This window comes from Sarcophilus harrisii, chromosome 3 (assembly GCF_902635505.1).
Source record: "Sarcophilus harrisii chromosome 3, mSarHar1.11, whole genome shotgun sequence".
Classification (NCBI taxonomy): Eukaryota; Metazoa; Chordata; class Mammalia; order Dasyuromorphia; family Dasyuridae; genus Sarcophilus; species Sarcophilus harrisii.
The window spans coordinates 500,138,367-500,245,603 of NC_045428.1; the positions used below are offsets into that span (position 1 = coordinate 500,138,367).

A 107,237-nucleotide genomic window follows, 5' to 3' on the forward strand; every position below is an offset into this window, starting at 1 on the left:
TTGACACACAGTGTCTGGTGCAGATGTGCATAACCTCATACTTGGACTACTATAATAGTTTGCTGAGTGGTCCCACAATCCAGTTCATTCTCCACTCAGCTTTAAGAGATCTTCCTAATGTACAAGTCTGACCCCGGCACTCTCCTACTCAGCTCTAGTGACTCTCCATCACTTCCAAGAGCCAATAGAAAATGTTTGACCTTCGAAGCCCTTTGAATCTCCTCCCCCCACCCCACAATTTCCATCTTCTTATACCTTACTCCCACATACTGTGATTCATAAACACTGCCATCCTTGCTGTTTGTTCTTTTCCTAAGGCACTCCATCAGCTCCTCCAGGAACACTGCCATCCTTGCTGTTTGTTCTTTTCCTAAGGCACTCCATCAGCTCCTCCGGGCATTTCACTGGCTATCCCCAATCCTAGGATTCTCCTTCCTCATCTTATTTCAAGCTGCAGTTAAAATTCTTTCTGCAAATCTTTCCCAATCTCTTTAATGCTAGTGGCCTTCTAAATTCCCCTCAATTCCTCCTGTATATATCTTATTTGTAGATAGTTGTTTCAGCATGTAAAGTCTAAAATTAGACTGTTTATTCCCTAAGAGCAGGGGCTTTTCTTTCATCTTCCCTTGTATCCCCAGTATCAGAAGCCAGCATTTATGTAATTAATATTTGATTAACCAATTTGTTTCATTCTTTTCTAAATGGTACATGGTAGGTGCTTAATCAAACTTTTTTTGAATGAATGGCTATTAACACAAAGTATTAAAGGGAAGATCTGAACCTATCAATGAGGTAGAATAGAAAAAAAAAACAAAAAAAAAAAAAATACCCTACATTTGAGAATGAAGATTTGATTGGTATCCTGAATACTATGTGGCTGAGTAAATCATTTCCTCTCTCTAGAGGCTTCAGTTTCCTCATCTGTAAAAAGAAAGTGTCTCTAAGGTCTCCTTCCACCTCTTAACATTCCATGAGAAGCAGCAAGTCAAAGTGGAGAGTATTGGATTTGAAGACCTAGACTTTAGGGGTCAAATCCTGCCTCTTATGTGACCATAGCCAAGTCATTGAATGTCTCTGAGCCTCAGTTTCCTTCCCTAGAAAATAGGATTATAACACCTATACTCATATGGTAATTGGGATGCTCTAACATCCAGAAACTTCTTTAAAAAAATGTTCTCTCTATATAAATGTCTGGTGCTATTATGTTTTGAGGTCCTGTCCATGTCAAGATGAGATCTGCTTTCTGGAATAAGGTTATCCTAAAGCTACTGCTTCTTTTAAAAGTTACATGTCATAATGGAGCAGTAATGAACTGAACTAGCTATGCCCAGAAAAAGAACTCTGGGAGATGACTAAAAACCATTACATTGAACTCCCAATCCCTATATTTATGCACACCTGCATTTTTGATTTCCTTCACAAGCTAATTGTACAATATTTCAGAGTCTGATTCTTTTTGTACAGCAAAATAACGTTTTGGTCATGTATACTTATTGCGTATCTAATTTATATTTTAATATATTTAATATCTACGGTCATCCTACCATCTAGGGGAGGGGGTGGGGGGGTAAGAGGTGAAAAATTGGAACAAGAGGTTTGGCAATTGTTAATGCTGTAAAGTTACCCATGTATATATCCTGTAAATAAAAGGCTATTAAAAATATATATATATAAAAATAAATAAAAATGAAAAAAAAAAAAGTTACATGTCAGAAGATATTCTGGATCCTGGGCAACTAGTCTGCTTAGAACCTGATTTTCACGTTATCTATGATGACCTATAAAAACTAATGATGTCTTCTCCTTTGGATATTTTCACTTTCTAGGGATGACATACAATAAGTCTAATTTCTTGCAGTTGGATGTCACAGGAAGAAATGAGAGTTACATAAATTCAAATGACAATGAAAAGAATGGGACATCACTGTTGCTATGGAAGCTATTTTAAAGCCTTGCCTTTGATCCAGTATGTGGTAACAGAGTACAAACCAATGACGTTAACAACATGCTGTTCTCCCTCCCTTGCCATCTCAGTCCATATGGCAACCTGAACATGTAAAACTCTGAAAATGCTTAACTCTGGGATTGTCTTTCAATTACATCTCAGATTATAACCACAGGTAGCTAGTAGCCATGTCACTCTGTAGATTCTCAATAGCTGTATCATGATAGCTCCTCCCATATGGGTCAGTGTGCTTATGTAATTCAATGTAACTGAGTTTACTGGCAGCTGCCATCTTATTGCTCCATTTCTGGAAGCCAATCAACCTGTAAATAGAGTAATTCTCAGCAGCTGGATAATACCTTTAGTCATCTTTAGAAAAATTCCATTTTTTTTTTTTTTTTACTGAGAAAAACACTTATACCACAAGAGACGTTTCCAAATAAAATCAAAGCAAATATTTATTGTGCACCCACTATGTGCAAAGCGCTATATAATGTCCTTACTGACCCATTCAGGATCACTCCTATGAAAGAATGGGCTTTCCTGTAAGATGATCCAAAAACTCTCTGGTCACAAATACATTCAAAAGCTGAAGAGTATAACCTTCAGTCATTACTTGGTCACCCAGGCTTTCTGTCTTAGTCATTGGGATTTAATTAGACAACAATTAAGCAGCTATAATCAAAGAAGGGCATTTTTCCTTTGGGTCCAATTAACATACATCTGGAGATGGCATATATCAAGAATGTTTCCTCTCAGGGTATGAAGAAAATAAAGCTGCTTCTTAAAGGTCTGCCTGCCTGGCTTAGGGAAAGAAAAAGTGGAGAGACCAAAGAACGGACCAGTGACAGAACACATAAATGCCTGATTCAATGACAGCCCAACAGGGCCCTAAATGACTTCTTCCAACATATACAATCAACAGGTCATGGGCACTCTCCCCAAGTATCTTCCCAGTTTGGGCCAGTGAGGCACCTTCTGCAAGTCTCAGGTTTTCTGGACTTCTAATCAAAATCTTTCCCTACTCCCAATCAGGAGCAGAGTTAACGGCTGAGGAAAACTTGCATGATGAGTTGAGCCTTGCTGACTTGTGAAAAAGATTCCTGTTGAAGTGTATTTTTTTCATTTCTGGTTCACAAAGTTCCCCATCTTCTGTCTGGTTTTTCATTTTCTTAAAGGAGAGTTCGGGCCAGCAACTCAATTACGATGCAAATACACAATAAACCAGTCAAGTGAATGAGGGGCAAGTTTGAGAATATAATATAATATAATAGTTCAAGCTTCAGCTTCCAAGGAGATTTTTTTTTTTTTTAAGGTGGAGAACAATGTAAAATACAGACAATACTGAGACAGGGTCTCTGATTATTTTGTTCTTCCCATATTCCCACTCCCTCCCCTCCCCCCAAAAGCCAAGCAAATATAGGGAATATAATCGGTCCCTCAAGTGATACCACTCTACTTACATGTGGGAAACTTTCCTCAGCAGTTTTATTTTCCCAAACCGTTGATGGCTGATGCCATTCTAAGTACCAGACTGGGAGACCACACCAGGGCCTGAGGCATTCATTAATAGGAAATAGCTTTGCTAACTATAGTCAAAACTATCATCTGTTGTCATTGCTATGAGATTTCTAAAAATGAGTGTCGATTTAGGGAAATATTGAAAATATATAGCTTTATCTATTAAAAATATTTTCTGTTTATCTTTTTAGTTTTTTCTCTTTTTTTTTTTTTAAACAAAAGTGAGTCCCAACTGAAAAGTGTTTTCAGATTTTTGGACATATAGAAAGAAGTGATAAAACGGAAAAATAAGTGTGTCTTTGCTGCTACCAACAGAGTTAACCTTCCATTAATACTTACAAATGGCAGACTGGAAGTATACTAATGGCAGTAACTGATGGCTTTTTTTAAGTATATGTGTGTATTGGGAGTGGGGATTGTGAGGGAAGATAGAAGGGCCAACTTTTCTGTCCTTTTTAGACCACTTCTAACTATTTCAATATAGACACTTGCTCAGGTAGTCTTTAAAAAGGCATCATGTCACTAGTAACTAGTTGGACTTAGATCATACAAAGCGTGACTATAAAGTAATAAAACTGATTAAAAAGAAACCCAACTGCTACTCTACTAGAACTTAGCCATCCAAATGAATTATGTCCTTCAACCTGATTCCTTTGGAAAGCTATACACTAATTCCAATGAAATTGCCACAACTTGAGACTTTAAGAGCTAATTTTCAAGCCTCTCAAAAACATACCTCATTTCTTTCCAGTAATACTTTATATGTAGCCTAAACATATGTGATTATGCAACTTGGCCACCCACTTTATTTACCAGATTTGTATATGACTTTTAACTATTTCCAAAGATAAAATCCACTCTCAAAGAATTAAGATATGGCAACCATTGGAGGAGTGGGATGGGATCTTGAAGATCCTGAAGGCAATTTCCAAAAAAAAGAGAGATCCAGAAAATATTGAACAATGTCAGCATTCCAAAGGAATTATTTTTTAAGAGGATAAAGACTTGTCTGGACACGGTCATTTTAAAAACATCAATAAAATTACTTAGAAGTCACACCTTGTATGTATATAAGAAAAACAAAGTCCTCTGAGATGATCTGAAAGAACACATTAATCCCTAAGCTTGGGTGAGCCTGGAAAGGCAAAAATACCAGCTCCTATGAGGGAGGAGATGCAGTACAGTGCTCCAGAGGAAAACAGACCCCTAAGGGGTCACAAACATCAGAATTCTTGGTTATAGACTAATCAACTTCTTTGTTTCAACAGTTCACAATAAGTGCTCAATAAATATCATTGTCTGACTTTGACCCAGGATTCTTATTTAAAAGTTAAATCAACCTTGCAGAGAACCAAGTGCCATGAAGTCACTGAGAATGGCTCTCAAACTTATAAATGGGTAATACTGGAGTTTAGAAAGGCTGTGAGGCCAGTATATTTTTCATAGTAACTCTCAATGCTTAAAATTGTGAATGATTCTTAGTTAATCTTTGCTGCTCCTTAGATATTATGAAATTACCAATTTATATGTAAAGGGAATACAATTTCATTTTATCCTGCCCTTACATGATTATAAGGTCATCGAGGGATAAGGACCATCTATCTAAATTGTGTATCCTCCTTAGCCAAAAGACAATGTTCTGTATATAGTAGTGCTTAAAAAAAGTGTGCTACTGATATTTTAGAATTAGCCAGAGCCAACACAATTAGAAGGAAATATTTGCGGGGATGAGGAGAAGGAAGGAAAAGACTCAGGAGTGAAGGGAATTTTAAATTATGAATTTCAAGGTCAAATAGAAATATTATCAATTAATTATTCAGAACACCATTCATTCTATCTGCAAGGTTGGTTTAAACAAAGCCAGGATGAAAAAGGTTAGGTGGTCTAGTCTATAGTGTTTCCACAAACCTAACTCATTTTCTTCATTTTTAAGAGAGGAGGAAGATGGGGAAGGGGAAAGGAAGGAAGAGAGAGAAAGGAAGAAGGGATGGAGTGGAGGAAGGGGGGAGAGAGAGAGGGAGAAATTAGGGGGCATGTGGAAGGGGAGGAATTGCAAACTAGCCACAGGCTCCTGATAATGGCCAGCCCAAGGCTCTGACCAACCTGGCCTTGCCAGCTTTGGCCCCAAAGACCCTCTAAACTATTTACAGTATAGAAGGTTTCCTACTTGAAAGGACTTGATCATGGAATAAGGGCAGGGACAGGAAATCCCTCTGACTATGACTATAAGGCCCTAACTCAAATCCATAATCAAAGATGTTTTTAACATTCAACCTAACCAAAAACGTGGAGTCAAGAATCTCTGATTGAACCTATTGGCCTCTAAGAAAAAGGCAACATTGTTCATAAGTACTACTTGGCACCTGTAGTGCTGTTGGACCGTAAGAGATACTGATCCACACCTCCTTTCCGCCTGCTCACTGTCCTACTCTCATTGTCAAACATGTGCTGGAGCTGAAGGGCCAGTTGCCGATCTTCTTCTTCCTGCTGTAACTTCTGCTCCATCTCCTGAAACACTGGGTCCCCAGAGGTCAGGCCCAACTCCCCCACACTTTGTCTTAGTTTCTTAAAGGAGCCATTCTGCTCTAAGTGCTTGGTCTTACAGTGCCTTTTCCGGCCACGGCGCAAGGAAGGGAGTGGCGCGTCACTGATAGTTTCTACCATATCACAGGTGCCATTAGGCAGCTCAAAATGGTTCAGTTTCTTCAGCTGCTTTTTTGTGGTTTTGAGAACTACACCAAGTGTATTGTTCTCAGGCAGTGCTGTATTTATAGCCATAATTTTCCTTGTGTTGACTTTCATATCAGTGCTCATCCATGATTTGTCTAGGTCAGAGTCTGTGCTTGTTTCAGATCCTTCAAATCCCTGACTGTCCAAAATGGCTCCATTTGGTCTCCCTTTAGATTCCAAGGAATAGTCGTTTTCCAACAGGATCTTGGCACTGCTCTTCTTACCAATTCCCCTCTCTACCTTTGCTTGACTAATTGAGGGAAAATATTCAGGCTCTGGGATGACAAGTGTTGGAGGATCTGCGCTTACTTGCTCACTGAAGAGTCTCACATGTAAAGCCAGCCCTGGTTGCTCCTTGCTGGAATGGACAACTTCCGGAAGGAGAAAGTCTTCCCCTGTTTCAGAAGGCATGGAAGTGAGAGTTGCTTTCGAAAGGGTCTTCTTGATCTGCCGCTCCTGGAAGATTTGCTCCCACTTCTTGAGGATCCGTGGGCTAGCCTCATAAGAGGTCTGCTTCTGCAAGGTTCTGGTCAAATTTCTGGGTGTTGATTTGATGATCAGTGGGCTGAGGACTCTGCCATCAGGGAGTCTCTTAGGAGGGGTACATGGTGAGCAGACAATGGGCTTGAAATGATTCAGTTCTTCCGAAATGCTGTCATTGCTCTCAGGACTAATAGATCGCTCTGGCTTATGCAAGGAGGACAAGGATGAAAGGGAGCTGAATGGTAGACGTTTTTCCACAGTCAGGTCAGGGGCTGAGAGGCATCGGTTGTTTTGAGTTGATAAGAGAACACCAACAATGGGGTTGGAGGCTGGAGTCACTGCTGTGACCTAAAAATAAGATGAGAAGATTTTTTAAGTTCATGTTTGTGACTAGAAAAGGCATATGTACTTAAAAAAAAAAATTTAAAGAGGTTTTTAACCTTACTCTTTTTTGTGTCATGGACTCTTTAGGCAATCTGATAAAGCCTATGGACCCTTTCTCCACAGGAATATTTGTTTATATGTCTTCAAATGAGTTAAATAAAACTATATGGAATTACAAAAGAAATGAATCATATGGAAATACACGTCATTATATACAAATAAAATACAAACATGTCAAAATAAAAATGTTAGGTATGTTTGTTTTAAGTTTACAGTCCTCAGGTTAAGAATCCTATATCAAAATATATCTTGAGAAACTCTGAAGACATGTTTGTTTTAAGTTTACAGTCCTCAGGTTAAGAATCCTATATCAAAATATATCTTGAGAAACTCTGAAGACTACTAATTCCAGTCTCTTGATCAATGGATAGTAATAGATATTCTCCTCTCTATGGGACCTAGAGAATCCTCCTAGAGGAGAGGAGGAATAGATGACCTCTGATTAACTGTTGTGGTCCCAAGGAGCTCAATTTAACTGGGACCTGATACTAGATGTTGGACATCAGTTGTTAGGTGGTCACCTACCTTCTGGCTCCCCCTTCTTTTGTTTCTTCTATGTGATCTTTTCTTCTCACATCCTGCTTCTTCCATCTATGTTCTTTCCTATATTTCCCCCTTTCATGGTTTTTGGTCACCCTATCCTCACACTAGACTTGACCTGTTCATTTGTCTCTTCACACTGCTCTCCCTACTGCCCAGCCCTCATTAAGTTCTCTCTATACGGCTAATGATCTTCCATCATTAATGATCTCCTTTCATTCTGCTTCTACATCCCTACCATGGCCTCATCCTACTCTTTGGCCTCAGTTTAAACTCCTTTCATCCCACTCACTCTGGCCTGTCTCTAGTGAACTCATTTGTTAATGTACAAGGTCTTTTCTACCTGTGACACTTACTACCAGTATGAACTTGATAGACTGTCTTAATTTCCATGTTGAAAGGGTTTAAATGAATCATTCTGGCTCTATAACTATTAAGTCATTTGTATGTATGGACGTATGTGTATGCATACACATATATGTATACATACACATGCACAAATACACACGGCTATACCTGTATATACATGTAGGTGTGTTTGTATATATGTATGTGTGGGCTCATGGGATCATATACATAGGAACCTCATGAATCATGTAGTCCAACCCCTTATTTTACAACTGAAGAGGCTGAGGTCCATGAAGCTGAAGATATTTAATCACACCATTATCAGAGGTAGGATTTGGACCAGGTCCTCTGACTCCAGAATCAATGTTATTTCTACTGAACTACACCATTCCAGCACTGAATACCTGTGAGCCATCCCTCAACTTTTACTCACATAGTCTACTTCTGGATTTAGCAGGGTAAGCAGAAGTAGCACCAAATGGCTTTGTATGCCCTTCTCATTTGCAAGTCTAGTTCAGAAGGGAATTTCCCAATCTGAAGTTAGGATTTCTAAGGAATTCTGAATATATTTTAAGAGGACTGTGGAAGCTAAACTGTAAGTGTAAGAAACTATAAGAAAAATATTGATGACAAAAGATTCTGAAATGGAGAGATAATGATCTACTTTCCTCTGGTTCTTCTCCTGCTTTAAGATCATTAGTGTTATTAAGGAGGAGAACAGAACCACAGAATTCTGAAATCTGCATGAAAGAAAGTTAGATGGAAAGTGATAGAAACCCCAGAATGGCAGTTCTTCAAAGGGTTCGGAGATGAAGGTACCACAAGGAGGTTAAAGAAGGCATAGAAGACATACTATGTTAATAAGACTTAAGATATAACAAAAATATAACATATCTGGAAACAGTGAAGAAAACTGAAATGCTTATTTAGTGGAACTGGAAGGTAAAGGAATAAATTTATACCTACTATGGAAGTCACGTAGCACTTATAAACAATGTTGCCTTTTTTTCTAGAGGACAACAGACTTGGAGACTCTTGTGTCCTCTTTTTCAAATTGCTTAAATGATGAAAATACCTATTAAAATTTTAACAAATATTCATCAACTGGTACTAATTTCACCTATATTTCAGTCCATCAGACTCACTGTGTTTTCCTCAGTTCTCTGTTGGGATCCCCACCAAAGCTAGTAGGACCAAAATATGTTCTCTCTTTTTCCAGTCTACCTAGAAAAGGTCATACTTAAATAGATTTTAGTTGCTACATTCTTTCAAAAGAGAAAGCAAATTAACAGTTATATCCAGAAGGGACCTCTGTTTTTTAAAAAAATGTAGTGGGACAGGAAGTGTATTCCCTGACACCTCTCAAAGTAGTACCTTTGCTTTATTGGTGGGAACTGATCGAATTCTGCTTTTTGCTCTGTCCTGGGCTGTGTCATTACAACTCTGGCTCCTCTCCACTCTGGAGTTCAGGTTTCTAAAGGAAAAAAAAGTGAAAATAACAGTAACATAACTAAAAATAGTATATATAGCCGTTAATAGACTGGGTAAATTAGAAGAGTAAGAATCTGTTTTGGAAGGAGATTAAAAGAGACAGGAAGGATAATAGACTGGAAAAAACAAAGTTCTAATCCCAGTTCTGGGATCTTGGAAAAGTCACTTTTGGGGCTCAGTTTCCTTGTCTATAAAATGGACATCACTTGAAGCTTCAGATGATAATACTGGATGATTTTTCTAAGCCCCCTCTAGCTCTTTTAAACCATCTACCAATGAAGAATGAACGCTTCAGTTAGAATGAAATTATTGGCAACATACACTGGGTATCATGGAAAATTGGTGCAATTATTTCCTTTTAAATTAGCATTACAAGATCAAATAATGCCAAAGGACTCTCAAGAAACATCCTAAATCAAACTCTCATTCTTCCAACTGAACCAGCAATCATGAGATCTTTCTCAACCTTCACATTAGAACCACAAAATCTCTGAGTAGGTCACATACTCTAAAGCATAGCATACTTAAATGCCAGAGACGGTGCTTAGTCCTGGGGATTCAAAGGAAGACAAAAAACAAACAACCCCCTCTTCCCCCCCAAAAAAAACCCCAGAAACATCAAAACCAGTTCCTTACTCCTAAGAAACTAATGGGGGAGACAAAATGCAAACAAATACATAAATAAGATTCTCTGACATCTCTCCCATTCTCCTTCTCCCTCTCCCTCCCTCACCCAATTGAGAGTAGCCAGCGAAACCAGAAAGTGGTGATGAGGTGGGAGAGTATTTTGGGCAAGGGGGCCAGTCAGTGAAAATGGCTACAATCATAAGACAGAATATCTGCTGATAGGATCAGTTTGGAAGTCAGTGTCACTGGACTGACTAGTGTTGAGAAAAAGTGTTAAGAATGGAAAGGTAGGAAAGGCCAGGTTATGAAGTATTTGAATATCAAACAGAGTACATATTTGACTCTGGAGGTAAGAGGGATTCACTGGAATTTACTGAATAGTGAGGATAAGAAATGATCTGCACTTTTTAAGATCAAAATATTTCTAAGTAGCCTTTGTTTTTTGTGGTGGCAAAGAATTGGAAATCGAGTGGAGTGACTGAATAAGTTGTGACATGTGACTGTGATAGAATATGACTATGATGAGGATGATTTCAGAAAAACCTGGGAAGACTTATAATGAATTAATGCAAAGTGAAGAACCATGACAACACTGTTCACAATAAAAACAATAATGTAATGATGATCAACTGAGAAAGATTTAGCTAGTCAAATCAAGATGATGATCCAACAGAATTCCAAAGGGACCTCTCTTTATAGAGAGAACTAATTAATTTGAATGCAGACTAGAGCATACTTCCTTATCTTTCTACCTTCCTTGAAACCAAGTCCAAAATTCTGTACAGAGAAGGCACTAAACCTTATCCACAGAATAAGGTTTTCACTGTTCTAAGGAATCTCAGAAAACAAATAGCCCAATCAGTTCCTTTTTTCCTTTTTATTTTTTTTAAATTATTATATCTTTTTATATACAAGACATATGCATGGGTAATATTTTTCAGCATTGACCTTTGCAAAATCTTATGTTCCAACTTTTCCTCTCCTTCCCCCATCCCTCCCCTAGATGGCAGGTAGACCAATACATGTTAAATGCAATATATGTATACATATTTATGTAGTTATCTTGTTGCACAAGAAAAAATGAATTTAGAAATAGGGTAAAAAATAACCTTAGAAGGAAAACAAAAATGCAAGCAAACAACAACAGAAGGAGTGGAAATGCTATGTTGTGGTCCACACTCATTTCCCATAGTTCTTTTGCTGGGTGTAGATGGTTCGCTTCATTATTGAACAAGTGGAACTGATTTGGTTCATCTCATTGTTGAAGAGAGCCATGTCCATCAGAATTGATCATCATCTAGTATTATTGTTGAAGTATATAATGATCTCCTGGTCCTGCTCATTTCACTCAGCATCAGTTCATGTAGGTCCCTCCAGGCCTTTCTGAAATCATCCTGTTGGTCATTTCTCTGAACAATAATATTCCATAACATTTATATACCACAATTTATTCCACCATTCTCCAATCTATGGGCATCCAGTCAATTTCCAGTTTCTAGTCACTACAAAAAGGGCTGCCACAAACATTCTTACACATACAGGTCCCTTTCCCTTCTTTAAGATCTCTTTGGGATCCAATCAATTCCTAATGAATGGTTCTCTTGATATCATCACTAAGGTGGTCCATAGAGTCTACTTGAAAACGTCCAGTAAGAAATAAACCATTACTTTATAGTCTGTCATTCAACAAACATTTACAAATGGTCTCACTATGTGCCAGAGACTATACTAAATATTGTACTAAATTATCGAGGAAGGCAGAAAGAAAAAAAACTGCTGCTGTTGGAATACATGGGAGCCACCTGACAGTATTTCCTGGAGATACAACCCAGACCTGAAGGGATCTCCTTTTGTGAGAGGATGATACAAGGAGACTGAGAGGCCTTTGGACAGGTCAATTCTCTGAGAGCCTCCACAGATGTAGATCAGAGCCATCTGAAGGAGTTGCAGGATAGCCTTTGCTGACACAGCTGTTGTAGACTGGGAATGAGATAAACTGGAGGCAGAGGGAAGAGGAGAGAAGTCAGATAATGCAACGGCCTGTCAGTTAGAGAGGTCAGAGAACAGCAACTGCCTCTCAGTCTCCTTGTTTCCTCCTCTCACAAAAGGATTCTTCAGGTCTAGGTTGGATCTCCAGGAGCCACTGTCAGGTGGCTCCCATGTATTCCAACAGCAGTGTACTCCAATATGCTGCTCTTGTTCTCAAGGAGCATTCATGTTCTAAAGGGAAACAACTCAAAAACAACTAAATACATGCATAATACACACAAAATCTGTGTAAATGAAAGATAACCTCAGGTAGAAAGCACTAGCAATGAGAAAGGCCTACTGCAGATAACAGAATATGAACTAGGCTTTGAAGGATGTCAAAAAGTGGAGGTGAGGAGGAAAAACGTTCCACTTTGAGGGATAGCAAGGGAAAAGGCACAGAGACAGAAGATGGGAGTGTTATGTGCAAAAAATCACAAACAAACCAACCCTCCCCCCCCGCAAAAAAAAAAAAAAAACCCAGCATGAATGTAGATGCTACTGGATCTTAAAGTACATAGAAAGAAGTAAAGCATAAGAGGACTGGAAAAATTAGAAGGATTTAATTGTAAACAGGTTTGGGGCAGGTAATATGGTCAGAACTGAACTTTAGAAAAATCACTTTGACAGATGAGTAGAAATGAAGAATCACTATGAGGCAAGAGATCAAAAAAAAAAAAAAAAAAAAAAAAAAAAGGCAAGGACTGAACAAAGGAATGAGATAATGAGAGTCATCACCAAGGTGGAATCTATGTAAGTGGAGATAGGTGACATATACAAGAGATGTTAGGAAGGCAGAAACAAGATTTAGCAACAGATTTAATACAGAGAGTAGGAGAGAAAAGGTGAGGATATGAAGTGACTGAAATAATCTCAATAGTATTAGGAAAAGTTTGGAAAAGGGGTGAGTTTGAAAAGAAAGATAATTTTAGAATTTTCCCAAGAATCAAAATTTAGCTCTATTACTATATTTTGCTATTGCTTTTTTTGAAATTTGGGACATTTGCCTTTCTCTGGCCATACAACACCTTTCCTACTCTCCTCTTTCAATGATGACAGATAAAATAGTTCAGCATCTGTCAGTTCTTTCAGTGCCCTGGGACACAGTTTTGTCTTGGCCTGAGGTTGAAAGATGAGCTTTTCCTCTTACTGTCTTCTCATATGCCTTATTTTTTTTCTTTCATTCCATACATCATGCCACTCTCTGCTTCTGCTGTTTCTTTCCTCCCCCACCAATGCTCTTGTATCATCTTGAGCATTCCTTACCAAACTCATCTCAATGTGGGTTCTGAGGCTTCTGACATTGCTCTTACAGGCTCATGTGCTCCTTTTTGGAACATACTGTCTATGGTCTGTCTCTGCCCTTCCATCTTCTATAAAAGTCTCAGTATTTCCTGTGGAGCCACACTGGTTTTAAACAACTCTCTCCTTCCTTTTGCCTTAAATGCAATAATTTGTTTGCTACTGAATATTTGTTGAATTCAAAGGTAGCATGTGACAAAGAGCAATGGTTTATAGTAAAGGAACTTATTCAGGCAAGAGGTGGGTATTACCATCACCCCTTGCCATCTTTTGTTTATTCTGCCTATGGTTGATTCCAGACTTTAATTAGACTAATAATGACATTTTTTTTTCATTCCTTGAGATATTGATTTGGGTGGCCTAGAAATGCACAGAGTGACAAAAGAAAAGGCAGCCAGAGACTTAGTGCAATACATAATCCGACATTTGGCTGACTGAGGATTAACAGAGGGAAAAAAAAACTGTCACTAGTTTAACAGGATATTACTTTCAAGGATACTGCTGTTGCTGCTGCTGCTGCTGGTACTATTTAGACCAGTGGTTCTCAAAGTCTGATCCAGAGCATCCTGGGAATCTCTGAAATCCTTTCAGATAGTCTACAAATTCATAATTAGCTTTTATTTTTAATGTGATCAATATCTATAACTAAACCATATAAACAAAAACTCTTTGGACAGATCCTCAATCATTTTTAATAGGATAAAGATATTGAGAACAAAAATTTGAGGACCACTGGTTTAGACTACTACTACTACTGCTGTCAGCTCCTATTTGAATAATACTTTAGGATTACAAAATGTTATTCTTACCTGTAATTGAAATCATGTAACATGCCTCAACTTTACAGATGAGGAAATTAAGACTCAGAGAAGTTAAATAACATAGCCATGGTCACAAAACTATTTAAGGTTGAGGTTTGAGCTATATCCCCTAGCCAAAGTCCAGTTCTCTATGTTCTAAATGCCCTCAACTTTGGAAGCCATACTAACAATTAAGCTTTAGGTTCTCCCAAGTGAATGCATCTGGGAAAATCTTAGAAGCCAATTCACTCCCTACAAATTAGAACAAAGCCTAGGGAGTTTAAGTAAAGGTAGTGAGCTGTTATACTACAAGTTAGCATCTGGAAACCACTAACAAGCCTTGAGAATTTGGTCAGGTTGCTTAACCTTTTAGAGGCATTTAGGAGTGCTCATCTGTAAAATAAGAGTTTGATTAGATAATCTCCTAAATCGTTGACTCATGAGCTCAGAGACAGAGGACGGCTAACATTTTCCACAATCCCAGTTCTTTCTTCTGACACTTTTAGGTCCCTTACAACTCTAAGAGATGATGCTCTAAAATTCCCATATTTGATGATTCCCTTCAAGATAAGGGCCTGCATCAATCTATATTTGTAACCCTAGAATCCAAAACAGCTCCTGGAGCACTCACTAAATTGACATCTACTTTATAAGGTTCTTTCTAAGAAGCTCTAACATTCTATGATTGATTCCAACTCAGCTGACAGAGTGGTAAATATTTAACCTTTAAGAGGATTGAGGGAGGAGGGTAGGAAGAGAAGAACTTACTATGTATCACTTAGAGGAAAGGTATTAATTGATAGCATTTCTATGGAGACAAGAGATATGAAATCATGAATGCCTTATTTCACCAATATTTTACTTCTAAATTATAGGATTTTTAGACAATACTGGAGTTACCATGGCTCACTTTAGGAGGACTAGTATAGGGAGGCTGTAGTCTTGTCTTCTGCAAAATTCCTGAGAACCAAAAAGGAATGCTTTTCTTCCTTCAACTGCTGATCTTTAAAGCTTTGGGGCAGGCCTTGCCAGCTGCCTGGTTTCCATGCTAAACATGTAATAGAGCAGTAAATATGAAAAAAAACCCCAAAAAACAAAACAACACCCCCCACCCCCCCACCCCCCCAGCATTCTCTGAAAAGTGATTGGCTGAAATTTCCAGTCAGGAGACTAAATGGTTTCAGGGATGTCTGGTTGAACTAAAAATACCCACAACCACAATAATGTGTCTGAGTCACAAACAATGAGAAGAGGGGGTGGATGCCAAAAACATAAAGCTGGGGCTGTGGTACTTAATGTTCAAAGCACATAGCAAAGGGTTCCCACTGTGAACATTTATATATATGGATAGGAATATAACACACTGGACTTCTATCTTTAAAACAAAAATCATCAGAAAGGAGATCTTAAAGATCTATATAAGCCAATGTGCATTTGAAAGAATCTCAGAGTTGGAAGAAATTTTTAAAATAAAGACTTAAAGAAAAATCTATTCCAATCCTTTGGCTAGTGTATAAATCTCTACTATAATATTAGTGACAAGTAATTCTTTGGTCTCTACTTAAACATTTCCAATGAGGATATAATCATTATTTTTGTGAGACTGCTCTAACAGTTTTTACCTGAAATCATAAGATTTGGAATCAGAAAGGACCAAGTTCATTTGAACCTTAGTTAAGAGAAGAAAAAGTCCCAAGAATCTGAGTGACCTTCCCAAAGTTACACAGGTGAAAAAGAGCAAAGCTAGGATTCCAATCTAGGTCCTCTGCATCTAAAACCAGGGCTCTTTCCAAGCATTATTTGGCAAACTATTTCACTGAACTGAAGCCTGTCTCCTCTGATTTCTCCCCACTACTCCTAATTTCACTCTATAGAATCAAAAAGAACATACCAGGCTCATTTAACCTCTGACATCCAGCTCAAATCAAATATCTGGACATAGGACTGCTGGCTGCATCTTTTCTCTTGGACTCTCATCTTCTTTTTAATCCTCTTTTTCCTTTACCTTAGTTCAGAATTCACGAGTTTCTGCAATCTAGCTCTCTTACATTTTTTTTTTTCTTTTTACATTTTTGTTAAAATTCTGAACTTTGGGGCAGCTAGATGGAGCACTGCCCCTGAAATCAGTTAGACCTGACCTTAGTTAGATACTTAACACATCCTAGCTGTGTGACCCTGAGCAAATCACTTAATCCCAACTGCCTCACAAAGAAATTTTTTAAAAATTTTGAACTTCACAAACACCAAATAAAATCAGCATTTCCACTTATAAAGCAGAGCAGAAAGTCGATCAATAAACATTAATTAATCATCTAATGTTCCAGGACTTGTGCTAAGCAAACACTGGAGATGATGCAAAGAAGTAAAAAGTAGTCCCTGATATCAAAAAATTCACAGTTTAATGGGGGGAGAAAACAGGCAAACAACTCAAAACCAGCAAGCTATGAGGAGATGATCAGCAGAGGGGAGGCACTAAAATTAAGGGGAACTGAAAAAGGATTCTTGCAGAAGTTGGGGCTTAGCTGGGTCTTCAGAGAAGTCAGGGGGAAGAGATGAGGACATAAAGGATTCCAGACATGGGGGACACAGTCAGTAAAAATTGCCTAGAGTGGGGGAATGGAGAAAAAGGAGATTTTTTTAAACTGCAAATCTCCTATATGTAACAAATTAATGTTATTTTCAAAACTGTCCAGATCATTTCTGAGCTTTTCTCTTTATTTCTCAAGCATTTTTAGAAATACTTCAATAATCTTTTATTTTTTAACCTTAATATTGCTAACCCTATTCTCTCCCTTCTAACTCTTTCCCTTAAGTTGGGGGATGTAGAGGAATTAAAAACAAAAATGCATAGTTAAGAAAAACTCCCAACATAAATTGTACATTTTAATTTTATCACCTTTCTGTCAGGGAGTAGATAACATATTTCATTTTTGGTGGTCTTAATTATATATGAATATATTACTGACCAAGTTTTTAAAACTTTAGAAATTATCTTCACAATGTTGTTATTGTATAATTATTCTAATTCTGCTCACTTTGTTTACATTACTTCATTACCAAGTTTCTCTGAAATCACTTGATCCACATAATTTTTTACAGTATAATAATGTTCCACCACTATATTTATATACCGAAATTTGTTCAGCCATTGCACAACTGATGGGCATCCTCTTCATTTTTAGCTCTCTAAAAAGAAATAAAGCTGTTGAGAACAAATTTTTTTCAGACGGGTCTTTTTCCTCTTTCAGGTGCAAGTCTGTAATGGTATTGCTGGGTCAAAAAAATCTGTATTTTGGGGTTAGATTCAAACTGCTTTCCCAAAAGGCTGACCAATTCACAACTCCCATTAATAATGAATTAATGTGCCCCTCTTTCTACAATCCTTGTAACAGCTGCCCCTTTTTGTCATCATTGCCAATTTGATGGGTATCAGATGGATACCCATTAACTTAACGTCATTAAGTTCCTTTATTTTACATTTTTCTATTTATTACATTTAAAGCATTTTCCCCCATAGCTGTTGGTAGTTTAAATTTCTTTCTTTATTCATATCCTTTGATTGCTTACTATTTGGTTAATTATTTTTCTTTTTAAATAGTTGAATCAGTTACTTATATTTCTTGAAAACCTTGCAGCAAAGATTACCCCTCTCCAAAAAATAAATCCTGCTCATTTTATTTTATATGATTCTCTTTACCATTTGGTCACGAATTTTTTATCCACTTATAGATGCAAAAGGCATTTCCATCTCTGTTTCTTTAATTGATTTTTTGATGTGATCTTTTATCTCTAAGTCATATTCATTTAGAGCTTGTGTTGGAAAATGTTGTGAGATACCGATCTAAACCTAGTTTTTGTTGGATTGCTTTCCAGTTTTCCCAGCATTTTTGTCAATTAAATAGCTCTTATTCCAGTACTTGGATCTTTGGGTTTATGGAACACTGTGCTACTATGTTTGCTTGTTTCTAAATCCACTAATCTATTTTACTAATTTGTTCACTGATCAACTTTTAAAATTTTTAACCAGTGTTAACTTGTTCTGACAACTACTTCATAGTAGAGTTTAACCCCTGGGACTAGTAGGGCCCTTCTCACCTTTTTTTATTATTTGTTTTGAGATTCTTGACCTTTTGCTTCTCCAGATGAATCTCAGTATTTTTTGCCTGAAATGATCCTTTGTTAGTTTGACTGGTAATATACTAAAGAAATTAATTTAGATAATAATTATATTGACCTGGGCTTCCCATGAGCAATGAATGAATATTTCATCAGTTATTCAGATTTGAAATTTCAGAGTTTTATAGTTGTGATTTGTATAGTTCCCCATATATGTCTAGATTAGATTCCTAAATATATATTAAGTAGTTATTTTTAACAGAATGCCTCCATAATAATCATTAGGGATACTGACCCATTGTTGGTATTCAGTCCTATCCAGATCCTCATAATGCAATATACTATAACGTGTCAGACCCTTCTATCCTCCACTGTGCTAATTTTGACCTAACAATACCAAGAAAACACAGGTCCTCTACCAGCTAGCCTCATCATCCATATGTGGATCCATCAATTAGAGCAGATGGTGAGTTCTGAATGCTGTGGTGGTATACTTTCCAGGAATGTCCCCACTGATAATGGGATTGACACACACATTGCCAGAGGTAGCTCAGTGTTTGAGAGGCTCCGAAGGAAAGTATAGGAGAAGAGAGGAATTAAGACTATTAAACTGAGTCTACAGAGCCAATGTGTTGATCTCATTATTGTATGCCTATGAAACCTGGACAGTATACCAGTGCTATGCCAGGAAACTGAATCGCTTCTATTTGAATTGTCTTAAGAAGATTCTGAAGATCACCTGGCAGGAAAAAAATACCAGACACTGAGGTCCTTTTATGAAATAAATTGTCAAGCATTCCAACTCTACTGCAGAGAGCACAACTCTGTTGGGCTGGCCACAATGTTCAGATGCCAAATATATACTTGTCAAAAAGATTATCTTATGAAAAACTCACACAGGGTAAGATGGTCAGAAAAAGTGATACAAGGACACCCTCAAGATCTCTCTTAAGAACTTTAGAATTGATTATATGACATGGGAGACACTGGCACAGGACCACCTAGCACAGCGTGACCTCATCAGAAAAGGTACTGTGCTCTATGAGCAAAGCAGAAATGAATTAGCTCAGAAGAAATGCCACATGTTCAAAGTCAGAGAAACCAGCCCAAATGTTCATAGGGATTATTTGTGCCCCATCTGAGGCAGAGCATTCAGAGCTCATATCAGTCTGACCATCCACAGTCAGACACACTGTAACTGGACTCTAATATAATGATGTCATTTTGGTCCTCTTTGAAAGCAAAAGACGACTAACCAATCTGCCTTTATCATCATCTTTTAGGATTTTAAATAGCTCAGCTGGAATTCCATTACTTCCACTATTAGCAAAGCCTTCCTAAGGCCTGCTTGACTTCATTCTCCAGGATGTCTAGATCTACATCAATAACCACATTATCATCGTTTTCAGTAGTGTTAAAAAAAAATTTTTTTTTTATTAGTTCTTTTGTGTACCTCTTCTTAATTAACTCTTCAATTTCTGTTAAATACCTAACATTTTTGTCTTTTATCATGCCTACTCTTACATAAAAAATTCCCTTGACCCAGAGTTTTCTTTTTCTGAATTGTCTCTCCCTTCCTGGCTTAGGTAGGAAGACCATTTGGGGGAGGAAGGAAAAGGAATTTGTTAAGAGTCTTCTTTTCGTATTTTTATAATTTATGTAAAAATGGAAATAATTTTTCTTTTGATAAAGTTCATTTGTGAATTCATTTATTCCTGAGCTTTTTTTCTTCAAGAGTTAATTTACTATTTATTTCTTCAATGCCTTTTCCTAAAATTGGTTTAATTTCCAACTGTTTTATTAATTGAGATATTTAAGTATTTATACCTTTCATCTAAATTATTCATTTTGTTATCATAGAATTAAGCATAATTTGATAATTTCTTTTATTTTTCACCTTCATTTGTTATTTTTTGATACTAGCAGTTTCTTTTTTCTCTTTTCTAAAAATCAGATTATAGCTGCCTGGCAGTTTATCTCAATACATTTTGTTTTTAAAAAAGTTTTATTTACTAATTTAATGCTTTTTTTCCCTTTTAACTATATATCCATTATGATTAATTTCTTTAAAGGTTTTTTTAATAAATACAATTTTTATTCCATTGTTGGAATGGTTTTATTCCATTGGATTCCAATCCATTCCATCCACTAAAAGATGTCAGTCAATAGGCAATAATGCTTAATAAACATCAGATTTTGTGCTAAGCACTGGGGATACAAAATGAAGCAAAGGATAGTCCCAGATCTCACATTCTAGTGGAAAACAAGCAAACAACTATGTACAAATGAGTTATATGCAGGATGAGTAGGAAATAATATAGGAAAGGCACTAGAATAAAGGAGGTTGGGAAAGGCTTCTGGTAAAAGAGATTCTAGTTAGAACTAACAGGAAGTCAGGAAAGCATTAGGTGAAGATGAAAAGGGACAGGATTCCAAAGTCATGGTAGAGGGAAAACTCTAAGCCAAGGGAGTGAGTGTCTTATTTGTGAAACAGCAAAGAGGTATCACTGGATTGAAGAGTACCTAGTGGGGCATAACTTATAAGAAGACTAGAAAGGTAAGAGGTGGCTAAGTTATAAAAGTGTTTGAATGCCAAAGATAGGATTTTGTATTTGTATTTGAAGGTGACACTGTAACCTGGTCAGACCCAAGCTTTAAGAAAATAACTTTGGCAACTGAATGGAGAATGGATTGGAGCCAGATACAGATTTGAGGCTTCACATGCAGGTAATTGCAATAGTCCCAGTATGAGGTGATGACAAACTGCATCATAGTGATGACAGTGTCACAGAAGAGAAGGAAGAGTATTAAAAAAAACCACTGCAGATGTGAAATCAAAAGGCCTAAGCAACAGAATGGTTAACAAAGGGTGATAGTGAGGAGTTGAGGATATGCTTCATTGTTCCATTATTCTATATTTTATGTGAAGTTTTTATGCCCTAAACAGAGTTAACTTTTGGAAAGATGACATGAGCAGCTCCTTTTATTCCCTCAATGAAACTGCCAGAGATCTATCAATTATCTTTAAGTTTGTTAGCTTTAAGTATGAAAGATGTATGCTGAGATCTACAACTATTAAAGTATTACTTTCTTACTTCTTCCTATAAATCAACTGTCTCCTTTAAGTATTTAGATCTTAAGTTATTTTGATATGTAATCAATTAACATTAATTCACTGTCTAAAATGACATTAAGTTTACTGTAGTTTCTCTGTTTACCTAATCATGTTTTGTTTTGTTTTGTTTTGTTTTGCCTTGGCTGAAATCACCATTATTACTGCAGTATTTTAAGTGAGCTTCTTATAAACAACACATTATTGGACCCTGCTTTCTAATCCATCTTTTTGTCCTCATCCATTTTATTGGTGAGTTAATCTCATTCACAATGATAGTTATGTTTATTTTATGTTTTCCTCCAACTCATCCTCATATTTTCTTCTCTTTATCCTCCATATAGTCTTTATAAAGGAAAGGGTAGTGAGAAAATTTGCTTTAACATTAATGAGGTGATCTATTTTTGCTCTAAAGTCCTTCTATCCCCTTTTCCCAGGCACTATTAACAGTTTTAATACCTTTCTTTTTTTCCTTTTAACTCACTACTACTCTTCACTATCTATCCTCCAAAGCTGGAATATATTTTGCTCGTAACTCATCTCTCCCCTATTCTTTTCTATGTCTGTTTTCTACTATTTTTCTTTTGAGAGTTTATTGTTTTTCTACATACAAGGCTAATAGGCATGGATATATATATCTGCATGTGTGTATTCCTTAGTAAGCTAATGCCTTCTCTGAACTTTCATATCACTTCACTTATACATCTCCTTGCTATGATCACATTCCTAATTTTTATTACAGTTATTTATGTGTCTTATTCATCTTACTAAATCATGAGGATAGGCTTTGAGTCTTATCTCTGTTTCCTCCAGAGAATACAGGACGTGGTTCTGTGACATGAGCTTGGTAAGTATTTCACTGGAATAGGCTACAAAGAACTGCCTCTTCAAAGTCTCATGGTCACTGAAAATTAAAATATGTTTATAATTGAACTTGACATTTTTCCTGACTTAATACCATTGCCCCATTTTCTCATTCTTCATAGTTTATAAAAATCACAGAATCTCAGGATGGGAAAGGGCCATAGAGATCATCTAGTCTAACCCTTCATCTTGTATAGGAATACAGTCTCCTTGACAAGAGAACATCAAGAATCTACTTTGGTATTTATAGTAATAGAGTTCCTTCCTTTTACCAAGCCAAAATACTGCTACCATTGTGCCATCATGATGATACTTCAGACATTAGAAAACAACTTTCCCATTCCTCTATTCTATTCTAATAAAGCCTCAGTTCACAGAACAGAGCTATTGCTAAAATACCAACAACAAGCTAAACTACCAGGGACTATGAAGCATATGAAACACAAAACTAGCATCTGGATCACAGCAAGTATTTAATACATAGTTGTTGACTGACTAGGAAGAAACTTTGGTAGTTTATCATCATCATCACCACCACCACCACCACCACCATCACCATCACCATCACCATCATCACCACCACCACCATCATCATCATCATCAAATTCTTTTTTAGTTAATCTGTGAATTATAATGCTAATAATTATAATGCTAATAATTGGCAGCATGGCATAATAGATGGAAAGCTGACTTCAGAATCAAATCCAACCTCTGACATAGTAACACCTGATTTATATAACATTAATCACTATGTTCTGAAACCATACAAACTGAATGGCATGAGAGATGGCCTAGAAGCATCCTGGGAGGAGGCAGAAGAAGGGAAATGGGGTAGATGAGGGAAAACTTACTTGTATTAAGCATTGATGACACATTATCTATAAAGTAGAAAATCCATACAATGTATAACCAAAAGCTGACATTCTTAGAATGAGGGAATCTTAACACTGGAAAAGACCTTTGTGACCAAATAGTCCATTTTCCCAACCAATGCATTAATTCCGTGTATAACATTCCTAACCAAGCAGTTGTCCTGCTCAAAAACTTTCTTCTAGAGACAACCCATTTTATTGTTACATAGCAGGGATGTGAAAAGGGTGATGGGAAGAATTAGGAGAATCCATACAATTTGCTCTTTCCTTCTTACCAAAAGAAGAATGGAAGCATATAGTGTCAGGCTAACAAAGCTTTTCTTTGGTCCTAATATCAAGCACAATTCCACAAAGAATTTTACTTTTAATTTTTCATTTTTAAAAACCTGGTACATTCTCATTTTATTTCCTCTGAAAGTTCTCCCCTCTTCTTCCCCACATTTCTAAAGCTTGCAACAGTTTTTCCCATGTTCCTTTTGCCTGCCCACCCCCACCCCTGTTCCCCAAATAAACAGATTCAGACTGAATTTAGAATGGTCTCTTACCCTGCCAGGAAAGCTAAGGAGTAAACGCTGCTCTTGGAAACAAATGCCGAACGATGTGTCATCTTGCCCTGGGAAGGTTCTTCATTTTCTGAATCTGAGAGGCGTTCAGGACACTGGGGAGGAGACAACAAGGAAGACAACACTTGTCCATCTGCGGTACCCATGGAAATTTCCCTATGATTACAGAGAAGGTATACATAGGTTTTTAAGTGTAAAGGACACAAACCAAGCTCAGATTTTTAAAGAATTATTTCCCATTGGATAACAATACTAACACATTGGTTAGAGAGATCCTCTATGAAGGATTTATAGAAGGACACACATAAGAATTGCATAGAAAAAAAGGGGCATATAGCTATAGATGAGTTGTTATTTGAACTTCTGGATATCTATGCTCACACAAATGAGATTACATATCCAGAACTAAAAAAGAGTGTTTTATTATTCTCATTTTGTAAATGAGAATGTTAAATGACTTTCCCATAGTCACAAAGCTGATAAATTTCACAACTTAACTCTAAATGCAGCTGCTCCTCTAAAATAACAATACATTGCTTTAGTATAGGACAAACATCTCACTGCTCCCCTGTTTAAGTGGAAATCTAGACCAGAAGTCACTTCCCTAATATAACAATTATCTTAGGGTAATGAGAAATTGGTAGGTCATCATCTACCTTAAGTTATCACCTTAGTATTTTCCTCTTATACAAAGTATCCTATAGGTACCATTTCTTTCCTTTCCTTTCAGACAATAATGTCAAAAAAGCAATGACAGACTACTGGGTCTGTATCCCAAAGAAATAAAACAGGGAAAAGGACTCACGTGTGAAAAAAATGTTTGTAGCAGCTCTTTCTGTGTAGGCAAAGAATTAGGAAATGAGTAGATGTCCATCAATTGGGGAATGGATGAATTAACTTATGGTATAGAACATGAATGGAATGTAATTGTTCTTATTGTTCTATTAAAAAAAAAAATGATGAATAGGCCGATTTTAGAAACCGTTGGCAAAATTTACATGAACTGTGCTGAGTGAAACAAGCAGAACCAGGAAAATATTGTACATGGTGATGATCAACTATAACAGATTTAGTTCTCCTCAAAAGTTCAATGATCCAAGGCAATCCCAATAAACTGGATAGAAAACACCACCCGCATCCAGAGTAAAATTATGAAGACTGAATGTAAATCAATACCTGCTAAGTTTTTTTTTTGTTTTTTTTTCTCCTTTTTTTCTGATTTTTCTCTCTCATCATGATTCATATGGAAATATATAAAAAAATAATGTACATGCATAACCAAAAATAAATAAATGTTGTTTTACATGTAACTGGAGAAAATAAAAATAAAAAATAAAATAAGCAAATAAATATCTATATATTCCATTATTTTATTACTTATCTGATAAAAACATTTTAATAAAAATTTAACAATTTTAATCTGGTTTGGTTTTATCAACTGAGAAAAATTTAAATTATTGTACTAAGAAAAAAAAAAAAAACAAAGGCAGAGTTATAAAGGTATGGTTTTTCCCAAATTTGGGAAGGAAGCAGCACAGAATTTGAGGATCAGAAGGAGGCCTGAGTGGCCCAAAGGGCTACTAAATGTCCAACCCAAACCTGAAAGAAATCCACTTATATAATATAAACAACAAGTGATCGTCTAGCCTTTGCTTAAAGGCTTCTAAAAACCAAAAACCCATTTCTATTCCGCATTCAGACAATTTTTCATTGTTAGCAAATTTTCCTTGACATCAAGCCTGTATCTGCCTCTTTACAACTTCACCCTTGGCTCCTAGCTCTGCCCTGAAGAGTGCTAAATAGAGTAATTCTAATGTCTCTCAAACACAATATCCCTCTCACACACTTAAAAGATATCCATCATGTTCTCTGGAAACGTGCTAATCTTATTTTTCAATCACATTACACATCCCTCTCCATTGTGCCCCCTATGACCCTTGCAACCTATAGTCCTAGTCAAGATATTGCCTTCTTACTTCATTTCCTGGCTCTGTGCTGTTGAACTGGCTGTCCTTATGTCTAGAATGCATTTTCTTATTCATTTCCACACCTTAGAATCTCTTTTTATTGTTCAGTCATTTCAGTCATGTCTGACTCTTTGTGATCCCATTTGGGGTTTTCTGCAAAAAAAAAAAAATACTGGAGTGGTTTGCCATTTCTTTTTCTAACTCATTTTACAGATGAAAAAAAACTGAGACAAAGAGTTAAGTGACTTGGCCAGGGTCAAACAGCTAGTATCATCTAAGGCCATATTTGAACTCAGGTCTTCTTGATAGGAGCGCAGGCACTCCTATCTACTGCACCAACTAGCTACCCTAAAAGTAGGAGATATAACAAACTTCACTAGCAGAGAGTGATTAGAATCCTTCTAGATTCAGCTCAAGCACCACCTTCTATATACTTTCCTGATCCTTGAGTCAGTCAATTAGCATTTATTATATTCTATATACTGGGTACTGAGCTAAGCACTGAAAATACAAAGAGAGGAGGAAAAAAAACCAATCTTAACTCTCACGTATTAAGAATTAACAGTTGTTACTAGTCCTTCAATCACCTTGAATCTATTTTGCAGACAACTAAGTATTGTTGTGGCCCTGGTTTAATTAACATAAGCTCCTTTGGGGAGGAACAATTTAACTTCTGAATTTGTATCTAAATACAGTGCACAGCTTATAATAACTTATTAATAACTGCTTCTGGATTGAGTGACTAGCTTAAAGAAAGGGCAATAATGGTAAATTTCTTATCCTTGGAAACAGAGGCAGCATGGCATATTGTGAAAAGAACAAAGGATTTGGAATCAAACAACATTTGTTAGCATCTTAGACTCAAAATTTAAAGCTCAGAAAAAAAAAATGATTTGTATACTGTCACAAGAGAATAAGGAATTGAGCCCAGGTTGTCTTCTGAACTTAAGGACACAACTTTTTTCAGGATCCTCACTGCCTCACTACTACAGATAAAAGATGAGAGAACAGGGCATTAGGGTTAAAGATTCCTGGAATGTTATAGACTTGTCTAAGTGAAAAACTTCAGTGTGCTGATAGATTGATGCTCTTGGAATCAGAAGAGCCTGCATCTCAATTCTGCCAGCTGAAAAAATGAGGATAAAGATTATTATAAATGGTGCCATTATGAGAGTTATATGATTGTAATATATAAGGCCTCTGAAAATATAAAGCATCAATGTAAACTATTATAGTAAGAACTTTATCCTATAGAAAAGATGAAAATAAAGTACAGTGGCAAGGGGGAGAATCGTCATTGAGGATGCTCAGAAGAGAAAGGGCTATTAGCTAAATATGATTTTCAGCTATAATTACACAGTGAACACATTCTAACATATCAAAATGACAATGGCAGCAGTGGAATTCTTTTCTGAAGATGAAAGGAAAAAGAGGTCTACTGATCTGGCCTACTTCAAAAGGGTAACATTGATATATGGATATTAGAAAAGATAATATTCCAAATAGCATTTTTGTTATAATGTAGTAAGTGAAAAATATGTACATATCAAAAACATTGCATAAAACAATTTTGATATGAAAATAAGACATAATTTCTCTCTTTTGTGTCATGAGTTCTCCAAAGCTTACTCTGTTCTCTATAGTCTATATCTTCAGACCTGCTTTTATCGATTCTATTAATACATTTCAAGCTCAAAAATCTATGGCCAAATGAGTTTGGATAAATGCTATACTAGAATGTTTTTCTGTAGAGAGCCAGAACTATGGAGAAGTATATTTGAAACAAGGTATTAACCCAGTGGAATTGATGAGATAATGGTTTTCTAATTCACATATATATTTAGTACTTATTATGGTGATGTAATGGTTCTCTAGTTCAAACATATTCAGTATACTGTAATGATGTAAATATAATAAGGGTATTTAAACTGGGGAAAAAGTCAGACTGGGGTAGGGGGAAGAGACTGGTTGAGACTGCAAGACGGCTGAAGGTCAGATGAGACTGGGTCAGACTGAGACTGGATCAGACTGTGTAAGAGACAATAAAGACTTTGGACTCTATTCTTGTCCATTCTTGTGGTATCTATCCTCCGGTGACCAAGGCCCTTCTGGAGGACCTGCTGAAATCTAGCCCGAACATTACATTTTTCGATTGCTAGGTCCACATCAATCTGTTAGTGGACCACGAGGTATTTTTTATTCTCTAATGTCCTTATTTCTTTTTCTTTTTAAAGCTTTTTATTTTCAAAACATATGCCTAGATAGTTTTCAACATTCACCCTTGCAAAACTTTGTGTTCCAAGTTTTTTCTCCCCTCTCCCTACCGCCTCTCCCCCAGACGGCAAATAATCCAATATACATTAAACATATGCAATTCTTCTATAAATATTTCCACAATTATGCTGCACAAGAAAAACTAGCTCAGAAAGGGAAAAAATGAGAAAACAAAATGCAAGTAAATAACAAAAAGAGTGATAATACTATGTTATGATCCACACAGTGCCCACAGTCTTCTCCCTAACTGCAGATAGCTCTCTTCACCACAAGATCATTGGAACTGGCCTGAATCTAAAATCCTTATTTCTTAAAAATCTAAAAATTGTTTATTCCTTTTGTCCATTTCCAGACACTTCCACTCCAGCTCTCAGCAACATGGGAAAACATGACAACATTGAGCTGAAACTGCAAAGAGTATAAAGCCTTATAAAATATTAAGTTTTACCCTTGTAGACACTTCTAGACACTCCTACAGAAAGGCAGATTATCCTCCTGTTTCTTCTTCCTGCCTCACTCCTCCTGCACCTTTCCAGTTTTTAAGTCTTTTCCAAAGAATAACTTGTACAAACCATTCAACAGGGCAACTGATAAGGCAGCAGTGATTCTTTCTTCATATCTCTTAGAAAGAGGAAAGAGCCTTAATACCAAAAACTGTGAACAAAGGACAATTACAATAAAGTCTACTGGAAAGTCTGAATGGAAAATACTGCATTACAAAGTATGGGACTTAGGCTACAAAGGCAGGGAAGCTTTTATCTATTTTCAGGATCCCTATTTCTTGAAATGAAATTCCTTGAAGTGACAAAGGATAGAAACAGGAGGAAGGCCTGGGCTGGCCTTGAGCGCTCTCTTTAACTTTGAGTACTAAACATTCCCAGTGGGGAAGCCCCTACAAGCCACTGGGGAAGAAGCCAAAAGCGGTGACAATCATCACATTTAATTAAATCAAAATTCCCTTTACAAATCCTTGACAAGTGGATGTCCAGCTTCTCCTGGAAAATCTCCAATGATTCGGAACTACTGAAGATTAAGTAGTAATCAGGGATATTTATTAGGCTATATTGAAGGAGATTTTAGGTAAAAAGAGACACAATTTATAACATTTTAAACCCCAGTCTGGAGTGAAATTAACTTTTTCATCTCTCTTAGTCAAGCAGAAAGTCTCGTTTTAAATGTTTCTTTGGTATCTGACTTCTATCTTCTTCCAAATATTACCAGTCATCAGAATTCTCTCCTCTTAAAATTTTTTTTAAAATAATGCTGAAATTTGGAGAAAACAAATATGACTATGATTAGAAATAACTTCAAAATGAAGACTTAATTTCAGTGTTAATCATGTTATGTTTTAAAAGAGGTAAGGCAATATTAAACTTCCCCAGGTCAAATCAAAAATGACAATTGTATACTCTGCTAAAAAAAGGACAGACTAAGAATAAGCTTAGAACTAGCTCTACTCTATTACTGTAGGACTCCGTGCAACTCAACTTTCTCTTCTATAAAATCAAGATAATCACTCTATTTCCATCACAAGGCAAAAAATACACTGATTTCTTAAACTGATCTGATTGAATTTTCTTTTTTGAAATGTTTTTTTAAAAAACTAATAGCTTTAATAAATTCCCTAAGAAAAAATCCCCAGGACCAGATGGATTTACATGTAAATTCTACCAAACATTTAAAGAACAATTTACTCCAATGTTATATAAACTATTTGAAAAATAGGGAATGAAGGACTCCTAGCAAATTCCTTTTATGACATTGACATGATACTGATACATAAACCAGGTAAGTTGAAAACAGAGAAAGAAAATTATAGACCAATATATTGATGCAAAAATCTTAAATAAAATAGTAGCAAAAAGATAACAGAAAATCATCCCCAGGATAATACACCATGACCAAGTAGTGGAATGCAGGGCTGGTTTAATATTAGGAAAACTATTAGCATAATTGACTATATCAATAACCAAATTAACAAAAACCATATGATCATCTCAATAGATGCAGAAAAAGCATTTTATAAAATCCAACATCCATTCCTATTAAAAACACTTGAAAATATAAGAATAAATGGGCTTTTCCTTAACATAGTTAGTAGCATCTATTTAAAACCGTCAGTAAGCAAGCATCATATGTAATGGGGATAAATTGGAACCATTTCCAATAAGATCAGGAGTGAAACAAGGTTCCCCACTATCATCATTACTATTCAATATTGTATTAGAAATGCTAGCTTTGGCAATAAAAGAGCTGAGAAAGAGATTAAAGGAATTAGAGTGGGTAATGAGGAAACCAAATTATTACTCTTTGCAGATGATATGATGGTATACTTGGAGAACCCCAGAGATTCTATTAAAAAGCTATTAGAAATAATCCACACCTTTAGCAAAGTTGCAAGATCCAAAATAAACCCACATAACTCATCAGCATTCTTATATATCAGTAACAAAATCCAACAAAGATACAAAGAGTAATTCCATTTAAAGCAGCTGCCAATAGTATAAAATATTTGGGAATCTATGCCAAGGGAAAGTCAGGAACTATATGAGCAAAACTACAAAACACTTTCCACAAAAATAAAGTCAGATCTAACCAAATGGAAAATTATTAAGTGCTCTTGGATAGGTCGAGCGAATATAATAATGACAATACTACCTAAACTAATCTATTTATTTAGTGCTATACCAATCAGACTCCCAAAAAACTATTTTAATGACCTGGAAAAAAATCATAAAATTCATCTGGAAGAACAAAAGGTCAAGACGTTAAAGGGAACTAATGAAAAAAGAATCAAATGAAGGTGGCCTAGCTATATCAGATCTAAAACTATATTATAAAGCAGCAGTCACCAAAACTATTTGGTATTGGCTAAGAAACAGACTAGTTGATCAGTGGAATAGGTTAGGTTCACAGGAGAAAATAGTCAATAACTATAGCAATCTATTTTTTGACAAACCCAAAGACCCCAGCTTTTGGGATAAGAATTCACTGTTTGACAAAAACTGCTGGGAAAATTGGAACTTAGTACAGCAGAAATTAGGCACTGACCCACACTTAACACCGTACACCAAGATAAGGTCAAAATGGGTTCATGATCTAGGCATAAATAATGAGATTATAAATAAATTAGAAGAACAGGATAGTTTACTTGTCAGACTTGTGGAGGAGAAAGGAATTTGTGACCAAAGAAGAACTAGAGATCATTATTGATCACAAAATAGAAAACTTTGATTATATCAAATTAAAAAGCTTTTGTACAAACAAAAACTATTGCAGACAAGATTAGAAGGGAAGCAATAAACGGGGAATATATTTTTACAATCAAAGGTTCTGATAAAGGCCTCATTTCCAAAATATAGAGAGAACTGACTCTAATTTATAAGAAATCAAGCCATTCTCCAATTGATAAATGGTCAAAGGATATGAACAGACAATTTTCAAATGAAGAGATAGAAACTATTTCTAGCCATATGAAAAAATGCTCCAAATCATTATTAATCAGAGAAATGCAAATTAAGACAACCCTGAGATACCACTACACACCTGTCAGATTGGTTAGGATGACAAAAAAAGATAATGCTGAATGTTGAGGTAGGAAAACTGGGCCACTGATGCATTGCTGGTGGAATTGTGAACGAATCCAACCATTCTGGAGAGCAATTTGGAACTATGCCCCAAAGGTTATCAATCTGTGCATACCCTTTGATTCAGCAGTGTTACTACTGGGCTTATATCTCAAAGAAATCTTAAAGAAGGGAATGGGACTTGTATGTGCAAAAACATCTGTGGCAGCCCTTTTTGTAGTGGCTAGAAATTGGAAATCGAATGGATGTCCATCAATTGGAGAATGGCTGAATAAGTTGTGGTATATGAATGTTATGGAATATTATTGTTTTATAAGAAATGACCAGCAGGAAGATTTCAGAAAAGTCTGGAGAGACCTACATGAACTGATGCTGAGTGAAGTGAGCAGGACCAGGAGATCATTATATACCTCAACAACAATACTATATGGTGATTAATTCTGATGGACGTAGCTCTCTTCAACAATGAGATAAACCAAATCAGTTCCACTTGTTCAATAATGAAGAGAACCAGCTATACCCAGTGAAAGAACTATGGAAATTGAATGTGAACCACAACATAGCATTTCCACTTCCTGTGTTTTTGTTCACTTGTATTTTTTATTTCCTCCTCAGGTTATTTTTACCTTATGTCTTAGTCCAATTTTTTCTTGTGCAGCAAAATAACTGTATAGATATGTAAACATATATTGTATTTAACATATACTTATAATATATTTAACATGTATGGGTCTATCTGCCATTGAGGTGAGGGGATGGAGGGAAGGAGGGGAAAAGTTGGAACAAAAGGTTTTGTAAGGGTCAATGCTGAAAAATTACCCAAGCATATAGCTTGTAAATAAAAAGCTATAATAAAAAATTAATAGTTTTTTTTAATTTTCAAAATATATGCAAAGATAGTTTTCAACATTCATCCTTGCAAGATCTTGTATTCCAATTTTTCTCTTTCCCCCACTCCCTCCTCTAGACAGCAAGTAATCCAATATGTTAAACATGTACAATTCTTCTTTACATATTTTCACATTTATCTGATTGAATTTTCTACCAATTCCTTATGACAAAGACAATCCATACAACAAAATCTTCTATATGACCACTTATGTTTGTTTTTTTAATTCCTTTTTCCAACTGTCTCATGCATGTTATATTTTGTTAATTGATCAACAACCATTTTTTTTTCAGTCCTGACTATCTTCTAGGCACTGGGAAAACAAAGACAACCAAATGAAACAATCCCTGCTCTCAAAGAGCTTATATTATCTTGGGCAAAAGAGTATACTTATAACTATTTACAAAACAAACATAAAATAATCACAAAGTAGAATAGGACAGTAGTTACTGAGGGCATCAGGAAAGGTGCTGTGCAGAAACTAGAAGGTTGGGCTTCATCTTTCCAGCTAGATAAAGATCAACAGTAATCGACAAACTACAAGATTCTGAGCTTCTACTGTTTTGTAATTCTCAGAACCAAGTACAATCCTTACTGGTCACTTTCTGACTTCCTTTCCCCTCAGATGATGGTTTCCCTGGGGACTAAATCATAACCTGGGTAATTCATGGTTCACCAGCCTTGGTCTCTCTCCCAAGTGACTTGGGGAGAAAAGGGAGGGGAGAAGGGCTCTAGCTGCATGCCATGCTCTTTTCCTCAGGCTTAATGGATTTGCCCCAAGTCCTCAATAGATATATCCTTCCCACTTTCCTCCATTATTCAATTCTCTGGCTCAGTGATACAGAGGTGCCATGTAGCTATCAGACTGTGGAAATTTTGTCATGTTTGGATCTCCACAATACTGCTACAAGATGAGGGTTATGGTGAAATCTCAAGTTTTATTACAAACATAGACATATATCCTGCCTCTTCCCTCTGTTCCTCAGCTCAAGTTACGTATAGAATGTTGCCAAATGGCTACTGCAGACTAGGCAAATTTTTATTGCTTGGAGTTTGGATCTTTGTGGCACTGGAGAGAAAGAGAAACTGTCAGGGTGTGGAGTTGCATTCTGTTCTTACCAGGGAGGGGATGCTGAGTAAGCATTTATTGAAGATTAGGAAGTGTCCTCTGCATTTGTTAGTTCATCAAGTTTTTATTCTGGGTTCACTATATAATCTTACAAAATTGGTAAGAAGGAAGCATTCCATAAGCCATAAAGCATCACACACATGTGAGTTATTGTTGATAATAGTAACAACATTTAATAATATAACTAGAATAACCCCCCAAATATCTGGCAAATAGCATATAGAAGATCTTCCCAAAATTCAAATCATTTGCTTTTCAAGAGCCTGAAGAACAGAATCCTAAGTCCATAATAAAATCTCTGTGCATTTATTTACTCATTACCTCATTAGAATCTTAGGCAAACTACTTCAAATGAATTAGCATTTATTGAGTGTCTATTATATGCAAGACACCACCGTAAGTTTTCCAGATACAAAGACAAAAAACATTCAAAAGAGTCCTTGCTCTCAAAAAGTCTACTCAAAACATGTAAGATGCACAGATGAGAAAAACTACAAATGCTTTGATTGCCCAATAACAATTGAAGGATTAAGAAAGACTGTATGATTGTACTATAGTTCAGCCTTGAAATTAAAGTTCAATGAAGAGTCCAATTTCTAGGAGGCAGAAATAAGGAGGGAATACATTATAGGCAAGATCAAAAATGCAAAAGCACAGATGTAATGAAGAGTTCTGGAATCACAGATTGGGTGAAAATCAGAATGTACAAAGGGAAGAAATGTAAAATAAATTTGAAAATGATATATAGCCTGATTGTAAAGAATGGAAGTAATCATTCAAACCCTGTTCCCCATATCCCACTACTCAATTTCTTATTCCCATACTCTTTTAACACTCCCACTCCAAAGTTCCAATCAAATGCCACTCAAGTTTCCCCTGTGTCTTGTTCAATGGTTGTTCCATAGGAAACAAACTCTCCTTCATTTGAATCTTTTCCTTTCCCACTCCTTTCATGTTCTAACTTGAATCTTGGCTTTCTCTATAATACAACTTTCCTAACCACTCTTTTTACTAATGTCTGCACTTTCACCCATTCTTAATTCACTGGCCTAGACATGGAAGTTGAAATATTCCTTGTTCCCCACCTTCAGGTTCTCCTCTTCTATCACAGTAACCTCTTCCTTTAAGGTTCATGCTATTCATGTCTACCACCCAAGCAAAATCCTGGTAGCTGTTGTCTAGACTTCCCTTTCTTCCTCAAGGAATGTGGTGCCCAGCTCACAATTTTTCTTTCCTCCCCAACTTCTGCGCTCATATTAGGGGACTTCAATACATGCACTGACTCTCCCTTATATAAACCTAAACATAAGTTTTACAATCTACTCTTCTCCTATGAGTTACTCTTAACACCCCAGCTCAATCACACAGAGATTATCATGTTTTGATCTTGCCATCACTTACAAATGTACCACTTCTATTCAAGAATTCTAAAATTCCCTTATCTGACCATAATCTATTGCTTTTCACCCCCTCTTCTTTTTTCCCTTAAAAAATCCTATTCCATTCTCATTGTGATTTTCAATCCCTTGACCCCTTCAATTCTCTCTCAGATCATCTCCCTGTACTAGTCATCTCTTGAAAGAAATCCCAAAATGAAAATTCTCAGAATTTCACACACACACACACACACACACACACGAGCACATACACTATACTGGTATACACATATGTGCACAGATGCGTGTGTATTTACACATGCATACACATACAAACACACACATACAAATAAAAAAAATAACCTGTGCTCTCAGGTCAAGAAGAAAATACTGCAAGCAACAAGAAAGAATAAATCCACATATAAAACAGTCAGGATCACGTAAAATTTAGCAACTACCCTTACAGACAAGTTGGAGGGCTTGAAACATGAGATTCCAAAAGGCAAAGAAGCTAGGATTACAATAAAAAATAACCTACAGAAGAAAGCACGGATATTTAATGAAAAAATTATTCTCAAGGATTCCTGATGAAAAAACCTGAGCTGAATAGAAAACTTAACATTTAAACACAAGAACCAAAAGAAGTATAAAAATGCAAATATGAATGAGAAATCATAAAAGACTTAATAAACAAGGTTAAACTGTTTAGATTCCTATAAGTAGAGATAATACATGTATCCCGAAGAATTGCATCATCATTAAGGCAGTTAGAAGAAATCTACCTAGACAGAGGATATAATGATCTCAAAAGAAGAATGAGTGAGAAAGAGGAATGCATTGAAAGGGCAAGGGAGAAGAATAATGGATAAAATATCTCACATTAGAAATCAACTTTATTCTTTTCAAATACAAATAAGAAATAAAAGTACCCACAGGCATGTTTTAATAAATAAATGACCATTTGTAAGTAGTTGTATACATGTAAAAAGTTCACAGTTTTTTGGTCTTTTTCTCACAACTCTGAAATAAGGAAGGAACACACCAGTGTCCTTATTCCCATTTTATAAATGATGAAATAAGGACCAAGGGAGATTAAGTGGCTTGCCAAAAGTCACAAAGACTTTAAATGTTAAAGCCAAACTTTGAACCTAAATCTTCTGACATCAAGTCCAATGCTTTTCTTGTCTAAGGCTTAAGAATGATTGAGTCTCAGCTTCTTCAAGTAAAAGGATTATTACATTTTTGTCTTTGTGTTCCCAGAAATGTAATTTTGCACAGGGACTGCTTAAAGTAAGGTATAGCAAAGTAATATAAGAACACAAGAGATTTTGAGGGAGTATTTGATACTGTCTTTCCTTCCTTCTACTTCCCTACCCCATCCTATTTAGGAATCTTTAACCTGTGTCCACACAAATCTGATTTTTTCCACTCATATCTTAATGCTATTATGGACTGTCCTTACTAAGTTCTCTATTTTTCATGAAGTAGGAAGCCCCATAGTTTCACTGGACCCCAACTCAAGTGCATTCTGAAGTGCTTCATCACTAAGCCTCGCTGTGACAGAAGGTCAGTTGATGAAAATTCTATCAGGGGTTGTAAGGTGAGGAAATTGAGGGAACTGAGAGGGTTAAGATATCAAGTGGTTAAATATGCCAACTGAGTGGACCACATCAAATCCATCTTGTGACTCAATTTTGGCTGGAGCTTAGTTCCAAGTTTCCTTTCTATTCAAGAAATTGGTCTAGTGCAACTTCTATCCTGCGAGAAAACTTGATTCAACTGCAGGACCTGACAGAAAACCTTACTGCATTGTTCCTGTGTTGCTTGGAAAATGGACCACCTCTACCTGCTATTCAGAGACTCCTAACCAAAAAGATAGGCTATGCTGACCAGAAACTCAATCAAATCCAAAGCCAGATGCAAGGAATTTTCTCACATAAAGACTGATAACAAGCATTTTTCTCACAGTTGCTCATCTCGAGCAACTTTTATGTCTTACCTGAAAATTGGTCCCATACTGATCTATCAGTTATTGTTTCCATGTTCCTTTGATTATACACAAGACATTGCAGGAGGTATAAATGGGGGAATGGAACACCTACTTTTCTGATTTCAGGAAATTGCACCTTTTTGTTCTCCCACTTCCAGTTTGGAAAGTTCCTACTATTTCATACAATTAGAAATCAGATTTGCTGTTTTCTCTTGATCAGTTAGTCTTATTTGACTAATTGTTTTTAATGGACAAAAATCTGAATCTCCTGGATTCAGAATCTAGGCCTAAGCTGAGCAAGTTTGACCCCACTTTGTTAAGCAACTGCCATATGTTGCTTAATAAATGCATGTGCTCAGAAGACTGAACCTTTGTTTTCTCAGTTATTTCAATTTTTATCCATCACAAAAGAAAACAGTTTATAAATATGAATTATTATTGTCATTATTATTATTAAAAAGAGATTACTTACGAGAACTAATGGCTCATCTTTTTTCTGTAGTTCTTCCATTCTCTTTTTCCCTGCTTCAATGTCCTCCAGTAAGAGTTTGTGGATCAGATCCTCAGAGCTTTTCTCCTCTTCTAATTTTTCTTCCCTCAACTAAAAATACAAATTACACAAGAGATAGAAGAGTTTAAAGTCAACCCTAGAATCATCTTTCCCCTAAGGACTTGGTTACAGCAGACTGATCTTAAATGAGTGCTTTGAGACTAAATCAAATCTCTAATTTTTAAGTAAGCTTATCATACTAAGCTCTTGCCAAATCAGCACTTCACCGTGGCTTAAAATTCAATTGTTCTGCATTTTTGTGCAATCCAAAAACCATACAGTTAAAAGAATATAAGTAAAACTAGAAAAATAAGTCTTATTCACGAAGTCAATAAAGCTAGTCCCTCCTAAAGGCCAGACATATTTCTCTGGTTCCTATGGAAGCTTGAAAAGGCAAGATACTACAGTGAGGACATATAAAATAGCAGCAATACAAGCACTTCAATAGATATGAGAAACCTGAGTTTGAGTCCTCACTCTGCCACTAACTTACCAAATATTTCAAGAAAATTAGTTTCTCTCCTCTGGGCTTCAGTTTCCTACTCTGCAAAATAAAGGCACTGCACTAAATAATTTTTAAGGTTCCTTTCAGCTCTAAGATTCTAAAACTCTAGAGCTACATCTAATCAAGATTAGGAAGAGATTCCAAATCACTGTTTTGGAGCTGGAGGAGATCTCTGAGGTCATCTAATCTGACCACATGACAGATGCCCATGAACATGAATAACTAGCCTGAAGTCACAACTAATAAATAACAAAGTCAGAATTTGAACCTAGCTCTTCTGACTTGAAATCTAATACTCTTTAGGTAACTAACTAAAGTGAGATGAATGCTACATGTGGAATCAGAAGAGCTAGGTTGTGACCCTGGTTTTGCTACTTGCATGCCTCTGTGATTTAGGGCAAGTCATTTAATTTGACCTAGATCACAGTTTATCAGGTAAATGTAGACACTAGACTAAAAATGATGTCTGAAGTTCATTTAAGGTCCAAAACATAGTCTCCATACTTTCCTGGCAAAAGGATAATCATCTCTAAGCCTATCATACCATATACTCCACTATAGCAAAGTACTGTCCACAGAAAAACTAGAATTTAGGACCAAAAATCCTATTTTTGACTGATCTAAAGCTTTAAGTTTTTGTTATATTTTAGGGTGAATGAAAAGAACATGGAGCCCATCCATATTTTTTTTGGAATCTTTCCCTCTAACATGCCTGAACATGTTTTTTTTAACTCATATCATAACTTAGCTAAAAATACACAAAGCAAAATAATTCACTGTACAGTATAAGAAAAGATAAAACAAAGTACTCTAATGTCATTCCAGCCTAGTAAGAAGGTACTGCAAACCCCCATGTCCCCAAAAATTACTCATTCCTCTCCATTTCGGAGATCTAGCTATAGAAATATCCTTTTTACAAGCTAACGAATTCTAATCCTAGAAGCCAGGGAATCAGAAGATGGAGATTAGAAAGTAGAGAGTCTGACCATGAGAGACAAGTGATGAAAAAGCTTGCTAATATGTTAGCTTGCTGTTGTTCAGTAATGTCCAGCTTTTCATAACCACATTTTTGAGGTTTTCTTGGTCGAGTTGCTGATATGGTATATTTCCTTCTCCAATAAATTAGGCTAACAGAAGTTAAGTGACTGCCTAGGATTACATAGCCAGTAAGTGTCTGGGGCCAGATTTAGACTCAAGTCTTTCTGACTCCAAGCCCAGAGCTCTGTGCACTGAGCCATTGAACTGCTTCCATAGGTTAGGTGGCTCTTCCCAAATGTGGCACCTGATAATTTGATGAACACACTATTTCCTTCTTCACAAAAATCATATGGTCAAAGGATTTGGAGCAAAGAGATCTTTGTAGTCAACTAGTCCGATCCCCTCATTTTACAAAGAAGGAAACAGACTGAGAGAGATTATCACACAGGTAGTTAAAGACAGAATGGATATCTGAAATTAGATCCTGTACTTCCAAGCCCATCAGTCTGTCTTTTCTTTTTCTTTTTAATAATATTTTATTTTTCCCCAGTTACATGTATTTTTTTCAAAAACAATTCCAGTTCCAAATTTTCTCTGTCCCTTCCTCACTTCTCCCCTTCCTAAAACAGTAAGCAGTTTGATATAGATTATACATGTTCTATCATACAAAACACATCACCATCAGTCATATTGTGAAAAAAAGACACAATCCCAAAGGGAGGAGAAAAACATTGAAAATATATTATCATCTGCTTCAATCTGCATTCTGATCCCATCAGTTCTTTCCATGGAGATGGGTAATATTTTTCATCACAGTTCTTTGGAATTGTTTTGGATTATTGGATTGCTAAGAATAGTTAAGTCATTTAGAATTGGTCATTGTACAGTATTGCTGCTCCTATGTACAATGTTCCCCTGGTCCTGCATCAGTTCAAGTCTTTCCAAGCTTTTTTGAAATCTTCCTGCTTATAATATTTTAAAGCACAATTAATATTTCATCACAATCATAATCACATACCACAACCTATTCTGCCATTCCCCAACTGATGGATATTTTCCTCAATTTCCAGTTCTTTGCTACCACAAAAAGAGCGCTATCAATATTTTCATACAATTAGGTATTCCCCCGCCCACCTCTTTTTAAATTTCTATGGGATATAGACTTATTAGTCTGTATGTTGGATCAAAGTGAATGAATAGTTTGATCACCCTTTGGGCATTCCAGAATAGTTGGATCAATTCACAATTCTACTAAGAGTGCATTAGTGTTCCAATTTTCTCATATCCCCTTTATAATTAATTACCTTTTCTGTCACATTAGTCAATCTAATAGGTATGAAGTGGTGCTTCAGAATTGTTTCAATTTGCATTTTTCTAGTCAATATTTAATTAGAACATTTTTTTCATATAACTGTAGATAGCTTTAATTTCTTCATCTGAAAACTACCTGTTCATATCCTTTGACCATTTGTTGAGGGATGAGTTGCAGTCTTACAATTTTTAATCAGTCTTCTACATATTTGAGAAATGAAGCTTTTATCAGAGACACTTTCTAAAAATTTGTTTCCAAGCTTTCTGCTTTCCTTCTAATCTTGGATGCATTAATTTTACTTGTGCAAAACCTTTTTAATTTAAAGAATATAATTTAATTTAACCAAAATTGTCCATTTTACATTTAATTATGCTCTCTCTCTCTCTTGTTTGGATATAAATTCTTCTCTTCTCCACAGATCTAAACTATTCACTGCTCTTCTAATTTGCTTATTTTATCACGCTTTATGTTTATGAATCCATTTTGATCTTATATCTTGGTATATGTTGACAAGATGTTGATAAGTTTCCAATGAACCATAATCCCTCCTGTTCAAATACTTGTAGAAAGCCATAATAAAACCCATCCTGAATCTTTCCTTCTCCAGGATGAATGTTCCCAATTCCTTCAACCAATGCTCAAGGACATGGATTCAAGACTCTTTATTATGACCCTCCTATTATCCTCCTCTGATCACTCTCTAGTATCAATTTCTTTCTTAAAGTGTGGTGCCCAGAATTGAACTCAATACTTCACAATATGGTGGGAAATAGAAGAAACATACCTTATTCCTGAAAGCTGTGCCTCTCTTAATATAACCCAAGGCCACATTACCATTTTTAGAAATTGCACTACCCACTAACCCACAGTGAATTTAAGACTTATTCACCAAAACCCAGATCATGAAAATGATGTTTCCATCTTTATTCAACACTTAGAAGTTTTTTTTACCCAAATGTAATTACATTTATGTTTATTAAATTTCATCTCGCTAGATTCAATTCAAAGTTTGCTCCTGTTGAGATCACATAAGATTTTGCCTAAGCCAAGTCAAATTAAAAAGCATTTTTAAGCACTTACTATGTGCCAGGTATGCTAGGCACAGAGATACAAGGAAAGGCAAAAAATCAGTTTGTTCTCAAGAAGCTCACAGTCCAATGAAGGCAGACAACATGTAGAAACTATGAACAAACAAGCTATCTACAGAATAAAGTGGAAATAATTTGAGAAAAAAAAACACTAAGATTAAACAGACCTAGGAAAATCTCATGCAGAAAGCAGAACGTTAGCTGACGCTTGAAGGAAATCAGAGAGACAAAAGTTGGAGATTAGGAAGCAGAGAATTCCAACTATGTAGTAGCCAATATGTTAGCTATCTCTTCCCAAATGTGGCACCTGCAAATTTGATGACCATACTATGCCTACCTTCAAAATCATCACTGAATAGAATGTTAAAACAATGTAGGATCAAACACCTATTTCCTGATTCCTGAGGTACTTCACTGGAAAACTATCAAGCTGTCACTGAACTATTAATGACTATCTAGTCTAAACGTATTATTATCTAATTAAATTAAATAATATTTGTTAAGTGCTTACTACATACTAGGCACTACGTTATGCACTGCAAATATTCACTAACTATTTTTTTAATGATTCATTCTACAAAACTTCCAAGGAATCAAGGCTAAACTCAGTGGCCTATACTATGGAAATTTTGTTCCCTTTCCAATTTTGAAAACTGGGACATTCATACTTCTCTGGCCCATTTTTCCCACAACCTCAAATATCACCGAAAATAGCTCATCAGTCAGATCTACTAGATCTTTTTGCATCCAGGGAGATTGTTTATATGTGCCATGTGATTTGAATTCATCAAGGACAAAGAGTTATCCAAAATAAGTAAGATTTTGATTTCCTATTAGTAACTTTTATCGTCATGTCCATTGCAAAGTCATTCTCTTTGGCAATAAAAACTAAGCTTCCAATGCAAATGGAAATAACAAACTAAATTAAGTGTTGTATAACTATGAACAAGCTTGACTCCAAAGAAGAGATGAGAATATGTACTTCTCCATTCTTTGCAGGGATGAGGGGGTGAGGGGGACCTATGGATATGGAAAACTTCATTTACTATCAGACTCAATGATAAATTAGTTTTGCTGAACTGTCACAGTGAATGAATACTCTTGGAAATGAAGGTGACACAAAAATGAAAGATGTTAACAAAAATTATTTTTAAAATAAAGCAAAATCAGAATTAAGCATTTTTGCCTTTGTTCTATTATTTTATCTAATTATTTTTTGATCTTCCTCTTGTCTCCAAAATAGCTTTTAGAAAATCTTTTTTATCTTTTCAAGCATTTTGAAAAATAAAAAGCTACTGTTTAAAAAAAAAAACAAAAAAACTTTTTATTGACCTCAGCTTCTCTAGCCAGAATTTCCTCATTCTCAACTTTACGACTTGATAATTTTGGGGCAGTTAGATGACACAGTAGATACAACACTAGTCCTGGAGTCAGGAAGAAGACTTGATTTGCAGGAGTGTGTAAACTCTTCTGTTTCTCTCCTATATATAAAACTTTAATAGTTTAATGCAATCCAATAAACATTTAATAAGGGCCTACCAAGCACCAGGTACAGTATTAAAAGTTGGAGATGAAATTAATAAAAAGTTTCTGTCCCCAAGGATCTTACAATCTAGAGGAGGAAAAAATACCAAGGGAGGCAGGAAAGCAGGATGAGGGAGAACTGTTCAAAAACTTTTAGGATACCCGATGTTTTAAACATTTAAGCTGACTGATGAGGTCTCTGTGCATCATTCTCTTCAGAAAACTGATCCTTCCTATTGTTATTTCCCCTATCCCAGATTTCTCTCCTTTGCTATAATATGCTCTAATTTGAGATGAGAAAGCTTTGCTGATAATTAAATAAAATTTTCTAATAATCAAAGCCTCCCATCAGTATAAATCATGCCTTGGTGATAGGCCAATAGTTTTATTTTCTGAACTCATCTCTTTCCCTTTCTGTCCAGGTGATCTCCAGAATACTTGTATCAACAAATAACTTCTGTGTTTCTTTCTCTCTTAGGAGGGAGAACAGCCTTTTCTTGGAACACATTCTTATGCTGTCAGATTTCCTAATTCCAAGTTAAGCTTTTTTTTTTTTTTTAACCATATGACTATGCCTTTACTAGATTTATGCAAAGTGTACTTTGTTGAAAGAATATTAGCCTGCTACACAAGATCTGGAGTCTAATCATAGCTCTTCTACTAACTTGCTATATGAAAAGTCTTTTAATTTTTCTGGGACTTATATTCCTCATATGTAAAATGGAGAGTCAAGAAGATTTAAAAAAAAAAAAAAAAAAGAAGTTGGGCTAAAGCAGAGCTTCTAAACTTTTTCACTTGCAACCCTTTTTTGTCCAAGAAATTTTTATGTGACCCCAGGTATATTAGTATGAAATAAGTATACAAATAAATCAAACTTTACTGATAATTAACCATAAAGAAATTTATTTTAAAATAATTCTTTAGTATACATACAATTTTACTATTTATTAAAGATGAAAGCATATTTATATACTAAAGGGATGGATGCACTTATTTATTTTGACATAAAGAATTAAATTACGGTGAAATATTTGATAGTTTAAACTACTGCCAAATTTTTTTTGTAACCCCCACATTTAGTTATGTGATCCCATGTGGAACCATGACCTGTAGTTTAAGCTTTGGGCTAGAGGACCTCCACAAGTCCTTCCAGCTCTAAAATTAGACTATATCCAAGATACATATATAAAAAAGATACAACTATGGGCTTTAAAAGGTTCTGACAGCGCCTAACAAATTAGAAAAGCTTTAAGTATAGACCTGATAATGAACTGTACCTCTTTTTTTGGTGTTCATATTAAGTAGAGAGAAGTTCACCACCACATTGACCACCAGATCTCCATTACATATTTATACAAAAGATATACTAAATGTAGAAGAGATGTGATATGTTCCAAGAAAGGTGAAATCAAAAATCTTTTGAAGTAATAACAGCAAATAATATTTGAGAAAGATCTTCTGGTTTCTTTTCTTAAGTATTCTAATTTTGTTCCTCAAAATTAGATATCTAAAGAAAGTATTACAACAAAGCCAACAAAACTTTAGCTGCTGCAATCCTTTCCATAATATCTGGTTCTCCATAGCTATTCTTATTATGTTTATAAAAAGATGGTTTTGCTTCTTAGGATTTTTAAACTTGTGTTAAGTTTCCATCCTTTCTCACTTGAGAAATATAAATGAATTAATTTGTTTGCTGTTAAAACTATACATGCAAATGCATATTTATGCATAACTATATTAATAAGTAAAGAAGGCCTTTCTCCCTTGTTAGGACCTTTGTACATTGAAGTTTAGCATTTTACAAGAATTCAAAAGAAGAAAAGACCATAAGTACCTCTATAATTTTCACTTAACACCACAAAACCATTTCCCTGTCACCCGTCAAACAACAAACATGAATCTTGTAAGAATTAACTGTCCCTTACTTTTGCTTTTGACTCAAAAGTCAAGAAGTTCTCCCTCTTTTCCTAATAAGCTATCTAGCTTCTAGCTAGCTTCTGATGAACCTCAATAACAGCTGGCATCACAAATAAGACTTTCTATGTCTTAAGTAAATCTGGAATCATTTTTGTATCACACACTTATTCCTCTTAACCAAGTACTGTACTCAATTATCCCAAAGCATATAACAGGTAACATTCACCAAAAAGGAACAACAAAAAGAAGGCAACATGTCTAACATATCCCAGAGATGGCATTTTTTCTATACAAAAAGGAAACTTATAAAGCTAACTTCTGGCCTGTCATACTCATTCTTAATAAGCCCATCACTGTCCTCATAGGAACATAGATTTGAAGGCCCATGGCATCCCACTTCTATTTCCGCCTGGCAATAAAGAATATTATTTAATAAATAACACAAGTCTTGTACTTGGGTTTCTTTTTCCCCTCCTTAATGCTTGAGTTTCCACAATCACTCAGTTGAAGTGAAGAGGCATTTATCACCAAATACATAAAAACTGAACAAATATCCTTATTTTTAAATTCTTCAAAGTTCTCATTCCAACTGTTGCAGCAATTGGTCCTAATCTGAGTACTATGGAAACCTCTTTATGGAAATTTCTCTCCACTTCCATTAGGTTTGTTTTTCTAATAAAGACAGCTATACCACTAAGTAACCATAAAATAAATGAAAAAAAAAAAAAAACTGCCTAATGGATATTGAAGTAAAAATGAACCAAATTACCTCATCAGTCAAGTTAACTGGATATACAAGCTTTTAAATTTTCTGTCTTCTCTTTCAACTTCATAATCTAGGGTCTGAGGAAGTGGTTTGGTTTTTAAAAGCTGGTATTCCACCAGAACTGACTGTTAAGTAATTGTTATCATCATCCACAAAAACAGTAAAACAAAAACAAACAAAAAAAAACCTGTTTCTCCCATCTAATATATAATACCTCCAATAAAGATGATGCCATGCACCCTTATTATCAGAAACTGTTAGCAGAGGAAATGTTTAATATGTCTTCTTTTGCTGTCTTTGTATAACTCCTGTTCATTTTTAAATGCCTCACTCTGATGCTATCTTCTTCCTTAAAGCTTTCTTTGATTCTTTCTTGTAACAACCTACTTTCTTGGATCTCATATAGCATATTGTTCTATAACTCTCTAGTGCATTTATGTTATAACATGTATTACTCTTTCTTATCTTGGCATATGTAACATTTTACAAACTTCAAGATATCTAAGCCTCAAGTCTCATCTAAAATTTTTCTGTCTCCTTTCTATCAAAGAATTCTGCAAAGAGAAGGTGCTTAATGTTTGTGGAAAAAATAACAAGAGAGAAAGGCCTTCTTTACTTATAAATATAGTTATGTATAAATGTGCATTTATTTGCATGTATAATTGAACAGCAAGCAAAAAATTTACAGGACAAAAATTCCATTAAATAATGATTAAAAACACCAAAAGTATCCCCTTTATATAATTCTCCTCCTTTGACCCTCAAAATGATCTTTTGAGAGACAGATTATCAAGATTAATGATCCCAACTTGTATTTTATAGAATTAAAAAAAAAACTTGATATACATTAAGGTAAAGAGACATATATGTCCAAAGTCTCAAGTTTTCCCATGGCAGACAAACACCTAATTCCTCCTCTCCACACTATATGGCCCTTTGGCACACTCTTTTTCCATGCTAAAACCACAAATTTAAAATACAAAGCTAGGTTCTGCAAAGGGATATACTCTTTCTACCATCACCCTCATTTCCAATAGCCAAATAGCCTTTATCAGTTATACTTCCTGTGAAGAGCAAACAGTAATTACAATCATGAAACTTTGAATTGAGGATAGCAGTAATATCCATCTCCAAAATCTAAGTTCATTTAAAGCCTTTTCAAAATTTTAAGGGCTACTGCTATTTTCAGAACCAAAAATTTGACAACAATTAGTTTATTCCTTAAATGCAATCATTAAAAACTTCTACTACACGGATTTTCCAGGGGACAGTTTATGGAAGCACTGGACTTTGTGTTAGAAGAGCTGGGTTCAAATACAGATTCTGATAGTTAATACCCACATTACCCCAGGAATATTATTTGATATCTCTGAGCCTCAGACTTCACCTTCTTCAGGCTAATGACCAAAAGACCATTAAGGTACCTTCAATGCTAAACCTATGATTCTTTGACCTATATGATGGGTCTATTACTTTTTCCTGGTCTGCTCATGGCAAATAAGCATCTAGCATCTTTAGAGTGCTCAAATTCCAATCAGGAAAAGAAGTCTAATTCTGCCATTTTAATAAAGGTTTATATTTCCATAACACTTTGAGATTTATGAATCATTTTATATAAATTATATCATCTATCTCATTTTATTAGAGAGGCAGCTTGATAAAGGAGAAAGATCATCAAAATACTTAGGTTCAAATTCTGTCTCCAAGTTACGGGTTCTTAAGTCAAGACACTTTTATCTTTCTGTGCCTCAGCCTCATGAGGAAAATGGAAAAACTAATACTTGAATAAACTGCATTATATGATTGCTGTAGGATAAATGTTTTTCAAATCAGAAAAACATATATTACTTGTGGTTATTATTCACATAAGAGTCTTGGGAAGTCAATATTACAAGTATTAATCTTATGAATAAATATTATATATTATAGAATTATATTATAAATATAACATTCCAAGTATAAAATATTCATTTTATAAAGGAGAAATGTGAGGCTCAGAAATTTGCCCAAGGTCCAATGGCTATTAAATAGGAGCTGAATTTGAATCTAAGATTTTTATTTTTATGCTTTAAATCCCAATGGTCTTTCCAAAATAGTATAGCACTTCTCTGGAACTCTTCACAAGTCACTGTGAACATGGGCACTTGTTGAATAATTTGATTTCTAAATACAGTTTTCTGGTCTGGTTTAGCAAACTGGATATCACTGTCCGATTATAAGAGGGGAAGAAAGGAAAAATGTAAAAATACAGCAAAGAGGAAATAAATACAGTTTTCTGGTCTGGCTTAGAAAATTGGACTATCATTGTCCAATTATAAGAGGGGAAGAAAGGAAAAATGTAGAAATACAGCAAAGAAGAAATAAATACAGTTTTCTGGTCTGGCTTGGCAAATTGGACTATCACTGTCCAATTATAAGAGGGGAAGAAAGGAAAAATGTATAAATATAGCAAAGAGGAAAATGTAGCCCTTAAAGGATAAGAAATGTGATTGAGAAGCTGCCTCTTATAGAGATTTGCATATAGTAGATGCTTAATAAATATTTGTAGAACTGAATCAAAATTTCTCAAGTCACAATTAGTATTGCTTTTCAAACCACAATGGATAGTCCCATTGCTTCACTGGATTTAGGGCTAAAAGAGAATATATAGAGATCATCTAGTTTAACTCTTTATAAAAACAGATGAAGTATCAAGTAATTAAGATCGCATAGGCAGGTAAGTAGTTGAATGTTCCTATTAGATTATACACTGACTTGCTTAATAAATGTTTTGTTGAATTATACTTTTAATTAGTTTTATAACTATTGTATAAAAGACTAATTTCTACATTTAGGAAAGACACAAAAGAATGTATTTGTCATTTCTATTTTAGTCAGATACAAATGAAGTTGGCTTAGGTGAAAACATCATTTCTCCAACTTGGATCATGAGTAGCTTTCAGTATCTGAATATGAATCACTTTCTCCACTTTATTTCAAATATGCTATAATCTCATTTTCTGGTGGCTTCTCAGGAACTTAACCAAAGAATCTTGCTTCTCTCACAAATATTCTCAAACTAAAGAGGGGTAGGAGTGGGAGAAAGGAAAAGTCAGATAAAACTATGAAGAAAACATAAAAATAACCCATGCCCTTTAATTAAATTAGTCCTTAAAGCCTCAGAATCTCTGTTTTTCCAGAAGCATCTTAATTTTTTTTTTTAATCCATGTATAAGTAGTTTAGGGGTAGGAGAAAAAAAGCATAGAGAGCATATTTTTAGATTCTTATGAAAAAAAAAACTAGTAACTTCACAAGTATAAATCAAAGTATAAATGATTATAACAAAAAGCTGGAAACTTACTTATATGAAGTTTTCTTTCTCAAAACTGTGCAGTTAACTTGTTCTTACTATTCCTATAAAATAAAGCTCTGGACTACTCCTAGTCTTATAAGAAACATGTCAGTACATGTCCTAATGTATTACATATACCAGAGGAAAGAAGAACAAGAGCATGAAAACACACCCAATGACATATAGTATGGAGAGGGCCTTCTTTAAGTCAAAAAATTCATCTTGTTCCAGTTTTGCCACTGACTTATCTGTGTCATCAACGCTACTTCTATACTCTCACTCATATCTATTTCCTCAGTTCAACTATTAATGAAAGCAGCTGGGGTAGCCAAATGATAAAAGTGGATAGAAAGCCAAGCCTGGAAAACTTCAGGAAGATCTAAGCTCAAATCTAGTCCTAGATACTAGCTAAGTAATCCTCAGCAAATCACTTATCCTGCTTGCCTCAATTTTCTCATCTACAATACGGGGATAATAATAGCATCTACTTCTCAGGGTTTGTTATTAAAATCAAATGAGATAATAATTATAAAGTATTTAGCGCACAGCCCTAGGCACACAGAGAAATGTATTATTACACATTGTAATAACAAATGTTAATTTTTATTACAAACATTTGAAATTCAGACTGGCATGACCTCTCTCCTGAACTATTTTAATAGCATAATTTACATTTCCCTTTCATACAATCTCTATTCCAGCCAATACAGTCCTATCCTTTCTTATCTCCAGGCATCTGAACTGGCCATTCTCTATCTTCTACCTATTTAACTTATAACCTTTCTTTCAGATTTAGCTCAAGTCTCTCACTCCTCAATAAGTGGACCCTGAGCCCATCAGTTAGATTGGTCATTTCTTCCTAGAACTTCTTAGGCTATTCTACTTAACAAGGGACAAGGTAATATAGCAGAAATGATGAAAATTATAATTAATAATAATAATAGTAATAACATCCACTTAAACCTATACTAAGACTCATGGGACAATTTGCATAGGACTTTAAAGCTTTCCAAGGCAAAGCCAACCATCACTGCAGATATAGTAAGCTCTCCACCAAAATTTGTCCAAACAGATTCAGAAAACACAAATTCCAAAACTTGATAGGGAAATTCAAGAAAAAAATCAGGAGTCACTTTTCAATCCAGGTTTTCACAGAGAACCAAATTAAAGAGTCTATGAACACTGAGTGGGAAAGGACAATAGCCAGATGAAGTTAACAGAGTATTCCAGCACCCAGAAAAAGAAGAGTTTCCAGACCCATATCAGGATCTACAATAGAATGGATACCATCTGGCAGCTTTGTTACCCACTACCCAGTTCAAAGAATCATGAAGGACTACAGGGGATACTTATACACACAGGTAACATTCCTTGGCAAGAAGCAGCCAAAGAAAGGAGCAAGTTCAGAAGTGAGCAGCAATTATATGATTCTGATCCCTTCAGAAGCAAGACAGAATCTCAGGTTACCACCTCTGCCCCAAAGAAGTATCCACAATTTTGTTACTCTGAACCAGAAGACATTCCCAAAGGGCTTAGAGTAAGTTGAATCGAGCAATATAATGCTACTCAGATCTAAACTCAGATCAGGAAATTTGTAGAGCTCAGAAGGGGGCGCTGGGGGGAGGGGGGACGGGGCGGCGGCAATCAGACTATCCTGGACCACACCAATTTAGGAGAGCCTATCTCTGAAATTTTGGGAAAACACTCCACTGAATCATCCAAGAAAACAGCAATAAAACCAGCCCAGACATTTTATATAGTCAAAACTCAGGTCAAATATATTGTAAGCAACCAGAAAGAAAAAAAAATTCAAAAACTAAGGAGTCACAGTGAAAATTACACATAACCTGACAGTCATCACTATAAAGGAACAAAAGAACAAAAGATATGTAATCAATAAATAATAAGTTAACCAACAAAACTTAGTAGAAAGACATTCAGAACCTAGTCCTCTCTTCCTCTTCCAGTCTTCTGACACCTAATCCCTATCATATACTTCTTCAATCCAGTGACACTAACTGGCCTCCTTGCTGTCCCACAAAAAAGTCATTTCAATCTCTGGCCAGGACACTTTCTCTGACTGTCTCCCATAGCTAGAATGCTCTCCTCACTCATCTACATCTACTAACTTCCTTTAAGTCCCAAGTAAAAGCTTATCTTCTCCAGCAAACCTTTTTTCCCAACCCTCTTATTTTTAAGCCTCTTGCTCTAACCCCTTTTATTTCTAGTGCTTTCCCTCCATTAATTATTTATTTATCTTGTATATAGCTTCTTTATACATATCTGTTTCTTTCTCCCATTAAAATATAAGTTTCTTGAGGGCAGGGACTGACTTTTGACTCTCTTTATATCCCAAATGATTAACACAGTGCACGCTGTAGGCACTTAATAAATGCTTATTAAATGAAAAATTATCTCACATAAGTAGGGTGGACAAGTAAACACTTATACAAACAAGGAAAAGAGAGTAAGGGGAAAAGCTGAAATCTGGACCTCATTTTTATCTATATTAGTGAAGGAAATAAAAATACTTGACATACACACAGAGAGAGAAACACAAAGAGAAACAGTTAAGAAATATATTTCACATAACAGGAAAATAAGCGAGAATGAGGAATTAGGAAAAAAGATCAGTTTTAAACAAATCAAACTCTAAGGAGTTTATATATATATATATATATATATATATATATATATATATATATATCTTTCTAAGGTTGCAAAGAATGGAAATATGAAGGACTATTCATTTTCTGAGGAATGGTAAACAAGTTATGGTATGTAAATGTAATGGAATACACTGTACTATAAGAAATGATGAAGGAAATGGCTTCAGAGAAACTGGATTAAACTTATATGAACTGATACAAAGTGAAGTAAACAGAACTGGGAGAACAATTTATATAACAAAAATATGGTAATTCAGTTATAAAAAAAATTAGGGCCTTGAAACATGTTATCCATAAGCTGATAGAGAAATGGGAGTCAGAGTGAAGAATAAAGCATACTGTTTTTAAACAGTTGACGTGGAAATTATTTTGCGTGATTACATGTATCTGTAATGGGAAGTTGGAGGGTTTTTTTTTTCTTTCTCATTGTCAGGAAAGGTAGAAAAGAGGACAGATTTTTGCTGATCAAAAACAAAACAACAACAACAACAACAACAAAAACCCAACAACCCCAAACCAAAAATAACCATATAATTTAAAATAAAGCAATGTTTTAAAAACAATGCAAAAAAAAAAAATGAAGCATTTTACAAATATCTCATTTAAACCTCAACAATCCTGGATACTATTCGTATTCCCATTTTATAGACAAAGAAACTGAAGTAGGTTGAAGTTAAGTACCTTGCCCGGGGTTAGACAGCTAATAAATGAATCAGGCTAAATTTGAACTCTAGTTTTCCTAACTCCAGGTAAAAAACTATGCAGCACATCACCTATCTGCCTGGAACAGAGATGGATTCAGGGAACTTGAGTTCACATTTGGCTCTGATATTTAATAGTTTTCTGATCTTGGGCTAGTCACTTAATGTTTTATTTTGATACTTACTTGTAAAGTCAGAGAAAAGTACTAGAATTATTGTGAGAAAAAATGCTTTTTTAAAAAAATCACGTTCTAAATAAATAAAGAGCTGGTCTTAGAGTCAAGAAGATCTGATTTCAGTTCCATCATATCTGATGCACAGTGGCTGAGTGACCTTGGGCAAATCACTTTATCTCTTAAGTGTCCAGGGAACTCTCTTAGATTCTAAGGTGCAGAAAAAGTGTCTATCTGGATTGGCAGGGGAAGTTTCTTACAAGGCACTCCCTATAGGGAGAAAAATCATAAAGGGTCAAAATGAGGTTAACTCATTGTTACACAGCTCAAATTTTTTTTTAAATAATTCTTACATATAAGGGAAGCACCTTGCTGGAGAGATATGTTTAAGACAACAAATCAAATACTATTTACTGTTAACAAATTAAAAAGCACTGTGGGATCTTGCAATCTACAACTTGCCGTGAACGCTGTGCCTATTAGAGAAAGAATGCTGTTGTAAAAGCCAACTCTGTCCCTTCAACACATTCATGGAGGATGTCCTCCTCAACATCTGTGCCAGAGACTCTAAAAAATGGTAGATATGCAAATAAGCATTACAGAAATTAGTGATATTTTGTCAGCTGTCCTCCCCCCCCCCCAACAAGAAGATTTAAGAAACAAGTATTATTATTCTTATATTATAGATGATGAAAATGAAGCTGATACTAACGGACTTGCCCCCAGTCACCAGACTACTTAAATGTCAAAGGCAGAATTTAAATCCAAGTCTTCTGGGCTCTTAGTTTAATGTTCTTTCTACTATACCATATCAGTACTCATATGTTCTCTATGCCTCAGTCTCCTCATCAATAAAATGAAGGAGTTGGACTAGATAATTTTGGTGTTCCCTTTCAGTTTTAAGTCTACCATCCTATAAACTATCCCCATTGCAACAATTTGAACATAGAAACTACATTATTTTCATCTTTGTATCTAAGTGGGCATGCAATGGATAAAACACCAGACCTGGAATCAGGAAGATTCATTTTCTTGAGTTCAAATCCAGCCTCAGACACTTAATGTATGTGTATGACCTAGGCAAGTCACTTACTCCTATTTGCCTCAGTGTCCTCATCCATAAAATGAGGGAGAGGAAATGGCTAATCACTCTAGTATCTTTGTCAAGAAAAGCCCAAATGGGGTCACAAAGAGTTGGACATGCCTGAAACAACTGAACAACAACAAATGCTGAAGAACCAAAATAATCTCATAGAAGTTCCTTGATGTTAATTGAATTTTTAAACAGAAAAAAGTTATAGAAACAAAAACACTTCAGCAAAAAGAGCTTTCAAAGAAGATTTTGTCTTCAATTTGGGCTTATCAGAGGGATCTTAAAAGGACCCTAAGGTTCACAAAATTCATTTATCACATCTAATTACTGTGTTTATTTGCCGAGGGGTTAGAATACCTTCCCACTCCTTCAGTAATTCAACCAACAAGGAAGAACAAAAGAGTACACCAAACATAACCAAAGAGAGAAGAGAAGAAAGAAAATAGCTGGACTTGTAAATTTATTAGCAAAAATTCAATGACTAGCTTTTTAAATCACCAAGACATTCTGAGTTACCAAAAGTAGTTTTCTAATAGTCTTGTTTAGTGCAAAGAAAAAGAAATAGTCTAGAAATTAGGTCTTTTCCCCTTTCCCCTCATCCTTTAACATAGTCACAGAGTCTCAGAATTTTAAGGTATCTTAGGAGTGATCTAATCCAACTCACAAATGATGCTGTAATAAAAGGAACTGAGGGGAGGACCTGGATCTGTGAATTCAATGACACGCAGAACTTCTGGTGAGAAAGTCCCTTTAACAATGCAAACTGGTATGTTCTCTACTACAGACAGTCTGAGAGAGTTGCCTAGAGCACTGAAAGTGCTTTGTTCAGGAACAAATAACCAGGATGTCAATGGTGGATTTTGATCCTAAGTCTTCCTACTCTCTATCTATTGTGTCAGATTATGTTTCACCAGAATAATCATTCAGATTTAAATACCAACTTACCGTTATATACAGTATAAAACTTTGCACAAAGACTTAATGTTTACTGAATCAAAAATATTTTAAGTGTTTACTGAATCAAATTAATTACAATCACTTCTAGTATTTATATAGCACTTTAAGGTTTGTTCACAATTTAAATATATCATCTTATTTGATCTTCACAACCTGGGAGGTATTATTATTATCTCCACTTTTACATTTAAGGAAACTGAGGCTAAAGACTTGCTCAGGATCACATAATAAGCATCTGAGGCAGGATTTGAACCGAAATCTTTCTGCCTCCAAGTGCCTTCTTTAATCTACTGTGCCACCTAGCTATTATACAAACATGATCTGATTTCATCTTCACCATTTTCTTGGTGATAAAGATATGCTATTATGGGCTCCATTTTTTAAATGAGTAAATTGAGACCCAGCAAGATGAAGGGATTTGCTCAAGAATCCAATAAGATTCACATTCTAAAAACTCAAATTCAGGTCTTTGGTGTTTGATATTCTTTTTACTATGCCATATACTTTCTTTCAAGTCAAATAATAAAATAAGGGACTGGATAAAAATCATTAAAAGTATGCTAATTTACCTACTTGTTCACAAAAACAATGACAGTAACCTCAGTCTAACTGTTAAATAGAACTTTTAGAACTAAGTTAATTCTTCAAAAGCCAAAAATGTCAAATGAGAATTCTGTTATCTAGGAGAAAAGAGTTCAAGAGTTCAATTATTTCCAGAGTAATAATATTATCATAGAATAGGCAATTCCCTCCCTTTAGGTAGTGTCTTAGAAGGTAGAAGCACTCTCTAGAAGTCATTCATTTAACCAAAAAAATTTCTTCAACACTTTCTCTGTACTAATCCCTGAGGAAGCAAAGTACTTGATATATATTAACTCATTCAATCCTCACAAGAGCCTTGTGAAGGTGTTTATTAAAAATCTCCATTTTATTAGGGGAGGGGGTGGGGGGGTAAGAGGTGAAAAATTGGAACAAGAGGTTTGGCAATTGTTAATGCTGTAAAGTTACCCATGTATATATCCTGTAAATAAAAGGCTATTAAATTAAAAAAAAAAAAAAAATCTCCATTTTAGAGATAAGCAAACTGAGCAAAAAAAAAAAAAAAAAAAAAAAAAGAGAGAGAGAGAGAGAGAGAGAGAGATATTGCATGATTTGTTCAGAGTCAAAGAACTAATAAGTATCTGAGTTAAAATTCAGTCTCAGGTCTTTCTAATCCAAGTCAGAGATATAAGGGAGTTCATGAGAGAAGGCCTCAAAATTTCTATAAAGAGTGAGACAAGATTCTCTGCTCAAAAATTAAAAAATTAAAGTGGCAGTAGGGATTTGAAGAAAGGTCAAAGTCTGGTACAACTATTGATGTGAGTACAGGGATATGTGAACTATCTGGATAAAATAAACTTATCAACAAATTTTTTATATCTAATAGTATTTAACATACCTGTTTTTTCCACAAGATTTGGCATTAAGTTCATTAAATTTTGACACATATTCTTTCATTCTTCATTCTGAAACCATACTTTTATTACACTGGATATTAGGTGTACAATTGAGTAAAAGTTCACTTTTCTAATCCCATGAGTTTTCAGTAGAGTTAAATTAGGCAAATTCTCAGACCACTAAAGCATTTTTTCCCATGTTGAATGCATTTACTTTTTGTGATGTGTGGTATGGTACAAGATCAAAAGCATTTTTTGGATGTAGATGATGTTTTATAGTCTGACAAAGATGCCCAAATCTTACACCTAACTAGTGCATCTAACTAGACCTCTAAGAACTCTTCTGTCGTATTAATAAGTGTCTATTAAGCACCTACTATGTACAAATCTGGAAATTTTCTGTAAGCTTTTGTATGATAAATGGACCCCCCCCCCCCAGCTTGTAAATCTCAGCTAGAATAAAATGAACAACAAGTGTTTTGCCATGTGAAAGTAGCCTAATGGACTTCAATATCTCTTCTTTAGTTGGAGCTAAAGCTCCAACTACCTAACCCTGAGGTAAACTGTCAGTGGCTTTAGCACTGATGATGGTCACTTGAGAACACTATGGAAGTATTCAGGCCATCTCTCTAGGATAATGTTCTTATCACTAATCAATGAGAAAAAGACTGAAGCTACTGTACTGAGCTCATTGTTGTATGTCTGCAAAACTTAGACAAAGTACCAGGACCATGCCAGGAAACTGAATCACTTCCATTTGAATTATCTTAGGAAGATTCTGAAGATCATCTGGCAGGATGAGAAACCAGACACTGAGGTCCTTTCTCAAACTAAATTGCGAAGCACTCAAATTCTACTGCAAAGAGCGCAACTCAGTTGGACTGGCCACATTGTGTCAATGCTAAAGGTACCCTTGCCAAAAAGACTATTTTATGGAGAACTCACACACAGCAAATGCTCACAAAGTAGTCAGAAAAAAATGATGCAAGGACATTCTCAAGGTCTCTCTTGAGAACTTTAGAATTGATTGAATGACATGGGAGACACTGGCACAGGACCACTCAGCATGACATGCCCTCATCAGAGAAAGTGTTGTGCTCTATGAGCAAAGCAGAAATGAATCAGCTCAGAAGAAATGTGAGATGCACAAAGTTTGAGAGCCCACCCCAAATGTTCATAGGGACTATTTGTGTCCGACCTGTGGCAAAGCTTTCTGAGTTTATACTGACCTAATCAGCCATAGCCAGACATGCTAACTTGATTCTAATATAATGATGTCAATTTTGTTTCTCTTTGAGAACAAAGGACAATAACCAGCCATGTGCTAAGCACACAGTAGAGCAAACCAGCATGGGATACAAAGAAAGGTAAAAGACAGTCCTTGCCCTCAAGGAACTCACAATTTCTCTCTAGGAGAAAGACAGCAGATAAAACACATATAAGAAGATGGAAGTAATAATGATGATTCCAAAACTTGATATTTACACAGCCCTTTACAAAACCACTATTTTTCACCTTTTAAATAAGTATCACAAGAATCGTTAGACTCATTTTACAAAAACAAATAAATACAAAGGAACCTAACCTGAGTTTCAGAAAGGTTAAAGGATTTGTTCATGAATGGTAGCTAATAAATGACAGTAGAAGTCTCAGGAGTCCCCGTATTCTTAGAGTCAAACTTTTCTTGTGATAAGCAGTTTCCTCTAGACAATCTTCCTCTTGTGTACAACAACCCTAGCTGACCAAACAAGAACTGAGAAGGGGCAAGAACCTGGTATCATCTGCATGCTGGGTCTGAAATGAGCCCTTTACATATCCACCCACACCCTTTCTACTTATCATGGCCTCAAGATAATTTATTACACTTAAGGTCCCAGATTCCACTGTAGACTAAGTGATAGACAGCTCCTTTGAAGATCTGTTTGTATACTTGGGTCCCAACCTACATATGTGATACAATTTTGTCCTTTCTTATTCTTTTCCTTTCCTATTGCTGCCTACCCACCTTCCTTGGACTTCCCTCCCCATTTAGTAGCTTCCTTTATTCAAGGTGAAATGTGCCCATAATCAAGGGCTATTGTACTTTCTATATAATCACTATTACTTTTAATATCATTGACCCAGACGGTTTCTTCAGAGGAAATCCCAAAGTGCCAAAAGCAACAGCACTTTAAATCCCACATAGCTGGACACTGGAAAAGATAGCCAAAGTCAACATCTGAAATGCACACAATGTTTTCTGTATGGTATTCATTTGTTAGCTGAATAAAAAAAAAAGTTAATGTTTTAAATGTATACCTATATGCCAGGAGTCACATAAAAAATTTCTTGGGGAAAAAAGGAGTCACAAGTGGAAAAACTTTAAGAAGCCTTAGTTTAAACCACAGTAAATGATTCTTTAACAAATCATAAGCTATTTCTAACATTATTCCCTAAATCTGGGAGAAAATTAGGAAGTAATTTTAACAGCCCAGACAGTCCCGACAAGAGGCAATGGATGAGTAAATTCAAGGACTTTGAAGAAGAGATCAAGGAGATCAAATATGTAAGCTCTATGAGAAGAAAATGACAGGATGAAAGTCGCTGAATTAGAGGAACTGAATTTAGGAGAGTACCCATTTCCTCATCAGATACTGGAACAAAAGAGGGGAAAATAGGGGATGACAAAGTTTGAACAAAACAACCATCTGCTAATAGGAGAGAGGGTGAGGATGTTGCAAGAAGATTGTGGGAAAGTAAGAGTTCATTGAGGAAGAAAAGGATGGCCTTGTTGTTGTGTGAGCCCGTCTGAAATTAGACCACAAATCTGCAGTGGTCTCAGACACTGGCTGTTTGGCTTTTTCCATCAACAGCACTCCAACAGGAATGAATAACATGGAAGGTGTTGAGAAGCCAGTGTGGTTTGGCAAGGCATCAATGAGAGAAGGACCAGGGGTCAAGGGATTCAAGAGCAGAGGACAGATCAAAACTTTTAAACCATAAAGTAAGACTGCAACTGAAGTAAGACCAAAATAGAGGCAATAGACTGAGAGAGAAAAGACAGATGAAGTCTCTGAAAGTCATAGTGAGGGTGAATATTTGGTTTAAGAGGAGTGAAGCAGAAAGCAAAATGCATGCATAGGAAGTTTTGATCCAATGCAGGAATTCCTGAGGGCGAAATAATAAAAAGAGCATTGTCTCAGGAGCCAACAGGACTGGATTCAAATATCACTTCTGATACTACCTGGGTAACTTTAGGCAAGTCACTTAAGATCCCTGCACCCCAATTTTCCCATTTTTAAAATCAGGGAATTGGAGCAATGATGGCAAAATCAAAGACATGGCCATTGTTTTATGTTTCCAAGGTGAAATAAAGGTCATGGTAGTGGAGGTTAATGAACTATAAGAAAAGCATAATAAAGGAGACATTAAAATGTATCCATATATCCCTTGAGAATGAAGGGAGGGGTTGAGGAGAAAAAGGATTCTATTGAGTCAAGTAGTGAATTCCTCAAAAAAGAAGGGGAAATGACCAGGTCTGGATGGGGGCAAGAGAGATGGAAGAAGGAGTGAACCTCAGAGGAAAGTTTTTGAATGATGACATCAAAGGGAGGTTTTGAAAGTGTCAGTGAGAAAAAAAAAAATGGCTACTTTTCTTCCTTCTTTTCCAATGTATCTTTAAACATGAGAAAAGATGTATCCAATACAACAGAAAGAATAACTTGTGGTGACAGCTAAGTTTCTGCAAATGCAAGAAAATGAGAAAAGCAGAAGAGAAAAAGGCTATGATAAAGAAAAGTTGTTATCAATAGAATAGCAATTTCACAAAGCATAGCAGAATGGAAAAAAACAAATCAGAATAAGGACCAGGAAATTTAGAACAGAGATGATCTGAGAGAGAGGCAATAATAGGAAATGATATTTGTGAATGTAAATTTTCACCCAGAGCCAAAGTCTATTGCCTGCCAATAATAAATTCGGATTCTTACTAAGTATTCATTACCATTACTATTTCAAATCACTTCCAAGAAAAATGTATATCAAGGTAAACTGAATACTATACCTTTCTTAGGCTTTCATATTCCTCTCGAAGTTCCCCTGGTTTACTTAATTTGATTGGTGCTCTGAATATAAAGTCTGCAGGGAAGGATAAAAGGAAAATACTTTAATGTACTTTTCAAAGAGGGAATTGGTATTCAAATCAACTCAAACATTTATTATGGATTTGTGTAAAATATGAGGTGTATGTGTATAGTACTTCGATGAGCTCTGGGGGAGTTATGAAGATGAAAAAATAGTTTACTACCCTTACGGAATTTACAGTCTAGCAGGTAATATTAAAGATACAAAACAATTATGATACAAAATAGGACAAGCAGTTTGAGTATTAATGAATGACATTCAGACAAGATATACAATTGGCAATGAAGTAATTCCTATCTTCTGTATCTAAATAATACTATCAGAACACAAGATTTTCTACACAGAATTCCAATAATTGTGTAATGATGCTGTGTATCATGAATTAAGTTATACAAAAAAAATGAGTCTTAGACCAGGCCTAGTTTCATTAGACTGTTAAGTGTATTTGAAGTATCACAAAGAAAACTGAAAAGCTGGAAAGGACCTCAAAAGAGTGACCAGGACCTAGTCACTAAAATTATTCCTTACAGTTGATTAGGGGCTCAGAGTCCATAAGCATAGATGAAGTCCACTGGATTTGGCATTAAAGGTCCAGAGTTCATATCCTAGCTCTGCCATTTACTACTTGTATGTCTGTGAGCAAGTCACTTCACTTTTGTAGACGTCAGTTTCTTAATCTGTAAATTGAAAGTTAGGCAACTAGGTAGCACAGTGGAAAGAACACAGACCTGGTGTCAGGAAGATTCGAATTCAAATTCAGCCTCAGATACTTATTAGTTGTTTGACCACAGGCATTCACTGTTTCCTCATGTGTGAAATGAGCTGGAGAAAGAAATGGCAAACTATACCAGTATCTTTGCCAAGTGAAGTCTAAATGGGGTCACAAAGAGATCAGACATGACTGAAATGACTGAACTAAAAAAATCCTAAGATTTCCTCTCCTGCCTGAGAAGGAATCCCCTCTATAATATTCCTGACAATAGTCATCAACCTCTACCTCAAAGATGTACAACTTAGGTTTTGTTCATGTTCCACAAAGATATTGTGAAAGCTAGACTCACAGGAAAACTATCTTAAAATCCTTCAAAAAGAAAAGTCAAATTTCATATGTAGATATGTGTGTGTATCTGTCCTTGCTAAAATGAAGTCATTTTAAAGGTCTAAATAAAATATTTATTACTAAACTTTCTAACAATTTTACACCTTTTCGGGTAGATAAATATTTATTTTGAAATTACCTTCAGCTTCTAAACAAACCATGTTTTTCCTTTTTTTTTTTTTTTTAAGCTGTGTTAGTTACATGTAGAAAGCAACACTTCTATTTCATGTGTAGTAACACTTAAGGAATGTGGAAGGCACTGCCATTACATACATTCACTCAATCTAGGTAGTAAACAGAAACTCAGGGTTCAATGTGCTAGAGACTAATTAATCACCAGAGCTGAGCAGCAAGTTACATCACCTACAGTCATTTGAATGGAAAACAAATAATTATTCTGAGAATTTCATCTCTTGTGCTTATTTCAAGCACATGTCATATTTCAAAGGATTTAGAGGTGGACAGGACTTTCGAAGTCAGCTAATCCAAATATTTTAAAGATGTGGAAGCTCAGATCAAGAAAAGTTAAGTAACAAGGCCAAGGTCATAAAGATAGTCAATAGCAGTACCAGAATTTGAAGCCAGGGTTCAAATACAAGGGTTTTTGTTTGTTTGTTTTACTACACCACACTATTCCCAAGAACTTTACCAAATAGTTTTCAAAAAGGTTATAGATTGTTTCTCTTTTTAAAGCAACATCTTAATTTTAGTCCATAAAACTAAAACTCATTTACATAGGAGCTACCTTGTTTCCTTGCTTTGTTGAATATCACAAACAACCTGATAATATCATACTCAGACAAAAAGAAAAAAAATATTTTAAAGACCGAAGGACCTTAACCCCCAGGTTATATACATTTCTGGGTATCCACGAATTTAGATGGGAAAAAAATTATACCTTTATTTTCATTAACTTCTGAGATTTAACATTCTCTTAAAACACACACACACACACACACACACACACACACACACACACACACACGCACCCCATTCTAAGAAAACATCCACAGGCTTTACCAGATTGCTAATGGATCCAACAACACAAAAAAAGGATGTGGCTCTAGACAGAGTTTCTACAATTGTAGATTTCTAATTTGTTGCCAATTTAAAAAGAGTGAGAATGTGTGTGTGTGTGTGTGTTTAAAGTCCTAATATTTCTTAAAATCCTCCAAAAAGAAAAGTCAATTTTCCTATATAACTATCATTGCTTAATTGAAGTCATGTCAAAGGTCTAAATAAAATATTTGTTACTAAACTTTCTAACAACTTCCCAAGTTACCTTCAGCTTCTAAACAAACTTTTTCTTTCTCCTGAAGGAAGAAAGAAAAGCACTATCTCTGAAACCTGACAATCCACCTATCCTCCACCATCTTCCACCAAGTAAATCCAAAGTCATGGGATTTTATTAGTGTATATTGTTCAACTTCCTCCTTTATCCTCATTTAGGGTCTTCAATATCAGGATGAGATTTCAAACTTGGACTGAAAAGAAGGTAGTACCCACAAAAGAAAGGAAAATTTGAAGATTGGATTTAAGAGTGATGAGTTCCATTTTGGACAAGATGAGTTAGAGATCCCCAGCTGGATATGTCCAATAGGCAGCTGCTGTTGATATAAGACTGGACCTCAGAAGTAGGACTTCATGTATACACACACATACATGTACACACATAGAAACACACATATGCATATTTATATGTATATATTTATGTACAAATAGTTATGTGTGTGTATATATATTTATGTCTATACATATTTAGAAATCATTGGCATAGAAATAATTGAATTCATGCAAGTTAATAAGATCATGAAGACTATGAAGGTATAAGGCAGTTAAAATATATATCTAGGACAGAGTCTTAGGAAATACTCATAAGAGTTAAGTGATAAGACAAAAGAATGTAGAGTATCCAGGAAGAAATGGTCGTCATCAGTTCTAAACAATCCAGAAAAGTAAAAAAGAAATCAGAACTGAGAAAAGACCATCAGATTTTGATCTAAAAGATAGCTGGTTACCATGAAAGGGGAAGTTTTAACTGAAAGAGGCAAAAATGGAACAGTAAAGAATAAGATAGGGTCTTCTATTGACAAGAAATAGGAAGAATGGTATAAAAAGTTGGAAAAGAAAAAATAAAGTATGGAATAACTAATGTGGGAGTGCAATTGAGAATCAACTAAAAAGGAAAAAAAAAAAGATGCCAAACAACAGTGAGAAGCCATTTGAAATTAAATCTAGTGACTAAAATATACACATTCACAAAATCTTAATTTGAGGGCTAAATAAAAGCTTGCCCATCCACTATTTTTAGCAAGAAAATCCTAAATAGCGTCAGGAAGAGTCAGTCATGACTGAAACAATTGACCAACAACGTAGTTCATTCATCACTGCACAATGTTGAGCTCCTTTAGAGACTGGTTCTGTTATCCAATTTGTTCCAATTTAACATCCTATGTAAAACACATTATTTCTACATATAAGTTACTAACTCAAAGCAGGAGGACAGAGTAGAAATAGCTAGGTCCAGGAAAATGGAATAGGAATACTTTTTATAGTGCATTTAGCACCCATAGCATATTTCTTTTTGTTTGAGCTATATAGAGACCTGAGAGAGGCTGGAGAAATTGGAAAGAACTTCAGAAATCATCTAGGCCAACCTTCATTTGAAACATGAAATCTCTTCTAAAATATCTAAAATATCACCAAGTAGTCATTCAACCTCCACTTAAAACCTTGGTTTAAGACAGAGAATTCACAATATAAAGGCATCCAATTCCATTTTAGGAAATCTTTTAAATTTCTTTTAATTGATACTATTTCTATTTATCATTCCTGGAACCAAATAGTTCAAGATAGCCATCAGATCTCGCACTTGTAATACCAATCCCATAATTATTCTCTTCTCCAAGCTCCTCCTTTTTGTCCTGGCTTACCATTATATATATGATTATCTCCTTTCTTTTTCTCATTCTGATTGCCCTTCTCTGGACATACCTTGGTTTATAAACACTTCTCCTAAAATGTGACATTCATAAAAGGGAAGGTGATGACTTATATATTCCTAGAAACCCACATGGATGCCCAAGAAATGCTATTTCAATAAGCAAATGAAAATTTTGTGATTAAATGTATGTGCCTTAAGGCTAAAAATATACAATCACAAATTTTTAATCTGCAGATTAAATAAAAGCTTGTCCATCACCAGGCTTTCTGGAGTTTTCAAGAAGTCTAGGTCTTTCACTCATAAAGACAATAAAAGCAGGCAACGTCTCTTGTAGGAGATGGGGAAAGCAGCAATATATTGCCATAAAGGTATAAGCAGGCTTCTGAGTCAGTTCACTCTTTGTGAATATTACTTGGTCAAGCTAATGATCTCACAGAACTTCTAAAATTCTTTGATATCCAAATCAAATCATGTTCCTGGGATCAGTGTTCCATCACCCGAGGCTGAAAATTTAAGTTTATTTTCTTCCAATCCTAACTAGTCTGATCCCGTTTAAAGTAAAGAATCCTAGTGTCCTGCATGAAGTTTCATTCTGCACTCTCGTAGTCAGCACACATTTGGAGTATGGAACTCAAGTCTAAGTTCCAAATTTCTGGAAGGACAATAATAACTCAGAACATGTCCAGAAGATAGTGATCGGAATAGAGATGGAACTTGAAACTACATCATGGAAGGAATGGCTGAAGAATAAAGAGACATTTATCTTGGAGAAGAGAACTTAACTTTAAGAAAGGAGAAAGTATGAATGCTGCCTTTAGATATCTGAAGGGTTATAATGGGGAAGAGGGATAAGATTTGTTTTGTTCAACTCTAAATGACAGAACTAGGATTAATGGATGAAAGTTAAGAGGAAGCAGATTTGGGATTAACAGAAGAAAAAAAATTTCAAAAAAGGGTTGCCTCAAAACTGAATGGAATGGGCTTCCTTAGAAGATATGAATTAATTTCTTTTTACTAGAAACCTTTAAAGGGAAGAATGTTAACAACTTATAAAGTATGTAGAAGAGTTTTAGGAAAGGCTGAACTAATGACCATTAAGTCCCATAAGCTTAATTTTCTATTACTCTCATAGTCATTGTGCTCTACCAAAGAGATCTCCAAAGGAGAGAAGATATTGAAAAATGTTTTTCCAACTATATTTTTACGTGCAAGTTTTGATATTTTGATGCAAATAGGGGAACTCTAAGTCATGCTTCTAAATAAGAATCATCACAGGAGTCCAAAAGTGTTAAAATAACAGCCTTCAAAATCTACAATAATTCTATTTTAAAATTTTATTTGGATAAACTTACTTCTTATGCAGTAGTATTTTTTGTTAAGTACTAAAGTATTAACGTACTTAAAGTTCATAATCACATTTACTGTGAGAAGAGTAATATACAGATTATCTACATTTTGGTACAACTGAAAGGACAATGGACTGGAAGTCAAAAGTCCTTTCAATTCAAACAAATATATATTAAGCACATGGGTACAAAGCATATGAAAAAGTTTGGATAATAGCTCCTCCCTGAAAGAAGAAAAAAAGGCTTTTGGATGGTTTGACAAGATGACAAGACCTCAAAGGAAAAAAGCAGAAATAGAAAGACATGTTACGAAACTACCACAATAATAAAAGTATATGGTAATGAGAGCCTGTACCAGAGTTAAAGAATAAAATTTAAAATATAATCTCTTCCACTAAGTTAGTCATATTTAGTGGGGAAAAAAGAGGAGGTCAGATACAAAAAAATGGTAGAAGCAAACTCTATAGGATTCAGTAACCAATTACATTTGAGAATGACAAGAAGGGAAAAGTCAAAAATAATGTTAAGGTTCAGACATTGGGGACAATGACATTGACAACCAGTCAAATTTTTTAAAAGGATCCAGACTTGATGGAAAAACAATAAGTTTACTTTTGGACAGATAGAATCTGAGATTTGGAGATTTCTCTAACCTTAATTTCCTTTTCTGTAATATAAAAGTTAAACCAGATAATCACTAAGGCTTCTTCTAATGCCAATATTGGGCTTCTTTGGGAAATATCCTATCATTAAAAATTTTTAAGGGGAAGATAGGCAATCACTTACTAAAGATGCTATAAAAGTTTTTTGTAAGAGCTATGATAAATTAGAGTCTCACACAACTTAAATGTCTATTACTCTATAAACCATTGTATTATACTCCCAGAATAGGCTTAGGGGGGAAAAGGGAAGGGGGGAAGGGGAAAGGTCTGGTAGGGAAAAAAAAAAAAGAGAGAAAAGCAAAATAAAACTCTGATTTACTAAGTCTTTTTTAGAAATACAAAGATGATTCACAAATTCACTGAGATATGTGCTCAAATCTACTTGGGTTAATGGATGAAGTCATGAGATGATCAATATGACAGGCTAATTGTTTCCCCCTTCCCTTATTAAAAATCTCAAAAGAAAATATGCCAAATCTGTTAGAACAGAATCTATAGGATCAAATGACAAAAAGACCACATATGGTAGTCTCATTAAACTTAATTATTTACAGTTCCTGCCCCCCCCCCCTCCACCCAGGTCTGCCACCTAAGACATCGATTATATGCAGTAGAAAGCAACTTCACAAAATCTGTGTCTAACAGGCTCTAACAGGAAAGAAGGGAGGGAAGGAGAGAAAAAGGGAGGGAGGGAAGGAGAGAAAAAGGAAGGGAGGGAGGGAGGGAGAAAGGGAGAAAGAAAAGAGGAAGGAAGGAAGAAAGGAGGGAGGGAGAGAGGAAAGAAGGAAAGAAGGGAGGGAAGGAGGGAGGGAAGGAGGGAGCTAAGAAACAATCCCACTCCCCCCCTCCCATTAAAAAGAAAAAGAATTATACAGATGAAACTCCAGAAGGGTTTCAAAAGAGGAATTAAACTTTAAAAAGATATTAAGATGGAAATTAAATTGGAAAACAGACCTCCAGATGCAATTTTAATGAAGAAATATACAACACAGAACTTCCCAGCACAGGACCCGGATCTAGATATTTCCTTCCCTGTACTCTGATTACCTGGCATATAAAACTTCAGTCTATTCTTCCTTGGGCCTCAATAGTAGCCAACACAAAACCTAGATCTCTCTGTTTATTTTCCATAATTCTAAACTCAGTGTTGTTTCTGCCATATCACATTAGGTCTCTAATGACATCAAAAGATTTTCCACCTAATCATCCATATATTCAACCCCTAGGCAAATCTCTGGTGTACAGTCTCTGAATGCTTTCCTGGAGGTCTTTCTGGTTTCTTCACAACCTCTACAATCTTCTCTCCCACATTCTAGAGATGTTCTGCTATAATATAGCACTTTGTGACTTCCTCTATTGCAAAGGGGAAATTCTAGTAAAATACCCTTGTCTTATCATTAAGAGCAGGAAACAATATGCCAAGAGAGAAGAGAAATGCCGAAGTTGAATATCCTAATTAGGAAACAAACACAGCAATAGAAAAAACAAACATATTATACAGAAATTCTTGAGTTTTTCAATGGCCTAGAAATCACAACCTCTTACCTTTACATGTGGAAAATAGATGCTGGAAATAGCTTTAGGTGACCAAGTTATCATATATATTTTAGCATCACAATCTTAAGACCACTCCATTGGTTAATTTTTTTCTCTAACCCTCTGACCAAGAGTGTATTTAAATCATGAAACCTCTAAGGATATGATGTCTTAAAAGATGTCAAATAACCACATTCCATAACCTGACCCATCAATCTAAGTCAGGAATTGCAATAAGTTTAGTCAGTGCTCAATGAATTGCTACAACTCAGTAACATTAGACAGGTCCTTCACCTTAAAAAGGTTTCTGTCTGGGGTGTGGTAACAGGTTATTAAGAAAAGCAAGCCAACCAACCACAAGATAGGTATTTATGCTGTTTACACCAAAACCTTTCAGGAAGAAACTGTCATTGTCAGGATAGCCACACCTACCACTAATGCACCAAAAAACCTCTCATCTTTATACAGACTGCTGCCCAATCAGAACTTGAAATATTCAACAATACTGAACCAGTAATCTGGAAACTAGTTTCGGTGACTAGTTAGCAACTATGACTCTGGACAAGTCACTTCCATATCTTTATCTGGGCTTCCCTTTCTTTGTATTTATAAAAATGAAGTTGAATCTGATGATTCCTAGACTCCCTTCCAATGGTTCAATGACTTTATAAAATTTGAAGTCATTTATCCATATTTGGTTATATCTAGGTTTTGTCACCTATAAAATGAGGGCAGATACTTCTTCTAGTTTCTGAATTTCTTCAAATTTCTGTTCATCATCTTTCCTTCTACAGGAAGCCTTTTTTGGCTGCCCAGATATTAATGCCTTTGCCTCTGAGTTTTCTCCCTGCTACTCTGTACAAATCTTATATGTGCCTAGATATACTTGTTAATTTACATGTATTTTCTATTAGAAGGTGAGCTCCTTGAAGACAAAAACTGTAGCACAATGCCCAGCATAATATTATTCATCATTATAACCATAAGAAGATCAAAGAAAAAGGAAAAAGATATATGTACAAAAATATTTATAGCTGCTCTTTTTTTTTGTGGTGACAAAGAACTGGAAACTGAGGAGATACCCACCAACTGGGGAATGGCTAAACGTGACAAAATTCTATTGTGTTATGAGAAATGAGAATAGTTTCAGAAAAATCTGGTAAGACTTGTATGAATTAATGCAAAGTGAAATGAGAAGAACCAGGGGGGAAAAAAACAACCTATACAGTAACAGCAGTCTAGCATGGTCAAAATAATACAATCCACAATAATTCCAAAGGACTCATGATAAAATGTTATCCACCTCCAAATAGAGAACTGATGGACTCAAAAATACAGTTTGTTATTTTTTTTTCCTATTCCTTACTTTTGCTTTTTTATTGGGGGGAAACAAGGGAAAAGAGAGAATTTAAAACTAAATGAATGAATAAAAAAATGTGCTTTTTTTAAAGTGATATTAAGTATTTAATAAATGGTTTTTGATTTATTGACAATAATAATTCAGGAAGGAAGAGGCATTCTAGAAAAAGGAAACAGGATCAGTGAAGGCATATTTAGGGGAAAGCAAGTAATCTAGTTTGAATGGAGCATGGAAAACATGAGGCACAGAAGAGGTTAAAAAAGTGGGATGTCAAATTGTAAAAGACTCTGAATGACAAGCTAAGGAATCTAGATTTCATAGCAGTGGAGAAATTTATGAACAGTAGAATAGCAGAATCATAGCTATTTATTAGCTGGTGAAATATCAGGATTGGGGGTAAGGGGAAGCAAGAATAAAATAAGGAATGTTATATCATGAAGGCTCTGTTTTAAAATTGATCTAGCATAAGCAAAAAATTGGAAACAAATCAAATGGCCATCAGTTAGAAGAATGATTAAATAAACCATGGTGCAGGAATTAAATGTAGTAAGAATAAGAAATGATAAGTATGAAGAATTCAAAGTAATATAGGGATATATGTATGATCTGACATAAAATGAAAAAAGGAGAACCAAAAGAACATAATCACAACAATAATCTAAATTAAAAGATCATTAAGAGCAGTATGCTAGAACCAGGAGATCATTATATACCTCAACAACGATTCTGTATGAGGATGTATTCTGATGAAAGTGGATTTCTTCGACAAAGAGAAGATCTAACTTAGTTTCAATTGATCAAGGATGGACAGAAGCAGCTACACCCAAAGAAAGAACACCAGGAAATGAATGTAAACTGTTTGCATTTTTGTTCTTCTTCCCGGGTTACTTATACCTTCTAAATCCAATTCTCCCTGAGCAACAAGAGAACTGTTCAGTTCTGCACACATTTTTGTATCCAAGATCTACTGTAACCTATTTAACATGTATAGGACTGCCTGCCATATCGGGGAGGGGGTGGAGGAAGGGGAAAAATCGGAACAGAAGTGAGTGCAAGGGATAATGTTGTAAAAAATTACCCTGGCATGGGTTTTGTCAATAAAAAGTTATTAAAAAAAAAAAAAAAAGAGCAGTATGCTATATACAATGCTAGTCAGAGTCAACATATGTGGTATTTTTGTGTAATTTTGTTACAAGGAAAAACTCAACTTCAAGGCAGGGGGAAGTTTCAAAATGATTGGAATACAAACAAAAGGCACCAATAAAATTTCTTTAAGGAAAAAAAAATCCAGTGAGTAATGGAAAAATGGAATGAGCTATAGAGGCTACACAAAATGGAGGCAGGTAGACTAGCTAAGATACTACTACTTCATTAAACTATATGTGAGGCAATAAGGATGATAGTAGTAACAGATGCATTGAGAAAAAGGACAGTTAACAAGGGGGAAGATTGGACATTTGGAATCCAAGGGCTTGGTCCTGACACCTGGTTTTGCCCCATACTACCTACATGATCTTCAGTAAGACATTTGACCTCTCTAAGCTGTGAAGACCGAGTTAGCACCCTGGATGCCTTAGAATCAGTCCGAGTCAGGATAAGCAAAAGTCATTGATCTTTATTCTTGGTCTTTAGGGTAGAAGTGAAGGGAATGGACACAAGCTCTCTACAACCTCCCTTCTCCATGTCTGTGGCAAAAAGTGACCCTGGCTTGTCTTAGTCTACCCCCTACAATTCTCTGGATACACCAAAAGATCAAATCAGCACAGAATAGTGGGAAGGAGCATTTTCCAAGCATATGCTAATAGAGCATTGTCCAATAAGTAATTAGACTTAAGTGCTCAGTTGTCTGATTCCAGTGCATTTACTCAGAGTTTCAGCCTTTTACACTAAGCCTCAGTTGCCTAATCCATAAATGAAAGGGAAAGATAAAATAGTCCCCCCATTTTCCTCTTTCCCCTCTAAATCTATAATCCCATAACACTGATTCACTAGAAGGCAGCCAAGAAGTGAGTTATTATCTTCAAATATTGTATTAAAAAAAGATAAGTGACAAAATGCATATAAATGTGAAAGCTGAGATATGCACTGGGGCAAGCAGATGAGTTTCAGTTATGTTAGATATCTCTTTCTAACCTACTTATGTACCACATACTGTCAGGCTCTGGAGATTAAAAAGACAAAAATAAAACAGAGTTTATATTCTAATATGGGGAAATAACACATATAAAGATATACAAAATATAGTCAAAGGAAATATAAAGGAATCTGGCAGTGAGGCACTATTTGATGGGGAAATCTTCTGGTATAAGGTAGTACTTGAGCTGTGCTAAAGAAGCTAGGGATGCTGAGCAGCAGAGGTGAGGAGGGAGTATCTTTTAGGCATGGTGCAAAAGCAGAAAGGTAGTAGTATGTTGGTAACAGCCAGTAGACTAGTTTGAATGAACTGTAAAATTAGTGGAATATCCTTGAAAGATGAGTTGGGATCATATTTATGGAAGGTTTTAAACAGAAAATTTGTACTTGACCACAGAAGCAACAGAAGTCTAGCACAGCTTCTTGAACCAAAGAATGGCAGTCAAATTCCCTTGCTTTAGAAAGTAGTAGAAGCAGTGCCTGTGTGGAGGATGGATCAGAGAAGGGAGAGATAAAAGGAGGGTAAGCAAAAATGCAATTCCAACAGCCCAGGCAAACAGCAATGACAACCCAAATTGAGGCTGTGACTGTGTGAATATAAAGGAATATAAAGGAGATAAATGTGATAGATGTTGTAGAAGGAGAAGAGATAAAATTTGGTGAGAGTGGCTGGGGGGCGGGGGGGAGAAGGGAGAGTGTTGGAGGGAAAGGGGACAAAAGAGTGAAGAGATTATTCTTTATAACAATCCTGGAATCTTCATCTCTTTATCTATAGAAAAGGTCATTTTTATTAAGTCCAGCTGGACTGTGACAGAAAAGGAAAATCAAGATCATAAAGACTGTAGAAAATGACATATTGTGAATCAGTTAAAGAAACAGAGGATGTTTAGCATAAAGAAGTGCTTACAGCTTTCTTCAAATATCTAAGAGCTAGCATGTCAAAGAAGTATAAGTGTTCTGTTTGGCCACAGAGAGAATTAAAAGCAAAGGTAGTCAAAAAGGCATCTTTAGACAATGCCTAAATCTGTTTTGTGTTTCTTTTCTTTTTTTTTTTAAAGAAAGAAAAATATAAGAAATATTAAGAAAAAAGTTTATAACTATTAGAGTTAATTAGAGTGGGATTGGCTGCCCAGGATAACAGGGGAACCCCACCCACTCAAAACCTCATAAAAGTATACATTAGATGACCACTTTTTGGGATGGTTTAAGAAGGGATTTTTGTATAGATGGTTGACTTTTGAGGTTTATTCCAGCTTTTAGATTTTGTGAAATTCTAACAGAATTGAATTTTATTTTATTTGATATGACTTCAGATGAGAATTAACTAAATACATGTAAAAAATAGCATGTTGTTAGGACACACCTTGAAAAAGTGAAAAGAACACAGGATTCAAGTAAGAAAACATTCTCAACTCCAAGATCTGATAGTTTCTACCTATGTGCCTTTGGTCGTGTCACTTAACCAATGTAAATTATTGGTTTCCTCTCCTGTAAAATATAGGTAATATTTGCATGTACTACCTCACAGGATATTGCAAGCAAAGTATTTTATAAATCTGAAAGTGCTGCAATTGTGAGCTATTATACAAAATAGTAATGATTTAATAAACAGTGCTAATAAGCAATCAAAAAGATTAAAAAAGGGAAATTGCAATTAATCATTCATCCACATTACTAAAATAACCAACAATTTATACCTGGCAATACTAGTGATGGTTTTTGCCTCCTGGGAAGCCAACAGAAGACCAAAAGAAGAAAGTTTTGATGCTTTGATTCATGATTTTATCAATGTGGATGCTATTTCCACTAAAATAATCCCAAACCCCTTCCTAATATTTTATGGGTTAAGACTTTATGGATGACTTGGGGAAAAAAAAAATTGATCCTCCAGTAGCCAAGAACTCTTTATACATAAGCATGTTTAGTCTTCAGACAACAAAAAAACAACCTGACACTAGAATATACTCAACACCTCTCTAATTTTTTAGAATTTGCAGAGTTTATGCCCTTCTTATACTGGCTCCACAAAATTAGGATAAGTTCTGTACTTTGAGACATCAGAAGAAGCCTTCACTAGAAGGGGAAAAATTAATGAACTAATAAAGCTTCATATTTATTTCAATTTTCAAAAACATATTAGGCAACTGTTATGTATATTGTAGGGGGTACTAGAAGAAAGGGAATAAGAGAACAAGCACCTACTATGTGCTAGGCACTGGACTAAGTGCTTACAAATATTATCTCTGAAAAAGCTAAGGTCTCTTCCTGCAAGAAGAAAGTGAAATAAAATTTATACTAGCACAGAAGTAGGAAAACCTGGGCATCTAGTCCCAGCTATGATATTTACAAGGTCTGATCTGGATAAGTCACGTTATTTCTCACAATCTCAATTTCTCCATATGTAAAATAATGATTATAATATTTATAGCACTTTCTTCTACATATAACCTTTGTAAGCAAAATGGATTATAAACTTTCAAATCTATAAAAAAAAAAATACCAGAAAGTTTAAGTAATGTCCCCATTTTACATATGAAGAAACTGAGGCTCAGAAAGTCTATATAATGTCACAGGTTGGCCTTCAACCAAAGACTGCATAAACTGAGTAGCTCTCTACTCCTTAATATTTGAGAAAGAAAAGATTTATTTATTAAACACCTCCTATATTATCTCATTTTATTTTGACAACAACCCGAGGAGATAGGGGAGATATCCATTTAACAGTTGAGGAAACTGAGGCAGGCAGAGGATAAATGCCTTGCCCAGGGTCAAATAACTAGTTGATCTGAGGCTGAATGTGAAGTCATGTCCCCCTGATTCTGGGCTCAGTCTGCTATCCAGTGTGCCACCCAGCTTTTCAGGCTCATTACCCTGATTCCAAACTTACATGAGACAGCCTAATGAAACTCAGAAATCCCAAGCTCTAAAGATCCAATAAATATCCCCGATCTCCCTGGTAGCTAGTAGCACAGACATGTTCTACATACAACATCAGGCTTGTTTCCTTCATATATACTCTTTTAGCTCCTACAGTAGATGCTTCATAAGTATTATTTGAGTTACTTCTAAAATGATGATTCTTTCAAAGGGGTAGAGGAAATGTAAAAACAGTTGTAATTTCTACAGATTCCCAAACTCTGCTAAAATCATCTCTTTGGAGAACACAGTACTATAGCAACCACAGGCTTAATGTGCTATCATATAAAATGCATCAATAAATTTTTTTTATTTTTATTTAATAGCCTTTTATTTACAGGTTATATGTATGGGTAACTTTACAGCATTAACAATTGCCAAACCTCTTGTTCCATTTTTTCACCTCTTACCCCCCACCCCCTCCCCCAGATGGCAGGATGACCAGTAGATGTTAAATATATTAAAATATAAATTAGATACACAATAAGTATACATGACCAAACCGTTATTTTGCTGTACAAAAAGAATTGGACTCTGAAATATTGTACAATTAGCTTGTGAAGGAAATCAAAAATGCAGGTGGGCATAAATATAGGGATTGGGAATTCAATGTAATGGTTTTTAGTCATCACCCAGAGTTCTTTCTCTGGGCGTAGCTGGTTCGGTTCATTACTGCTCCATTGGAAATGATTTGGTTGATCTCATTGCTGAGGATGGCCAGGTCCATCAGAACTGGTCATCATATAGTCTTGTTGTTGAAGTATATAATGATCTCCTGGTCCTGCTCATTTCATTCAGCATCAGTTCGTGTAAGTCTCTCCAGGCCTTTCTGAAATCATCCTGTTGGCCATTTCTTACAGAACAATAATATTCCATAATATTCATATACCACATTTTATTCAGCCATTCTCCAACTGATGGGCATCCACTCAGTTTCCAGTTTCTAGCCACTACAAAAAGGGCTGCCACAAACATTCGTGCACATACAGGTCCCTTTCCCTTCTTTATGATCTCTTTGGGATATAAGCCCAGTAGTAACACTGCTGGATCAAAGGGTATGCACAGTTTGATAACTTTTTGAGAATAGTTACAAACTAATCTCCAGAATGGTTGGATTCGTTCACAACTCCACCAACAATGCATCAATGTTCCAGTTTTCCCGCATCCCATCATCAATAAATTTTTAAAGGAGATAGGTTGGGAGGCAGTAGTTGGGAGTGTAGTAGAGCACCAGCCCTGAAGTCAGGAGGATCTGAGTTCAAATCTGACCTCAGACATTTAATAGTTCCTAGTTGTGTGACCCTGGTTAAGTCAATTAACCCAAATTGCCTCAAAAAAAAAAAAATAGATTAGGTTGACTGACAATATCTAATCATTAGGTTTAAGACAGTTCAATGAGCATTTATTAAGTGCTCACTACATGGTAGAAATATAAAGATAATTTTTAAAAGTCCTTACTGCTTTGAAGGAGTTTTTATTTTATTGGTTCTTAAAAGCAAACTTCTTCTGAATCCATATGTAAGAAATCTGACCATGTACCAAATCAAATATGTATATTTATCTGTAAATTCTATACATGAATTACTGTACTGTTATGTACATTTAAAAACATTTGCAAAAGATACTAAAAAGGATGTTTAAAATGAAATATAGAACATTTTTATTTTATTTAATGGTAAAAGAATCCCTTTGCTCTCACCAATAATAGTATTTTAGTGATGCTAATTTATTGAGAGAATATGATTAAATGTTTATTGAGAAAAAAATTGCATATGTATGTCTTAAAGCAGAGATTTCAATGAAGCAGCACTTCTGAGTGCAGCCAGAACCAGATTAAAATGTAACTGGTAAATATTTTAACAAAATAAAAATGCAACAGGACATAAGTATGTGTATATACACATAGTGTTAATTTGTGGTTTTTCTAAGTCACTATATGGTTGGGTAGGGATCCTTGTATAGTTTAGTGTTTCCTCACTTTCTATTTGAATTTGACCTCACAGCCCTAGAACATAGGAAAAACTAATAGCAACAAAAAATGCCTAGAGTTTCCTGAATGGAAAGATGGCATGGTCAGCTTGCACTATGTAAAAATCACCTTAGCAAGTGTATGGAGCAGACTAGACTGGGAAGAGACTTAAAAGAGAAAACGCCATTAAGAAGTCATTACAATAGTCCAGGCAAGAAGTAATGAGAACCCTAAATGAGGGTAGTGGCTTTGTTAGGAGAGAGAAAAGGATGTATTTAAGATATGTGAAAACAGAAATGACATTTTGGTTGAGTGAAAAGTGCCATCATATTTGTAAAACTGGGTGAATACAAAGATGTTGATTAACTCAAAAGAAATAGGGAAGTTTGGAAGAGGGGTAGGTTATGTGGGGAGAAATAATGACATCTGTAGTACAAACTGTAACCCACTCATTCTTGCTCATCCTGTATAACTCATTCTGTTTCACTTGAAATGAAAAGGGGATGAGAGGGTGAACTGGGCTTGCTCTTCACAAATCATTGTCCTTGGGCACAAAGCTCACTGTCTGATGAGGGCATAGCAGAGCCACAAGGTGTTCATTAGAGAAGAAGGTAAAAAGAAATTCATGAGGGAAAGAGAAGGAGCACTTTTCCCCAGTGGCACAGCTGGTGCTGTGGAGGATCTAAGTTGTAGTGAGTTGTAACTGTCCAAGACAGGCACAAAAGAAGAAGGCTGAGAACTAGAACTGTGGGGGCAATTGGGGGATGGAGGGAAAGCAGTGGAGGAATGTTAGGTGATGATGAATTAAGAGTGGAGACAAGACCTACAATTAGCTATAAAAAAAAGTGAGATGTGACTTGTCTTCCCACTCTCCAAATTGATTTGACCACATATCCCTTGGGTTCAGGATGATGACAAGTCTGGAAACTATGGTTCTAAATAATGTACATATCAATAATAATTTTTATAGATAATTACTCATGAATTTCATTTTCTTTTGGACTGGTGTAGTAAACAATTTAACAAACTAGTATGACAACAACTCATTGGTGGATTTCATATGGTTGGTATTGAGTATTCACTATCATCTGAGGAGAAAGCAGCTATAAATATTTTTAGTGATAATACATATTTATTTATTAGATATACATTTAGAATTAACAAGATAAGGCCCTATCTTATAATTATGAGTGCTGTTTATTTTATTTGCAGATATAAGAATGATCCCCTTAAATAATTAGGAGGTATGCTACTATTTACTATCAGAAGTTATCTGTTACCCCATCTGAGTCATCTTTCCCAGAGCCAAGCAACACTTTTGGAACTCAAGTTTCAAAAAAGATTCTGCCTGGTCAGTGAAGCTGAAAGTAATAGCCCTTTATTTGCTTCTTTTTAATTCACATACGGGAAGGCTTAAATGCTAAGCCAACGTGTCTGGATTGGCAACATGGGAGGCAATGACAATGAAGAAAGAATCCAACCAAGATGCTCATCTGAACATCTCAAAGCCAAAGCAGGAGAAGAGATGGGTTGAGTCATGGTGTTGGGGAGACGTTTTTCTTTGAATATTGGGAAGTAAAAGGAACTAAAAGGTCATCTTGTCTGAGCCAATCATTTTTACAAATGAGGAAACTGATATCCAGAGAGTTTAAATGATTAACTCAAGATCACAAGGGAGGAAGTAGAGGCCCTGTATAGAGTCCAGCTGTTCTGACTCCAAGCCCCTCACTTTTCCCCATGCACCAGGCTAATTCTTATTCTTCAGCTTTGATACGTCTTGCTAAGCCAGGACACTAATGCCTACATAGGACAGAAAGACACCCTAAGCATCTCCAGGCTCCTCATTTTTGAAATCATAAGTGGAGCCCTGAATAAATAGGAACTGACCAAGAGAAGGGCCCTCCCCATCACTCCCTCTCCAAGCACAAGGAATAGGGACCTCCAAGATTCCAAAAAGACCAGGTGGGGATTCCATACTGGAGGAGAGAGAGGGTCATATCTACTATGAGAAGCTAAGTTCCAAAAAATAAAAACAAAACCCCAGAAGGTTGGTCTTTTTTTTTTTTTTTTTTTTTTTTTTTTTTTTTTGCTTACTCATCTTTTATAAAGAATACAAAGTTTACTTTCAGATTATGAAGCTGTGTTAATGTATTTGGCCAGTCATACTGAAGACTTGGTAAACTTGGTAAAACTATGAATTTGGTGCATCCATTCTGGGAAGCAATTTGGAATTATATAAATAAAATGTCTAAATAGTCCACACCATGTGACCTAGAGATTCCACTGCTAAGCATATGAACCAAGGAGATCAGTGACAAAAAAAAAAAAAAAAACTTCATATACACCAAAAATATTTATAGCAGCATTTTTTTTTTTTTGTGGTAGCAAAGAACTGGAAACAATGTAAATGTCAGTCATGGGGAATGGTTAAACAAACTGTGATAAATAAATGTGATTGAATATTAGTACGCTATAAGAAACAAGCATGACAAACACAGATAAGCAAGCAGAGCCAGGAAAACAAATATAATGATTATAACAATGTAAATGGAAAGGACAATCCTAAAACAACAGAAATTAAGTGTTACAAAAATATAAAGAATAAATTTAGTCTTAAAAAAGAGATATGAAAATACATTCTTTTACAGAGTTTGGGGTCCAACATTGTGGAACATTACATATAATGTCAGTTTTTTGCTGATCAGTTATGCTTAATTTTTTTCTCTTCCTTTTTTTCTTTTAAAAAACATTCCTAAAAGTGTACACAATAACAAATAAGATTATATGAAGATCAACTGTAATGCTCTTAAATGATTCCAGGCAATTCCAAGGAGACCTGGTATGGAAAATGCATCCTCATCCAGAGAGAACTATAGAGCAAAGCATAGTATTTTCACCTTTTTGTTTGTTTTTTTCTTTCTCGTGGTTTTTTCTCCTTTTGATATGATTTTTTTTGGTACAATAACAACAAATATGAAAATATATTTAAAAGAACTGCATATATTTAACCTATATCAGATTGTTTACTATCTTGGGGAGAAGGGAGGTAAGGATGGGAGGGAAAAAATTTGGAAAACAAAATTTTACAAAAATGAATGTTGAAAACTATCTATACATGTATTTGGAAAAATAAAATATTTTAAAAAACATTCTTAGTTATAAAGGATGGTTCTCAGAGATGAGGGGGACATAACTCAGAGATGAGGGGGACATAACTCAGAGATGAGTTAATGTAGAAACAAAAATATCAAAATCTATGAAAATAATAGAATTGAATATATCAATGCATATATACACATAATAATAATAAGCTAATATTTATATAACACTTTAAAGTTTGCAAAGCCCTTTACAAATATTATTACAACCACCTTAGGATATTAAGGACCATGCCTAGGTGAAGGGGCAAGTCAATTCTCAGAGAGCCTCCACAGCTATCAATCATAACATCTGAAGAAGTTGCAAAGACCCCTTTACTGACACAGGTGTTGCTTGTGGACTGGAAATTTAATAAATTGTAAGCAGAGGGAAGAGGAAGGAGGTCAGACAATGCAACTGCCTCTCAGTGGAGAGGTCAGAGAAAAGCAACTGCCTCTCAGTCTCCTTGTATCATCATCATCCACTCACATGAAGAAATCCATTCTACAGGTCTGAGTTAGACCTCCAGCAGCCACTGACAGATGGTTCCCATATTACAACACTAGGAGGTAGGGGCTATTGTTATACCCATTTTTCAGATGAAGAAACTGAGTCAAACAAAAATTATGTGCCTTGTCTAGCATCACATAGTGAGGCTGGTTTTCCTGACTCCATGCCCAGCATTCTATGCACTGAACCATCTAGAACACATAAAGAGAGAGACACATACACATTACTTATCAGGTGAGTCCTATCCATGCTCCACTTTATTCCCCAACCTTCCCCTCTATCCTGCCACAATCTCCTTCCAGTTCCATAACCATAATCAAAGCAATACTTTCACTGCTACTGGAAAGACTACCAAATCCTCCCTTAGGGCTCCATTTAGCATCATTGTAAATATCTGAATCAAAACATCTCTCTCCCTGGTCACTTCTCACCTATGTGTTGTATCCCCCATTAGGATCATTGAGGATAATTTCACAACCCTCCAATTCAGTTGAGACCCCATATTGCAAGCCACGGTCTAAGAAGCTGGGATGTAAACTACTCTATTTATTTTATAGAGGAAGGAAAGGGCTTGCCCAAAATCACATTGTAACTAAGTCCAGATTTGAAGGTATATTTTGAGTTAAAAGCCTGGTTCAAATTCTAGTTGTAGCCCTGGACAGTGTCTCTGAATTTTACAAGATACCATACATTCTCATTCTGTGACTCTTTACTAGGTCTTCATGTAAACTGTCCAAAAAGGATTTGCTTCCTGTAATGCTCTTAAGGCCCTTCTCTCGGTTTGTGTCTGTCTCTCTATGTGTGTCTCTCCCTCTCTCTTTCTTTCCTCTGTGTGTGGGTATGTTTGTCTAAGAAGTTTGAGGATCCATATACAGCTCTCTTGTCATTTGATATCTTTCACTGTATATTACCAGTCTATTTTGGGAGGGTTCATCTACCAAGCAGAATTTTAGTTTAGGATACTGGAAATTTCTGCTTTCAGTAACAGATTGGACTAGATTACCATGAGGTCCCTTACAATAAATCTATAACTGACAGGAAAATTGTTTAAAAATAGAAAGAACTAAAACAAAACAAAAAAACCCAACAACCTTCAGCTATAATAAATTAGTATAAAAACAATTAATCAGGATGCCATTGTATCACAGTACAGTACAATAATACTTTTTAATGACAAACCTAAGTTATAAAAAGACTAAATAGCATTCAATGTCTCTTTTTTAGAACACAGTGAAGCATTCCATGCATTTTAGCAAGATGTCCATCAAAAACTTTTGTTGAACATGTATCTCTGTGTCATTCCTTGCTTACCTGAAATTTGAAATGTTACTATATCTTTCAAGGACTAATTTATGACTTTATCACAAGCATGAGAAATAAGATGAAGGGGGTATAGTACAACTTAAGGAAAAAAAAAAAAAAACTGGTACACACAATGAGATAGATAAGCTTTAGTAATCTACCAAAAAATACATGTTGAGTACCTCCATTGTTTCCCTTTAGATGGCAGATAAACAAGGTGCTACTGTAATAATAACAGCTCATGTTTCTAAAACACTTCAAGATTTATATAAGCACCTTCACAATAATCTTTCATGGTATATAATTTAAATATAATCATCGTATTTTAAAGGCAAGGAAACTGAAGCTCAGAAAGGGTAACAATATATTTTTCATGCAATTATCAAATAAGCTTTATGCATCAATCAGATGTCATTCTTATGTTAAAAAATCCCCTACCCCTCCTTAGTTTCCTACCATATCTTCCCCCTAAAGTCTCTTTTTTGAGATTCAATCTTTTGCCCACTGTCTATCTCCGGGAATGAGAAATGTAGACTGGAATCAAAGTGTCAAGAACACACAAACAACCAAAAGATTGTGTAGTAATTTGTTCCAGGGTTATACTGATTCACGTACACAGTTTGCTCAAGCAAAATTAACCTGGCTTATCTGTAGATAAAAAGCTTCAACCCTCTCCTTGTGACCTCAGATTTCAGCTCTTCAGCCAAATATATTCTAATGATGTTAATAATATCAAAAGTCATCTTGGCTATTCAAGTCTTTTCATTCTGGCTATTTATTCAACTGGGGCACATTTACATGATATACAAAAACTACTTTCAATATTTCTTGCAATTTTACTTTGGGCTTCAAAAAGGAAATTGCCATTTCTAGCCTATCGGTGGGATAGTAACCAACTCACACTATTACTTCCAAACCAAGGAGCAAGTACCTCTGTTCCATTCTTATATATTACTTCTGCCCTACATATGCACTCTTAAACTCCAATTAAACTAGACTTCTCTCTGCCTACCCCAATATTTCCTAAAGCTGGAATATCTTCCAATCCCTTGTGAATATCTATTCATCCTTTAAATCAAACCTTCTTAAACTGTGGGTCATGATCACATATAAGGTCATGTGACTGAGTAAATGTTTGATTTGCATACCTATTTATATAACTATATACCCAGAACTGCATAAAAAATTCTCAGGCAAAAAGGAATCTCAAGTAGAAAAAGATTTGAGAGGAGAGAAATTTGAGGAAGGGAGACTAATTAGCAGGTTACTGCAATAGAAATGATGAGAGGTGAAGGTGGTGATGTGAGCAGAGGAGATAAAGTAGATTGCTAAAAATAATACTTGGTTAATTCATGGAAATATGCCATATGGGAAAGTCAAGTATAATATACCAACTGCAAACCTGGGTGACCAGAAGTATACTGATTCTCAACAGAAATAAAGAAGTTTGCATGAGTGGTGGGTTTGGAATCATGAGTTCTGTTTAAGACATGTTGCATTTGAGATGCTTATTACACATAAAGCTTGAAATGTCCAATAGACAAAGACTACAATTCAGTCTCCGTCTAGAGATATGTGGATTGTATATGACCTGTGAGTCGTTTGCACAGAGATGATAATTAAAACCCATGAGAGGTGATGAAGTCACTAATAGAGAAGAAATAGAAAAAGAAAAGAATGCCCACTATACATTTTAGGAAATGTTCACACTCAGGAAACTGTCTAACAAACAAACATACAGGGGAAAAATCACAGAAAGAGCAGTATCAGGTCAACTGTCAAATGTCACAGTAAGATCAAGAAAGAGAGACTGAGAAAAAAAAGCTATCATCATCATTGCTTGGCCTTAAAGATCTAAGAGAAAATATCTCCTCTTACTTCTTTTGCACATGAAGGATGACTACAGATATGGAACAATGTACATAACGTCAGATTTTTATAATATATTGTTTAGTCTTTCTGCACCTTTTTCTCCTTTTTCATCTGCTAAAAGGAATGGTGTACTGGGAAGATAGGGGGAAAGTACATAGGGAGAAAGTTGATGTAGAAAACAAAAGACAGCAATAATTTCTTACAAGAGATTATTGGTAACTTTGAAAGGAGCAATATCAGTTGAAAGAGAAGTCAAAGATGGAGAGGAGATTGAAAACCTGGGAAACTTGAAGAATAGTGATATTCCTGGTAGAAATATCAAAACTGAGAAGAGGGTAGGTTTGAAAGGTAAGGTAAATAAATGCCTGTTCATCAAGGTCTACTTACCCTTTCCAATTATCAGCTATCTATATATTATCTCTAATGGTTACAATTTCAAACTTGAGAATTCTGAAGGAAATGCAAGCTTAAAAGACTGCAGGAATAAAAACCCTCACTCTCTTTATCCCATATGACCTTTAAATAGCCATTAGAACTAACTTCAAAGGGAATACAGTCCCATTAACCACTTTCTAGAGATGTGATTCTAATTAAGGGAAGTATATTAAATGGCATGTGCAGTGGTAACATAACAATGTCAAGTCAAGCTAGGCTTTTAGGTAAAACCTCCCAAAGCACTTGAAAGAAAAAAAGAAGGTAGAAAAGCCCAAAAGGTGACAGGGGATTCACACTATTTAGATGAAAACAAAACACTGGATTCTGGGACCTGTAGTTTATATTTAGATTTTTTTCTTAACAGTATTCTCCTCCCTTTATGAAAATTACACCTGCCAAGGCTCCCAGCATGCAATAGCAACAGCAGCATTTGATACCCTAGTAGACCATTCCATAAGCTGAATGAGGGAGACAGCTTTTTAGCTACAGATAAGCCAAGTTAATTTTGCTTGAGCAAACTGTGTATGAATCAACATAGCCCCAGGACAAGTTACAACACAATCTTTTGATTTTTGTTTGTTCTTGACACTTTGATTCAAGTCTTTATTTCTTATTCCAGAAGACAGACAATGGGGCAAAAAGTTGGATCTTAATGGAGTGACTTTAAAGGAGAGAAATGAGGGGAAGATATCACCAAACTGTACCAAAGCTGTACAAAAAACAAAATTTCCAACGCTTCCAATCAAAAAGTTCAGAGTCCCATCTATGGCTCTAAAGAGCTTGCTTAATGTCCTCAACAATTCTCTCAACCCCAATAATTCTCTCAATCCACCACTGACCTAGAAGGGATTTCACCACTACCACCAAATACAATCTCCCTTCTATCCACAATGAACCCACCTTCTCCCAAATCCAATTTGTCCCTCAAGCCTATGAACTTCCTTGAATTTCCAATTTTCCTACACCCATGACAGATGAGCCCCCTCATTCCAAATTCACTTTATCCCCTCCTTCCAAATGTAACCTAGTCCTCCAGTCATCGTGGGTTCACATTTCTTCTTTCGCTCTCAAGTTCAGTCTGCCTCTAACTCATCTTGCATCCACATCCAAGCTTGTCCGCCTGGAGCATGACACTCTTCCCACTTCCCCCCCAACTTGCCCCTGAGCCCAAGTGCCCCCTATCAATCCCCAACCCCATCATCTCAAATCCACAGTACACACATACACATGCACACTAACTTCTAACCAACTCCCTAAAACCTCAAAGGCTCATGGTTCTCCACTCACATTCAACCTACCCACTAAATTCATTCCCAGTCCCAAACCCTTGCCCAGGGTCACTCTTCCTCTAAATCCAAAGAGCACCCTTACTCACAATGCCAGCAAGTTCAACCCATTCCCTGACCCATGATTACCCGGCAAATCAAATCTGACCCGTTCCAGGTCCAGGAGCTTCTCCTCTCCCCAAATCTGACCTGTGCCCCAATGCACAAGGCCTCTCCCCCAGAATGTCAATCTGTACTAGGAGTTAAGAAAGGAGATGGAAGGGGGGAAGAGGAAGAAGAGAAAGAAAGGAGGAAAAGGGAGTAGAAAGAGCACATAGAGTGGAAAAAAGGAGGAAGACGAGGAGGAAGAGCAAACTGAGGAGAAGAGGAAGCAGAACCGGAGGAGGTAGAAAGAGAAGCAAAAGGAGGGAAAAAAGGAAGGAGAAGGAAAAAGGAAGAGGAAGAAGAGAAAAAGAAGGGAAGAAAAAAGGAAAGGAAAGGAAGAAAAGGGAGGGGGAAGAAGAAAAATAACTAGGGATAAAGAGGAAGAAAAAGAGGGGAAAGGGAAGTAGAAAAGAGGACGAAAAGAGAAGGAAGGAAAGAAGAGGAAAAGGAGGGGGAAAGAAGGAAGGAAAAGAGGAGGAAGAGGAAGGGAGAAATAAGATATGGGAAGGAAGGAGAGGAGGAAGAGGTAGAAAGAAGAGAAATGGAGTAATAGGAAATAGGAAGGAGGAAACAGGGAGGAGGAAGAGGAAAAAGGGAAAAGTGGGAGGAGGAGGAAGAGCCTGCACCTTCCCCGACGGCCGCGGCCCGCTGCTCTTCGGCTTCCGTAGCCCCGGCTCCGGGGCCGGCCCCGGCGGGGTCCCCGTCCAGGCGGCGGTGACGGCGGCGGCCACGGTGGAGCCGCTCCCACAGCTCAGCTTCGGCCAGGCCGCTGGGGCGGGGGCGGGGGCGGCGGCGGGCCCGGCCTGAGGGACGGCTGCTACGGCAGCCGCAGCGCGGGCAGCAGGAGGGCCCGGAGGGCGGCCCGGGCCCGGGTCCTGGCCCCGCCTCGGCGGCAAGGGGGGCGCAGGCCCGGCCCAGCGAGTGACCGCGCGGCAGTACCACTGCCTCAGTCAGGCACCCGGGGCAGGCCGCCCCAGCCGCGGCCGTTCCCGCTGCTAGCTCCTCCCCGCCGCCCCTCCGGCCCCGCCGCCTCAGAGCAGCCGCCGTCGCCATCTTGTTTCGCGTTTGAAGGGAGAGACCGTTGGGGGCGGGAGGCGGGTGCGAGGAGGGGGCGTGGCTGAACTATTTACATATTCATTAGAGGCCCAAGCTCAGTGGCTGTTTTTTATCAGCGAGAAGAGAGGGGATGAATGGGCGGGGCCACATCACGAGAGGTGTATGAAGTCTGAATATTTATAAGAGGGCATGACTCACACTCTTTGAGACCCACTTTTACCCACCGAGACAGGAAGTGGAAACAAAGTGGGCGGGGCCTTAAGATTAGGGGACGGTGCTATATCTACATATTCAGGATACTCCTTGCCGGAGCTGCAGGAGGGAAAAAAGAAAAAATTGGGGAGCGAGGCAACGCCGATTTGCGTGGTGCTTAACTGCATATTCATAAAAAGGCAGGGCCCAAGTGTACTGTGGCCACGCCTTCTGAAGGGAAAAGATTTGATAGCTATTTCTGCATATTCATGAGTTGACCCCACTCTTGGGAACCTTTTGGGGACTGTGGGGCAAGAAGTGATCTTATAAATATTCATAAATACCCCTCTTGGCTCCGCCCTTGACGCGCTCGTCAGTCCCACCTAGCCCTGGCGCATAAGCAATTCCTAGCCAAGTCTGGACCAACTTAGGCAAAGCGCAGCTAGTGAGGAGAGGAAACATGGTGTTAGAGTAGTTACCTCGAGCTTCTTCAGACTGGAAGCTCGCTGGCAGGAATGCGAGTGTCAGTCCGTTATTTGCTGGTTGGGGAACTTTAGGAGTACCTCTTCCCCTTCTTCAGTTTTTTTCAAGTGAAAAATGGAAATAATCCCTTCCGTGGCAATTTTAAGGAAGGTGCATTAGAGGCATCTGCCTTTATTACTAACTGAGACAATTTTCAGCAAGCTTTAAGCCAAAACAATGCTATTGTCCTCTGAAATAAGGAGACAAATGAGCCACATGCGAGCTTTAGGGACTTGAATTATCTAGATAATTACCTCAGGTCCCCTTTGAGGATGTTTCCCCTGGGAAATTGCCAGAAAAGATCTATCTAGTCAACCTTGAGGTATTTTTGTCTTCACTGCCTAGTTATTGATCTGTTTTCAATTCAAATCAACACATATTCATAAATTCCTAGGCGATTTGGCAAGAAAATTGCATCTCAAAAAGGGGCTTGAGTACTTAGTTGTGAGGGTCACAATATGTGTATACATGTGTATAATGCTAGTCATTAAAACTAGTTCATTTTTAGGATGAAGTTACTATTAAAGCAAGCTGAAAAATGATGAGCTACACTGCTTTGAATAGAAAGAGAGCTCTATCTGAAGTCCAGATAATTGAAATAATTCCTTCATTACTTCATCAGCTATAAGCCCCATGGCATGAGGAAGGCAAGGAAGTAGAGGAGAAAGGATATTGGAGAGGCCCAGATTCAAAATGTCTCCTGACATTTACTAGCTGTGTAACTGTGAGGATATCACAGAGCTTCCTCACTTGGAAAATGGAAAAAATACCTGAAGTACCTGCTTTATAGAGTTGCTGGGAGGATCAAATAAGATCATTGATATGAAACTCTTTGAAAGCTTTAAAACATTCCTTAAACGTCAGTTATGATGATAATGAAGATGGTGACTGTTTTCAAATATCTAATCTAAAAGGTATTGGACTTGTTTTCTTTAGCCTTGACAGAACCTAGAACAGCAAATAGATGTTTCAGGGAGGGAGATTCAGGCCTCATATCTGGAATGATTTCTTAAAAAAAAAAAAAAAACTGCAAGAGAGGAACTGGTTTCCTCAATTCTCACTGAATTCCTTACCTTTCCATCTCTTTGAATGACAGAGGCATCCTGAAAAACTGACAAACTTAGTCTTTTCTTATGTGTGGAATAGGAATAATAATGCTTAGTGGGGAGAAGAGTGCTAACTACTCTTTTTGAAAGAGAAAAAACCCACCACCTCCAACAACAGGAGTAAGAATACTACCTGACCTCATTTCTAAAATATATAGAGAATTGACTCAAATTTATAAGAATACAAGCCATCCTCCAAATGGCAAGTGGTCAAAGAAATTAAACCATTTCTAGTCATATGAAAAAGTGCTCTGAATCACTACTGAGAGAAGTGCAAATTAAGACAACTCTGAGGTATCACTACATACATCTTAGATTGGTTAAAATGATAGGAAAAGACACTGATGAATGTTGAAGGGGATGTGGGAAAACTGGGACACTAATACATTGTTTGTGGAGTTGCGAAGTAATCTAACCATTCTGGAGAACAATTTATGCCCAAAGGATTATCAAACTGTGCGAACTCTTTGATTCAGCAGTGTCTCTGCTGGGTCTGTATACCAAAGGAGAGAAAGGGACCCATATGTGCAAAAAATGTTTGTGGCAGCCCTTTTTGTAGTGGCAAGAAGCTGGAAACTGAGTGGATGCCCATCAATTGGAGAATGGCTGAATAAATTGTGGTACATGAATGTTATGGAATATTATTATTCTATAAGAAATGACCAGCAGGATGATTTCAAAGAGGCCTGGAGAGATTTACATGAATTGATGCTAAATAAAGTGAGTAGGACCAAGAGAACACTGTTTACAGCAACAACAAAATTATACAATGATCTATTCTGATGGACATGGTTCTCTTCAACTATGAGGTAATTCAGGCAAGTTCCAATGGTCTTGTGATGAAGGAGTCCATCTGCACCCAGAGAGAAGACAGTGTGTAGTAAGTGTGGATCACAACCTTGTATTTTCACTTTTTGTTGTATGTTTGCATTTTGTTTTTTTCTCACTTTTTTCTTTTTGAGCTAATTTTTCTTGTGCAACATGATAACTGTGGAAATACATATAAGAGAATTGTATGTGGTTAACATATTACTTGCCATCTAGCAGAGGGAGTGAGAGGGAAGGAAGGGAGAAAAAAAAATTGTAACACAAGGTTTTGCAAAGGTGGATGTTAAAACTATCTATGCATATGTTTTGAAAATAAAAAGCTTTATTAAAAATTTTAAAAAAGAAAACTGCCTGCCTGAGTTCAATCTGTATAGAATCTCAGAATCTGAAGAGTTGTAAAGGGCTCCAATGGCTATCTAAGCTTTTCCTGAACCCCAAATCCCTGTATATCCACATTGGTCTCTTTAACACTCATTTCCTCCTCATTGGAATTTTTTAGTTTTCCTTCAGAATTTCACTTGTACCCTCAAATGTCCCTTGATACCTTCTCTACCCTTCAGCTGAGAACCTTCCTCACATACCACAAGAAAAAAAAAAGCTGGAGACCATTTACCAAGAACTCCCTCTTCTTCTTTCCTCATGTCACATCCTCTATTTATCATCATCTACTATGTCCAACTTCATTCCAGTCTTTGATGTCTTTGCCAAGACCAGTCCCTCTACATATGCTCTTGTTCTGATTCCCTTTTTTCCCCAACGTTGTCCCCTCTGTTTATGTCTACTCTTTAATCTCTTCCAAATTGGCTTCTACTCCACTTTCTTCAAACATGATCATGTCTTCCTCACCTTTAATACCACCATTCTGGTTAAGACTCTCTTGCATGGACTATTGCAATAACCTTCTAACCAGTCTCCTTGTTTTTCCACTATTGTATTTGATCGTCTACATAGCTGCTAAGTCACATAGAGCATAGATCTGACCATTTCAACTCCCTTTCTTACCCCCAATAAACTGCAGTAGTTCCTTATTACCAAGATGATTAAATATAAAATCCTTTGGGACATATTTAAAGGTATTTGCAACCTGATCCCTTCATACTTTCCAATCTTTTTTCCACTTTACTTACCTGCATGTACTCCATGCACAGTGATGTGGGTTTTCTTGCTTTTTCTCACATAACACTCCATTCTGACTTCACACTGGTTATCTCCCATGACTGGAATAAATTCCTTCCTTTACTTCTGTCTTTTAGGTTATTTGGCCTACTTTCTCATTCCCTTCAAACACTAGAGCTTTCCTCCCTAAGATTATATTTCATCCATTTTCTATTAAGTGTACCCATTTAGTAATGAATTGTTTGTCCCACTAGAATGTAATCTCCTTGAGGAGAGGAATTTTTTTTAACCATTCTCTGTACTGGTATAGATACCAGTTAGTGTGGGGCAAAAAACCAATTCCTCTAAAGTGGTGGTACATTAATTGAATTCAAATGCATTTTTCCATTGGGCTGAAATCAATTACCATAGTTTACACAAATATAACTTTGAATAGTGCAAATTTGAAAACTTGGACCACTTCTGAGGATTCATTATTCACACTAATTGGGATGTAGCTGTGTTCCAACTGCTCCAGATGGTGCTTGATACATAGAGGTGCTTTAATAAACATTTGTGGCTTGCTTGTTTGGTTGAATACTTGCCATTTCTCACTGGCTGACTTCTTCAGAATTTTAGGATATAGATTCTTTTTTATATAATAGCTTTTTCTTTTTTAAAATAATACACAAAGATAGTTTTCAATATTCACTCTTGCAAAACCTTTTATTCCAAATTTTCTTCCTTCCTTCCTACCTCCCTCTTCCCCTAGACAGCAAGTAATCAAATATAGGTTAAACATGTGCAATTATTCCAAACCTATTTTCATATTTATCATGCTATGCAAGAATAATCAGATCAAAAGGAGAAAAATGAAAAACAACAACCACAAAGATGAAAATACTATGTTGTGATCCACATTCAGTCTCCATAGTCTTTTGACTGACTGAGAATGGCTTTCTCCATCAGAAGTCTGTTGGAATTTAGGCTATAAATTCTTGCTGTCATGCCTCTGAATCCCTTGGCATAAGATCTCTCCAAAGCTGGAATGCTTATCAGACTTGCCTAGCTTTCTTCTTCTGAATCAGAAATTATGACACGGAGCTGTTACTTCTTCCCAAGATTTCCATCATTTCTAATCCAAACACCAGTTTCTTCTCCTAGGTGAGAATAAGATCCAAAATGGACTTTCCCTTTTAAAGGATACAACATTTTTAAATTGTCATTATTAGGATAAATAAAAAAAAATAACTCTTCTGTTTTTAGAGAAAGGAAGTATAGAATAATGGATAGAGAAAACTACTGAAGCCAGGAAGACCTGGGTTAGGATTCCAATTGACACATATTCCCTTTGATTATGAGTAAATCACTCAATCTCTCAGGCTCTGGATAACTCTATAAGCCAATCAGTTGCAAAGAAGGTGTCAATCTACAATGTTAAAGGAAGTTTCCTCATCTGGGAGTCCCCTATACTAATGAAATCACAGGTCTAGTCAGTGAACACACACACACACACACACACACACACATATCAAAAGCTTTCTCTGCCAATCACTGTGCTGAGTATTAGGGATATAAAGGAAGGCTAAAACAGGGGCCATCCCTTCAAGAAACTCACATTCTAATGAGAAAGACAAAATGAAAAACCCATAGTTACAAGATAAATACAATGTCAATAGAGGTAATGAAGGTGGAATTTGAACTGAATCCTAAATGAAGTAAGGAGGAGATGAGGAAGGAAAGTGGTCCAGGCAAGGGGAATAACAAAATCACAGAGTGGAGAGATTGTCTCCAGTTTAAAGGGGAACAAGAAAGTCAGCATGACTGATAGAAGAGAATGTGACAATAGAACTCGTAGTGCCAGTAAGTCAATAAACATGTATTAAGCACCTAGTATATGTCAGCCTAAATGCTGAGGATAGAAAGAAAGGTAAAATACAGACCTTGTCCTCAAGGAGCTCAAAATCTAATAAGGGAGATAACACACAAATTATTATATACGAACAAGCAATATCCAGGATAAATTGGAAATAAACAGAGGGAAGGCACTAGAATTAAGAATTGGCAAAAAAAGAACTAGAGAACATAATGAAATGCAAAATGGATAATTTTGATTATATTAAATTAAAAAGGATTTGTACAAACAAAACCAATGCAGCAAATTTTAGAAGGGAAGCAGAAAACTGGGGGAAAATGTTTACATCTAAGGTTTCTGATAAAGGCCTCATTTCTAAAATACATAGAGAATAGATTCAAATTATAAGAATGCAAGTCATTCCAAGGAGTTGGAAACTGAATGGGTACCCATCCATTGAGGAATGGCTGAATAAATTATGATATATTAATATAATGGAATATTATTGTTCTATAAGAAATGATCAGCAGTATGATATTGAAAGACCTTGAGAGACTTACATGAATACTTCACTAAGTGAAGTGAGTAGAACCAAGAGAATATTGTCTATAGCAACAACAAGATTATGCGATTATCAACTCTGATGGACTTGGCTCTTTTCAACAATGGGATGATTCAGGCCAATGTCAGTGGAGAGAGCCATCTGCATCCAGGGGGAGGACTTTGGGGACTAAGTGTGGATCACAACATGGTGTTTTTCTCTGTTCTTGTTATTGTTTGCTTTTTTATTGTTCTCATTTTTTTTCCCTTTTCAATCAGTTTTTATTTGTGCAGCATGGTGAATGTGGAAATATGTTTGGAAGAATTGCCTGCTGTCTAGGGGAAGGGAAGGAGAAAAATTTGGAACACAGGGTTTCGCAAGGGTGAATGCTGAAGACTATCTTTGCATGTATTTTGAAAATAAAAGGTTATTATTAAAAATTATAAAACTAACAAACAAACAAAACCAAATCTCACCTCAGGAAAAAAATTAATGCATATTAAACAAACAAAAAAAAAAGAATACAAGCTATTCCCCAATTGATAAGTGGTCAAAAGATATGAACAATCAATTTTCAGACAAATAAATTAAAGTCTTTTCTAGTCATGTGAAAAAATACTCTAAATCACTACTGATTAGAGAAATGCAAATTAAGACAACTCTGAGGCACCACTACATACCTCTTAGATTGACAAGATGACAGGAAAAGATATTGATGAATGTTTGAGGGGATATGGGAAAACTGGGACACTGATTCATTGTTGGTAGAGTTGTGAAGTGATCCAATCATTCTGGAGAACAATATGGAACTATGCCCAAAGGGCTAGCAAACTGTGCATACCCTCTGATACAGCCGTGTCTCTACTGGATCTGTATCCCAAAAAGATCTTAAAGAAGGAAGAGGGACCAACGTGTGCAAGAATGTTTGTGGCAGCCCTCTTTGTAGTGGCCAGAAACTAGAAACTGAGTGGATGTCCATCAATTGGAGAATGACTGAATAAAGTATTGTATATGAATGTTATAGAATATTATTGTTCTGTAATAAATGACTAGCAGGATGATTTCAGGGAAACCTGGAGAGATTTACATGAACTGATGCTAAGTGAAGTGAGTAGAACCAAGAGAACATTGTATACAGCAACAAGATTACATGTGATGATCAACTGTGATAGACATGGCTCTTTTCAACAGCAAGATGATTTAGGGCAATTCCAATAGTCTTGTGATGGAGAGAGCCATCCACATCCAGAGAGAGGACTATAGGGACTGAATATGAATCCCAATATAGTATTTTCACCTTTTGTTGTTGTTGTTTGCTTGCTTTTTTCTCATTCCCCACCCCTCTTTGATCTGATTTTTTATTTTGCAGTATGATAAATGTGGAAATATGTTTAGAAGAAAAAAAAGGAGGATTAGGAAAGCTTTCTCATAGAAGGTGGGATTTTGCCTATAGACATCAAGGAAACAAGAAGGTGGGAAGTGAAGAATATTTCAGGCAAGGGGGACATCTAGTAAAAATACCCAAAGTAAAGGAAAGAAATAAAGTGCCATGAAACAGGAAAGGCTGGAGTAATCCAGATTGTGAGTAGTTTTAAATGCTAAACATTGTTGTTTTTTTTTAATATTTGATCTTGGAGATAATAGGAAGTCACTAAGTTTATTGAATGGCTAGCAACATTATCAGACTTATACTTTAGGAAACTAATATTGGCAGCTGAGAGGAAGATGGATTATAATGAGGAAAAATTAGGGACATGGAGACCAATTAGAGAGCTATTGGAATAGTCTAAGGGAATGAAGGCCTGTACCAGGGTGGTGGCTGTTGTTAAATGGAGAGAAAAGGACACATATTATGGAGATAGAAATGACAAAATTGGCAAATGGATTGAATATGGGAAGTTAGTAGAAGTCAGGAATCAATGATAACAACAAAATTGTAAACCTCAGTGACTAGGAGGATGATGGTTCCTTTGAGAGTTTGATGGCGATTCCTATTTTCAAGCTTATATCTTTGTTCTTTGTTTCTTTGTAGGCAACGGGTCTCAGGTTTTTATTTTTTTTATCTAATCTGTCACTCTTTTAAAAATTTTATTGGATTGTTTTATCCTTCACATTTAAAGTTATGAGTTTGTTTCATATTGTCCTATCTCTAAAATTAGGATTTTTTAACATTATAATTTTCCCCCTCTTCTTCAGTTTAATCTTTTTTTCAGGTGGCCCTATACCCACTGACTCTTTTCCCTCATCCCTAATTCACTCTTTTCATTTGTTATCTCTTTCTCTTTAAGATTTTGTTTATTAGTTTTTCTCTCCTGCTTTTATCTGGCTATATATTTCTTTCCCTTCTTTTTTTCCTCAGTCAAGTAAATTGTTCCTTCCCTTCCTCCCCTTGAGCCACTGCATTAGTTGTGGCTTTTTAAAATTTTTCACATTTCTACCCCTTTCCAAAAAGGATTTCTCTCACTCTTTCCATTATCTATCTTCTCTTATTCTTTACTCTAGATCTTCATTCCCTGATTCATGACCCCTATAACCTATTCTTCATATATTCTTCATATAATCAAAACTTCTAAGGTAACCATCCCAGGTTCTGTCCTCTAGGAGCTTTCTTCAGTGCCTTTAAAGGTTTATGCCATTGTCTCCATTTTTCTATTACACCTCACTCTCAGATTTATGCCACTAATTGCTGGTGTCTAAAAGGACACTGTCCTATGGAAAGGCAATTTTCTCTTCTTGTTCACTTTTTCTTTCTGTATTTTGCCTGGAAATCTTTCTGTGTCCATGCTCTCCTATTCCTCCACATTCCTTTGCCCCTTAGGATTCCAACTCCACCCCACCAAAGACAAGTAGACTTTTCAAGCACCAAATCTCCAAGTCCTCATCCAGTATAAGGTTTTCATCTCCCTTTACTTATAAGAGAATTCACCTCCCTTCATAGTAACCTCCCACCTTCCACCATAGGAACCCCCTCCTACTCCCAAAGTTAAGGCCTTCTTCCTTTTCCCTATTTTTCAACCTTTTCTCCTTCCTCCTCCCCCACTTTTTCTGCAATCACAAGCTCTTAATTTGACTCCAGTGCATCACTCATTTCTCTCTGCTCCTTTATTCCCTTCTACCCCTTTCATGTACGCTTCCATGTTATAGTATAGTCTCACAAAAGAAGCATTTACTTGTAGATAGGGTATCTTCAGGTTCTATCCATAATTATCCTTGTCTGTCTCTTCACTATTATCTCTCCCAGATTTCTGCTTTCACTGATGTTTCTTGTGTACATTTAGGAAGAAGTCTCTTACTAGTCTTTCTGTTGTCTCTCTGTTGCTGTTGCTATCTGTATTCATTCATTCCTGCTTTTCTGTCGTTGAGCAAATAATCTCTTCAGTTCTGGTTTCCTTTCTAAAAATGTTTCAAACTTCTCTTATTCATTTTTTGTCTTATATGATTAACCACAGATTTGTGGGTTTCATCCTGAGCTTCATTGCTGTTAAGGACAGATTACAATTATCCGTTCCACATCACAATTTTCCCCATCATGAGTTTTGACATAGGGGTCAACATATGAAATGGGAATTTAGGAAGAGTTTTGTAGAAGCCACAGACAACAAACATGTGAAAACCAGAAGATGACACAGATCCTATGAACAAATACTTAAACCAAATTTTACAGTAAGGTGTGTAAATACCCCTCCCCCCCAAAAAAAAAAGAAAAAGAAAAAATTCAGACTTTCTTTGGTACAAAGGTAGGGCCAAAATTTTTCACACAGATTTTCCAGATCACAGTGATGTGGGAGGGATAACTATTTCATTCCTTCCTTCATTTTTAGTGGGTATGGAATAGTTTTCTATTATTCAAATTTCTTTCTAATGTATTTGAAGATCTTTCTCTTGATGACTTCTAAGACTTGTTTATGAACTGAACTGTTAAATTTAACAACGTGTCTTGAAGTTTGCAGCCTTGGGGGTTTTTTTCCATCTGGAGATGATCTGTGAATTCTTTTAATTGGAATTTCATTTTCTACTTTCAGAAGTCTTATATTATTTCCTTTATTATGGTGTTAAGATTTTTTTTATCCTGTTGTGGGTTGTTTTTTTTTTTTGGTATATCTATGATTCTGAGGTTGTACACATTGTGTCTTCAAGATCCATGTGTTACACTTGCATGGCAACCATATTTTCTTTTAATATTCTTGTCTTTTGCTTCTCTTCTAGGTTGTTTCTTTTTTTTCATTTTTGTATATTTGCATTCCCAATCTATTGTTCTTTTTTTTTTTATTTGGTGAGGCTTGCTGTTGCATTTTCAAATTTTTCTATTTTGCTCATTATTTTTGCAATGCAGGACATAAATTCTGCTCTCATAAGTTTCATTTCTTTTTCAAACCACTCAGGAATAGTGTGTTGTAGTTCTCAAATTCCACAAGGTTCACCAAGTATTGGATCTTTTCCCTCTATTTTATAGTATTCATTTATAGGTTCCTGAATTTGTTTACTGGTATTGTTTTAGTTTTTCCTGTTGGTTTTTCTGTTTATATTCCAGGTCTTGAGATTTCTTCTTCTTGAAATCTTTTCCTCCCTTATTTTCTTTATTCACTTCGTGACTCTCTCCCCTCTGGTTGTGGTTTCCTTGGGGACTGGACCTCAAATCATCTCAGCTTTCTCCCTTACTGGGCAATTCTTGATTTGCCAGCCTGTGTCAACTCAAATTGACTTTTGGAGTCAGAACTGACCCTGGGCTGGTCTCTTTCCCCCAGACTTTATAAAGTGTTATACAGCTATCCACATGAAAGGTGTCCTGTCTCCCACTATTCCTTTTTCTTTCTTTCTTTCTTTCTTTCTTTTTTTCTTTCTTTCTTTCTTTCTTTTTCTTTCTTCCTTTCTTTCTTCCTTTCCTTCCTTCCTTCCTTCCTTCCTTCCTTCCTTCCTTCCTTCCTTCTTTCTTTCTTTCTTTCTTTCTTTCTTTCTTTCTTTCTTTCTTTCTTTCTTATCTATCTAACTCAGATCTCTGGTCTGTCACTGTCAGTTCAAAACTATCTATACTGGTGCCTCTGAGTGCAACTCACAGCAGACTTTTGCTTCTATCATGTTGTGGCCAACAAGTGTGTTGAGGCTCTGAGCAAACTTCCATACCAGGAACCAGTGTTTCTAATGCACTGGAAAGAGAGTGGGAAATAGAGTAAAAGGATAGGTTTTGATATTAATTTGTGTCACATCCTTGGGTCTGCTAGTTTGATCTCAATCTTAATAATGTGGGAGGTAGAAGAGGGGTGCTAAGTGATCTCAGGTTCAGAGACCATCATATCCTGAGTTTTTGAATGTTTTTTAAATCTTTTGGATTCTAAGTATGAATTATATTCTAGCATGAAAACAGCTGAGATTTCTTTATCTTTGGTGCATAATTTATGTTTTAGAGAGTTTTGAGATTTCATGGGAATCAGAGAAAATGTCTAGTCTGCCATCTGGTTATGACCCAGAAGTCAGTTCCCTTGAGAGTAATAGAAAATTTCAAAAGAAGGGAAGGTCTGGTAAGAAAGATAATGAGTTTTGTTTCTGACATGCTGAATTCCAGATGTCCAAAAGGCAATTAGGGATATGATATTGGAAGTTAGGGGAGAGGCTAGAATGTTGTAAATAGATTTGAGAATCATCAATATTGATGATAATTGAATTACCGGGAGTTAACAAAATCACTAGGTGGGATAGTAATAGAGAAAGAGAAAAGATTCCAGAGAGACACTCATGCTTAGTGGATATGGCCCAAACAAAGATCCAGAATAAGACACTGAAAAGGATTGGCCAGATATGTAAGGGAGGAATAAGGAGAGAGAAGTGATAAAATCCTAGAGAGGAGAGAATATCCAAGATCCAAGGTGACCAGCAATAACAAAGGCTCAAAGGCTAGTGAGAAGTATCAGAGGATGAAATAACTAAAGAAAATACACTGAGGAAACCGTTTCATTTGCTAAGTCCCTCACAAAGGTATGTCTATGAGCAGGTTATAGTAACTATAATAATAATAATGACTTTATATGGCACCTATTATGTGTCCTGCACTTTGCTAAACATTGTTATTTTTTTTACTGGATTCCCATAATAATTGTTAGGCTGTTATTATCCTGTTTTACAGGTGAAGGAGCTGAAACAAACAGAAGTTAAATGACCTGTTCAGTTAGTAAGTACCTGATGCTGGATTTGAATTCAGCTCTTCCTGACTTCAGGCCCACTACCTTAATCCACTGGGTCCCTTAGGTGTCCCCTAGCTCACTGCTCCTGCCCAACTTATCCCACCCAGCCGGGTTGATTATTCAGTGGACAAAAATCTTGTCTTTCCATAATACTATAAACTATTTTGAGGAAGGATTTGTGGTCTTTCCCAGATTGCACAGCTCTGCCTTACTTAAATCTAGCTCCCTTGCAAGCCAAGACGTCACCTTCCTGAAGTTCCTGGTCCAACAAGGACCATTGGAAGCCCCCAACTTTCCAGGATCATCCCGGGTCTTCTCCTGGGACTGTGATGTGCATGGACTGCCAGCAGGGGGCAGGCAGAAACTGCCAAGGCTCTCCCACTCCTGCTCCCTGCTCCCCAAAACCAGACCCTCAGAGAACAGCAGAGTGGATCATTCAGTGTAGACTTGGCTTCTTCTCCCAGATTCTCTGCGTACTTTTAAAATGACCTCTATTTAAATGGCCACTCAGGTCTGCTTCCCCTGTCTGGGAGAGGATGAAGTTTTTGGTTTTCCATTTTATTTAAATAAGGAGGAGACACGACTTTGACAGCATCTCCTGATCTGGGAACCCCCTTCAAAAATACAACTATGGCAGCCAGGTATAATTGAGTAGCTAATCCAGAGTTCCTAAACTTTGGGGGGCCGGAGACCCTATTGGAAGGCAGAGTGGGGAAGCCTGTGGACCCTTTCTCAGAATCTCATTTTTAAATGTGTACAATACAACACGTAGGATTACAAAGGAAAACAATTCTATTAAAATACAATTATCCTTTTTAAAATGTTACAGATTTCAGGTCAAGAAACCTTGTCTGTGAGTTGCTAGAGGTACAAAGAGATTAGGTGGCTTCTTAGGGTCCCATAGCAGCAGCAAATATCTGGGGGTGAGATTTGGACCTGGATCTTTATGGCTTTAAGGGCGGCACAGGAGCAACTACACCAGGCTGCATTTTAACTGCCCTCCCATGGACCTGAAACGGAGATTCAGTTTAGTACTGCAGAGACAGAGGAGAATCCCAGAGGAGACCTAGCTCAGCCCGCTCGTTTTATCGAGGAGGAAAGAGAAGCCCCAGGGAGGTAAGGTGACTTGCTCACAGATACACAACTAGGAAGGAGCAGAGCTGGAGTGTGACCCTAAACTGTGACTCCAAGTCTAGTTCTCTTTCCATTATACAGAGAATTCCTTCAAGACTTTCTTTACTTATAGTGCAGCCAAACTATATGAAACAGGTGCCCGGTATTTTCATATTGATTATGGGCAGAGAATAAGTGATTCAGGTATTACAGAAAAGAGAGACCCATTGGGGGGGGGGGCATGGAAGCTACATGGAAAAGATGGGACTGAAATTAGAATTTAAAGGCATGATAACTTTTGGATAGGTACAAGTAGTGGGGCCAAAGGGAAGGGAAAATGCATTCCAGAAGTATGTTTTCAACTGCTTGTTCTGGGACAATTAAAAAAAAATTAACCTTAAAATTTTCATATAACCTTTGTGGGGGGGGGGGGGTAGAAGGGGGATAGATAACTGTCCTGAAGAAACTGAAATGAGCTGTATCTTCCAGAACCAGAAGATGTCTCTGTTGAACCAAATCTCTCTCATTCCATCAGTGGTTTTCTTTTCCCCTTCCCAAGCACTTCCATCTGTCTTGTCTTTTTCCCTCTTCCTCACCCCACACCCTCAGCTGCCAGTCAAATGCTTTCAGATATCCCCAGATCTTTCCTACCTGGTAAGCCTGCCTTCAGGTGTGAACAAATTGCTACCTAAAGGGGGCAACTTTTCAAACAGAAAGGATAGATAAAGATTCTGAAAACTGGTATACTTAGATTCTCCTTTGGAGTGCTGCTAACTAGCTATATAGACATTGCAAGTCTTCTCCCTTTCTCTGAGCATCAGATTCCTCCTAAATAAGGGTGAAGAATTACGTGATCTCTAAGCCTCTTCCAAATCTAAATTTTATAATCTGTGGTCTAACATTTTGTTCTCTGAACTCCCTGACTTCTCTGACTTGCTATATTCTGTGAGAGTCCCCTTCCAGCTCTAATATTTTATGATTCTAAAGCCAAGAATACTAGCCAAAAGGAAAGCCAAGAGTGTGAGTGGGATAGTGCTAGTGACATCTTTATCACTTTATCCTGGTTCTAGATGAGAAAATTAAAGTCTTGCAAGTTTGTGATTTGTCCAGTCACATAAGGTAAAAATGGCAGAGTCAAGATTCAAACCCAGCTCCCTGGTCTCCAAAGGTTGTTATTCCCTGTCAGATATCTAGCTTTAGGATCTTCCACAACTCAATCAGGAAATGTGCAGCCTGTATAGTATTTGGTAAAATTTGTGTGGTAGAAATTCAACTCAATGTAACTAGCCAGTATAAATCTTATATGTTCCAGATTACATCTTCCAGAAGATTGTACATCATCCCATGGTGTAAATAAATCACCAGGTGAGGGCTCTGGTGAGAAGCACTGTATAAGATGGGAGGTTTAAAAGATCACCTACAAAGTGTCCAAAAAACTTTTAATGACAGACACTGAGTGTGTTATCAAATATAAGAATCTTTGAATCTAGTCTAGATTGGAGTTCATCTAGTCTAGAGGTGTCAAACTCCCAGCTAGTGGGAAGCTTCCCCAACATTCCAGAGTGTGGCCTAAACCAAATTAAAATGTAATTGGGAAATGTTTAACAAAATAAATAAAATGCAATAAAATTTAGATAATGTTAATTTGTGGTTTTCTAAGTCAACAGGCCATAGCAGGCATCTGTTTCAATTTGTGGTTGTCACATCTGGTCCAGTCCCCCTAGTTCAGGAATTCCCTCTTCAAGTGGGCATCTAGATTGTATTTAAACACTTCTAGGGACAAGGGAACCCACTCCCTCCTGGGATAACCCATTCCAACTTGGGTATTTGGAAAAATAGGTTACATGGAAGTCTTTGAAGACAAGGAGCATGTTATCTCTGCCTCCCTCATAGATAAAAACAGCAAAACCCCTTGTGTAATGAGGCCCCATATTTGACATATAGCACCAGAGTGTGTGGCTCAAAGGGAGGCAGAATTGACATCCCCCTTGCGAGGGAACCTGGTAGAAATAGAAGCAAGAAGTTGAATTTAGAGGCCACTTTGCTCTTCTCAGAGAGAGAGGGTACCAAGCTAGGGTATCTATATGCTTTCTTAAATATTGTTAGTCTAGGAAATACAATCAAGTTCCATCTGACTTCCAATTACTGTGTCATTATTGGGAGGAAGCAGGACCCCAAGCTTTATAACCAAAGCTTGCCTTTCCTACCAAATACCAGTTCCACAATGAACACACATAGCACTTGGTCAAGAGAACTCATTTATCCAAATCCTAGCAAAACAGACACCAGAGAAGGTATATATAGGAGAATATATACCAGACAATATGGAATAAAGGAACTCTCCCATCTCTCCTGTAGCAAGCCAGCCAGGGACGGGGGCTTGAAGAAGTCTGTCCATTCCTCCCTTATCTTCTTGGAGTCTTTTCCTTCAGCAACTTAAAATGGGATTGACTTCTTCCATTTTCCCTCTTGAAGACAGAATTTAGAAGTGCCCAAAGTGACTTAAAGCTTGAAGAGTCCTGAAGAAAACATGAAGCCCAGAGGGGACTGATGAAGACTGAAGTTCTCATCAGTGCTGCCCTGCTTCTCACATAGGATAGGGTGTTCATATCTACCAATGACGAGAGAGTCCCACACCAATGGGCTTTGGGACAGGGGTTATGTAAGGATGTGAAGAAAAAAGTGTTTTGTGCATTACAGAACATTATCTAACTATGAAGGATTGTTATTTTTCTTTGTATCCCTACAGTGTTTAATCCAGGATAAGCAGGCACATAGTAGGTACTCAGTCCAGAGTTGAGGATTCCAGGTCTCCTTATATTACATTCAATGCTCTTTATTTTTCCTGCTATTAAAAATAGCACTATCACTTCCCAGTAACTATCCCCCAAGCCTTAAGAGAACCCTCCTCTATAACAAAGATACACATTAAAAAAAAAAAACCAAAACCAAAACACATTGAACTTTTCTGAAAATGGATGCCTCATTCTCCACCTTTAGTTTACTCTTTTTCAGCCAAGAAGGCAAAATCATCTTTCACTATTAGCCCTCTGGCTGTTGGCTTCATCAGAGCTCTGAAGTCTTTCAATATTGTTTTCCTTTATTTATTGCAGTCATTGCGTAAATGGTTTTGCTCCTTCTCCTTACTAACAGTTCAATATAAGCTCAAACAAATCTTTGCACATTTTTCTTAATTCTCCATTTCTATCCTTTCCTATAGTGATGATTCCAAACCATAGATGTGCCAAAGATCCAGGGCACTCACAGCTTCTAGTCCTCTGCTACCACAAAAGTGCTGTTATAACTGTTTTTGTATATATAACACTTTTTTCTCTTGCCTTGACCTCTAAGATGCTTAGTAGTAATATCCCTGAGTCAAAGGGGCATATGTAACTTAATGACTTTTCTAGTGTCATTTCAAATTGTTTTGTAGAAAGTTTGAATCAATTCATAGTTCTGTTAGCAAGACATTGATATACCTATCTTACAATGACCCTTCCAGCATTTAACCAGGGAATCTTTCCACTAGTCAAAAATGTCATGGATTGATGGTTTACATCCACTCCCAAGGTAGGATTCTATCTCCCAACATGAACTAGGAAAGAGGAAATGTTTGGAGCAGGAGCAAAACTATTGGATTGCCTTTCAACTCTAGTCCTGGGCAATGTGCCTTTATTATTTGGTTGTAAGTATCGTAAATCCTCAGACATCAGACATGCTCAAGTTGGAACAGAAATACTAAAACACATTTCAACGCCAAGCAGAAAATTGTGTATTACTTAATTCAAAACAACTCCATTCAAGGAACATTTTCTAAACAGCATTTTTAGAGCCAGAAGAGCTAAGTTTGAATACTGGTTCTGTCACTTGCAAGCTTCAATAACCTCCTTGGTCAAGATCTATAACTTTTCTGGGTCTCAGTTTCTTCATTTGTGAAAATAAAAAAGACTAGAGTACCTTCCAGTTTTAACTCCAAAATCATAAGTACCTACTTTGTGAGGGGATATTGGTGCACTGTGCTTGTTTCTGGGGAAAATATAAAATTTGGATAAAACACAGTTCTTGCTCTCATTCAACTGATAGTCTTGTAGAGGATGATGACCATAGAAATGGCCAAAATATGAAATAATACATTATTGGTGAATTAAAGAGATGCCACCAAAGTGCTTTGTGTGGACTGAGGAAGAAGATTTTTGACTGGGGTAATTGGAAAAGGCTTCCTGGAAGAAATGATTTTTAAGTTGGATTTTAAAGAATTGATTATTAAGCACATATTATAGTCAAGGCTATTGTAAACTGTTGGAAAGTTGACATGTGGAAATAAAAGGCAAGACACTCCAGCAAAGGAAATAGAATGAACAAAGGCTTGAAGATGTGAGGCATGTTGGGAAAACAATCAACAATATCAAAGATGAAACAAAGATGAAAAAATGATACTGAACTCTCAAGCAACTTATAATCTAATAAGAGATAAGATATGGACACAAATAAATACAACATTAAAAACAATCATTAAGGATATGTATAACCAAAAAAGATGGTACACCTATTATGAAAGTAAGAGAGGGGCCTTTAGTGGGTATAGAATTGCCAGTAATGATTTTTGCCAATAAAAATATCATGAAAAACACTAATTAGAATATGATTATTATATACTCATGCCTTCTCCATAGCTTTCTAGAGGTCCTCCATAAAGGAGGACCTCTACCCCAAATATTATAGACATTTTCTGGGTCTTTTGATATTCTGTGGATATCATAAAGGCATTAATTATTAATGTTAATTGCTCTGATCCCTTGCTCAACTAATTAGGCTCTGAGGGAATAATACATAGAACAAGTAAGTTATTTTAGAGAAGCAGAGAAGGGAAGAGTCAAAGACTGGGGTACACCTTGGGATAGTAGGCTGATTTTATACAGTATGTACTTCTCAATGTATTTTGAGAGTAGGTCACTGGACATCTCAATATCACTGATATTTGTTGACTATTGACCAATTGAAAACTTTTGATGCTTAGAGTTGAGTGATTAGAGAGGAGAAGAAACACCAAAAAAGGGAATGAAGTATGTCCAAAACATATTTTTCCAACTTCACTTTGATCTAGGACCAAAAAATTTGTTCTTCTATATTACATACTATATTACATAAAAAGCAAGATGGAATATTGGATAGAATGCTGAACCTGGAGTCAGGAAGCTTCAGTTCAAATTTTAGCTCTGGCACATACAAGCTGTATGACCCTAATCAAGATACTTAACACTTTGATCTTCAATTTCTTTATGTGAACAACAAAAAGGCTGGGTTTGTTGACCTTTAAGATCTCTTCCATCTCTGAGTCTATCTTCTATGGAAGAAGGAGGCTGTCATGTGAAGCAAGCTAAGCACAACTAATAGATATTTCAATATAAAAGAGCTGAGAAGAAGCTCATTACCTTCTCTCTGTAGAATATATGTAATGATATGGATAAGAACCCTAGCTTTATAATCTTGTACTTATAGGATGCTGTTAAGTTTGCAAAAGACTTCTCGTACCTTAGCTCAGTTGAGCCTTGGAATATCCATAGAATAAATTCTCCTATGCTTGGTAATCAGTTTTTAGTCTTACAAAGTTGCGTAGGACACTAAGAAGTTGTGGCTTTTTCAGAGACACATAGTCAGGGTGTGTTGTATGTGGGGCTTAAATACAGGGCTTTCTGATTCTGTGGTTGTTATATTGGCACTTTATAGAAATTATTTCCCCCGTTTTGTAGATGGAAAACTGAGGATTCAAGTTAAATGCAAGCCCATGGTCACATAGCTAGTGCCAGAAGCCAGATAAGAACTACATTTTCCTGAATCCAACCCAGTATTCTATCCACCGCTCTACACTACCTCTTAACTCATACTTCATTTATAGATAGAAAGTGTCCCAAGATCAAATTGAACTCAGTTCTCCAGACTCCAAATCTGGCCCTCTTTCACCGAGTCCCTTTCTTTAGTGGACTTTTAATAAATATTTATAGAATTAAATTAAATGGAATGGAATGGAGTGCATTTTAACTGGGGTAAAGGAAATGGTTTCTCTAAATGTATGACTTCAGAGAATTAGGAAGGTGACAGAGAATAGGTAGCTGGTGGGGAGCAGGGACCCTTTCTATTCCCTTAGTGTGAGTGTTTTTAGAGCCAGTGATGAGATTCCTTCAGCATAGGTCTTTGTTGTATGTTCTCTAATTTCCAAGTCTCAAAAAGACCATAGAATGAGATCTGAAAGAGATCTTACAATAAAGATCTTAGATTTCCATTGTTAAGAGAGAGATTAGAGACCACATAGTCCATGCCTTTATTCTACCAAGACATTGTATTTGTTTTGTTTTCCTTTTTAAAGAGCTTTGGTCTTAGAGTTGGGACATTTGGATTCTATCCCTGGCTCCAAAACTTATTAAATTTCTATTATCCTAAACAACACATTTAATCACCATGTTTCCTCATCTATAAATTAGGAATAACAATATTAACACTCTCTGCCTCATCTTAAGACACGCTGCAAATCTTAAAACACTGTAAATATGTGAATTATATTAGAGCATTGAATGTAGACTAAAATGATCTGGTACTTATTATGGGCATGACTTTTCACAAATTACTTTTCACAAATAGATTGCTCCTAAGATCCCTTTTGCTCTCTATCTGTGATACTATTTTTTACAGAGAAACTTATAGCCAGAGAGTGACTTAATGCCCTCATTTTTTTTTTCTCTTGTTAGTTTTTTAAACATCCAAAGCTTGAGAGGGGGTGAGGGGGATGGGAGAGAGAGAACATGAGAACTCAATATGTAGACTACCCCTTTCCTCCCAGGTAGAATAGCCAGCATTGTCCTCTAGCCAGAAATCTCCACTCTTCTTGCTTCAAGTGGACTCCCCAGTCCCAGAGAGACACCTCTCCTCCTCTCTCTGCTCCTGATTTTAAACTAAAAGAGACCCCAGAGACCATCTAAGTCTCTTTCTGGAGAGCTAGTGATTCTTTCTAAAAAGAGACTTGAGTAGGAGAGCTCATTACCCTGTTTAAATTCTGGTAATGTTTAATCTGTAGAATTCCTGTATATGGAGAGAGACAGACAGACTGACAGAGAGAGACACAAAGGAAAAGAAGAAGGGGAGAAAAAGAAAAGAAAGAAAAAAAGAGAAAGGAAGGAAGGGAAAAAGAAAGGAAGAAAGAAGGAAAAAAGGAGAAAAAACTAAAGAAAGAAGGAAAGACAATGAGACCGAGAGAAAGGAAAGAAAAAGTAAAAAAAAAAAAAGAGGAAAGGAAGGGATGAGAGTAAGAAGGAAGGAAAGACAATGAGACTGAGAGAAAGGAAAGAAAAAGTAAAAAAAAGAGGAAAGGAAGGGATGAGAGTAAGGAGGAAGGAAAGACAATGAGACTGAGAGAAAGGAAAGAAAAAGTAAAAAAAAAAAGAGGAAAGGAAGGGATGAGAGTAAGAAGGAAGGAAAGACAATGAGACTGAGAGAAAGGAAAGAAAAGAAGAAAAAAAGAGAAAGGAAGGAGAGAGGAAGAAGGAAGGAAAGACAATGAGACTGAGAGAAAGGAAAGAAAAAGTAAAAAAAAGAGGAAAGGAAGGGATGAGAGTAAGAAGGAAGGAAAGACAATGAGACTGAGAGAAAGGAAAGAAAAAGAAAAAAAAAAAAGAGGAAAGGAAGGGATGAGAGTAAGAAGGAAGGAAAGACAATGAGACTGAGAGAAAGGAAAGAAAAAGTAAAAAAAAAAGGAGGAAAGGAAGGGATGAGAGTAAGGAAGGAAAGACAATGAGACTGAGAGAAAGGAAAGAAAAAGTAAAAAAAAAAGAGGAAAGGAAGGGATGAGAGTAAGGAAGGAAAGACAATGAGACTGAGAGAAAGGAAAGAAAAAGTAAAAAAAAAGAGGAAAGGAAGGGATGAGAGAGAAGGAAGGAAAGACAATGGACTGAGAGAAAGGAAAGAAAAGTAAAAAAAAAAAAGAGGAAA

At 36.2% G+C, this 107,237-nt stretch overlaps 1 protein-coding gene and 2 long non-coding RNA genes across 4 annotated transcripts; 2 read left to right on the forward strand and 1 right to left on the reverse strand.

Annotated features, from left to right (window-relative positions):
- Nucleotides 1–2,385: 2,385 nt before the first annotated feature.
- On the reverse strand, nucleotides 2,386–85,854 carry RNF169 (ring finger protein 169). 2 transcript variants are annotated; one of them, XM_031961400.1, is made up of 6 exons: nucleotides 85,400–85,854; nucleotides 60,042–60,115; nucleotides 37,471–37,599; nucleotides 23,769–23,881; nucleotides 9,386–9,485; nucleotides 2,386–7,027 (listed from the first exon to the last, which is right to left on the reverse strand). In XM_031961400.1, the coding sequence occupies exons 1-6, from the start codon at nucleotides 85,824–85,826 to the stop codon at nucleotides 5,819–5,821; spliced, it is 2,052 nt and encodes a 683-aa protein (XP_031817260.1). In that variant the 5' UTR covers nucleotides 85,827–85,854; the 3' UTR covers nucleotides 2,386–5,818. The 2 variants fall into 2 exon arrangements, with proteins under 2 accessions (XP_031817260.1, XP_031817261.1); XM_031961401.1 differs by lacking the exon at nucleotides 37,471–37,599.
- LOC116422588 lies at nucleotides 21,227–23,855 on the forward strand. Its single transcript, XR_004233245.1, has 3 exons — nucleotides 21,227–21,455; nucleotides 21,658–21,739; nucleotides 23,777–23,855. It is a non-coding gene; the product is annotated as an uncharacterized LOC116422588 (long non-coding RNA).
- Nucleotides 23,850–77,411, forward strand: LOC116422589. Its single transcript, XR_004233246.1, has 2 exons — nucleotides 23,850–23,959; nucleotides 77,299–77,411. It is a non-coding gene; the product is annotated as an uncharacterized LOC116422589 (long non-coding RNA).
- Nucleotides 85,855–107,237: the final 21,383 nt, after the last annotated feature.

What these genes read in the sequence shown, in the direction of transcription:
- RNF169 (XM_031961400.1), bottom strand. Translation starts at nt 85,826, where the DNA reads ATGGCGACGGCGGCTGCTCTGAGGCGGCGGGGCCGGAGGGGCGGCGGG. An exon ending in AATATGAAAGCCTAAGAAAG is followed by an intron (nt 37,600 to 60,041) that starts GTATAGTATTCA and finishes TTGTATTTTTAG; the next exon opens with TTGAGGGAAGAAAAATTAGA. An exon ending in TCCTTAGCTTTCCTGGCAGG is followed by an intron (nt 9,486 to 23,768) that starts GTAAGAGACCAT and finishes TTTTTCCTTTAG; the next exon opens with AAACCTGAACTCCAGAGTGG.